Source organism: Tetrao urogallus, assembly GCF_951394365.1.
Source record: "Tetrao urogallus genome assembly, chromosome: 6".
Lineage (NCBI taxonomy): Eukaryota > Metazoa > Chordata > Aves > Galliformes > Phasianidae > Tetrao > Tetrao urogallus.
In genome coordinates this window covers 46,139,513-46,253,882 of record NC_136819.1, presented here as the reverse complement: position 1 = coordinate 46,253,882, position 114,370 = coordinate 46,139,513, and the positions used below count along the sequence as shown (strand labels likewise).

The 114,370-nt window shown below is 40.5% G+C and overlaps 1 protein-coding gene across 1 annotated transcript; it reads left to right on the top strand.

The window, feature by feature from the left end:
• Positions 1 to 36,484: 36,484 nt before the first annotated feature.
• CLMN (calmin) lies at positions 36,485 to 102,931 on the top strand (the record flags this gene model as incomplete). The annotated part of the gene is made up of 13 exons (XM_079536839.1): positions 36,485 to 36,566; positions 84,709 to 84,770; positions 87,155 to 87,250; positions 88,317 to 88,400; positions 91,232 to 91,324; positions 92,554 to 92,744; positions 94,461 to 94,654; positions 95,644 to 95,726; positions 97,137 to 98,450; positions 99,461 to 99,642; positions 100,306 to 100,366; positions 101,337 to 101,398; positions 102,778 to 102,931. The coding sequence occupies 13 exons, from the start codon at positions 36,485 to 36,487 to the stop codon at positions 102,929 to 102,931; spliced, it is 2,658 nt and encodes an 885-aa protein (XP_079392965.1).
• Positions 102,932 to 114,370: the final 11,439 nt, after the last annotated feature.

Below are 114,370 nucleotides of genomic sequence, written 5' to 3'. Positions count from 1 at the left end.
TGGGGGGCTAAGAAGGGAGTTGAGAAAAAGCGGATGTGAAAAATAGATAAAGACAGAGAAGGAGGAATTTATAAAGTCTAGAAGGTCTCTTGAAAAATAATAAGGCTCTAAGCAGGAAAGGTTTCTGAATGTGTTTTATTCCCTCTCCCTGCAAAAGTACTGAAACTATCACATGTTAAACACCTTTTCTTCAGTAAGAGTTTTCAACAGGGCCTTTCCTCAGTGTCCTGGGGAGACTCTTCTGCCATCAGCTCTCTTTCGCTGCTTCCCCATAATGCTTCCAACTGCACTGCTTTTTCTAGAGTTGCATAAAAATGTCAAATTTCTGCCAAGAGAGTAAATGAGTATATAGCAAAGAGAAAAGATAGCAAGAAAGATATTTGGGTAGAGTACAAGGGGAATGTCTTCACTGGATCTGAACTGGTGCAAGTGTCAGGAGGCAGCAGGAGAGATGCAGAGTGTGGACGGAAGCAGGGAGGTGAGGAGCAATGCTGAGTGATGACTAAATGCATTCCTATCTGAGCAGAGAGTGAGGAAAGGCAGAGTCTGTGATTTCGGCCACGGAGAAGCCAGATGGAGAGCTATAAGTCATCAGAGAGTGGAGTGAATGAATTCCTTCTTTGCAAATGTTCCTTCTGGAGGCGGAGGTCATGCCTCCTTCTCTCCCCTCATTAGCTGTTCAAGAATCATGCACATTCCCGCAGTGCTTCTCTAAAAATTGCTGCCAGCCCCAGGGGAAGAATCCTGTAGCTCCACAGCGAGGAGCTAATCATCATCCACATCACCATTTCAAATGAAATGCTCTGACAAAAGAGAAGTGTGGGGGAAGAGGGGCAGTAACAGAACCTGCGCTATGTGGTTCTGTGTATGTGTGCGCTGTTCTCTGGCATAGCCACATTGCCTTCCCTTTTTTTTTTTTTCTTATTTTTTTGCCTTTCCATGTGAGGAAAGTAAAAGTGATGAAAAAGAAATTAAAAATGATGAGGAAAAGTATGGCTACAGGGGAAATCAGCAGGGAGATGCACAAGTTTTCCACAAACTCTCACATCAGATTTCTTTTTGCCCTGCCTTTCTGATCTGGATGACTTTTATAGGTTGACAAATGAATTTGATACCCCAGGAGTATGCCACTGGGTAAAAATATTTTGAAGAAAGGACCACAACAGAACAAGTACATTGTAACCGTGATGTTTCAGTGTTGTGACAGTTGGGGAAAAAAAAAATGTGACAAAAGCACTGTTGCTGCTGGTTTCGCATTCTGTAAATCCTCTGTCTATAATCTTGGAATTTTTACTTTAAATCTCAGTAAATCTATTCTCATTAACTTGAGTAATCTCACGTAAGTGATGAATCTTTCCACATCTGTGCAATGGAAGCTAATCAAAGCACAAGACTTTGATTTTCGTAGCACTTATAATAAATTCACTTCTTTATAATGCCATTGGCCTCACTTTCCAATGTGGGTGTGAGATGAAAATTAGGCCCTTTGTTTTTCTAAGAAGAAATTCTAGGTATCACAAAAGTAAACTTGAGATGTTAATCCAAGTTTGTCTTCTTTTTTATTCCCCCTTTTTTTTTTCTGAAAAGTTAAAGGTACTGATAGCTGGAAGTGTGCATAAATATTAATCACATCAATAGAAAAAACTATGAAAACAAAAGGCACTTCAACTTCCAGGAAACTAAGCTAAGCTCAGATTCCCAAAAGCACAAACTAACTCATATTATTTCCAAATCCATCCTTGAAATCTTGAGCACTGTTCTTAACATCTGAATCTTTGCTCACAGGTTATTTGGGGACTATAGCCTTGCTTTTGTGCCTATAAAACCCTCAGCTCATGGATCTCTGACATACGTACATAACTGAGATGTTTTGTAACTCAGCTTCAGATTGGGGTCCCTGTCTTAAAACATCCCTTTCCAAAATCTGGGATGTACAAAACAGATAAGCATCCATACCTGAATGCTTCCACTACTTTAACACAGATCTAGCCAGTCAGGCTGCCAAAGCCCTATAAGATAGATTATGTTCAAACTTATAGACTGTTTGTGCATCTGGCTCAGGCCACATAGCCCACACTGTGTGTAGACACCCAGCCTGTTCACAGAGCAGATTTCTCATGTTTCCGTCCAAGCTCTCTTGCCTGCCCTATTGGATCCGGTAGTTGATTGACCACATTAATGACTCTTCAGTGTTGAAGGCAAAATCCTATACTCTGGTGCCAATGCATTAGAGCAAGACTTCTGCACAGCCCCAAGGGCATGGTTCAAACCCAGCCTTTGGAGTGAAAGCAAACCTACTTTATAAATTATAATTGATTTTGTAGCCAGACGCTTTCAACTGAATTTTCCATGACTGCAATATTGTGAGGTAGAAAATTGTTATTGTGCCACGTGGCCCTTTCTCTAATTCCTACTAGCAATTTAGATTGTATTAAATATTATTTTATATGCACTCTCCAAAAATCTTTTATGAAAAACTTGTTCAGTTCTTCACATGCATTAAAAACATCATATTCCCCTGTTAGCACAGAATGGATTTCCAGAGTGATAATCATTTATTCCAAAATACTGGCTTATTTGTCCGGACTGAGACAATAACCTAATGGAAACAGCTGATAATTGCTGGATAATTTGCAGAGCTTTACAATGACTTTCCATTTCCATTAGAATAATCAAAGGCCTCGGAAGTAACAAATGTCTCCAAGAAAAATGCCATCACAAGATAGTCATATGGTAGTCTCTAACATGTCAGTGTTCTGTTCTGTTAAACTACTCCACGGCCTCAGGAGTTTGCCCTGTCTGATCTCTTCTCCAAGTAGGAAATGTTTTACTTTGATGTGTGTGCATACACATCTCATTAACACTAAGGAGGTTTGAAGATTTCATATATGGGAATTCCTTTAACTTGTATTGACAGGAAGGTGCATTGTCTTCTTTCCTCAAGAAAAAAATAAATAAAAACTGGCTCTCAGAAGCCAGTTTATTAAAATGCTAAGGATAACATTGTTTGTACAGACATCATGATTCGTTCAGAAAGCAATCGTACTATTTTTGCCATATTTAAACATAATTATACAATAGGTTATAGTGGGTTAAAATCAAATTAGTCATAGGTGTTGGGAAACTGTGTGGCATGTTTTTGTCACTTTTTGACTGGCACAAATATGTCTAAGAATTACTGGTTTATTTTGCACTTGCTCAAAGGTAAAACAAAGCAAAGATGCATGAATATAGCATTTAAAAAATATATATTTTCTTATCTATGGAATTTAAAATATGAATGTGTCTACCAGAGAGTTATCAGTAGATATGGAAAACAAAGAAATAAATGTTATAAATATACCGAATCAAGCAGTAGCCTGAATGACACCTGTTACTTAACCTACCTCAGGAATTGCCAGATGTTAGGTAGTAGCATCAGTGAGCCATCCGCCTTCCTATTAAACTATGTAGGAGATGAAACTGCACCACTGAAGATACAACATCTCAGTGGCAGGAGACATCAAAAGGCAACCTGGTATCTCGATGCCAGAGATGAACATGTAGGATTGACTTAACAAGAGCAACCCAGAACTAATGACACAAGAACAAGCTTTGGCCTTCTTGTCTGCCTGACAAAATTTTCACCATGGCCATCGACATCGTCCAGGTTCACCTTGCTGACTGTGGAAAGAGGTTTCCTTAGGCAGTTTCACTGTAGGTGAAATTTGAGCTTCAAGGATTTTTTTCTCTTAATAAATGCAGAATAAACTGCTGATTCAAACAGCTCAGTGACAGATTAATTGTAGGTGGTAGGCGCTGATGCTCCAGGAAAAGGTACAGGAAATGCTATTGCAGATAGGAAGATAATCATAGAGGTCTCTGTTCAATCGATAGGAATTAGAAGTTCATTATGGAACTGAAATAGGAATTCATTTCCAAGTAAATGCTAAATGTGGCCTTCAGTCTCCTGGATTTGGGGGGTGAGCTTATTTGGTACCTTATTATATGCTAGTGGCTTTCTGGCTCCTAACCAATGAGTTCCACGTCCTCCCTACAAGCTGTTTGAAAAAGGGATTCCAATGAGCTGACTTTGCATTGGTGGGAATTGTTTGACTTTCTTCTTCTGGCCCCTGAGTGTTGAATCCAAGGAAACAGGAAGACCAGTGTTACCCTCTCCAGATCATTTATCCTCTTTCTTTTATCACATCTTGTCTACTTTGTTTCCTTACTAAAGTGAAGCCAGTCTTCTCTGCCATTTATTATGTTGAAAGTCAGCCATGCACTTGACCATTTCTGTCACCATTCTCTTACACAGCACAGATTAGCCCACCCTTTGAATTTGTATTGTGGCCTTTTCTCAACAGAGTTGCAAAACAAATCCCTGCTAATCCCATTCCTTGCCCACACCCAGTCCTGTCTCCTGTGTTCTCTCCCAACTGAACATCCTAATCCAAGTCTGGTGGCCTGCCCTGTCTTCTCCCCCACTTGCAGTTCCTCCTGCAGATGCTCTGCCTTTTCCTATTTCCACCTGTACCAGAACAGTCTTTGAAGCCATCCAAGGGGCTCTGGTCCCTGCCACCATCTCTCCTGAGCCTCCTGACCAGGTCTTGCCCCCATCTGCCTTCTGCCCCATCCGCCCTCTGAGCTCAGAGACTGTCCTCAATATTCACATCTGCACCTTGGCGTCCAAAGAACTGCTAACAAACCATTACTGGTGATGAAAGCCCTATCATTAGTATTGTTCATAGCCTGCCTAGGTGCTTTTTCTCTTCTCTCTAAGCAGGTTTTGATTGCTAACCCAATCTTTGCACAAAAAAATTGCCCATTATTTGGCAAGGAGGGGCAGAGTTTCAGTATCAGCTCTTATTACCCTTGGCTGTTACTGCCTATGTAAATGCTATCATGTGCCTCTGAGCTGGACTGTCTCCTCGGTGCACTGTGCCCTTGAGCTGCCTGGAATGGCTGAATGTCCTGCTACACATGTTCATAAGCCAGGATCTCTTTTTTTATTTTCTGTTTCGCTAGGAAAAAAAGTTATCAATTTTATCAAGGTGGTTTCATTAAGCTCCCTAACAAACTATTTTATCAATTTGATTTGATCTAAAGATATACGTTTAAAAAGAAAGGGGAGTTTGGGGCAGCTGAAAACCACAGGAAGGCTGCAGCCTGCCGGCTGACTCCCATGCTTTGCATGAGGCCTTCAGTCAGGGCCTGGAGCTGTTACTGCTCCTAAATGCCCCTGCTTTCAAAACCAGATTTTTGTTTGTTTGTTTGTTTGTTTTTGTTGTCAAGAATAAGCATTGAACACCACAAGCTTGGTTTCACTACAGATATCAATACTTCTGTATGGTACTTTCCATGGCTAAGAAAGATATATGTGTCTATATATATGGGCACTGCTCTGAAATTAATGCCTCCTATGTTATTATGTTGGCCCATGATGTCAGAGGCAGATGTTGGTGGTATGGTAGTATGGGCTGAACCTTCCCACCAATATTCTGTTCCGTTTTGTTGCTCTGTGACAGATGACAGAAGACGGGCACTCTGACAAACTGACATCTGACATGGAAGCACGGATGAAGGAAAATCTTGTCACTGAATTCCTCCATGTGGAAAAAAATGGTACCCGCTGACATCCGTTGATTCTTGGAGGATGTCCTGGGAGACCAAGTGGTGAATGTGTGCACAGTGAGGCAGTGGGTGGTGCATTTCAGCAGTGGTGACAGCAACAGTGGGTCACCTCCACTGGTGTAGATTTTTACCAGCGTAGCACACAGGCTCTTATTCATTGCTGGCAAAAATACATAGCTAATGGTGGTGACTATGTTGAAAAATAGCATTTTGTAGCTGAAAATTTGCTCCATCACATACTGTTATTGTGCCTTTTGCGTCTGTGATCGTTTCCATGGAAAGAAATAGGAGGCATTACTTTTGGAGCAACCTTCGTACATGTAATGGGGTGTGTAATTATTGTTCTACTTAAAGAAAGATGACATTCCACTTCAATGTAACTTTCAAGTGCAGCTTTTAGAAGAAATTATGTCTTAAAAGGAAGCTGAGAATGTTTAGAGGTATGTGTTTAATGAGCTTTAACTTTGAGTCAGGGCTTTGGCCTCTGAGGTTGAAAAGCATCCAGGATTATTTCCCATTACCTTCCCAGATCAGATCCTGTAAGAGTTTAACCTGGGAAGCACAGGCTGAGCACCGGCTATTTCTGAAGGTATTTGGGTGCTGCATGTTTTCAGCATGTGTCCATTCTCAAACAGCAGTTTCTGCTCCGTACATTTGGTTGACTGGAAGTCAGCAATGCTTCTTTGAAACCCTCACTGGTTTTGTCTCAGTGAATGCATTGCTCTTGATCACTGTCATTATTTCCATTTTTTCCTTCTAATTTGTGTTAACCCAGTTTATCACTGATTCCAGGAGAGTGTCCTCCACCTGCCCAGCCTCCAGGCTGCCCTCTTACCTTTTTCTCATCTCTTGCTGCATGCTGGACCACTGTGAAACAACTTTATGAGAAATACCACTGGTGTCGCATTCTTCTGTCATTGTCTGTTGTAATACGTAACGCTGCACTGATGTTAAATGTAGCAGGAGACCCTGAAATTGCATTATTGTTTGCTAGCAATATAACTGACTTGCAGTGCTTCTGCAGAGGACTTGTCCTCACTTCTCAAAACAGCTGGCTGTCTCGGGCCCAAGTTAATGAACAAGGCTGGATTATAAACTGCCTTGGGTCCCCTCACCAGCACGCCATCAATCTTACTTCCACCTATTTTTGTGCTTTTGTTTAGTTTTAAGCAAGAAGAAAATGTAAAGAAATGTGCTGAAACTCCCTTCTAGGATGCATAGATATCCCACATGGTTCACAAAAAGAATAGAAGGAATCTACTCCTGTTTTGAACAAAATCAATAAGAGCTTCTAAATAATGTATTTAAAAGTTGTCAAGAACAAACCAAGGCGAAGTTTTCTATAATCAAACCACTCTCTACTTTTAATATGAAAGTTAGCAAATATCAAGGTATTCTTTTATAAGTTGCATCAAATGAAAATGAGAACTCTCCAGAATTAGAGGTTTATTGATATGGATCTCAGTTCCACCTGTGTGCCCCATGTTAGATCACCTGCTTCTGGGCACCAAGTAAACCTAGGGCTGTTCACAACAGGAGCACACATTGTGAACAGTTTTAATTCTTTAGAGCTCCTCTGAGGGGCCAGGGCTGGCAGTGGGGAGGAGCAGAACCCCATGCCCTCTGCATGTTGAAATCCTGCCTTGAGCTCAGCGCCCCCCCTCCACCAGCCCAGCTTCTCCTGAGTGCTAATACTTAAGTAGAACAGAAATGTCAGGAGCAATTACAGTGTGAACATCTCTTCTTGTTTGTGTATAGTAGCTGATAGGAGAGTCTGTAATAATAATCAGTGTTTATACATGTGCTGTTCAATGTGACCACTGGGTACAAAATACTTTTCAAGTGTCACAATAACTGGATTGATGTCACTTTTTGCTTGTATGAATAATTATTTGCATTATAGGGACCAGTGCCGCTTTTGTCATGTTATTTATGATTTTAAAATACGTTTGTGATAAATTAGGCTCATTCCTAAGGTAAACAATACCAGAGCCAAGCAGCTGCCTCTGTACATGTGCATGTTATCACAGCTGATATCAAGTCCAAGGCAGACTTCTTGTCTTGCCCAGACCTTTCCTTAACCTTTCTGGCTTATTCAGGGAAATGTGGACCAGTCTATTTTCTTATAAAAGTGGCTTTTTGAAAAGATAAACTTATTTTTTAAAACCTTTCTTTGTATGACTATTGATTCAGAAGGACTGTAACACTCATATTTTTCTAAACTGCCTATTGCCTGTTGGAAAATAATATATAAATATATATTTTATTCTACAGATTTCCATGTAGTTTTGAAGATCTTTGCTTTCGTATACGTCCTCCTGTTTGCTAGAATTATCTCCAGGAGCTGTAAGCTTCTGTACAATGTCTCTATGAAATCATGTAAAAATAGAACTGCATAGAAAGACTGACTTTATTTTTCATTTAAATTGCCGAAGTTAAGTTGTCCTTAGTGTTATTTTACACAAGATGTGCGGAAAGAAATCAGGTCATTTTTTTGCAAGTCTGGGCTGTGTTATGTAGCACTTACTAAAAAGTCTTGACTGAAAATCAAGAGAGTTTATGCTGGAAATGGTGCCAGCTTGGGGCCTGATTCTGGAATTTATTCACACTGTTTAGGAACTTATTTCACACAGTCCCGTGAAATTTCACAGGACAGATTACAAATAAGAGCCTCTGATAGATGAATAGCAGTGCCAGACTTGGGCTCTTTTATAATAAAGAATGAGACTTTTTAGCTGAGGAAGAGGTTATATTCTCAGTGCCTCAGGACAGCATTTTCATTCCCTTTTGCATTGCAAACCTGCTCCTTCTGCAGCTGAAATAGTGGATTAAGCACCCAATGCAATAGATATCTGCAGTGCAATCTTGTGGAAAATGGCCTGATTTCATTCTTCAGAGCAGCAGTGGGGGCACCTGTGTAGTGGAGACCCACAGTGTGTGCTGTGGTCATGGTGGAGCATGGCAGGAATTCTACTGTCTGCCTGCAAAATTACTGCTTGTTCATCAGCACTGCCAAAAGTGTATTTTCTCAAGTAAAAAAATCTGATTCCATATGACTTTTCCAGGAGTAAAGGGCAGTGGGTTGTTCTGTGATCAGGCCACATTGTTCTGAAAGTTTATCCTTTACTGACAAATGAAATATGATGTGGCTTTGCTGTTGGCAAGCAGGATAAAGAGACTGGAAGTTCCTAACCCTTAGCCCCAGCCTTGTGACTGTGCTGATGCTTCACTCTTACCAATGAACTGTGTTGCCTCAAGTTATAAAGTCAGAGTATTTCACTGCATGTACCCTTTTCTGTAATGAAAAAAACATGTATTTGGTGTTGCAGTTATAATGCAGTAAATAAACACATAAGTATTTCTTTTTAAAGACTTTTAAATTGTTCTGGGGGGTGATTCACATTTTCACTGTGTTTATTTCTCATCATCAGAGCATTTGGGCTGACCTGGAAACACCCGGAGCAAGTGAAGCAAAGATAAAATTGCTGCTGCTGGAGGAAGGTTTTGCAGAATGCTCCATTCTGACCCTGTGAGGTTCAAAAGAAAATGCCAGCTTTTCTGTAACACCGTGCCACTGTCTGAATAGAATTCTTTGAAACACAAAGAAAATGTGCATTTGCTAAATCACATTACAATTCAATATCATTTATTGTGGTTAGGCTCTAACACACCTCTTTCTGTTGCTTCCCTCAGTCCTAAACCTACTGAGACAAATGCGGATTTTGTCAGATCCTCAGACCTGAGGTTGCCTCCAGCCCCGTGCAGAAAGTGAGCAGTTTGCTGCTGTAGCTGCTGCTGGCATCTCTAAAGACTGATGATCACAGCACACATGTGGGGATGCACAGCTCTCATTAGCAGCCAAGTCACTGCTGTTTTCTTTCCTGAGTTCTTATGAGACACAGCCTGCCAAGGTCTCTGGCATAAAGGCAGTTCCTTCTGGAGGAGTGGGAAACCACTGTGATTTTAGGTTAACCCATAGGTTGGGTTTATGAACACGCTGATCTTTAGCCAGGCCTTTGTGACCTCTCAAGATGCGTGTGATGTGGCTCTGTGCCTGCCCATAAGCTGTCTCCTGCTAAGGCCCCAGAAGCACAAATGCAAATACTTTGGCTGACCATAGCTGTGTCAAGATCAGAACAGCAGCTCAAATCCCTCCCAGAAGTGTAAAACAAGTGAAAGCTATGAAGGGAGGCAGATGCACTGCTCTGAGCCAGTGCATGAAATAAATCTATTTTATTTTATTTTACTTTTGAAAAACATATTTTCCTCTTGTAGTTTCTTTTTTTGTGCAGCCAGAGGCCAGGTCCTCTGGAACAAGTGAGGAAATTTGGGATTACTCAGTTTTGTCTCAGACAAAGAAACAGGCCTAGAAGTAGATTAGACAGCTCACATTTTTCTGGTGGATGGGCATTTTGTTGATCAAGTGTAGACTGCAGACAACTCTGCAAACAACTCAGTGGGACCAGTACAGCCAATGAGAATTACTATAAACATTTCAGAACACCAAAATACTCTTGAGCAGGTTTAAATCTCGTAAGTCATAACTGGGTTACCTGTTTCAGGCAGCAACGCTACTCGGAGGATGGAAATATCTGTTTAGGTTGCAGCAGCAAACAGTGGCAAGTTCAATAAATAACAATATTAGGAAAGACCTTAAAGTGGAGTAAATCAACCCAGCTGCATTGAAACTGTTGGAAATAAATCAATATGCAGGAGTAAGAGTCTGGCTTTTAGTCAGTGAGAATCTTAGCGAAAAGATAGCTTAAAACCTCTTCATTTAGAGAGCTCTCCTCTGCTGTACGCCTGTGCCCTAAATTGTACGCACACAAAAGTCTTTGCCAGAGTAATGAGGTCATGTTGGATGTGAGCATTCATTATGAGATTAGGTAAATTAAGGGAAAAAGTACATCATTAACAAAGACTTAAATAAAGGAGGATGGAGCAAGGTTACCGAATGAGAACTATTTAAATAAAATCAATCTCAGCCCTGGAGAGCTAACAGAGAGTGGCTTTCCATGGACAAGGGCTGATGGCGTGCCAAAGCCAAGCTTTGTGGCCATGAGAGATTAAAAGCAGTGCTGGGGTTTCCCAGGTTAATATTTCAGTCTTTTTAAGTTTCATTCCCTGACATATCACGAATGCAGCCTCTGCTTCCAACTGCAGAAGAACTCCCCGATAAACGCACGTTGCTGGAACAAATGAAACTGAAGTTTCATCCGGTTTTACTGTAGCACTCGTGGTATTAAGAAGGATTGTAATATAATCCTCTTCAATGAATAACCCTAACAGATGTTATCGGGGTTGCTCTGTATGAGCTGCGGACCTCTCGCTAGAACTCCCTCTGTGGCGGTCCTGTTCATAAATTGTCCTAATGGGCTGCCTGCACCATCCGCCGCTGCAGCAGCATGAAAGGGGCGGCTATAGGCAGCCTTGAAAGCCCGCATTATTCCCATCTGGTTTGCATTACAATGCTGCTAAATATTTCATGCTTTTTGTTTTACAAACAAATAAGAGCAGAACTAATCTGTTTGTTTAATGTTCCTTGATCAGTGTTTGAATGGGGAAAAAAGATGGAGTTCTGTGTATTTTGATGTGTTCTGTGTTGGTATTTTTTTTTTTTTCACTTTGGATCTTAATCTGGCTCTGCAAAAGCTTTTAGTGGAAAATAGAGCAGATCTCCCTCTGCTTTTTTGGTGGGCTTTTTATGGCACCATTAATGCTTAAAGAGATACCGGGGCAATCCAGATGATGAACGCGCTGTTCAATCAGCTGGGAGTTCTTCGCTTGCAAGGAGATAACTCGATGAAGTGCAAACAGAGACAGGGAGCAGACGCTGACTGCTGTCAGCTGCACAATGATGGGGCTGCTGAAAGCACAGCAGCAATCTGCGCCCCTGCCCTTCCACAGCACCCTGCCCAGGTCGCCATGCACATATCCGGAGTGATGCGCTGAGCTGCACGGCCACAGGCTTAACTCACTCAGCTTTATGTGAGGGTTACCAGAGCATTGTAACCTCAAGCTGCAGGACTAATTGTGAGCAACGTGTGAGTAATGTGTGCCCATGCTGCCGCATTCAGCCCTGGCACAGGGTCTGCAGGGAGGCAGAACCCTCCCTGGGGTCACAGCCACTTATAGAAATGTGAGCTAAAGGCTTCAGGTGCTTTTCTTTGGATTCCAAAATGAGCCCCATCACGGAGTGGGGCCTCTCAGCTACTTCTCAGCATCAGCTGCTGTGTATGAGATTGGGAAAAACACCTTCTTCGCTCAATTTCCCACAGCTGTCCATCAGACTGTGCTGTCCATGAAGCCAAATAGTAGGATGCAATGTAAGGTAGGAAAAGTCACTCCGAAAAGGCTGTTCAGAAGAAGTAAGTATTGCCTCTCTCAATCAGGCTGTGCAAGAGGGTGACACTGTGTCAGTGTGGACAGTTAAATAAACACACTACATTCTACTCTGTATTAATTTATATATCACTGCATAAACAAAAAGAGGTTTGTCATATTCACTCGGGAGCTGAATGCTCTGTGGTGGTTGCAGAAGGAAGGTTTCCCCATTGCCTGATACATCAGACATTCCATTCCTTCCTCCATTCAGAGGCAAAGTGATTACTGACCCCTGTGCTGGCTTGCAAGGAGGCTTCATGGCTACACTGAACAAGGTACACAAGCAGTAAAATTATATACTGTATTTTTTTTTGTTATTTTTCTAGCATTTTCTTCCACTTGAGGTGGTCTGAGAGTCTGACGAATTCCCAACAGTCCTCTGTGAATTAAGTCCCTTCTGATAATTACTTTTGCCCAAACAGAACATTGCTGTTCTTGAGCATCTCTCTGCAATAGCGCACAATAGTTTCTCTCAGGCCTGTAAAAACAAATCCTAATTTATAAATGCTGCAGTCCCTTGCATTCAATCATTTTCATTCTGGAGTTTGACTTTCCATTTAAAAAATTTCAAATCCAGGAATAGCAAATGCAGAGTCATAAAAGCTTAGGAAATGGGGAGAATCCAGAGTGCAAGGCAGCATTACGGCGTCTGATCTGCTGTCTCTGATAATACCCTCACAAGACAGGGTCTTTTTTTTTCCATTCCTGACAAATGAATTGCAGCATGTATGAAATCTCCAGGGACCATCTGTGACTGTAATTCATTTACCGACTGTATTATGGAACAGATTTTCCAGTGAGTTCAAAACTTGAGTCCGAGGGGAGGACGGGACCAATATGTAGAGATGGATCTGCGATCCATATCTAAAAATAAAAATATTATTCAATTGTCATAGGTGATGGATAAACTGTCTGACGCATCAGGCAAAACCATAGCAACCAGATAAATATGTTTAAACATTTAATTTTGATACATTAAGAATGAGTTGAAGCAGGAGCTTATCGAAGCTGAAGCTAAACAGACATTTCTAAGTTCCTAAAAGCCCCTGATTTTGTTTAGCTTGGAAGAAAAGCTGCTGGAGATAAGCTGGAAGAGAAGGGGAAGCTGGGCCCTGTGCACGTGGAGAGGTTCTGGCAATCAGAACTAGTAGACCCTGCCTGTCTGTATTGACCATATTGTTGGCACCCACTGAAAAGCTTCATGCTTTGCACCAGGCAATGGGGTTCTTCAAAAAATATCTTTCTCCCAAGTCAGCATAACAACTTTCTCCTTCTTTCTCCTCTTCCAAAGGCTGTAAGCCTACTTGCTGCATCTCGCTCATGAAGTGCCAAGGGGCATCAGCTGGGAAGTGGGGTGGGAATGCCAAGAACAAGTCCAGCAGCCCAGTCCACAGCTCCTGAGGGGATCCTGTGCTCTCCATCAACATACAGAGAGGCCCAGAGGCTGCTGAGGCTGACATTGCCTAATGCCACTACTACCACTGCACAGCTACCTTCAGCACGAGCATAGCAGCCCATTAGGGACGATGTGGCTACAGATTGCATTTCTCTTATGCCTTCACACACATAGCAGACAAAATACCTCCAACAGCATCATAGTGCCTATTGTGAGTTTTAGGTCAAGATTATGCAATGCTGGCAAAACCTCTGATGACAGATCATGGTTTGTATCTGTTCTCTGTTGACAGCGACAGGGTCTGAGGGAATGGCATGGAGCTGTGCTAGAGGAGGGTCAGGTTGGGTGTTAGGAAAAGATTCTTCACCAGAGGGTGGTCAGGCTGTGTCCCAGCCAGCATAATGCCACAGACACCATTGCTTTATTTATTTTTTTGAGGCCTTAGCTGGTCAGACCTCCTTGGAGGGGCCCACATGCTGACTTTGCATGTAGTCAGGCTCCCTTTTTGTACCTCTAGCTTGTACCATTGCTACAGGGAGCTCTTTAGGGCACATGTGTGGGTACACACAAGGTCGTGCATGCTCCCCCAGAGAACAGGACAGGCTCCACTTCCACTGCTCCTTTACCGAGGCCTGTGACACTTGTGTTTAAATTCCATCACATCCTGTAAAACCTCTGCTGATTCAGCCAGCCAAAACCAGCTGCTACTTCATCTCTTGTTTGAAATAGCAGCATTTACTTAAATTCTTGAGAGTGTTACAGATAATCTGTGGGATGGACTCCTCATTTTCCATGCACTCCAAAGCCACGCAGTATCACGCACAGCTGTGGTGCTGCAGAAGAGTGAAATCAAGATGCTTGGCTCAAATAGAAAGAGATAAAGGTTTGATGTGCACTTTCCATGTAGGAATAAAGGAGGAAGGGATGAGAAGAATCTTAACATAACAGAAATGTGAGGATTTTGGAGACTCACAGGAGGATAAAGGAATCTGAAATCTGTCAAGTAAAGAGGGATCTGTTGCCTTCCTGATGCAGGGGGATCTAATTACCGTGGGCGTTTTTTTGCCTTTCATTATAAAGCAACTATTGCAGGACATAAATGACCTTGTAGACGCACATGATACTGCTGCCAAAAACATATCCATTATCAAGTAATACATTTTGTGCTTGTATAGTTCCAGTGTTCTCTTTTGAAAAGCAGTAAGTTCTCTTCTGACTGCCTTATCACATTTCAGGATGCCTTTAGTCATGGGACTCTGCCTATTCAGTAGTTCATGTCAAATGTATTTCAGTAAGCAATACTTTGGGTTCTTTCAGCATCGCCTTCCTGTTCCCCAGGGATGGAAGTGTTGCTACTTCTCCCACTAAAATACATCTGAGGTTTGCCATAGATTTCATGCAGGTCACAAAGGCACAAAATAATACATCTTGAGACCAACCCTCTCCAGAGCTAGGCTAATTCACACCACCTGAAGTGTCTTTTTCAAGAAATCAGGAGTTAAAAGAAAATCAGACTTTGGGAAAAACAAAAAGTTGGAAGTAGTTATCAAAGTGGGCCTGAAGAATTTTAAAGTAGTCAAATAGATGGCTGTATCACTGCATTACCTATATATTACAAAACCTTGGTATCTGACAGGGAGTAAGTTTAGACTTAAGTCACGTAAAGATAGTTCTTGATAAACAACAATGGAAACAAACACCAGAATCCATCATTCCCAAAAGGACTTATGCTTGTATTTCAAAGTTGAACATGCTCAGCATTTTGACTATGTCTGTACAAGTAAATTAAATGTCTGCAAAACAAATCCCTAGAACTGAGAGGAATGCCATGACCTAGTGTGAAACCAGGTGGCTGCAACTCAGTGCCTGTGGGGTCATTCCTGGCTAGCCCTCACTCCTGAGCTGTTCCCAGCAGTTGCCTGGGGCTGTGTTACTCAGCACCCAGACTGTGGGCCATCCCAACAGTCTCCTCAAATGGACAACCAAGCAGCAGGAATGGGTGCTGCAGAAAGAAGTGCTGTAGACACAGTTTAGAATCCCAGGTCCAGGTATGTACATTGGTCTCTGATACCTAAACCTGGATTTGAGTGCTTTGCTTTGAGATACAATAGGTACCACAGTAAGAAAGGATTATAATTTTGTTAAGAGCAGAAAAAAATATCCACTATTTCTGGCAGAGAGTGAGCCTTTTGTTTAGTCAAAACTCATAAATGGGAGTTGTGCTCTTAAGAATATAGCCACCTGCTTTCATTTAAGATAAATTAAAACTGCTATTGTTATTTTGTCCCACATTTTAGTCAAAGATAATAACACAGGGGGTGGTAGTGGTGATGGTTATTCTTATTGTAAAGCATTCAGAAATTTCAGTCCCTTAGCAGATGAAAAACCATCGATGTGTGATATAACTTTCAACTGCGTGTTTGCAGCAAAAGAATGAGGGAGAAAAAGGGTTTGCAACAAGAAGTCTCAGAAATACGGAAAGTAGTTTTGATATTTTCAGAAATATGTTTCTTGTTAGAGCCTGTCAGTTAGGATAACCTTCCCAGCTGTGCTGATATATTCAGTATCCCACATTCACACCAGGAGTATTAATGGACTTTGCAATCTGAAGGAAGGCACATCATCCTTGTCACTTTGTGTTTTTCCCAAACTCTACTGTCCTCCATGTACTAACTTTAGATACTTCAGATTTTCTTGGCCTAAGAAAGAAGCCTAATGTCACCAAGCTGATGTTCATGGATCTTTTCTCCCACCCATCCTCTTGGCACATAGATAAGGGCAGCATCTGAGCATGCTTTAAAAGAATTCCAAGCTGTTGCTCAAGAGACTAGACAAATGAAGGTTGTCCACTTCAACAGCAAATACTTTGGCTTTGGCGTGATCAAGGTCCCTTTATCTTCTGGTTGCAGATAACACCAGGTAATTCTTTTACAAGAACTGAGGTGACCTATACCTAGCTCACTGTGATGCAGGAAATAAGAAATAAATAAGAGAAGATCTCCTTCAAGGTTCATCCATCTCACAGAGTTGCAAAGAGTGATCTTGTGCCTCGCCTGGAATTATCCAGCAGCTCAGAGCCTTGTGATGACTAAGATGGCATGATGGGTCCTTCATGAAAAATTCAGCTGTGAGGATGGGAGAGATATTCTTGGGCCCAGAAAAACATGCTTGAACCTGCCTTGCCCTGGGGAGATGTGCAGCTCATGCTAAAGGGAAAAAGGCACACGGGAGCCAGTAGTTTTGTCTAGAGGCTGTGATTCCTGTGTGACCCTTTGAGTCTTGCTTTTGGGTAAGGCTCAGTCAGATCACCTGGAAACTCCTGGCAGATCCTTCCTTTATTCTTTCAGGTGTATCTGTATTGACATTTGTTTTGTTGCCTTTTTTTTTTCTTCTTAACTGAGTTGGACTGAAGCTGCAGTATGCATTTCTGAGAGGTGAGAGAGGGCTTTATGAATGCCCTTAGCCCAGAAAACGTTCCATCAGAATTACCTTTTATTGCACACAGGATATGTACTTCATTTAGGAAAGACAATTTGAATGATGGGTGGATTTTTATGTCTAATAAAGCATTAACCATGATCTAAACTTTTCCTGTAGCCAACGATTTTAGAGTGTCTCCTTCCTGTGTGGATTCTCTGATGTCTTACATAGTTGACCTCATGCTGTGTGATTTCCCTTCCTGGGCTGTTAATAGCATCTCTCTCCTCTACCTGTCTGCTTCTTTAACACAGAAGTTGTAGGAGATTTGATTGTTGTGATTCTCATTCCTCCATCAGATTTGATTGAAACTGGTCCATTTGTTCCAAAGGGAAGAGCAGACAGACATGCAAACACGCACACAGAAACACATGTGATCCCATAAGCCTTTTTATCCAAGATAAAAATAGAAAACCAATGAAATATCCAAAAATGACTTTAAGAGATCAGGATTAGGCTGGAGACAGGCTTGTTCTCATCTGAAGCATTAAGCATCAGCTTCTTGCTGACTGTCCTCTGCATGCCCGCAGGGTGCTGGGCAGCGCACTGGCTCAGCAGTGGGAGTGGGCACCAAGGCATTCAACCATCATCACCCTGTTGTATGAAGACTTGTTCATAGGTGCAAGTGTTGTATTTGGGGAGGAAAAAGGAACTGCAAACCTGAAGCATCAGTTCATCGGTTGATGCACCTGTAACATCACACCATGGCTTCCCCAGCTAACTCTCCCCAGGATGACAATCTCATCAGTCTGTGAGACACTGAGTCCATCTCTCTTCATTCCCCGTGGATCCCAGTGGAGCATGGCCAATCCCAAGTAAAAAAACAATTTATTGAGAAACAACTTTTTACAGGCACATGATCTGCATTTCTCTTTCTATCTAAAACCATGGATTTTTTCATTTTGCAGAGGATCCTGAGCCTTTTCTATTCCGCCTGCCACTTGCCACAAAGGTTTGGTTGTGCTACCAAGCCAAATGGAGACAGATGAAGAAAAGCACCCAGACTGACTCCACAAAAGGTCCTGAAGGTGAGGGAAACATCAAAAAAAGCAGGAGGTGTAACTCAGCCAATGCAAACATGTAAGAAACCGTGCAAGGGCTCAGAAGAGAAACCAGATTGCTGTTGAAATAGCTGGTTAACGTTTTGTCTGGAACCACAGCTTCAATAAAATAGGTAAGGAAACCAGCTAAGGACCCCCAATGGCAAACATATATATTGAGAATCCAATAAAAGTCTCAGAACAAATAGCCTGAAGGACCTGTAGGCACAGCCTCTGCTGTAATAAAACGCAATACAAGGCAACAGGGAAATGGTAAGGGAAAAGGGCTGCTCCATGAGAAAACCAAACAGGAATCCCAGAGCATAAGGCCTGGAGACACAGGCTGGGATGTAATAAAGTCATTGCCATTAGGGAAAAAGAAAGAAAAACAAAACATCCAACAAAGGCACAAAGCAGCCCCAGATACCCCAGCTAGTCTAGAAAATCAGCACAAATTGCCATAAAAACACATGGGAAAATAAGAAAGGAATAATGGCTGCAAAGCAATTGATGCTGGCAGGTACTGCAAGCCCACAGGAAGCAAAGTCAGAGGCAGTAAAGATTGAGGGTGCCTAGGAGACGAATCTGTAAAAGGTGACAAAACGGAGGACTCGGAGGGACTCAATCTCCACGTCAGAGGGAGGTTTGCATTAAATGCAAACCCACACCTTGCACCGAGCAGCAATCTGTGCTTTATTTATTGTGGTCAGCAAAATATCTCAGGAGATGCCAAAATTGGTTAGAGGATTCCTAGGGTATGAAGACAAGAAAAGTAGTTTCAGAGACATCTGCTGGCTCCTAGGATTTGACCTGTACCAGCATACTATGAGATTTTGTGAACTGTAAGAGCAGACAGAAAAATGGGCAATTATTTAATGTCACATTTATTGTGATGTTCAGAACTGGTGACGAAAATGACAAGTAGGAATTCACAGAAATACACTTTTTTTTTTTTTTTGGTACAGCATTAAGGAAAACAAGCAAGTTGAGAAGGAAGGTGGTTTTCACTTTCTGTCATTGTGTGCGGTAGGTCATGGCCACAGAAGCACAGTTACCCATCATGAGGTGAATCCTCAGACTGTACTCTGTGCATGGGAAAGGCAAAGTGCTGCCAGGAAGAGTGTAAAGGAAGGAGAAGTCCATGCTGGCATCTCAGCAGCATGTCCTAACAGCTGTGGGCATCTCAGAGAACTCCCTGCACAGAATAACAGCGGTAGCCTCCAGGAACTAGCTGAAGTCAGTCACAACACTGATTATTTAGATGGTGAAAAATATTTCTTAATGCACTGAGATTTTGAGTCTCATCAAAAATATCATTCTACTTATGCAAAGAGTTTTTTTTTAATTATTATATTTCTGGAATAAACTCATTTAACTACCTTAGAAACATGTTAGAAGTCACTGTCAACAAAGCTGGTTTTACAAGCCTCTTACCTAGGAAACATAGCTCTGATACCACTGAGCGATGCCTCTGAAACCCCTTGTCATGTTTTACTTGGAACTGCTGGCAAAGATGTGTTTTTTCAGCAGCTCTGCTACCACCTGTTTCATAGCTCTATTTCTTGCACCAGTCTGTCTAAACAGCCTACATTCCTGAAATCTGATGTCCTGAACCAGACTTCCTAGGCTGCAACAGTCCTGAAATTTGCTTGGCATGCAGCTCAATGGTCAAGAATGGTGTTTTTAAGATTTCTGAGTTATTCTTTAGCCCAGCAGGCTGTTCCTTGTAGCCTAGATCCCTCCAACTCCCTTTGATATCTTGGGGTACATCTGCTCTCCTCTAGTTATTCACAGCATCACTCTTTGCCAAGGAAACTGCAACGTCCAGCCACCTCTTCCAGCTGTCACACCAGCTGATGCGTATTCATCCATCACTGCCAACACAGTTTCCATCTGTGGAAACATTCGTGGCTGCTATGCCACGAAGTGCTCTGAGGACATGGTGTCTGCAGTTTGCAAAGCCAGGCATGTAGGGGTGCTCTCATCACATGCAGTTCTGGGAAGAGGAAAACCTGAAAAGACCCATTACAGCAAAAAGGTTAAGCTGTTATGTCTGTGGTCCAAAAGAGTGGTGAGCTGAGCTCATTCCACTGAGTCTCTTGCTAATCTGGAGAGCTCTCATGGGTGTGAAATATTATCAGCTGTTAGAGTTATTAACCAGTGTTAACCAGGTAGTGCATGCACTGAGCTATGTTTAAGGCTAACTGTGCCATTAAGGGCTTACAAACTCAATTAAAGATTTTAGTGCTCAACAGTTAATGGTTAATTTCTGCAGATGTCCTGTTTCCAATTACTATTCATATATAATGGAAGCAGCATGGCATCACACTTCTACTCAAGACAGACCTATTTTTTTTAATATACTTTATACCAGCAGAAGGTTTCACTTAATTGTGTAATACCCAATATTTGGTATTCCTGGAGCGTCTTTGAAATCCCTCTTAAATCTCAAGTCTTTTCACCTTTCTTTTTCTATTATTATCACCATTGCCCATGTCACTTGTGCTCATCAAACCCTTCCAGGACAGAGGCACGTTCTCTGTGTCATGCTGAAACCCTGTTGCTCAATGGAGAGGAAGACACGTCGAGAGATGTGATTGTGCCTTTCTGCACCTCACAGTTGTGTGACTTCACTTTTTTCTGTCTCACTGGAAGTAATGTGAGGATCTCATCCCTGAAATGTATCAGAATCATAGAATCGTTTGAGTTGGAAGAGACCAAAGGATCTCAAAGACAGAGTCTAAATCTGAGTCTGCCGAATTTCAAACATTTTAAGCACATCAATCTCTTTGTAAAACCGACTCTGATAAGGAAGGGTTTCACTAAATCTGCAGTCTGAATTAGCTGGAGAGATTCTGAGTCCTGGGGTTACATCCAGGTGGGAGGAAACCTGCTACTGTCAGTAATGAGAAAGGACTAATAAATCACCTCTCAACTAATAAGACAAATAAATTCATAACTGGAAGCTGCATTCTTATCCACTCACCCATTAGGAAAAATCAATTCCTTTCCATACATGCAATTATTATATTCCTCATGAGAAATATTCTCATTTCAGCAAAGAACGTGAACACATACCTAACCCTCCACATGCAAGTAAATCTATGCTTATCATTAAATGAAGTAAAAAACATAATTAAATTCAAATTAAATATGAATTACCCTGGAAAGTATGAGCTCAAAATTCAGTCATTTAAATGCCATGCTGAAGTGAGACCTCGGGGAAAAAAGTATGCAGGGAGATGCACACAGTTCTAGGCTTGCAGAACCCTCTGAGCAGGTTTCACAAGCACTTTCAGCCGTCTGATGACTGTGCCGTTATTCAAAAGGCACCTTGCACCCCTTGCCCCTGCCATGCTTTCCCAACACAACAGTCACTTCGCTGTTGCACCAACCGAATCAGCAAACAGATCTGAATGAAAAATAATCCTGCAAAAATAAGCTGATGGTTTTCAAATGGATGTGTTTCTCCGATTTGTATAAATAGACAGCCGTGCATAAGACAGAGAGGGGTGTGGAGATAGGAGTGTTCTCACTTCCAGTGATTGCACAGCTTTCAGTCAGTCAAGCTGCTAAGGAGGCCCTGATGTCCTGTTACAAAGTTCAACTCACTGGAAAGGTTTCTCACCCCAACAGTCATTTCTGATGTGATGCATTGTATATGAAATTATGGATCTTTGAGTCATTCTTTCAGGTAGAGGAAAATTTCTGGAGAATATTTGAGGAGATGGTGTTCTTCAAGATTCACTGCATCAGTGCTTCCCTATGGCTATGTAAGCTACAGTTAGTCTCTGCAGAAAAGATGTGAGCCACTTGATGGTAGAGATCTCCTAACTTTTCCCAAGAAAAAAAATCAACAGGAACCATTAAATCCACTAGCATAATTGTGCTCAACCACTGCAAACTGGAAAAAGACAAGAAGTTAACAGAAGAGAGATTGATCTTCAGCTGTTGATTCCAAAAGAGATGGTACCAAGTTCATATGATGTATATCTGAAAATTACAATGGATAGAAGAGATGGTTGGGGCCCAGAGCTCACTAAGACATCTCTGTAGTTTTGGGGTGAGAGCCGTCCATTTCAGCCAAATAGAGTTTTTATTGTGCAGGTAGTTCTGCTCTGGGCAGAAGTCCCAACACAGGTGATCATCCAGGAACTCTGGGAGAAACACCAGGATGATGTAAGGCCCTTTCTAATGCTTCTTGCTCCAAATGTAAGGGATACATTTTTACCTTGCTGTCTCCCACAGAATTACAGACTATTGGGCAACTTGAAATGCCTTACATGTTCCCCAAAGGGGTGGCTGCAGTACACGCAAGTCTGCCAATGAAAAGCAGATGAGAGGAGGAATGAAGCATCAGTGGATGAGGTTCACAGAGATGGTGCAAGGATAGTGCAGGACAGACCCAAATCCAGAATGTTTATCTATTAAGGGACTAAATGACTGGTTGACTTTCTCATTCATTTAAGCTAGTGGAAATGGAGCAACAGATAATCCTGCCTGAGGTCCTGTTTCCACTTAGTGTTGAGGACCTCACTGAAGACATGTAGTTTTATCGGGCATTTATTTTACAATAGGGGTGACACCTTTAACCAAGACCAGGCCACCCGAGTTGAAAATAATTCCACCTCCCTACAAAGAGATAAAATCAATTGAAAGGGTTTCTAAGACCTTGTAGGACTTTTTTTTTTTTTTTTTCTTTCCTGGGTGGAAACTCAGAAAAGCACTCAAGTGAGTGGCAAAGTGTCTCACAAATATCTTGTATATTTTGGCAACCACTACGTTCCACATCTAATTTCACTGCTGTACACTGAATGCTTAATGCCTTTTTTTTTTTTTTTTACAATGGTTTTGCACCTTTAACAACATGTTGATTATTGCATTTTGAAACAACTCACTTACTTCTTTCAGAAAAACCCAAGTGAAAATTTCATTTAGAATGGCAACACCTGGAGAAAATCAACATCATGTGACTTGTAGGCACTTCTAAACAGGAAATACTCCATTTATTTTTTTAGCTGTGTTTGTGTAATAAAGTCTAGCATCCAAGTGTGAGCAACACATTTTCTTGTTTTATTAAACAGCATGAAAGGATTTATTACTTCTCCACTGAATGCACTTCTGGCACCAAATGGAGCTGGACAATAATTGTCAGGCACTGAGTTTAACGTTACGAGAAAACACCTTTGGTGGAGTTCAGAGTTTATTGTATAATGAAAAATACACCTAGATGGTGAGGTTTCCTTTGAGAGTTCGCTCGGTGAGGGTAATCTCAGGTATTGCTGCCTAATAAATTGGATTCTTTGAAACAGAAATTAAAGCCCTGGAATCGTACCTAAGAAGGCTATTTTTCTTTTCCTCCTCCAGCCACGTGAAGGAGAACAAAAACACAGAGAAAGGTGAACATTTATTTTGCCATTCAATTTGTCAGGGCTGCGGGATGCTCCCACGGAGCAGCATGCCACGCTCAGGGATTTTCTCCACCTGATGCACTCCTGCAGTCCCACTTCCCCCAGAGTGCTGTGAAGATGATTTTCCTTTCTCCATGTTTTATTCTCCACTTTGGAAGGTAAAGGTGCCCTGGGCAGGAGCCGTGAGGATGGACGTGCTGAAAAACTGAACTTGTCTGGCATTTTGTGGCTATGTGACATTCCCACATCCTCACGAGCCCCCTGAAAGCAGGATATGGTTAAAACCAGAACTCTGCCTCAGAAGCTGAAGCGGAGGGGTCCGGCGCAGTGCCGGCAAGTTCCCCACCGGTCGTACAGACGGCAGCAGAGCTCCGTGCTGCGTCACGGCCTCACAGCTGCTGCTCGGCGCAGGAACAAGGCCCCGTGTGTGCCTCCTCGCTCCCGGGCTGACCTGAGTCTCCCCAGGGTCTCTGCAGAGCACTGCAGCGCGCAGCACACGATTAGTTTTCTGCCCAGACTGGCAGTGCATGTGTCAGGGCTTTCGGGTTCACTATAGAAATGAGAGAACGCTTTACGTCATCCCCAAATTAGAAGTTCTGACTAATGACAGAGCTCTCCCATTAAGCGAGCTCCTCAGAGAGGGGAGGAAGGCTCCGGGTGCCACGGCACGTCCGGGCTGCACCCGTAGGGAGGAGGTGGAAGGAGGTGGGGGCCCCAGGTAGCTGTGAGCCCCGAGTACCCCCGTGGGCCGCTTTCATTCGGCCCCGTTGTGCCCGCGCGGGCCGCAGCCGGAGCGCAGTTCGCGGCGCCGCCAGCAGAGGACAGCGCCGCCCCGGCCGCACGGCGCTGGGCGCAGCCGGGCCGGGCCCCAAATGGCGGCGGGAGGATTTGCAAAAGGTTTGGAAAGACCACTGCGATCATCCAGTCCAGCCACCAACCCACCACCGCCATGCCCACTAATCACGTCCCTCAGTGCCACATCTCCACATTTCTTGAACGCCACCAGGGGCAGTGACTCCACCACCTCCCCGAGCCGCCTGTGCCTACACATCACTTCGAGATCATGCATCAGCTTCTACACCAACTCTGTGTAACAAGCCAGGAAGGCGTCCAACACGGGGTCAGACTTAAGCACATCAGTTTAGCAAGACGTTCACGGGCCTTTTGATTCTCCTGGTGCTGATCTGAGCTCCAGGAGAGGATGCTGGACAATGTGCCTTCTTGATGAACCCAATCTGAAAGACTCCAACCTCCCATTTTCCTCAGGGAAAAAAAGCTGTCAAGTATGCTTTCTTAAAACAGTGTTTGTTGTTTCTTTCAGCTGCTTTTTTGTGAGTTTAAGTAATCCCTTTCATTTTGCTGCACCACAGATGTCATAAGCACAAGAACCACAGGAGAAACAGTGCAAACAAAAGAAGAACCTATTAGCCCATCCTTCCTTCACTTACTGAAGAAGGAAAAAACAAAACTAAACAAAACAAAACAACAAAATCACAGCTGATAAATATAGTTTTTACTCACTAATATCTTGATCCTGGTCATTACCACCATGATAATCACATCATGGCACATCTGCTGGTAATTGAATAGAAACAGAAGATATTTCAGTTCTACCTCCACTGTGCAAGCTGAAGGATATTATATCCTTATAAATGTGTGGATGAATGATATTTTGATGGAAATTATCTTAACTAATAGATACTATAGGATCAAGACCTGGTTATAAATAACAATTTCACTGCTAAAATGAGGATGCTTTCCAACAGCTGTTAACATTTGTTTGGCAAATGTAGCTCAAGCCACCCAAAATGGCATTTGCAGTCTGGTTCCAAGTGGTTCTGAAATAAGTTTGAGGGAACAGATTTGAAACTAGTATGAGATGTATCATATAAAGTACAGTCTCTGAGAACTCAGGTCATATTTATGTGACTGCTCTGAGCATGAATATTTAGTTTCAAAAGCAGAATAATAACTGAACCTAAGAAATCAAATATGAAAGTGACAGTTAGAAAATGTCCTGAAAACAGTCTTTCTAGCGATTTACTTGACATATGCAGAGGATACAAATGGTGAACTTTCAAGGCAGTTCTCAGGGCCATCCTCATTACCTTCGTAATCCTCCCTTCTCACAGATCATAAATGTCTCCTTGCAATCAGACCCTGGGGTCACTGGTCCAGGGCATCAGCCCATCATTTGGCTGTGAAATAACTCCTTCTGAGTACTGCAGTTGCAAACACAGAGGTACACATGGTATGAAGGCTTGCTTCTATGAAAAAAAATGCAGCTGGGATTTGAGCCATTGTTTATATTTATGCTTAGTCTATTTTTCCTAAAAGGTCTATCCTCTGTGATACTGATGATAATTCTTGAGTAATTGGACAGCCCTGTGCCTGGAGACTGTTTCCAGAGACAGAAAAACCTGGCATGATCATTCATACCGGTGAAACTGAAATCTACTAGGAATAAAAATGATTACCAGTATTTTTAAAACTGTCTCTGTTTCCAGCTTTCTACTCAAAAAATCTAGAGCTGGCACGCTTGTCTCATTTATCAGGCTGGACATTGTTCCTGTCTGACGATTCAGCATGGCAGCTATGCATGTTCTCAGATATGAATGATAGCAGGGAATGAGGAAGAAAAACATATTCAAAAGTAAGATCTTTCTAAATGGGCCAAAACATTGGAAGAGTCTCATGATGGTGGCAATTAGAAACCCGGTAATTGCATGAGGATTAGCCAGAAAAGACCACTTCTCTGGAGGAGAGAGAATTTGGAAGACCCACAAGGCATTGGCAAAAAGTGTGATGGTCTAAGACTGTCTAACCCAAGGCACTAAATATGCAGCCATCCTCCAAATCAAATCCTCTCCAGCACTGTCCCCATGAAGTAAATGTGCATCACAGTGATCCCATCATCCTTGTGTCTAGGTTCTGTACAGGACAGGGTTAATTCCTTCCCAACTTCAGTGGCACAAAGTTAAAGCTCTTGTTATTTTGGTTTGCTGGGTTTTTTTTGTTTTTGTTTTTGTTTTTTAAATTGTATGCAGAAAGAAGCAGGCTTCAAATATTTGTGTGGGCTGCTTGGCAACAAATTACATGTGATCTTTGTAAAAACAATGAGTTCTTCTAGAATTTACATTGGATGCTAGTGGCTCCTAATCAATGCTCAGTGGCTGTTTTGTGGGCAGAAACAATATAAGCTGTGTTGTGTTGTGCTCTGTCAGCTGCTGCCCAACTCCTTGAAAAAAGACTGAGCTGCCAGAAGCTGAGTGCCAGGGCCTGAATAAAGCCGTGGCTTTCACAGAACATAAAATGGACAGGTGAGACTTGACCCTGGCTGTGGGATACACGGCCATGACTACAGGCTGTAATCAGCACACACAACATCATATTCCTTCAGATAATTAATGGCTGCAGGGTGTTCCTCTCCAGCATTAGGAAGCTGGCTGTGCACCCTAGGTTTTTTGTTTAGAAATGATGTGTACTGTTAGACAGATTGTATCCTTTCCCCATCAGCTGAGAACTGACTTTGCTCAGCTGTGCAGGGAGGACAGAACATAGGCATATCTGCAGCTTCTCAGAAAACATTGAAATCAGCTCAGATATTCTTAACAGGAAGCATTACATCCTTTTCCTTTTCCATTTTCTTTTTTACTTTCTTTTCCTCTTCCTTTTGCCTTTCCCCTCTTTTTTCCTTTTCCTTTTCGTTTTTCCCACCCCCCAAAATTGAATACATTTGGAACTCTTTTCCTGGCAGGAACTGGACATTTAAGAAGGCAACATTTACAACATCAGCAAGAAGAAAATCAAGACTTTCTGATGCTGCAGAGGTTACCCCATTCCTTGAAATGATGGCCCTATGTTGTAGGATCTTTTTAACCATTCCTGGTGAGGGTTAAGAACATGCAGTACCATCTGGGTTGCTTTAATAAAGAAACTAGGAGTTGAATAGGGATGTGTGCGATACTCTACTTTAAAATGTGCACGAAGAAAAACTTCTGATTGCTGTCTCTGCTTTCATAAGTCAAAACAGATCCATTAGTTTCTATTTACAGAGGTAATAATCAACCCACATGGCTTTTCTGAAATTTCCTCCTATGTGAAGACGTGAATATGTGAGAGCTAGGAGAAGCTGGGCTTGGTCAGCAATAGCATCAGTCTGTATAAGTATGGATTCAGAGAAATAATTTATACATGATCATGTAATGACCCAAATGAAAATTAATGTCCAGATCTTCCAAATTCAGGTGCTCTGAATTTAGTGAATAACTATCATAACCTCAAGGTCTGTATAGCTATTGCATTTTTCCTCTCATAACCAATGGGGGAAATGAGCTTTCTAAAGTTGTCATCTAGTAGCAGGGCACGCTCTATTTGCTTTTCTATGTTTTTTTTTTCTGCAGATATGCTAAGGTGATGAGTCTGCATGAGGGGAGCCACAAGGCAGTGGCTCCTTGGACATGGATATTCCTGAATGCAGATGTGTGCGCACATTTATGTTCTATTTATTCTTATCTTCGTTAATTCCATATATAAGTGCATGCAAATGTACATATGCATATAATTTAATACACACACACAACAGAGAGGATATATGCACTATAGACGTACAGAGGTAGGAAATGTGCTGTAACAAATGTCTAGCAACATGTGTTTTCAGATGTTGTGCCGATGCTTTTGTTTTTAACTGCAAGATAACCTTGAAAAAAATGAACTGTGTGTTTCAGCAACTGTCTTACTGTATTGGTAACAGAGGATTAAATTATGACTATCAAACCATTCACCTTTGTCAATGGATCTAAGCACAATCTGTTTGATAGTGACAAAAAAATTTCGCCTGACGGCAGCTTTGCAGTTTGTGAATGAGTGCATTAGTTCCCAGTGGCTGAGCACTAACTGCACACTGTTATCACTTCTCAGTTGGTGTCACTACTTTTTCTTTACTCATTGGCTTCATTTCCCAAGGTAAAAATCTGTAAGGAGTGGAATTAAAACTCTTATTAAAACTCTTGGACCTAGCCTGTGTAAGAGCTAAAAAAAAAAATATGAAAAGAAAAAGAAATACCCATTTAACATAAGCCTCACTAAACTGAAGGCAAAGGGCCATTAGGCACATCCTCTTCTGGCTTTTTTATTACAGACCATTACACTTTGCACAATAAACCCAATTTTGCATAAACTGTGCTGTGTTTTACTAGGGCACATTTTCTAGAAAGGCCCACGCTCTCTCTAAAGATACCAAGAGCTGGCAAATCATCTTGTCTCTGCATGACTGACTCGCTATTACAATCTCCTCATTTGGATTTGTCTTGGCTTTAGCTTTCAGTTGTTGGTTTCTGGATTTCTTGTGCCCACTGCATTTAAAAACCCTTGATGGCTGGTGTTTTCCTCTTAAAATGAATCACATGTGTGTAGAGCCTTGATCACTTTTGCCTCTATATTAAATGCTTCGATGGTATTTCAGAAAGAGCTCTTGGACGGATAAAGATTTTTGTAATCAACTGTGCAATAAAATGCTGTGGGTTGTGTAAAAGCAGGTAAAAAGCACTGAAGATAAAAAGCAAAACTCTCCAGTGTGATGGCACGTGGTCATGCTTTTATCTCATCTTGCAATCTCAAAGACCTCTTACAAAGGTTTATTTGAATTTAATGTGCTAGTCCATTGGTTTGTTTAAAAACACAAGAGATGTGAAAAATTAAATTACTGAATTTTAAAGCTCTGTGCAATTGGGCAGCCTGTCAGATCTTCCCAAATCTGAAAACATCCCTTTGGCAAATTTTTACCCTGACTCTTCTGCGGTCTTGGAAACAGTTACTGCTGGAGGGGTCAACTATTCAAATTTATCTCTACTGGGTTGATTTGGACAGGTAGGAGATGTACAGAACATATTTACAAAATATTGTACGTATGTACAAAACAGTTCTTCAAAGGGTGGAGTTACAGGGTGTTTCCCATTCCCAGTTTTCCCCCAAATTCAACACCAATTGCATTTTGCACTATGACTTCATCTTCCAGCTCAAATCAGTGGAGTTAGAGCGTAAATGTATGCATTCTTGAGTCTTTCTCAGAAGCAGAGTGACAAACATTTCCATCAAAGCTGAGCTGAGAACATTTGCCAAGTGATGGTGCCTCATATGTCTTCTTCATTAACTTCTGTTCATGTTTGCAAAGAACTTATTAAACCAGGGTTAAAAAAGCATAAATACATACAAATAATCAATTTCTTAGCCCTTTAACTATCATCTAGGATTCAGGTTGGTAAAGAGGACTGTAATTTCTGACGGATTATTGCAGCATTGCTGAGGTATCACTGGCCATGACTTCTAAACCATCACCTACAGCAACCACAAGGACATATCTGACAGCATTCCTCAAGGTCATGCTTTGAAATACGGTAAAGGAACACTTTTAAAATCATCAACCTCCTTTCTGCTGAGAAACAGCTGCTGGGTTTTAACTCTCCCTGTTTTCAGAGACTTCTGGCAGAACTGTTACATTAAATATTCAGTGAAATACAAGTAAGGTTTGAAAATTACTGCTCCTGAAGAGCTTGGAACCATTAGTGCATCTTACAATGCAAAAATCACATCCTGGAAGAGGAGGCATTCAGAGTCATGCACCTTTTAACTCAAAAAAATGATCAGCTTATTCATCAGCTACAGGGAACTACCCCTCAGTTTCTATTACTTGTCAAGCTAATGTGATCTAGGGAGGACAGCAAAAGAGTCTTGTCTCACATCTCTTTCACAGTCAAGTTGAGTTGACACTGGTTGTACAATAGAAACCATTTGTTCGAATAGAAACAAGTAGAAGGAAGGCTGAATTACTTCTGAAGGGAGCTGCATTGACAGGCAGTTTAGCTGAATGTTGCATTTGGAGAATATTTGATATCTTCAATGCTGTGAAAGAGGTCAGGCAGTTTAAAAGGAGCATTCTTGCTTGCTTGCTTGTAAGAAAATAATTTGTTTTGTTATTATGATGAAGTAAGCAGAATAGATCACACATAATTAATTCTTCTGCAAACATTTTATTGCAAAAATATGCAGGTTCTTTTCTATAAAATAAAATATTATTTCAGAGTTTGTCGATTTTGTTAGGGCAGGTTAAGTCAGGAAATTGCACAAAATTGCAATATACAAAAGATTTGAGATCTACAGATGGAAAGCTGTGTATAAAAACCAGCAACGTTGCCATCATTTTTTACATCTCCAGCTACAGTACTTAAGCACTGTAATGACTACCTGCTGCCCTGTTTCCAATGCTGGTATACATAAGGTAAAAAATAGACTGTGCAATCTCCATTTTCCACTTGAAGCATTCATTTCTGGTCAGTATTCGAGGCAGCTGATTTATTGTTTACACCATATTAAATGCTTATAGTTATGTCAAGAAACAGTATTTGCTAGTGAATATTGTTTTAGAGCCCTTGACTTCCATTTATTGTGTATACAGTAAAAGTACCTCAAATTTATCTAATCAAAGTAATTCAGGCAAAAGAAAGTAACCTGGCCAGCTGGTTAGAAATATTCATCATCTCAAAATACAGTAAGCCCTGGCATGGCATTGACTTTTCCATTTCTTGGGTCATTTTTAAGCCATTGCGAACACCAAGCTGACATCGCTGCCTTTTTCACTGAAATCAGAAATGATGAAACTGATTTTATGGGAGCTGGAAATTCCTAGGACACACTCAGGGGCTCTGAAGATGAAAGTTTTATTTCGTGGGTCTTTTTTGTGGTCTTTAATGTGATAAACAACATCTTTACCTGGAAAACTCGTCTCTTTAATGGCTACACATTGCAATCTTTATTCATTACCTGCTGGGACAACAAAACTTCATAACATGCTGGAACATACAGAAGGAAATCTCAAGGTCATGAGATCAGTTGATCACATACAGAGCTGAGAGCAAATGAATCCCAAAGAGGAAGAATTACACTGTACTATCACAGGGATGAGATCAACTGCCTCCTGCATCCACCAGAAACAGGAAAAATAATAGGAAGAGAAAAAAAAATGAAAAATAAGGAACAAGTTTCCAAAGACTATATGGAGCTTTTGCTGTCAAGTACTTTCTGAATCAAGGGAGGGTTTTGTCCTAGTGAAAGGGAAGATTTTGAACAAAAGGGCCATGGCAACAGAAACAAATCAGTTCCGCAAGTGCATAATTTTCAAATGAGTTTTATATAACTACCCTCCTTTTCTTCCAGCCTTCAGACTGCCTGAAAGAATGGCAGAAAACCAAACTGACTGTAAGAAAACTAGCCTGCAGGCCAGGGAAGGACCTCTGCTCTTGCCTCCATCAAGTAGAGATGCATGTTCTCAATAAATCCTGCCTTAAAATAGACCACATTCACCAAGGAAAAAGAAAAAAAGCAGCAGAAGAGGAAGGAGTGACCCATACAACCCCAGTTCTACAGTACTACCTACTCCAGTGTAGAATCACAAGGACCTCACCTCCACAGCTCCACAGTGTGGTCTCCCTGACAGGACACCACCTCTCCAAAAGACCCAGCCTTGAAATAATACTGCTTGCTGGAAAGTGCATTTTACTCCTAGATTGGTACATACAAACCTTGCCTTTGCAGCAAGCAAATAATATAAACTCAGCTGAACCCATGCAAGTTAACAGTGTGTAGCAAAACTTATTTACAGCACATAGAGACCTTTTAGAAGATCTTGTAATCTACTTATTACCATTAGGTTGCAGCTGTTTGTGTGAACCAGTGTGGCTCATCGGTGTTGCCTAAGGGATTTCTAGAAGTCAAGAAAAGAGGAGACGCACCAGAGTTTGTTCACATTCTCAGCAGCATTGAGACAGGGCCAACAGTCACCGCACCTCGTCCTCTGTTAGCAGTGAAAGGCATCAAGATTGGCACTGGTTTAGTGGGTCACTGCACTCATCTTTCAAAGCTGGTATTCATTTTATTGATTATATCAATTTTGCTAATGAATTCATTGTTTGCTACCAAACTTTGTTGGAGGAGTACAACACACATTTTACTGCAGCCTTTCTTACCTTCTAAGACTCCTAAAGCACTTACATTTTATAGCTTTTTCTTTTTTTGTGCATAACCTCACTTCCTCCATTTGCTTAATCTTCCTAATACAGTTTCTCTCATTCCTTTTGCACCCTTTCTTGAGCGTCTTCTACCTACTTTGTTAAATTTGACTGTCTTTTTTCTCCGAACTTTTCTTGTGTTTGCTTTGAAAGTCTACTTTACATGGTACCCCTCCCAGTGTTTACATGTGTGTGGGTAGCAGAGCCAGGCTGAGGGTTACTGTTGGACAGGGTAATAAAAGCAAAATCTTTGCTTAGCAATTCATCTGGAACAGTTAATGAATCTTTTCTCATGGTTGGCACTCCTTGGTGTTTCAGATACGGGCTAAACAAGAAAAATGAAGTGTTGATGAGATCTATGATGGCATACTTATCGCTTTGAAATGGAGTCACCATTCAGGTCAGGTTGTACTGTAAGTATAAAATGTGAGAGTTAAATTGTAGTTTGGATTGCTTTTGGTTGAAGGCTTCAGGCTCTAACTTTCCTGTCTTTTCCTCATTGAGCAATAGGGTAAGAAAACCTCTGGGTTTACTCTTTGTCCAGGAAGACTTTGGAAAAGCTTAATAGATTAAGGACTGAGCGAGATCCTCACCTTCTCTATATCCCTGCTAGGGAGCTATAAGGGCATGCAAAGACTCCAGGGCTGTGCCAATGGGACCCAAATGTCCACTGTGTTCCCACGCCATATTTGTCTCAAGCAGAGGAGCTCCTTGCAGGCCTGCAGAGTACAACAAGGACATTGGGGAGTGTGGCCAGAGGGAGGTCTAGCAGGGATAGTTATGGACATACTACTCTTTAGCTATTTGACAAGGGCAGTGAATGATAGCTAGGGCATGCTTGTGTAGGAAGTTATGCTCCTCTGAGGCCTGGGGTAAGTATATATCCACAGATGGAAGTGCCTTTTTCAAGAAAGACATCTTTTTCTGGTTATCGTTGGCCTGGAACAGGTTTACACAGAGCCAGAAAATAATCCATTCAAGAACTGAGTTTTCATATAGGAATTCTGTTTATAAACCAAGGCAATTTAGCTACAATCACTTAAATATATCTGTAGTTCCCTTTGTGGAGACTCCTTCACTTGTCATTTTAGCAGGAGCCACAGAGCACTCTTGTTCTGGACAGGCACAAAACCTAGCTGTAGGATTTGGAGGTTTTTTGTTGCTACTATCAGACAATCATCAAGTATAATTTTTCCTCTCAAACCGAGAATTCAACTCATTAAATCACTCACAAGTAACATATGCAAAGGAACCAAATGCAGATGGTGAACAAAGTTTTTAAATATTTTCCTTCTGCATACACTAAAAATAAAAAAAATGGAAGTGATGTAGAAGAGTGATAAGTTGCCCATGAACTTCCTGTATATTCCCTGCCTTCTCATATGTGACCAAGATCTTGTTTTAATAAACCTGTTCTTATAGTTCGGTCCCTGCCAAGTGTTTACAGTGTTGCCCTGAGTAACGAGTCTGAGCCAGGGGACTTAATTAAACGTAACCTGCTTTTTCAGTTATAGGATGGTCCTTAAACATCAAAAGGCAGGCAAACTTTAATAACAGAATCTGAGATCACTTTTTGTTTAAGAGAAGTTCTTTACTCCTCACTGTATATAATCAGTTACTTTTTAGTAGGCGGATAATGTTTTCACAGATAATTTCCCACAAGCATTTACAGATTTTAGGACAAGTAGCATGAGTAACATAATGTTTGGAGATCTATCTTTATGTGAGAATCTCAGATTTCATACTTTCTTCCGGAGCTGATTCACAGACCACGTGTTTACAGGGAAGAACTTAAAAAAAAAAAAAAAGAGCTTAAAGAAAAAACATATTAAAACATCCTTACAGTTTCAGAGGCTAGTTTTTCATTTTGGAGTACTTGGTTCTGCAAATACTGCATTTTTTTTACAGCCATCTCAGTGGAGGTTCTATCAGTGAAGGTTTCAAGCTGGTCTGGGGAAAGTGCTGGGGAGCTGTCTGGGAGGGTGGGATGGGCAAAGTCAGGCTGCTGCCTTCCCAAACAGAGCTGCACTCTGCTGGGTGAGACTTTTCAAATTCAGTGTCTCGAACTCATGTAAGATGGAGTTGATGCAGCTCATATGAATGTGCTGATGAGTGGGCAGCCCAGGCAGTGCTACCTGCCAGACAACTGTAACTGCTGCCATTTGGTTGTGTTTTTCTCTGTCGGAGGACAACAGTGCACAGAGCTGGTGCTTTTCTGTGTAAAAAAATGTTTTAATAGCCTTTCTCTTCCCCCTCACCAGGAATTTAAACTTCCTTGTGCCATGTTGTTAGTCATTTACAATACCTTAAACAAAGCCTGACCCTGAGACCTGTGCAAGTCATAGCCAGCTGCTAACTGGCCTGAGGATGGCAGTGCACTGGGATTGTCATCAGCCATCCTGCAGAGCGGGCTGAAGGCAGCAGTGTGTCAAGCAGACCCAGAAAAAGGTGTGGAGAGCAGTAAATCAGAGCCATAACATCACACACTGGGCAGAGCTGGCAGTGAATGTGTGCGTTAGTGCTTCATCTTGCCCTTTACTCCATCTGCTGCACCCCCATGTGGGCTTTTCACTACCAGATGTTTTTGACCTTTCCATTTCTCCTCATCCATTTATCTCCACACCAGCTGCATTTCTGCAGCTGCCCACACTGCCCGCTGTAAGTGGAACATGTCTTAGTGGGCATGACGATGAGGGGCTGATGGTTGGACCAGATGATCTTAGAGGTCTTTTGCAAACTTAATGACTCTAAATGGAAACTGTGAAAACATATGGGGGCTCCTGGAGGCTGCAATGGGCTGTCCAGAGGGCTCCCGGAACATCAGCTCCCACTGTGTGCCCGTATGCAGTGACACCAAGCCTGGGCCACCCATCCTACGCTGGTAGCAGTCCTGGGGAACCTGGAAACACCAGCATGTCCTGGTACAATGTAAAGCCATAGCCTGGCACTGCAAATATGTCTGAGACAGCTGCACTTTCCTTTTCACACAATGTTTCCTCTGTTCCTCACTTTTGGGCTTGTAAACTCTTTGGCGTGGCACTCGTACCTTTTTACATTTGTGTGAAACTTTAAGGCTTGGATGTGTAAACAGTAATAAAGCTGAGGGCCACCCCAGTGCTTGTAGGCTGGGCTGTGGGATGAATGACTGCTGCCGCTTACAGCAGCAATAAACAGTTCCCTTATCTCTGGATGATTCTGTGTTTACCATCTCCACTTTACTTGGAAGGATGATGGAAAATCCACCTGATGGGGCTGTGGGAAGAGCACCATGTGTCCGAATGGTTGTGTGGGGATACGCAAAAACACTTCTAGCTTGAAAGAACCCCAGTCTCAGCTCCTAGTTTTATATTCAACTTCGTAGATCTCAGCTGTGTGTTTTGGTAGTCTAACTGGTGGTAATATACCAGTCCGACTGGATTGTGTCAAGTTGTTCTGTTCACATTAAACAATCTTCATGGTTTGAGAAGAAAAAGGCACAAGATTACAGACATTTGCATGCTGTAACAAAATGCTGTGTATGTAAAGAGGTGCTTGTGCTGCTTGGGAAGTTCATAGAGCGCATCTCAGTGATGCTGAGAAGTCTTGATAACTACCACTTGGGATGAAGAATGGTGTGAATGGAGATATTCAGAGTGAAAACTGAAAGGAAATTCGGCAGCGTAGCAGGCTAAAGGCATACACAAACAGCAAATCTATGCTTTTAATTGACAGCGGCGCTTATTTCACCTTCTCTATCGGACCCCTCCGCCGTTCCGAGTTCTTTCTTCCCATTCTGACGAGGGCGCAGGACAAGTGTTCGGGGGACGATCCTCCTCGCGTCCCCAGGCGCAGCAGCTGTGGCAAAAAAACCTCTTTGTTCGGGCCGCTGGGGGGGGTTGGGGGGCGGAGTGGCCCTGCAGTGCCCCAGGGGGCGGCTCCGGGGAACGAAGGTGGGGGCCGGCGGGAGGGAGGGAGAAGTGCCGCGGGGCGGGGCGCAGCGCTGAGAGGAGCCGCCCCCCCCTCCCCGCCCTCCCGCTCCGCTCCGCGCCCGCCGACGGTGCCGGTGCCGGTGCCGCCCGCTCCCGCCGCCCCCTGCCCGGAGCGGGCCGGCCCGGCTGCACCATGGCCGGGCAGGAGTGGGATTGGTTCCAGCGCGAGGAGCTGATCGGGCACATCAGCGACATCCGAGTGCAGAACCTCCAAGGTAAACAAACGCCCCCGAGACCCCTCCCACGCCGCCCCGCTCCTCTTCCTCTTCGTCTCCGTTTTGCTCCCCGTCTTTCCTCGTGCTCGGGGATCCGCAGCCCACCCCACGGCCGCCGGGAAAGAGAAGGGGGCCGGCGGTTTCCCGCGGCGGGGGTGCGGGGCCCGGCGTGGTGAAGGGGAGCAGCCCGGGGAGGCTCGAAGGGGTGCGGCCGAGCCCGGCCCCACCGCACCTGAGGGGCCGTCGAGGAACGGACTTCGCGCTCCGGCTGCCCTCGCTGCCGAGCAGGCGGTGCCGGGCTCGCCCTGCCTCGCCGCTAACGGGAGTTTCGGCTTCCGCGGGTGGGAAGAAAGCCGGGGGCAGAGCGGTGAAGCAGCCGGGGCCGCGCGGACCCTGTTGGCCCTGGGTCCCCGCAGCCGGAGAGGAAGGCGGCGGCTGTCCCGGCGTACGGTTGAATAGACGTGGGCAGAGCTCTGAAGAGCTCTAAGTCATCTCCGAGATACTCTCCAGTTCTGCCACAGGCTGTGCTGGTGGAAAGGATGCAAATATGCGGGCTTGGATGCTGTTGGTATCAGTCCCTCCAAAGTTATCTTTGCCCCTCACCGGCAAACTCTTTGTGATTAGCAGAAACTGATGGGAGAATTAAAAGCGTCTTTGGTTTATAGGCATGGGAGAACGCTCAGATTGGTGTGTTACATCAAACATAGTCAACAGCTGGCATTATGCTGCCGTGTATCTTCATGTCCCATAGAAATAATAGACTTGAATTATAGGTCATTATCTCTTCCTGTTTCTGCATAATGACATTAGAGCTCTGTCTTCTGGCGGAGGCAGTGCAGTTGTTGGAAATTAGTTTTTGGTTGGATTTGACTTAGAGTATGTATAGTTTATCAGGGGGGAAAGGAAAAAAAAATCCAAATTAGCCATTCTTTCAGCTCTGCAGCTAAGTGTGTATGGAGTGTGACCTGCATCTTTATAACTTCTGAAATACTGATTTCCAGTTGCTGGGGCTGGCAATTTTGGGTTGAAATCCCCTTGGGTTTTGACAGTCTTTCCTTGTAATATAATCCTAGATTTCTGACTCATGGTTCTGTCTCTTTTGATTCTCTGTGTTAGCATGGATGGCCTGCATTTGATATCTTGCGGTCAACTCTAGTGATTAAAATAGGTTTAATCCTTAACTCATGGCAATTTGGAAAGTGAATAGAAGTCTGTTCTTAAAATAAATAATAATAAAAAAAATCAAACCCGCCATGTTTTTCCCATTGCCTCTCCAGTCATTTATGTAAGAAGGAGTTAAACTCGTTTTCCTCTCTGGAACTTAGAATGCATTTATACAGAAGCATACAGCCATCTCTAGAACTCCTATAGTCCTGTAGGAGAAACGTCATCCTACAGGGCAAATTCCTTCGAATAACATTATGTTAATGAAAAGAACTTCTGTCCCCCTCTTACCATATAAGAGGAATTCCCAGAGATACTTTAGTTGACACTTTGTGTGCAAAACTGAACAGGATTTTTAAAAAGTTGCCTATTGTGGGCTATTACAGGAGAGAAAAGGCATTTGTTCTAGGGTGCTGCTCCAAAGCAAGTGATAATACATATCACTTACAGCAGATATGATTTGTAACACATAACTCTCACATTAACTTCTAGAAATGGAAAATGTTACAGATGGTGAGTCTGATACTCAGAAGAGTGTGATTTTTGTCATGCTGGAGCCCAGTGACAAGGCATGGTGCTTCTCTTCAGCATGCTTTCTTGTAAAATGGCAGCATATGCTTTATGTTCATATGTAGTAATTAAACTTTTTCATGCGTTGTAATTCAAAATGCATACTCCCAAAAGATTACAATCTGAATCACCATGAGTATCATTGTCAGCTGCAGAATCAATAATAGTTTTGATGTGCTAGAAAGTCATGAGTTTCGGATGAGAAGCCAGCTGGGGCTGGTGCAGTTTGCAGCAGCATTGCAGAGCTCCTGTGGGGCCGCATGAGATGGCCAGAGCTTATGGTTTGTCTTATTCCTGAATGCATCCTTTCAGTGGATGCTGTTGCATTTGTGGAGATGTTTTACAGTCTCTGGGAACCCCTTGGTGTGTCAGTAAACCCAAGATGCCTCCATGATGCACAGGGAGGATGTTGTAAGGTGAGGATGGCAGGCAGCAGCAAGATATTTTCAGATATGAGCAGCACATGATAACTCTGAGACATGTGCTGCAGGGATAGAAGCTGACCTCTGACCATCTCCTGCTGATGCAAGGAGCTAGCCTAACAGGGGCTCTTTTAGGTCTATAAGGCAGATGGAGACATTTCTGTCCTGCTGTGCCTGAGCCATCCTCTCCAGTAGCTGATGGAAGAATCAAGGTGACAGTGGCAATGGCATGAGAGCAGTACCTCAGGAGCCTACCCAGTATTCAAGTTTCTGCAGGCATCACACAACCATCTGCCATAGCAGTTTACCATATTCTTTCTGTCTCCTTTTTTGAAAGCTAGAAGTATTAATTTCTCTTGAAGAATTCTTCACCATGACTTAGCTAAGCTGTAGTGCACTGCTAATTTGAAATGCTATCTGAAGACAGCATATGTGGTTTCAGTCTGCTGCATATTCCCTCTCCGTGCGATAGCTCCACAGAACGCTGCTGAAGGATTCGGGATGTCAGTTGCTGGGATATGCTGTAGTGGGAATGCTTTGCAGCATTACGATCCTGCTGAACTCAGGAGTGTCCTAGGTGTGTGTCCAGGGGGGCACAAGTAGGCTCAGGAGCTATATATTTTGGCATAAAACAGATTGCTGCAAGTATAATATGGGTGTTTTTCTCAGCTTTTTTTTTCCACAGGAAAGCCAAAATTAACAGTGGTGAAATTTGCTAAACTGAGGGGACGTAGAGGGAAAAAAAGTTATGTAAATGCAGATATGGCTGGATATTTAGCCATGGGCATATGTTGATGGTCTTTTTCCATCATGAACTCAGATTTTCAGGTTTTGTTTTGTTTTTTGCTGTTTGTTTTCAGTGAAGGAAGTGGTAGTTCTGATCTGCCACAGGTAAGTGATGCTAAATTCAGGAGCATCTCTTCCATTTTGAACAGAGGTAATTTCGCAGAACAAAGTAGCCATCGCATGGAGAAGAGGTGAATATAAAGAGGGAATAAGCACCAGGTGTGCTGATGTGCAAACTGGGCTCCTCACTCCAGCTCTGTTTGGCTTGCTAAATGCATTTAATAAACTGATGCTCTTTACTCCTTTGTTCTGTTTGTATATTCTCCATAGTGAATTTCTCCACATACTGAGAGAAAAAAATGGAAAGTCTGTGCAGAATGTAGGAGTGCATCATCAAGCAGTGGAATGCTCAATAATTAATTTCCTGCCAGGAGATGGGATTTTTCTTTCTGTCTTTCTGTCTTTCTGTCTTTCTGTCTTTCTGTCTTTCTGTCTTTCTGTCTTTCTGTCTTTCTGTCTTTCTGTCTTTCTGTCTTTCTGTCTTTCTGTCTTTCTGTCTTTCTGTCTTTCTGTCTTTCTGTCTTTCTGTCTTTCATTACACCACCAGTGGGAACATTTTGTTGCAACACAAGAATATTTTAAAAATCTTCCTTATTGGAAGCTTGATTTAGGATCATCAAAAATATACTTGCTTAAGGTGAATTGTGCTCACTGGAAAGAGGTAACATCCTCAGTAAGAACTATTTTCTTTTAGATGATATTTTGGTCCTAAAGTCAGTACTTTTCAATAGTCCAAATGTATATACAATCACATTTCTTTCCTTATATTCGTTGGAATGAAGTATATAGAGGTGAATACTTGTATAGTCAGAAGTTTTTCTCATCTCTGAAATATGAGTACTGTTATCACCATTTAAAAATGACTGTGATTTGAATGCTCTTTTTTTTTTGTATTTGTAATAGAGCACATGGTCTGGGATGGTAGAGTCTATCAGGACTAGACAAGGAGCACAAAGTCCTGCTACTTGTCATTTTGGGGATTACTCAGAATTTGATCCAGATCCCACAGAAATCCATTGATGTATGTTCCCGAATTCCCCTGGATTTGAATACTTTTCCATGTCTCAGGCTTGCTGAGATGGTTAAGTGGCCTTGAAATGTATTTGGAGGGCTACACTGGAGCATGTTGTAGTGTTGTCAAACGAAGCAAAAATAGTGGTAACAGGCTGAAAGAAATGAAATGAGGAATACCAGACCCATACGCTCCCTATCTTTGCCCTGGTTTGTAACTTTGCTTTGCATTACTTTGTCATAAACTCACAGCACTCCCAGATTTTGCTTGCCTTCCCATTTGGATACATAAGATCTAGGCTTTTAATAAGCTTTGGACAATAATAACTTCAGTTGATATTGAAATGGATGTCAGCTTCCTTTGAGATAGCCCATCCCAAGGCCTATTTTTAAAGAGTTAATACAGGTGCCCAACTCACAGCAGGTAACTCTCTTTATGAGTGAACATATCTCTGTCTCTGCTTTTGGAGGCTTGTGCACCTCCAATAGACATCAGAAGGCAAATGCTCAGTCAGGAATTCTTGAATATATTTTTCTCTATATATTTTTCTTTCTGTATGAAGCATAATGATTATGACCATTACACTTAACTACAGAGGGTGTTGTGGTGTTGTTTTGTTTTGTTTTTGCTTACAAGATATCAGCAGCATTTGACCTGCTTGCAATAGTTTGAAACCCATAGAAATTTCATAAATGGAAGGAAATGTTTTATTTTTAAATGAATCCGTTTGTTCTGACAAAAGTAAGGTGTTGTAGCTCTCCATTGCTTTAACTCTTCTGTAACTTGACTTCATATTCAGCAGTATTTAATTCTGCTTGTAGGCATGTTACTTTCATTGGAGTTCCTTGTAGATTGAGGTGACATTTGTAGAAATAAAACTGCCTGGAGAACCTTAGATGAAGGAAGATGAACTAAGTGATGTTATGCTGTATACAAGTTCAGTAGACCTGGGAGTTATAAATGCAAAGCCCCAAAATGCAGATTCAGATCCAAGCATAAGAAACTAAAGATAAATGCTGGAAACAAAATCATTCTGATGGAGATGGCTTCTGTAATGGCACTTTCATGGCTTACAGTGTTTGTCAGCAATGACAGGAGGACTCCCTTCTCTAAATGAGGCAGCACTTGCAATGAAATAAAAGAGCAGTGAGAGGTAAGAGAAAGCACAGATTGCACGTTTCAGTGTGCAGTTTTAACAAGGTCAGTGCCTAATTTCTCTAACAAATTAAAGGTCTGGGTTCTCTGTCCCATTGCATGCATGAAGTTACGTCAAATTCAAATCATGCCCAATAGCTCTACAGTCAGACGAAACCATGCATTAGCACTTTGTCGTAAGAGACACTGTTCTTGTTTGGCCTCTAAGCACAGACCTGACTGGAGGCTGGGGGCTGATGCTTTCACACACCACCACATCGTTTCTTCCCTCTTTCCTGCCTTGGTGAGCTGCTGCTCAGCACAAAGTGTTACCCAGGACAGCTGATCACATCTCTGACCCTAACTGGTTGAATGGCATTAGTTTTAACATGGCAGTACTCAAAATACTGTATTCAAATTAATGCTGATTTAAAAAAATATTACATGCTTCTCATAGCTTCTGCTGTTTATTTTTTCCTTTGTCCACTAAGTTTGGACAGAAATTCAAACAATTTTCTTTCTCCAAGCTAATTTCAAGGTCATGTCACTTGTATCCTGACGTGTTTATAGCATTTATTTAGGAAATATTTCAAATGAATGACTGTTTCCTTTTTTTGTTTGAAAGATTGCTTTCTATTGGACTAAAACAACCTTGGGTATTTTAGCTTGTCACTGTCCATGTAAGGCACTATTTTCTTCTGTACTGTTCAAACTTGTTTTTGCAGAATAATTGCTAAGGTCATGTCTAAAAAAGAGCCAAATTTTACCTCTATTTCCATGCAGAAGGAAAAAAAAAATCTCAAAATGATGTATTCATGGGAAGAAATCAGCAGATAAGGAGTTGCATCTCTGTCAGTGCTGGTGTGGTGAAGGCTATCACAGCACTTTTTAAGAAACAACCATCTTTTTCTACAAATATCTTTACCTACTGCTCTATTTTTATGTCTCCCCACCCATTTAAGTGCAAGGACTGTAGGTGGAGGATTGTGGGATGGATTTTACTTCATTGTAATTGCTGCATGTTTCTGTGCAAATAACTGAGCCATGTTTTGTCTGCAGTTTGAGGCTTCATAGCCACAAACACAAATTGAAATCTGTATCTTCTGAGGAGGCTCATGGTAGCAACAGCCTGCGTGTCTCCAGGGCAAATGCCTGTGGACATGTAACCTGCAAACAGAATGGATTTATTTCTAAAACCAGAAATCCCATTGAATCTGAAAAGATGTTATCAAGAGTACTTAATAGATAACCCTCATCTCTGTACCAATTACTCAATTCGACAGCATGATTCACGAATTGTTAAAATAATAAATTACTTCGAGGGATTCTGTTAATTATTTCCGCTAATTCTGACATATGAAATAAGTATTTTTTGCACTGCAGTATCTTGAAATTTACTCCTGATATATATCAGTGTAATTCAGACCCATTGAGTCTATTAACTATGAGCTACTTTGTTATTTATACCTTTTGTGTGTTATTATCTTTTACTGTTCTTAGGCAGAGATTAAATGTTTCTTGATCAGTGTTGTTGATTTACTTCGTTATGGCAGTCAGTTTTCATGTTTTTATGTTTTCAAAATATAATTCCAGTTATTGCTTACTAAATAATGTTCCACAGAACTAATTTCAAATAGAAATATTTATATCCCAGCCTTTTTTTTTTTTTTTTTTTTTTAAGCCGTGTATCCCACTGGATTTTCTTCCTCTCCTAATTAGCGCTGGTGATGAGTACGTTTTTTTTTCCAAGTCCCCAGCAGAAAGTCTCTGCTCTTGGGCAGTGCCCATGACCAGGCCCATGACTGGTGCTCTGTAAGTCAGACTGAGCTGCTCTCTCAGTGCATCTCTGATAACGCTGCACACTCGTGAGTCCACAGCGAGCCTTCTCAGGTCAGGGATGCTTTACCAGGAATGCTCCAGCTAGATCATCACAGCACGGGCTTTTTAAGCATGGGGACAAATCTTATCTGATGGCAATAAATCATACTTGTGTGTACTGAAAATTTGTGATTTTCAGGGCTGTTGGACTTTTTATATTTGCATTGGAGACTTTGTATTGGTTGTGAAACAAATCTCAAGTGTCCAATTAGCCTCCATCATGGTGGATGCCATAGTGCCCTGTCTCATTCAGTGGGACTTGCAGAGTAGGTTCTCCATGCTTAAGCCATGCATAAGGGAAGCTTAGGTTTAGGTCTTGCACCCCTGATTCTCCTCAACAGGTGCTGAAGTAGCTCAGATGGTTTCTGTTCTTTGTTTCTTCCAGCCTGTTTTTTCTGTTTCCTTCAAGAAATTAAAATAAACAGTACAGTAGGTACCTTGACAGTCAGTCCTTTAGGTGTTGTTTCTATGTTGTGAGACATGTTCTGCTCCATCGATTCTACCTCTTTGACAAGGCCCTCAGTAAGCCTTGTTACAAGTGACTTCAGCAGCTAACATTTAGAATCATTGGGGAAATGTTTTTGGTCCCTGCCCTTGTTCTCCGGTTCCAGGTTGTGTAGGGAACTTCTCATCCCTGATGATTAATGTCACTGAACAACATTTAGTTCCCATTGCTCACAATTTTATACTTTTTCTTCTAAAGATCTCCCTGGAGACAGGACAAGGCATGATTTAAAGTTACAGAGAATCATACATACTTTAATTTCTGTTTATTACAAAGTAAAAGTTTCAAAGGGATGTAACACTAGTTAAAAAAAAAACAACACAAAACAACTTCTACTCAACCATCTTTCAGAAGTTAATGTATTTATTGACCTTGGCTGAAAGAAGACAGAAATAGTTTAAGCTGCATTTCTTCTCTTGAAAGTAGGTCTTTTTGATGTACTCAATGTTGGCCTTTCAGAACTTTAAAACATTGCCTGTTTATTAGAAGGATCAAAAAAGAATAGGATATTTAATTGTTTTCAGAAATCTTAAGAGGAAGCACCTTGTTTTGGCCACTAATACTAAGCAGTTACATAAAAACCTTCACCCATAATGCTGCAGTTGACAGTATCACTCATCTTGTGGTTATTTAAGAATTTGGAGGTCAGAACAGTGTGCCATCCCTGAAGTCAGGAAATGGTGGTGCCTCTGGAGATCACAGGAGAAGGGCAGGGTGTGCTTCACCATGGTCCTGGGAGTGACCAGGGGGCTGTTCTCAGTTGATGAGAGAGCTCCTGTAGCCACTGAGGTGTGGAGAGCTGGTACTCATGCGTCTCTCTCCAGGCTGATTTCAAAGTAATTAATAGCCAGTTATATTCAGGTTTTGTTTCAACCAGTCAGTTCTTGAGTGCCTTTCAAGTCCTTAACTTTAATTTGGTGGGGGTGTCTAAACATTGCCCACAGCTGGCTCTAGAGCAATTTTTTTTCATGCATCTTTAGTCCTTCGTTTTTATGCTGAGAATGATGAAAGCCATCTGCAGAGGTGGTCTGGATGCCTGCAGCAAGCTCTGATGAGACCTTCATGTTGCGTCACTCAAGCCAGCAGACAGTTTTGTCATTCAGGCTTTTAATTATGAACCAAATGTTCACTTGACCTCTCATACTCTCATTTCAGCAGTGAACCAAAACTTAGGGCAGTGACCGACAACAGAGCTGCTGCATTTTGGGCTCTGTGAGCAGGAGTTTCCGCTCATTTCATTTATTACACTAATGATGAGTTTTGGAACCCAAACTCTGTGGGGTTAAGCACAGCATAGTGTGCTAACATGGTGTCCATGTGACAGAAAAGTTCGCAGGGCTGCCTGTTTCATTTTGCCTCAGCAGTCCTGCTGGGTGTGTGTGTTCCTGTACGTTGCATTCCTAGAGATGGATAGGACTGTTGCAGAGGTGGGAGTAGCATTCAGGAGTCATGGTTTTACAGAGAGGATCACAGCTTGACTTCTTGTACTCAGATGGTATTGGTGCCTATAGGCTTTTTTCCCTACTGCTTTGTATTTGTCTTGACTAAAACTGAAATTTGTCCTTAATACATACTAACAATGAATTATTTTTATTTCTTTAGTAGTTGTATCTCATGTTTTTGATGTATTTGTCTGATTGGCTTCCCTGTTTAATATATGAATAAAGGCATATGAAAGCCAGAGGACTTATTTAAAAGTTATCCAGGTAGTGTAATGATGCTTTTCTGCGTATGAACATGGAAAGCTTTGGTGGAGCAGGCTTTGAGTCTTGGTCTTCTCTCTCCAGGATGCATATTATAATGATCTGACCAGTTTCCTTCTTTCACACTGTCTTTGCCTTTCCTTCACCATCTGACAGCAATACATGTCTGAATTGTAACCAGCTTATTGTCTTTAGTGAAATTGTGCAACTCACTAACATGATTCTACTTACCCAGCTCTCCTCCCACCATGTGGTGTTGCCCAGTCTGGCAGCAGGTGCTTTCCTTCTGGGTTTGCTCATACTTGTGCTCTCTCCAACGCACACCAGTTGGAGGGTCAGGACTAACTGAGTGCAAGCAGACATCATTTTGGCTTGGCTCATGTTTTTATAATGTAAATAGAACAAAATGCTTGTGGAATGGAGTCAGCATGCTTTATTCTACTTCATCCTATCTGGAAAGATGTATTTATAGTAATGTTATGTTGACCATCTTTCTGAGTTTCTGTTTTATCATCTTCAAGTAAACTTTTCCTCCAAGTGCTCTGGAATTACCTCAGTCAACATCCGAGTTAGCTGCGTTCCCTTGGCCTCTTCATACTGTACTTCCAGTTCCCTCAGTTTATTCGGAGAGTTCTGTTTGCTTTGTTTTGAGAATGTGTTGCTAGAAAGGAGATAAAGTAGAGCTGGGGAAGGAAGGAAACTTGTCACTATAAGCCAGAAGAATATCCTTCATGGTGAACATTCCAGGAATTATAATTTCTTTTTCTTAAGGAATGTATGCTAATAAAAGCTTTCCGCTTACATGCATAAATGAATCAGATCAAATTTTATCCCAGGCTGAACTTGCTGTCACATTGTACTTGTAGTTTCAGTTCTTAGAAGTATCCAAATGTTATTTTAACAGAGAACAGTGCTGTATCTGCTGGCAGGAAAATGTGTCTCCCTTGTGCTGGGGTCTGAAAGAGCTCAGGAATGGGTAGAGAGAAAGACCAAGGGAGAGTTTGTTTAGGGTATGGATGAGATATTAATCTTGCTTGTGGAGAGAGATCTGTCAAAAGATGTCTGTTTGCCCTGGATGATTACAAGTGTATGTTCTGTAAGAGGAAGAAATGAGAGAGTTAACAGAAAATTAGAAATAGGAGAGCAATCAAAATTGTTTTTCCTTTCTGTAAAGGTCAGAGAGGGATGAGACAATTAAGTGCCTCACCTTGAAATGTGGTTTATAATGGCTTATAATGTGATACCTGAGAGTGTAAGCTGCCTTGACACGAAGCCAGTTGAAGCCGGCGTCCTGTGGAGTTGCAGCTTGATAAATAAGCCATTCTGATCTGCTTCAGGAAGATTTCTTTTCTTCTTTGTTTTCTTTTCCCAGTTTCACAGGCTCTTTGATTTTCATCTGGTGATCTACGTCTAGGCTTGGCTTCATGGCGAGAAGAGGGGAAAGCATTACTCTATAGTCTCATGACTATTAGAGACAAGTTATTAATATATAAGCAAACAAACGACAGGTGTTTTGCTGAGACCTTTCCCCCCTACTTTTTCAATCTATCCTCCCACTGCAGCATGAGAAGTGCTGGGACCTGGCCACTTCTGAAGTCTTCCTGAGCAGGGCTTCTCCTGTGCTGCCTCCACTGCACACCAGTGCTGACTGCGATCAGCATGTGCGTAGGAGAGCTGATCCATTGCTAAAGGTTTCTTTGGGAACCCCAAAGAACAATAATATCCTGTTGACTAGGATTTTACTATTTATATCCGTCAGCTGAGCAGCCGCCTCCTCTGCTTGCTCCCTAGTTACCACTGTGTAAATCTGTCTTTGTACCATGTTGTCTGCTGCATAGGTGACAAAGCAATCTTTAATTTCAAAAGGAATTTGTTTGAGGTACTTAGAAAGGCAAAGGCATGGATGAAAAAGGCTGAAGCTTTTTTTGCTTTGTTAACCTGTTAGCGCTTTGGGCATCAAGATTTGTAGGAAACTAACCTAAAAATAAGAGAGATCACTAGAAAACAGTACAGTATAAGAATCCCTGATAGGTATGTCTGTAGGGAAGTGCTGGCATATACCTTTCAGATTAAAAACCAAACCCTGCCACCCACGTACTCTCCAAGCAGTTCATTCCTTTATCTTCCTCTTGCCCACCCCCCTCTGCCCCCCTTTCTTTCCCCTTTTCTACAGTAGATTTTCAATCTACTTGAGTAGAAAATATGTTACCTTCTTCTGCTTTGAAACAGGGAAAATACATCAAATTTTGACTGGTATTTTCTAGGTACCTTTTTTAAAAGGTGAACCTTTTAAGAGAGGCTGCACAATTTACTTAAAAGAAAGAAAATGCAGTCAAATCTGTGGGAGTCTGCTACAGTGAAGTGAAAGGAAAGTAATTATCTAACTGGGAGTTCTTTATAAAGGTTTTTGAGGCTCCTATCAGAAACAAAATTGTGTTAATAATGTGACTTAGAATTGGCATCAAGTCCAGTTGCTTTGGCTCTGAAATGCATAATGCCCACTGTGGGGGTAGAAGGTTAAAACTGGTCTGAATGAAGCAGGAGCAGCCACTGCTCCTAGTTCAATGTATTTTTAAGCTCTGTGAATGTGGATTTTCTAAGTTCTGCTTTGGTGCCATCCAATATGTAGCTCTATGGACATGTCTTCCAGAGTCCAGGCCCTCTTGGAAGACCTCACTGGTATACCAGCCAGGGAAACACCATTAACTCTTAGCCTGTTCCTTCTCTTCTGCACTTTAGGAATATGGTGGCTCTGCGCAGCTCCCCTCTCCTTTGCTAATACTCACCATTGCTGCATTCTGAGGTTTTCTAATGCATGTATGTGCTCTTGTAAAACCACTGCAAGCAAAATACAGGACATGTTCAGCAGTTAAGAGCAAACTGGGAATACTTGAAGAAACCAGTATGTTTTCTGAAACAATTTTTTAAGTTGTAATGAAAGCTTTGTGCATGTAGGAAGTTTGGAGTATTTTTGATACCATCTGGATACCTAAGCTGGAACAACAAATCACTTGTGACATAGTGACGACAACATATGATACTGTGTTCTTGTAACCTGTGTCTCATTAATGTGGAAGCAACATGGATTTTCCTGCAAAATGTTGATTCACCATCTGTGCTAGCATTCTTTGTACTGAGTTAAAGACTGCCCTTTGTGTTACAGTTGTAATGGACCCATTCTGTTCTTAATGACTTGTCTCTTTTGAACCGAAGGAGTAGGTCACAGAAGAAAATAAAACTACACAAAACTGTGCTTACATTTAGTGATTATTTACCTTACTTCCTATGTGGGAGCTGTTAAAGTTAATTAAGGGTGGAACTCAAAGATTAAGGAATGTTCTTCTGTTGCCGTCATTTTCCCTTTCCCATATTTTGCCTTTAATTTGTTTATTTGGGTTGTAAACCCCTGGTCTTGGAGAAACTGAATTCAGTGTATGCCCCTTGTGGATGTCAAAACCTAAATTGGTGTGTTTGTAAAGAACAGTAACATTGCCAGAACTAAAATGGCATTGTGGGAGTTGCACATGGAATAGTTTACAGCTTTGTTTGAATCATGTTGCTCCAATTCTGAAGTAGCTAATTGATTATTTACTTTCAGAACTAGGAATTAGCATTTTGAGACTAGCCTTAAGTTGGGGAGTCGTCAGCTTCATTGCATTTCTCTGATAACTACTAAACTGCCTTCATTGGTGGGCCCATTGCATTTACTGATTATTAGCTAAAATTTTTATACAGAACATGTTGCAAAGCAGTTTCTCTCTTTAATGTGATTTGAAGTACTCAAAGGATGTTTTACTTGCTGTGAAACTTTATTTCTCTATAATGTAACTGATAGCTTCATTTACTCTTCTGAGTTTCACAGGACAACACTGATGGTTTCCAGATGAAATATGTCTAAACCAGGACTCTTTGCCCACCTTCTGTTTTATTCACATCTGTTGAGTCCTTTTGCTTTTTCGTATTCTTGACCCTGAGAAGTAAATGGAACATCTTGAAGAAAATAAGTATATAATTAGTAAAAATTTAATCTGATTCACTGTCTTCATGAAGGGAGTATGATTTGACACAGTACAATTAAGGCACAGATTCTGTTTTCTTGTTCTTCTAGTAGCTTTACAGAAATAAATCTCAAACTCATTGGAGATGAGCTGCTTTACAGAAGATATTGATTTACATTTTATTAATGTGTTTTTAAGGTAATTTTGATGCATCAGTAAATAATACCGAAAGGGAAGGATAGGGCTTTAAAAAAAAAGATTCATTCTGATGCTCTCTACCCCTTTTCACAACACATCAGCTGAGACTTTTAAGGAAACAGTAGGGGAAGATTACAACAGTTTATCAAGAATGTTGCTTCAGAGTTTCCAAAAGGGCTGGAGTGTGAGAAGCTGATGGAACAGAAAGGGAACAGATGCTTGCTTTACAGGCAAGTTTATCTCTCTTAAGACTCAGAGAGCAACTCTGACTGGATAATGTAACAAATTAGAAACACCAATAGAGAAGCCTCCCTTAGGTCCTTGAAGTTAACTTCTGTTGGGGTCAAATAGTGAAGAAGCAACAGTGGGTAGGGGGTGCTTGCGAGGATGTTATCAGAGAATTGGCTGCAGTAGCGTATTTTGCAGCTAGAGAATGTGAATAGAAGGGACTTGTTGATAGATAAAAGCCTACAGTTTTTGCCTACTGGGATGAGAATATTCAAGGATGTTCAGTGGGGACAAGGGAGAAGGAGGTGGTTATGGCACAGGAAATGAGAAAATATCTTGATGGTTTGTTCATGACTTATATTCACCAAATTATGCATGTATACAAGCCACTGTAATTATATAAACTGTTATGCTTGCCTTTGTCCTCCCTTTCTGTCACATTTATATCCATGACTGCAACTGGGATCTGATCTTGCACCCACTGAATTTTTTGCCTCTGAGCTCAGTTGAACTAAATAAGGCTGCTGCAGTTGAGGAGCCGCTCTGTTCTACCGATCTCATGTGCACAGAGCTTGTGACATACAAAGGCTCAGGGCACACAGTAAGTCCTCCATGGGCCACAATATAACAGCAATCATTTATACATATATATACCTGTTCGCAGTCCAAAAACTGCAGTATGCAGGAATACATACCAAAATTAGGTCCAGACACTTAGATCAGCCTGATGTCCTTGGGTGGCATATTGTCAGGTGGGCAACAACACATCTGCAGCAGGGCTGATAATGGAAGCCAAGCCCCTAGATGGATGTTACTACAGCTTTCTGTGTGCATTTGTCTACTTGTAGGAGGCACTGTTATGGCTTTTGAACTACTTCTCAGAAGAGCAATTAGCAAGTCCAAAAGGTCTTGCCTTAAGGCTCTGACAAGTCATGAATTATACATTTAATTCTGCATCCTGCCTTCCATTTCTCTAACACACTCTTTCAGATGCTTGCATAATGTTTTATTTTCCTCTTTACATAAAAATTTAATAGCCTAGTGCTCAGAGTAGGGGTATGGGAAAGCCTTTTCATCATCTCTTCACAACATACAACTTCTGTATTTTTAAGGTGCTGTTTAGGAAAGAAAAGATTCGTTGCCAGGCCATAATATCTTAAGGCTATTGAGTACCTTCACTGATGAAAGTCTTCAGAGCAGTAATAGCTGGGCAGTCAGCAGTAACAGCTGCTGTCTGCCTGATGCTATTAAAACACAGATTTAAATTTACTTACTGTGCCACAGAGCAGTGAACCTGGCTACAACCACCATGATAAAATGTAGTTAACGAAAAATAAAAGGTGTATCTTACAAGAGTACACTCTAAGTGAAACCAAATTAACTTTCCTGCAAGTTGACAAACCAAACCACTCTGGATGCCAGCATGATGTTCCTCTGCAGAATGAAGGTAGCTTTGCTTTAGCTTTCTTTGACTGAATTTAAACTGAACAAAGGATGCTTTTCCCAGGTGGAGAGTACTTCTATTGATGTTTTTCTGGAGATGAGCTCCTAACAGTTGGCATTTTCCATCTAAAGCCAACCAAAGTCACAGCAGAGGAAGTGGAAGCCTGGCAAGCAGTGACATCCCCCTGCCTGGAGGCCAGCAGTGTACTAGCTGGAGCATTACCAGCTGGAAAGGGCCAAGGTAGTCACCTGGGATCAAGCTGAGCATGTACCAGGATGCGTCTTTGGAGCTGGGCTGAATCCTAGAGGCAGGGACAGGAGGCTGTTGCCAGGAGATGCTGGCAGAGAAGTGTTGTGGCTGGGAAGGCCCCAGTGGTGGAACTGAAGCTATGTGTGTGTAATCCTGGCTCTTGCTTTTGTTATTGCCTTAAGGTAGTGAAGAGGAGCTACGTGGCTCCTCTAAACATAGGCTAGGAAAGAAATAGAAGAGTATATCCCTGTGTTTCTGTCTCAGCAAGAAAGTTACTGAGGGATGCCTGAGCTCTGCTTAATGATGATAGTGCTCATTAAGGGCCATGTCTGTGTGTAGGGGTGTAGTTATTGTGCAGTTGACAAGGCAGTGAGATTTACCTTAATGTACCTTTTCCCCGGAAGCTATCTGTTAGTCCTCTCTGGACTTGGGGACGCTCCAGAGAAACCTCCTGTTTCCTAAAAATTGCTGGGTATCCCTACATTGCCTTGTGGCTACACCATACCTGTTAGCCTGGTGATCTATGCTGTATTATTCCTCCAACCTCACAAAAAATGCTGTCCCGATTCAGTGTTGTACCAGGACACATGGGATAGGAAATAGCTTTCACTGCTATCTCACAGGGTACCCAATGGCCTCCATACCTACTAGGAGCTGCTTGCACCCCAGATCATCAGCCATGTGTGACACAGACCCACCTACACTACTGATGGTAATTTTGGGCAGCATCAGCTGTGTGGTAGTTTGCTCCCAGGGCCCATGACTTTGCTGCTGGGGGTTCTCTGCAGATGCTGGCTCTGCATGTGGGTAGAGGAACTTGCAGATCCAGTGCCCACGCTAGCAAAATTATATTGGCTGTGTTTCCAGTACTGGTGTTCCTTTGCTTTTTTTTCTTCTCTGCACTGCACATTGTTAGTTACAAAAGTAAATTATAAACTGAGGCTGCTCTCTGACTTCTGAAAAATGCAGAATTTAATTGTTAGGGTGATAAATATTTGAGCAGTGAGGTTGCTGCTGTGTTATAAGCTAGGCAAGGTTTGTAGGGAGAGGTAATGTCTTTTATTAGGCTGAATGATAAGTTGCTCTGTTGTTTTTCCAGCTTCTGCTTGTTGACCTAATAACAGCTACTACCTCAGTTCAGACTTCTTTTTGTGGTGTGCGTATCTGTGTAATAGGAATCAATGAAGTTAGCCTGTTGGATTGCTCACATTTCCAGACTTCAAACTATGAAACAAACAAATACATTCAAGTTTAATTTGTATAAATCTGAATTATGTATGGTTACCTTGCATATGTTGTTCTTCCATTTGTTAAAATTGAAGAAGAAAAATGTTATTTCACTTTCACATGAAAATCTTTGGAAAACACAATATGGCTTTGATACCACTGATAAATGTAATTTCAGCATCAATTGACAGAACTGCAGTTGGAGTATCACAGTCAGGACCTGCACTGACTAGCAAAGCCAGTGTGATTGCAAAATGTAGATTTTTGGCCTTGATAGGTAGCAAACAGAAGGATTAAATTAAACCATAGACAGGAGAGTGGTGTCTACTGATGGTGCCGTAAGCTAAGTTTTCTGGTGCCTGTGCAAAGTTGCAGAGAAGTGTTTCATGACAAAAAGCAACGTATAAAATGTACCTATGCAGTCTGCAGTCTCGTTAGCATTCAGCTGTATATAATGCATGCAAACAAGAAGTTTCATTGCTTCAAACGTAAATACTGCAAATCACAACAACGTTTTCCTGGCTCAATTGGCTGTGCAGGGCAAGGTCCTGTTGGAGCTCAGTTACGTGGATTTCCCTGTGCAGGGCAAAACTGGACGTATTCCATGAAGGAAGTGGTGAGGCTGGGGAGGTAAGGACATCCCTCAGCCTCACCGGGCTGCAGGCCTTGTGACAGGAGCAGCATGGCATTGAGTTCACCTTCCCTGCTCCTTCTGAGGCCAGCTGCCAAAGTGGAAATGTGCCTGAGTTGACTGGATTGAGATTCAATTTACTAATGAGAGAGTCGCATTTGGGAGTGCTTCGGTGTAAACAGCAGGAGGGCTGTTTGGACAGCTCACTGGGAAACTATTTTGGCAAGCGCTGCCTTGATGTAAATGCAGTCTACTTATATCTGCTGTCACTGTAACTGCTTGTCTGACATGCCTGGAAGGTCCCTCGTGTTATCTTCATACCCATTTAAGCTTTTTGTTTTTTTAATCACTGCAACTTTTCATGGCAAGCACCTTGGAGTTGTGGTGCTTTCCAGTGGCTGGGTGTGATTTCTGCAGCTGGCTGCCCTGGCTCGTGAAACCTCCAGGGCTCTCTGCAACATAGTCTTAATGGGCAGTGTTTCTCCCTTTCGATTCCAAGCTGTCTAGGAGTTGGATGTCCTAGGTTAGTCACCTAGACTTCCTATGGAGCTGTATTTTTTCACTGCCTTCAGTTAATGACAAAATCGTTCTGCAGATACATTAAAACAAACAAACCAACCAGATTTTAAAGCATATCTATTGCTATTCTCCTGGCCGTGTTACCAGTTACAAGTCCTTTAGAATCGTACCAATATGGGCCTTGAGTTGAAAGTTGTTTTCAATCTGAATGAGAATGAGTGGGAGCCATGTCCCCTGCTTGCCACTGCTGCCTGACTGCTTGGACACTTGTTCTTGTCATACCAGGTCACACGGAACCTGTCTCACCTGGTGGCTGGCTGTAAAATGGAGCCCTCTTCTTTTTCGCAAATTGGCTTGCACACATAGAAGTGAGTTTCCCTGCCCCTGGTGTTATTGCCTTACATCTTGAGAATGAAGGGAGGCAGAGGTTGCTCTGGTTTCTTTTTGGCAAAGCCAGCAAACATTAAAAGCCTTTTCTGCCAAATGAGAGGTGCTCTGCTTGTGGGGAGCCCATGGTCCCATCAGCCCATGATTTTACACCACACATACTGGCAGAGAAAGTCACAGGGCAGAGTGTTATCTGCTATGCCTCCTTCATTGTAAATAAATGCTGTCCTGTTTAGGCACTGTGGCAATTTATTTTTATTTCACTTTGCCGGCATAAACTCCTTTCCTTTTTTTCCTGTCGTGTTTATAGAATATTGTGGTCCTATTGATCACATGAGGTCCTTGCTCATTGCATCTGCCTTGGAAACCTCCAGATTTACCCATTTGCATTCTCCTGGGTACAGGCTGACGTGACTGGCAAGAGCTGGTTCTCACCCACTGCTGTGTTACTCTGAATTCAGCCATTCCTGCCTGCCTGCTTTTGAGTTCCTTGTTTACTTTCCTGATGCAGGTTGAATATCAAGCACTTATGAACAGGTAAAACTGTATTTGTTAGTGTTGAAGCAGTTGGGTTAATGCTGAACTTCTTTCAAAGGGGAGCAGGGCAATCGAGTGAAAAAGGCTTGAGTATGGCTGGAGTGTTCATCTCTGGGACAAGAGAAAATTCTCTGACTTCTTTGGCAGAGATTCATTGGTGCTTCATATAGAAAGTCCAGAAAACATTTTCCTGTGGAAAAGATCAATCTGTTTTCTTTAATTCAAAAATAAGTTGCTAGCTGACTTTAATTTTTTTGGTCTTTTTTCCCTTTTTTTTTTTTTTTTTTTTTTAAGCTTTTCCCACTTGTTTTTTAATTCCCCATTTGACCAGGCTGAAAACATAAAGTATCACTGAAAAAATTCTTAACAAAATCAGACACATGGCTCCTGCACACCTATCCCTGAAGAACTCATTGGTTTTTGTAGTGAAGCGTGAAAGCTTGGAGCAGGAGCCAGCTCTAGTCCTTCCTCTGAAAAAAAATCCTTCCCAACTCAAAGAGAGAATTTACTTATACAGAGCTTAATGATTACTCAAAAGTAACTTCATTCTAGTGACACTACCAGTTTTTAAACTGCTGTTCAGTAGTAATACAAAAACAAACAAAAAACAACACACAAACAACACCTACTCAGCAAAGGTGCTGTTTTCAAGAACAGCCTGTCTGTGTTCTCAGTTTCCTCTACCATAGCATGGCACGCCACCTTGTATGTCTGAACCATGCTGAACGTGTCTGGAAGCAGACTGGAAGTGCTTCAGGGTAGCGGCTTCCTGTGCGTGTAGCTATGCAGTCTGGATCAAGCACCTTTTTATTTTCAGCTCTGTTAATAATTAACCTTCAGCTTGTAATAACTATCCAGCATAATGATAACCACACCATTGGCTCTTATCCACAAAGTTATTAGGTACACAATAGCAAATCCATATTACTGTTTGAGCTGATGTCTGTGAAAGTGAATGAATGTTAAATTGTCAAACTTTGAGGCACTTTCCAGTATCTTTTTCCACATTCTGTTACTTTCTAGACAGATCTCAGTTCATCTGTATTTTGATCTGTTACACCAGCCCTAAAGAGCTTTCTCCTTGCAGAGACTTCATTAAAGCTCTTGAGCACACATTGTGGCTATGCTGTAATGTTTGCATTAGTGATGGTGCTTTTTCACATTAAACTGGTTTGACCATGAACTGCATGAGATTAAGTCCAAATCTGTTTTATCTGGATGGCTATTTCCTACTTCATGTTACGTGAAGGCAGTTAAGCAAAGCAGCAGTTGGATTTCTGTGTTTTAAATCAGTCTTTCTTTTCAGACTCTTTGAGGTAGGTAACACACAGCCAGGCAGCAGGCATCTATAATGATCACCAGGGCTGTGGCAGCTCACGTAGGAAACATTAGTAAGAGGCACAGAATTTATCATCTGCTGTAAACATCAGCTGCTCATTCTTGCTTCTTTTACCTTCACTGCATTCCCTCAACTGATTGCCATGAGAGATGAAATGCTGGCACATAAAACTCATCTGCAGAGCTGCCCGCTTGAGATTCCTCCTGGCTGCTAAAACTGAGCAAGGAGAAACTTCTCACTGCATATCAAAGGCAGCTACACAGACAGGGAAAGCAGAGCGCAAAACTCTTCTTTCCCCCTGCCTGCTGTTTGGCTGGAGCAGGGACTCTGGGTCTCACTTTGCAGTTGGTCTATCCCGAGTCTTCTAAGCAGCCAATTTATGGCCTCTGTAAGTGCATGTGTGAAGGAAGGGGGAAAACCAAGCTGTTTTTAATCTCATGTTTCTAAGCAACCAGGTAATTCTCTGCAGCCTATTCCCAAAGGGAAGTTCCTCTTTCCCTGCACCTCTGCTCAGCTGCTGCAGGGGATGCCTTCCTCTGCTTTCTCCTGCTCCTGGGGGTCCTGCTGCAGTCAAATCAGAGGAGCTTTTCATTGTTTTTCCAAATGTCGGGGGAGAGAGAGCAAGGAAACAAAAAGCCTTGTTCAGGGTAGCCACACACTGTGTATAGCAGGTAAAGGGAGGCAAAGGAGCATTCACTGCAAGATTGGGGATTGTTAAATGATACACTTTTTATTAATAAAGTTTGCTTAACTTGAGATGTCAGAGATAAGAGTTGGAGGAATTAGAGAGCAATTGATATCTCTCAGCTTCTCTGTCATTCACAGAATGGAGGTGCCTAGTTAGAGCTCCAGTATAGTAATTACCAGATATATTAAAGACTCTTCTTTAAGGAAGCCACATGGATCATATACAAGCAGTTAGTCTACAGGGGCCTAAATCTGCTTTGCCCCACTAGTAAAGATTCTGAGTTTGATGAACATTTAGGTCTGGTCCAGTTTGCTGACTGTCCAGATAAACACATGGTAAACCATATTGCATGGGGGCTTTACGGTTTGACCAAATGTTGAGAGCCAGTTTATTTAGAATAAGTCTACAAGCCTGATGCACTTAGTAGGCCTGTGCTTTCACAGACTGGAGTGTGGAAAGAGGTTAACTCTGATAATATCATTTCACTCTGTATTATGAATTGCAGTCTGTGGGAAGGGTACTTGTGAGAGGGTTGAGGTGCTGGCCAGGCAGAGGGCTTATCCAGTGCACCTCCTCACTGACCTCATGAAAGCCATGAAAGTCACACTTCTGTAATGTGAAAGAGGTTTTTCTTTTTATCACCCTAACACTTCACTGTTTTGCCTGTTTGTAGTAACTGGAAGCTCCCCTAAGACACCACTGATCTGCTTTACTGCTTTTGGTGCAGCCTATGTGGAGCTGCCTTGTGTAGGGAAGGGCTGCCAGGGCTTCACAGAGCTGAGTGACTGTTGTTTCAAGGCAGGAAACATTGTCAGGGTAGATTACATGAAATTGCCAGGAAATCTTCCAGCAAAGTCATTTTATGCTTGATCTAGGTACATTTATCTGTTCTCAGGTAGTACAGCAGTGTACACATCACAGCGAGGTTTGATTCACAGGCTTTCACTCCAAGGCTGCCTATGTAATTAATGTCAGTGCAACAGGTCTGTGCCGTTACGTGAAGGTATGTGGAGTTAGCAAGGGGTGGTGTCTGGCTGAGGGCTGGCAGTGTGTCTAGTAATAGTAACACAATGAATTTCTTCCCTTCTCACACCTTTCTGAGGATCTGTCCGTGGGCAAAGAGGAAGATTAATGGGCAGGAAGTGCCTGAGAAGACGGAAGGATTAAAGCTTTTGTAATTTTGGGAATATGGTAGAAATACTCTAGCTGTCACCACCAAAGTTGCATATGAGGTAGCTGTTTTGTGTCAGACATGTCTCTTCTCAGCACCATCATTGGGTTTCATCTGTCCTTAAATTAGCGTTAATTATATATCATTAATTTTTAAAAACAGGAGAATGCAGCTGAAAGCAATTACTCCTAATTGCTGATTTGTGTATGTACACCCAAAATAGTGATCTCTTCATCTGAAACCCAGTTCTAGCTGCAGTCACTCCATGTGTTTCTACCATCATTTTTAATTCAAGTTTGAATTGCATGCTAGTGACTATTTTAGGAGCTTTCTCTGAAAGCTGTAGGAAATCTTTTCCTACATGTGCTGTGATCTTTTTCAGAGTGACTTTGTTAACAAGGCCAGAGTAAAGAGAAGATGTTTAGTTTTGGAACTAAGACTAAAGTAAGTACGACTATTGTTCACATAAGGAATAACTCAATTCTTGGAATCTGTGGTTAAATAGGCACTTGAAATTCTGCTGGATATTGATTTCATATCTGAATGCTGGCATTGTTTTTCACTAAGCTAAAGAACAAAGGAACTGCTGGTCTTCAGTTAATAAGTTGATGGTACTGTTCAATGCTGACCCCTGCATTCCTATGTCTCAATTGTTTGGGGCTTCAAAAATGTAATTCAGAGATATCATGGCTTCTCATTCTGAGTATTTTAAGCCTTTCCTGTCTAGGAAAGATTCAAAGCTGTCAAATCCTGCCACTGGAAAATGACCTTTTTGATACTGCCGACACAGTCTGGATCAGTAGGTTGCTACGTGGGTTGAAAACTGACAGGATCACCTCTGACTGGACTCCAGGAGACCAAAGGGTTGATTGATAACGATCTGGCATCAGCTAGTGAGCGGAGCTCCCAGGGCATGATGTGAGGTGCCATGTTGCTTGACATTTTCATTGGAAAACTTGTGAAGTCACTATGTGCATTCTACAAATTAAGTGAAGAAAGTGATATGGCTGGTAGGAGAGCCTGAATCCAGAGAAATAAACATAGAGAGTAGGCAAAGTTGAATCTCGTGGAGTTCAGTAAGAAAAACCATAACATTCTGCATCTTGTACAGAATTACTCCTTGGATTGGTAGAGGATGGGAAGTGACTGGTTGATCTGTAGCCCTGATGATGTTATGATGATGATGTTATCCTGCTGATAAGGATATGCGTGTTAGAGTGGATGCCAGATGATAACAGTAGATCCAGAAGCTGCAAACAACCCAGCAATGCACCCTGACTGCAAATAACACAAACCCTCCACCACATTATATTCCCAATGGATCCTGGCCTGCAGAATGTAGGAAATCATTGTGCCTTGCTGTAATGGTGAGGCAACAGCTGGAATGCTGTATCCACTTGTGGGGCCTGTGGGTCAAGAGGGCCATGGAGAAGGTCCAGTGAAAGACTAGAAAGATGGTAAAGTTACTAGAGCACATCTTGGGAAAAGACACTGTGGAGTGTAAAGTTGTTTAGTCTGGGAAGTGTGAGCTAATGGAAGAATTGAGTACCTCAAGAAATCTTGTTAATATCTGAAGTGCAGGTACAGAGAGCCAGGCTCCTCCCAGCAGTGCCAGACAATGCAACACAGCAAGCTGGACGCTTGGCTGAGCTTTGGGAAGACCTTTCTCACCAGGAGGCTGGACCCACATGGAAATGGCTCTCAAGAGAGGCTGCAAGAACTCTCTGAAAGTCTTGAAGGCTTGGCAAGCTGCAGTCTCGTGTTGGCAATAATCCTGCTCTGAGCAGGAGGTTTGTCCAGGGACTTCCATAGGTCCCTTCTCTCTAGTGTGCCTGTGAGTGAATGAGAGGAGTGATGTGATGTGCATTTGTGTAGTCTATGTTTTCAAATTGCTGCTCTTGAATCCTGACTCTTCACAGTTCCAAAGGAGACCTGAGAAAATATTAATAAGCTAAGGCAGGAAAAATGTTGCTGTGTAATTACCAGTTGCTAAAACAATGGCTTTTCTTTGTCTAAAATAGCTCAGCTTTTTAAAAGAGCTTGGGGAGGAAATGCAAGTGATTTTTATGCCACCTAATCTTACTTATGTAACAGTTCTGCCCACCCTGTTTTGAAGAAATGCAGTGCTGCAAGTGCTCAGGATTTTGTTTCCAGAGGCAAAGAACTGCACATGATCACCATGCCCTGTCTGACCTCTGGGCTGCCATTCCCACGCCTGGCAAATCCTCACTGCAGTGTGGTCTTGGAGTTTCACCTTAGAGAGTATTGGTTGTGACTGATGCTGAAAGGCTGCATCCTAAAGCAGTGAGATTTCATTGGTAAGTGGGAGGCAGAGGCTCTTCCATGGTCTGTCTTCAGTTCAGCTTAGTAAACTGAGTATTCAAAGAAGCTTTGTCTTCAGAAGCTCTTCTCTGATTTCTTTGTGTCCCTGCCTCCAATGATAGATTCACCTCTTAGGTCTGAGGTAAGTTTGTACTCCTTCTCCTCTCACTAATAAGTGGAGTTCTGATCATGCCATGGCACCTGGAAGCTGTTGGACTAGGAAGCAGGGAGCTGCAGCTGCCAGCTCTATTGTGGACCTTGCATGTGCTTGTGGGCTTCTTCTCATTGCTGAGCTGTAAAACAAAGATTTCTGGAGCAAAGGAGCATTTGTTACAGCTGTTGTCCTGCCTGCATAAGTGTCAGTGAACCCAGCTGAGCTGGGCACGGGGAGACTGGCAACATCAAGCCCATTGTCCAGGCCCACTGTGAACAGCTAGCCTGGCATTTTCAGCATGGACAGGGCTTTCAATAGGCTTCTAGAGAGGAATTTTTCAGGCACTGTCTGTATTCAGACACAACTTCTGTTTGTGCAGCATTAAGACACTGAATTAAATTTATTGATTATTTTCCACTAGTGTGGCATCTTGCAATTAATGAAAGTCAAATCCTGCAGCCTATGCACCACTCTCATTTGACCATGTGTGGCAAGTTTTCTCCTGGAGTGCTTGTGAAATTAAGCTGAAAGAGAGAATCTTCATCTTGTTATGGCATCAAGAAGACAGGACAGCTATGAGCTCTGTGCCTGCGTGATACCAACTCAGAGTCGAGGTGTATTGGGACCAGCAGGTGTGCATTGTGTCCATTGGGCCTCCAGTGCCAGCCTGCTCTGCATAAGTCTGAGTGATTGATCTTTGACTCCTCTAAGCTCTTTTTCATATGCATAAATCTTGATCTGTTAAATACCATTCTGTTCCTAACTAAAATGTAATTCTTGTGCAGAATACCTAGTGTCTTTAATTATTTATTCCTTAAGATTTGAGATAACCAATGTAGAGGATCCTTTTATGATTACCTGGATTTAAAAGGCAGCCCCTTGTGTCTCTGATATTTAATGCATGAGCAGAGACTAAATCCTGCTATCTGGCCTCCTGAGACGATGAATCAGCTGCCTTTGGGCATGCAGTGCATGGATGCCTGAGGGGCATTTTGTTCATTTTGTCCTAACCTGAAATATTACAACTGGAGTGACTTGCTATGTGTAATGCTCCTCTAACCACAGCTATCTCAGAGCAGCTCCAGGAATGTGTTATGAGTAGCTCTACCTCTCTAACTTGTTGTCTGGTAAGGGAATTACCTCTGCAGGTTGGTGCTGGTTAATCTCCTGGGAGAAGGAAAGAAAGGAAGAGGTACAGATTAACTGTGTGCCCAGATTACAGACCAGATCAAAGCCTAGATGGGGAAATAAGTACTCGGAAAACTGCGTGGAGAAGATGAGTGCAAAGAAGACAAGGAAGAAGGTGGCTCTTAATCCTTATGTCTTCAGCCACTTGTGAAAAATATGGTTGTATTTCATTGAGAGTATAACTAGGATGAGCTGCTAACACACTGCATAATTTAACTGTTCTAAATCAACGATACGTATACTATATATGGAGTCTAACCACAGGGTAGGTAAGGGTAAACAATTAGGATGGAGAGAGAAAATGAAGAAACTCTTAGATGAAGGCTTCTCTTGTGATACTGGCAGGTGTCTCTTAGCAGCTCTGTAAGTTCACAGATTAACATTCATTAAACTTCTTTGTTTTATATCACAATTATATGTTACATATTTAGATCTTTTAAGAATCTCAAGAATCTTAACATTTAATCAGTTATTTTTTTGTATACATGCAGTCAAAACGTTAGCTCTTCTGAGATCTTACAAAGTGATCTTATGCAAGGTAGCGACAGTGGAGCACAAAGACAAATTCACTTGTTTGCTTCTCTCCTGCTGAGGCATACCTTGGCAACTCTTACTTCTGAACTACAAATATTTCTAAAAATACCACCATTAGAGACATCCATTGAATATTTAATTAAACATATCATAGTTTTCAGTCTTGTGTGAAGACTCATGCTTTGCTTATTGAGTGTCTCCAGTCTGGACAGCAGCAAAAATCTGTGTGAAATATGTGACTCAGGAGACTAAATAAAATGGCTCAAGGGCTATTAAGACATAGTTTTACATACAGTTTAAATAGAAATAAGCCAGTGCTGCTGCCAAGAGAGGCAGAGCTGTAGCACACCCTTTTCCCCCTTGGCTCATACACACGCAAGTGTTTGTGTGACTGTGCAGTGAATTGGATTGAGTGACTGAGTTAAAATAAACCCTTTTGTCCACCGGGTTAATTTTAGCTGGGATCAAATCCTGCACCTGGTTTCCCATGGCATCACAGACAGGTTTAGACCGCTCTTCCCTATCTCTCACTTTGCTTAGGCTATTTGAGTTTGCACTGGAGAACATTAAGCAAATCTTTGTGCAAGGACTATTTGCATGCCCTTGTAGGGTATGTAAACTGTGAATCTGAGATAGAGGTAGGAGAAAACAGATGTGGCACTATGCATCGAGTTTAGTCTTACAATACTAAGGAACAAAAATAGAAGGCAAGTTGTTCTGTTAGGTCTCTTCTTCCTGAAGAGATCCAGGCTGGTATTGCAGCTGTGAAATGAAATACATTTTATGTGGCTGATGAAGCCTGCTGTAGGCAGTTAGTTCTTCATTTATGTGTTTCTGCTTTTGACTGCTTCCCAGGATGAAGATTTGAATTTACCCACATAATCGCTTCTAAATCATAGCAATGGTTTGGTGCTTTAGTTTCTGTACACTGTTTACAAGACCAGGTAATAACTGAACGACTTGTGATTAAGTTAGAAACCTATTCAAGTATGATACTCCTACTGAAAGTTGTAGATCCAAGTTATTTGCTTTTAATGACTCTTTCTCACTACCTTCCTTTGAGATACTGCTTTCTGTGAGAATAAGCTCTACTCCAGGCTCTTCCCAGATAGGATACGTACATGGCTTTAGCTTTGCTTCCAGACCTTTTTCTACAAGGAATTCTGGGCAAAATGGTACATGCAGAATCTGCTTTTCTCATTCTTCCTTCTGGTACCTGTGGTAGATATGTAAGCAAGTATGAGGCTGTTCTGGGTTGGGTAGCAACTATCTGTGCTAAAATACAAGATGAACCAAGAACAGACTTTGTATTAGGCTTTTCCCTCATGCTTGGTGTCAGAACATGGTATTCAGAATAATTGGTGATAGCATAACTGATGTGGCAGGCATTTCAAGATGTCCCAACCCATTAAAACTAAGGGGGATTTTAATTCTACCTACCTAGCTTATTGCTGTTTATATTCAATGTAGGTTGTTATTGTATGATAAAGCAACACAGAGGTGACCCATACCACATGTGGACTCACAATACTTCTTTGATAAATTCGCTGGAATCTGGAGATGATGTTTGGTTTATCCTTACGTGCCACTTGCCAGCCACCTAGCAATAACTGATGTGGTCTAAAACTTGGTGATACAAAGTTAGTTTGCAACTTGTTTTAAATAATAAAGCTGGTAGGATAGATTTACACTAGTTCAGCGTTTTCTATGATGTGGCTTTTGGAAAAAGATCTTGTTCTTCAAGCTTTAGGATGGATTTACTGTACTGTTGAACTACACATAATGTTATTTGCTGCTTGTGCTATTAAGTTACTATTTATCTCTGAAGATAATGAAAATTAACTGAAAATTTATTTTGTTTTGCAAAGCTTTTAGAAGACAAACTCCTGTTTAGGGATTCAACTCAATGTTAGGGATACCTGTCTGAATGTTTGCTTGCGAGAATTTTGGACCAAGATTACTGCGGGAAATACAGAAACTGAATGCATGTGGAGAAAAACCATGCTGTCCATAATTGCTTTTATTGTTTTGTGTCTTGGAAGCATCAATAATTGTCAAAATACATGGTGTGTTTTTGGTAAGTGTAGAAGTGGTTTTTTCTCCATCTGAAAACATTAATCAAATACTTCAGCTGTTTCAGAGTACGGCATGAAAACTAAGCTGGCAAAGGGATAAAAGAGGATGGGAACGATCAGATTAAAAAATCTAACAGAAAACTCTGGCAGATCACTAAAGAAAAATCCAGTGAGTCATTTCAACAGTTTCTTAAACTACAGGTATTTTGTTTGGGCTCCTAATATGCAGGTGACCCCGAAGTCTCTAAATTCTGCTCCAGGCTCAGGAGGTGCACTAGGAATCTATCCTGTCCCAGGAGCTCCACAACTCTCCCTGTGGCAGCTTCTTATCTCCTTTTCCTGTTTGTGTACTGGGAGAGGAGTCTAAGGCCTCTGTCTGCAAACATGGCTGGAGGGCTTATATCCTATTTGCAGTATAGAATATTTTGCAACTAGCAGGATTGGTTTTCTTTTCTTCTTTTTTTTTTTTTACTTTTAATTTAAAAAAAGTACCTTCTGACAGGTAGAGAGAATAAAATGGTTAAAAATTCAACAGGCTTCTTCATTTCTTATAACTGAAATGCAGTATACTTTGCAGTTTTGAAACTAGTTTTGAACAAAGTGTAACTATAAACAATGATCAGTAATGTAATGTTTCAGTTGGATTGGGTATTTCTTCTTTGGAGTTACAAAAATATCTGTTGATACTGACATAGAGAGAAAATCTAGAAATTGATAATATTTAATATTGTTAATTAGTATTTACTAATGTGAATAGATCCTTCCTTCTCTCTCTCCCTCCTTCCCATCCAGAATCCTCTTGGCATGGAAAGTAATTTTCTATCATTTCACAATTGCAAGGCCCTTTTCAGTGCATACTTTAATGCAATTATACTTTCTTCATATGGGGACAGAAGCTCCTGAACTGTTAGAACTACTGATAATGGTATTAAGGAGTCGTACCCAAATTTCTACAACAGGAGCCAGCGCACCTTTTGAAAATCTCAATAGCATTTAGTTGAGTAATGCAAAAACTGATGACAGTGCATCTTTTAAAATGAAATGGCAGACATAGCAGTTTGATAATTGTTGAAATGTTTAGTTAAAAAGTTTAAAATGTAATGCTGCTTCTGTAGATGTTCCTGTACAGAAACTCTTCATGTCCCTGACTTATTTACAGCACTGGTCTGCTGTGCTTGCTTTTCTACCCAGTTTTCACGCGTATGTAGAAAAAAAAGAAGTTTAAATGCTTATGGCTTTCATTTTTTTCCATCAGCTTGAATAAAAAAAGACGATTTTTTGTCACAATGTTGTAAAAGAACGATCTTAATGGAAGTCAAATTATCAAAGCTGGAAAAAGAGTCAGCGAAGTACTATGTCAGTGTAAAAACACAACAAGTGCTGAACTTACATTCAGCTTTGAGGAGGAAACACAAATTACAGAGTGGAGGAGTTTGGAGGATCTACTGGTGTGAGATACAGTTGATCCTTGTAATGCTTCCTCAGTCTGGTCTTCTAAGATCTAAGCCTGGATCTCTGTGAAACTAGGCTTTGCTCATCTTTTCTGAAACTTGGTATTTTTTTGGTACTTGGTTTGCTGTGTTGAAGTTGTCAGTTAAGGAAATTAAGAGTAGGAATGGAAAAGCAAAGTGACAATTTGTAGAAAGAGCACATAGTCAGCATAATGGATGGGAAAAATGGGCTTTGAGGGGCAAAAAATGCTTGTGGGTATGTGGAAGTAAGAATGAAGCCTGAGTACAGAGAGGAGGATGCAAATCTGGTACAATCTCTTCTGACTTGATCGTAGAAACATAAGAGAGATGGGTGGTGGGATAATCTGTGGAACGCATGACTTTGTATTCCAGGAAAAACTGATAGGAACAGCTTCAACCCTTGAGAAATGCCTTCAAATGGCAAAAGCAGTTGAACTCTTCAGGGAAAGAGTAAAATAATACCAGCCACTTGTGTGGAAGAAGCTTCCAGGCTGCAATTAAAGGAGCTCAAAGAGATTAACAAAGAGAAAATGTAGCATCTTATCCACAGTGCATACTTTAGACAATGACACACAAAGTTCAAAGTAAAAATCCTCATTGCATGTCAGGGCAAGGGAGCATGGGAGGGCAGGAGGACAGCACTACACATGTTCCAGTCCCACAGAAATCCCCGTTGGGGGCAGTACTGGTTTTCTGAGGCTGCTGATGGGGCACACTGCTCCCCTGCTGTCCCTATGGGGCCTCCTGCAGTTGTGCAGGTGAGTGATTCAGTGAGGAGGAACTGCTTCAACACACCTATGTCAGGAGTGAGTTTGGCTACAGCACTGAGGAGAATCAGCAAGAGGATGCAAATCTGGAACAGTGATCTGGGACACTGATGATAGTGAAATGGAGCACATGGTCATACGTCTAAAAATGGGCACCTAGGGGATATGTGGATGTTTGAATTAGACCTTGGCGGTCTGTAAGGTTTGGAAGAAAATTCTTTTCCCATCTAAAACTACTTACTGAAAAGGGGACAGAAATTATCCCTTTCCAAGGACTGATATGCCTAATGCCCCTTCTGATGCCAGCTCTATTTGGTGCAGAAGGTTTTGCTGGATTAAACCAGGCCAGTGCATACTGGCTACCAAAGCTGGTCAAACCACCTGATAACACTTACGATCATCTTGAGTATAAACAGCTACAGACATTAGCTTGGTTTCATGGGTATTTTGGTACAATTTGAAGCAGGCACTGGAAGGGTGTCTAAACAAAGTGTGAGTTGGTGATTCCCTCCTTGAGGGAGAGGGCATCCCATGGCCACATTGCTGAACAGGCCAAAGTGATGCCCTGTGGCAAATGCTGCCGCACTGATGGTGAAAATTCAGATATGCCACACTGGTCATTGACTCCTATTGATCTGAAAAATTATAAGCTACTCAAGAAATGCCTTCTCAAGAATCTGTGTTTTGCTGACTGTGTTCCTTGGTGTGGAACAATTCTGCCTCCTCATTTCTGGGTTTCAAGTGGATAAGGAGTATAAAAGCCCTGGCAAACTGCTGATGAGCATGTTGTCAGGCAGTGAAGATCGTGAAAGGTTTAAGGACTACACAGTTAGAAGTTCCTGGCAAGAAACTGCAAGTGGTGGCAGATGAACTGAAAGATCTGTGTCCTTGAGCATGCAGCACAGGTAGCTTTGTGGAAAAAATTCTTGAATTTGTACCTTATGTGCCTGTCATGAGATACATCTCATAGGAACTGAACTGGTTTCTCAGTAAGAACCTAGATTCCTTTTAGATTCCCTGATCCCTTTCAGGTTTAATTCCTTTAAAAATTACCAGTTAAGAAGTGCCTTTTTTGTGTGTTTTTTTTTCTTCTCCAGAGAAGAACAGCAGCAGTAATAAGATGCCTTGAATTAAATGAGTGCTCTGATATAGCAGCACACTGGGAGAATTTATCAGTGTTGAGTTATTAGGTCAGTATTTAACTGATAACTTCACTGCTCAGAGTTTATCCCAGAGTTCCAGGATGCTGTTATGGACCATGGGCAGTGATGTTGGGCATTAAGTGCTGACAATAATGGAAGCTGCTGCATTGCTATGAATACATTCAGTTGATATATTTCCACTTAAAAGCAAGAAAATATAACTGTGGTCTTGCTTGTCAAGGAATTACGATGTCAGGAAACATCATGGTCCTTACACCTAGCTGTTCAGCAAACCTACGGTGTAGTACAGGTGTCTCTCTCTGATGAAGGAAGGGGAAAAAGAAGAGTCTTCATGCACTCTCTTCAGCCCAAGGCAAAGCAGTGACCTAAAATGAGCAAATATGGCATTTTCTGATTTCTGTGGGGCAATTACTAGCATCAGTGAAATAGTGCTCACTCTGTGGCTAGGAAAAAGTAACTGTCCTTTGAATTGTGGTTCACATCAAGCAGACTGTTTTTAGTCTAAAAATATTCTCCATGGTGACCTATCTGAGAATAATTTTTTGTCAGTTTCCTGACTTTTTTTTTTTCTGGCTTTTGCTTTCGTATAGAGAGATCTTTGCCTTGATGGCTTAGACTTGTTTCTGGGAGTAATTGTGGCAGTACTTTCTCAGCAAGGAAGGGCCCTGAATCTGGAATGTGCTTTTCCCTGGCAAGTGCTGGGTGGTGGCAACCTTCAGGGTGTGACAGCAGACCTATTTGTTTAGTTCTTGTGATTACCGTAGGGGTTTTTCCACTGTGTGTCCACCTTTGGATGCCAGTACTTTTCTCCTACCCATGGGTTCCGTGATAGCTACACCCTGTAAAATATACATTGCTGAAATCTTTCAGGGGCTGTTTTATTAACAGACAAGTGCTTTAACAAGGCTGTCTGTTTTATAAAGGGGTTAAATCATTTTAAATAAAGTCATTGGCTTTAACAAGGGCTGTTATGTTTTACCATCAAAAGTGAGTGAAAAACTCTTCGAGTAGGTAACCAAAAGCATTGTTTCATCCAGGTCCTCCTTCCCCTCTTCACTTTTTAAAATGTTTCTATCTGTCTAAGGATTAGATACTCAAAAACAATTGTAAGTTGATGTCTCTGTACAGGACCAGTCATCTTACTATCTCTAGGGGTGTATGTCCTGCTGTGAATGGGGAGTGGGCAACAGTAGAGAAGAAAATGAAACCTAAACTTCTTGCCTTCCCATAAATTTATATTATATATATGTCAGTGTGGATGGATTTCCCTTCTGTGAGCTTGTTTCCACCTAGGCCCTCATTAAATGTGTTGAATGCTCAGTGACTGACTGTGAAGTCTTCCACTGATTGACTGTACTGTGCATGAAGCGAGTCTTTCCTTAGTTTTGTTTTTAAACTTGACTCCTGATATTCTCAATTCATACCACTTAGTTCTTTTGCTGGGAGGGACAACAACCAATTAGTTTCTCAGTGCCATTTCTGATCTTACTGACCTTGCATAAGCAGAAAAAAATATGTATGTCAAATCCTAAGTCTGTCTTCCTTCAGATCAAATAATATTGTATAATAGGAATTGTTTATAACTGAAAAAATCCATCTGCCAGGTAGGTAATCACAGAGATCAGCATGATGTCCTCCAGCACCTTTGTTCTGGTAAAGCATAGAGAAGACAGGCAAAGGCTGGTATCATCCACCCACCTTTTTTCAGAGCTGATTCTTCTTAGGCAAAGACATGAAATAGTAAACACTCTGCCGAACACACTGCAACTTGGAGATCACGTTAGGAAACATGCCAGGACCAGTGCTGCCTCATACCTGTAGTGGGTATTGGCAAGAAGTTCAATGCAGGTTAATCAGAAATGGTGTAGAAATCTGCAGCTTCTTTTTGTGCTCTCACAGTGAAGAATTCATCAGCATTTATGGTTTTTTTTTATGTTTTTGTTTTTATTTTTTTCTTGAAGAAACTAAGAGATAGGCAGTGCTGACACTAGTGCCTAGTGAGGAAAGAGACACTAGTGAGGAAAGAGAAAACCCATCTCCCAAATCCAGGTACCATGGTGGCTTTACAGATGCGCTCTATTAGTTCCCAAGAGCTTCTCAGATCTCCTTGAAAGCTCAGCTGGCAGCTCCAAGTCCTTCTGTAATAAGTAATTGATGCTACAGTGTGCCAGAGATGGTGCAAAGTCAGGGTGCAGTTCTGTTCCTGGAGCACCAGTGGTGCGGGCTCAAGCACCAGCTGCCTGAGATTTGAAGGCTGTTTAACAGTACTGCATCTCCTTTCCTGTACTAGAGGACAAAGATGCCTTAGGGCTCCTCCTGAGGACTATTTTGGACCATGAGTGACTGTTGTTGCTCTCTCGGTTATTAAAAATAGATGGGTCCTGAGAAATTGTGAGATTTGACTAGAGCAAGCAAGTTTTGGGGTACAAACTCAGCAGTGATCAGCTTGTCTCTGTACTTGAATACTTGAAGAAGAAACTGTTAGTAGGAGAGATGAGTAGAGCAACTGCATTTAGAAACATGTTTCCAGGGAAACATTATTTTCTCTAGAAGACAACCCTGAGACATGAAATTTTATATGACTCTTGGGACAAATGTAAGTTTGAAGACTTTTTTTTTTTTTCCCCTACTTTTTATAGCAAGTACATTCTGCTCCAGATTTATCTGTTTCAGGCCTGTATGGTAAAACCTATTTTAACCGTGGGGTCCAGTATCTCAGAGGATTTGATTAGGAAAAGGGCCCACACAAGCTGCAGTTTAAAGATCTGTTACTTGCATAGCAACTGCACTCAAATGTGCGCTTCTAAGCATGTCCTTATTCACAATACAAAGTGGGACTTCAAGAACAAGACTCAAGATATGACTTGGCTTCATGTGCATCATTAGATAAATCAATTAAGAGTAGCTTAGAGTATGTAAATTCAATATGATAATTTCTTACTTTTGTTTCTAGAATTGCAATGATTGATTTATGAAGCTTATAGAAATCCAGAGTGAAAGGGCCAGTTTGTACTTCCCAATGTGTTTCCTTTGACTAGCCCTGCCTCCAGAAACCACAGTTTCATCTCTTAACCTCTTGACAGCTTCCTTACAAGACAAGTGGACTAGAAGACTAATCACACCAAGTTAATGAGCAAAGTCTACATTCTTTACAATGGGGATTTCTGTTCACAGAGACTGTGAACTTCCATTGTTGTTATTATTTTGAAAATTGTAATCAACTTAGTTAGAAACTTAATTTTATTTAGAAGCTTTTTTTTTCTTGGTTGCACATTGCCAGTGACAAAAATAAGCTTCTTGCTATGCAACTGTATTTCTAGACTAAATTTTATCAGTTTAATTTTCTTTAATGGAAAGAGTGGTCTGAATGTATTATATAGAAAAAAATTATATAATTAGACTATAAGAATCCTATATTCAGTGGACTCAGAAGTAAATAAATAGCATGCTTTTCCAGGACAGGCATATGAGCCAGAAGGGGTATTTGAGAAATTTAGCATTTTTAGTTTTCTGGATTAGGTAGGAGGGAGGCTAATAAACTTTGTCTGGAGGATTTGAAAGGCCCAGATTCCTTGCTGCTTATCTATTAATGCTGAAGTCTTTGTTTGCTTATGTGTGAGGTTTAATGTGAATGTGCATGAAACAGCTTTAAATTTAAACCTTCTCAGTGCTGAAAGTACACAGTAGGTATTATTTATGTCATAACAAAATTGACTTACAGGTTAAGTCTTCTTCTTTTACAGACAAATAAAAGCTAAATGCTGATGCCTATCTTTAGATGTGGGTATTGTCACAAGGAGCCTCTGTGAGATCCGGCTGTGCCCAGGGCGCTGTGGGATGTGAAGTGAGTGGATGATAGAGGTTCTCCAGACGTTAGGAGAGCTGTGCAGCATGTTATGGTGTCATTGCATCAAATTCTGATTAAATTAAGTGCTTAGGGATTTCTGACAAGCTTTTCCTACTTAAATTCTACCCTCATGTTTCATCTGGCATATCTCCTTGTAAATAATTATACTGCTGTCTTTGGTTCATACTTACTTTCTTTGCTTTTCCTTTAATCATCAGTATTATTTGCAGATCTCCAGAAAAGCAGGAAAAACCATTTTCAGACAACCTGTCTCCAGTCAGGCTATTCCTGCCTACTCTGTACACACCATGAAAATGAGGAGTGTGCATGTTATTGGTATTGCTATTGCTGACCCTTTGGAAATAAAATAAAAAGTGAAACAACTGGTCTGGTGGCCAGACACAGCTGTGGTCAATATTGTGAGCTGAGTGGCAGTAAAACAACATGCAGTGAAGTTATTTTTCAATCAAGTTAGGATTTACCATTCTAATCCACTGAAACTGCAAAGGCTGTTTTCAGTAAGCTTGTCACTTTATTAAATAGGAGCCAAAGCCAAAGGAAATCCACTTAAGAAAGAAAAGTTAAACAGTTTAATTCTGCAGCTGTAGAAATAAATTGAAACAGTGGAGTTATATTTTCAATGCCATTCTTACAGCTAAGTTGCAGCCATTGTTATTAATGGAAAATTAAAATAAAAGATAATGAAAAAATTAGATCTCTTTTTCCAAGTGAAGTTACATGAAACAAAAATCTCATCTGACTCTTCCAGTGACTTCCTTATAAATGGTAAATAACATTTGAGAGTAAAGGAAGAAGGGGCTGCTGTGATGGAGCTCAGTTACACCTCAGTTACTTCCAGTACCATAATGTGAATAGTTAAAAAGTGTTGCTGTCTTTACAGTTTTACCATGTTGAGACTGAATATTAAACAATTGCAAACAAACTAATTTAGGAGTGACAGACTTTTATCAGGTTTCTCGACAGCATAAATAATCTGACTGATCAGTTGTTGTGACAATCGTGGGTAGATGCATCACCAGAATTGTCCTAGTAGTTTGTTTTCTACACATCAGGGCCTGGCTATTCTGACTGAAATGCCTGAATGCCTTTGTAGTCAGTATGTGTGTGTTTCATTTAAAAATCCTTTCATAGCCTGGATGATTCTTGTGTTGAAGATGATAAGTATAGGCAGCATGGAAAGGAATTCCTTCATCCTTTTAAGACTTTGGTTGAGCTCTTCTCATCTTTTGAGTTCACACTCTTGTATACATGACCTTCTTAGCAATATGTCATAGTGCAGTCTAAATACAGTTTGGCATTAAGAATCCTTTTATTTTTTATAATGATACCTCAGTTTCAAGTAGCTTCTTCGCTTGAAGACTTAGTGTTTCTCTGTTGCCATGCAAGAGGCTGCAATCAAGTAGTAATGCTCCTGTTATTTTTTTTTCTCTGTGAAGATTTCATTGTGTTTCTAATCCTGAGGGGAAGTGTATGATTATATGATCATGTTTTACTCATGATTACTCAATTCTCTGATTTGACTTCACTTGTACCATGTGTTTGGTGAGTGCTTTGATGAAGCTTATTGCCACGCACACCTCAGACCTATGGAGTCCCTGGAATACTTAATAATGTCTTTTCTATGAGCCCAGAAAACAGACACTGGAAAATATATGGACTCAAACTTTCAAACCCGTGAGTCAGGTCTCAGATTTCTGAAATGTGAGGTTTGCTGTAGGTAATTTCGTGACCTAATCACATAGCTGTGAAGATTAGAAACTGTTCCTAAGAGTTAAGCCTCTCCTCATCAGACTATGCTCTCATAGCTAAGAAGTCACTGAATGATGTGAGCAGGGTGCAGTACTTACAGGGTGCTAAGCATAAGCCTTTGCTATCTACAAAAGCTTCTCAACTTGAAGCACCATGTGAGGGCAAAATGTCTCTGATACAGTTCTTCTATTGCTATGTGAGATTCGGGGATAAAGGCTTTTTTGAGTAAGAGTCCTATACAAGTAGATAAATCATAGAACTAAAGCAGCTTTGAAGTCTCTGCCTCCAAACATAGTCATGACCTTAGTGAAGACATCTCATCATCCTCTGCCACCCCAAACTAATTGTCCATGCTCATGTTAGTACAACCGATCTTAGTGTTGTTGATAGGAGGACTGCTGCTGCTGACTTGTCCCCTCCTGCCAGAAGCTGCATGCAGGGCAGCCTTCCTGCTGCTGCTCTTGTCTTTTCATATTCTTACTGGATTGCGATGCTAAGTTGGTTTTTCCTTAAGGAACTCAAGGGTTTAGACCTGAAAACAGTGATGTACTCACTGCCCTCTTCCATTGCTTATCCACCCATCTCACATCACGCGGATGAAGGACAATGGAGTGTCCTTCTATTAGTGATTTTTCTATTGGAGAACATGTATATTCTGGTTCTGTACATAGCTGCAATTCTAAAGGAGGTGGCTATATTAAGTATTAACCATATCCAGCAGGTATCAGCAGTCCTCTGTGCTGAAAGTGGCAGATATGCCACTTACAGCAGGAGAAGTAGGCAGAATGGATGCATATTGATGCAAGCTCTTCTGCCTCCTACAGCAATAGGAATGTTGTCAGTCTTCATGCTCTATGTTATTCCCATTGCACAACCTTCATAGTTTGATGGCAATGGATAAGAAGTATAAGAAACATACAGTGAGCAGAATCCTGTTGTTCTGGCTGGAGGCAAGAAATGCAAGGTAGTATAGAAGCAGTATCAGCGAGACAGGGACCTTATCTGATGGTGTTTAGACAATAAGTGCCCCCAAGTGAAGGATTCATGTACACAGTAGGCCAGTCCTGCTGCCAGAAAGCTGCTTTGATGCCCTCCCTTGTGCTGGCCAAAATGTTTGCTAAGCTTCTTATTGGCAGTGCTGATCTGAACTGAATTAAAGGGTATGTGAAACAACAGTTCTGTACCATGCAGCTGGGGAGTGAAGTGGCATTGAGCAGGCTGTGCCTGAACTGTTCCTTCTTATTCACTGATAGCTTCAGGGAGTGGCTGAGAGCACCAGGAAGCTGGCAGTAAATTGTTGGAATTGGTGTTAAAAGGAAAATAAAAGAAGACATGATTCAAAGGGCTGCAGGAACTCTGTGGGCCCTCTAACAGAAGCTCTCTCTCTTTTCAAAGTATTTTTAATCCTCTTGTGCTATAGAGTGTGACATATATTTGAAGGCCCGCCTTTATTTGGAATGTCTAATTACCTCTCCTCTGAGCAAATAAAATGGCCTACTTTCCATTTTGAAGTATATCGCTTAAATCCATCTCAGGAGGGAACGTTATGCATGTTGAACACAGTTCAAAGCAACAAAATACATGTTCTTTCCGTAAGCTTTTTTTCTCCTTGCCTCTTGGAAAAGTGTGATGCACCACTAGATGTATTAAAGGAAGGGCTTGATGCATGTGTGATAAGTAACTGGCACTCCTCTGATAGTGCCCTGTTCCCTGCTCATGTTCCATCACAGTCTGCTGTGAGCCTCCCCCTTCTGGTATTCAACACCTGCAAATTAAGCTAGACCTGTCCTGGCCATTCTGGTCTTGCTCAATTTATTTCTTCCTTAGGGAAAAAAATGTTTGTCCCTGAAGTTCTTTGTGCTCTCATTTTCTTCTTAGTAATGGGAAATGGTGCTATGTCTTGTCCCCAAGGATGTGAAACTCTGATAAGGAGGATCATAGGTTGGATTGAAGATACTGTGCAAACAGAGAAAGTATAGCAGAGTAGTGACCGTGTTTTGTTTGTAACAAGTTTGTCCTGCAATGAGTAATACTGTACATCCGGAGTGCCTGTCTGTTAAATTCTAAATCTGGAAACATCTGGAAATGTCTGTGAATATAACATAACATAAACATATGGTTGGAAATTAATGCTAAGTTAATTTAAATGTTTTCATTTTCTTCTCTGTGGATGTTTCCTGTGGGGCATGAAAAAGAAGGTATGAGTTTTCATAGTTTCTGTGGTGTTGTCATTGAATTTTGGAAAAAGAGTTGAAAAAATAGAGAATTACAAATGTTATTTTTGGCATCCTTGACCAACTTCTGCAGCAAGCACCCTTTCCCTGGAAATGCAGGTGTACTTCTCTTGAAGCATAACTCACCTCTTGCAATCTGCAGTGCATCTCAAAAAGGACCTCTTCTGTAGTTCATCTTTTTAGCCATTTTAATCTAATTTTAGCAGCTCACACTCTACCTTCATTCATTTTTAAGTGATCATTGCTTGCTCTGCAAGACAGCACATTACAGTGCACCTCCAATCTCTTACATGATATTTTTGGTTTCATTTTTCTGTCCATTTCTCCAAGAGCTGTTCCATATCCTCTCCTTCAGATTGTATGTCTGGCCCACGATGGACAAAGCATCTGCTTATTCCTCTAAAGCCACAGGATTTGGTGCTAGTTAATATTAAGCTCCATAAATCTCTTCAAGCCTTTGATCTTAGAGCAGCATGTTTTTCTGTTTGTTTCTAATATTCATCTGACCGCCATTTTCCTCACTCTGTTTCTGCTGTGTTGCTTAGTAGCTTTGATGGCAGACATCAACAGGATGAAAAAGTGGAAGGCAGGATGCAGAGTGATTAATTCACATTTTCTGCTATGGAGATCCATCCAAAGCCTCTCCTTTTCTTGAGGATAGCAATGTTTTGGTGGCATGTGCAGTGGATTACCCTTCCTAGCTTTAAATTCTGTTTTGCAGTACTGCACGTAAGTAATTAAGTTTGACTTCTTGAACCTCTTTTAGTGCTGGGTCCTTTTGAGAAGACATTGTGAGCATTTCTTGGTTTGGATATATGCTGACTGCTTAATGTCCCCAGATTGTTTGGGTGCAGCGGGAGAAGCAGAAAAGGTAGATCCAGAAGTCACAAGCACCAAACAGGCAGTTCTTTATGATTTCATGGCATCTCCAAAATTGTTCTGTGTCAAACTCTGTTTGCAGTTTCCTTACTCAATTTTAGAAAATAAAACTGCTGTCTTCTAAGGACAGATTTCCCACAGTTACAGGCAAATTTCAGACACAATTAGATGTCTCTGCCAGTTGTCTCCTCAGCCCTTCTGTTCCAAACTATAGTTCTTTGAAGGTCTTGGCCATTAATTGCATGATTTGAAATTCTGTGTTGGAGTGACTCCTGTGAAGCACCTTGGGAAGCTGCCCTGGGCTCCTGTTTGAAACTGGATATATTGCTAGTCTCCTGTGTTTGTTCCTTCTGCTCACAAGTGCAAATACTATATTCTCAAATGCACTCAAGTAGTTAATCACCTACCTTTTAATGCTATCTGATGAGTGTAGGAAGCGGTGAGAATCTGGCCACTCTGCTGCTAGTTTGACTCTGAATGCCAAGCAACCCTGACTCACAGTGTGGGTTTTGTTGGGCTTCTTTGCTCATCTCAAATTATTCAGGCTTTAGCACTGCTGCTGAAGCTAATGTGAAACAGAATATCTTATTGCTTTTGATGTTTCGACAAAATTAAGAGCCAAAAGGATATTTTTCCTCTCTGAAAGGAAAAAGGCATTAATAATAAGGAATGTTTTACTATCTAGACTTTCTAGATTTGCCACAAAAAATAATGCAGAGCAGTGGAGATGCAGCAGGACTGGACTTTGTGAGTAGCTCATACTTGGTTGAGATAGGATGGTTTCTGGAAGCCGCTGTTGTTTTTTTCTTAGGCGCTGTGGGATGAGCACTGAGATCTTTGATTTAGCATGTTATCTAGTTGCTAGCTCTGCCAGTGCAGATACTAATGTGGATAATGAGTGATCTTTTCCATGTCAGCAGGAGGGAAACAGTTGTGCCAATGCTGCTAAAATCACGTTGGTAAGAATTTGATTCAAGAGTTGTTCCCCTAACAAGAGAAAGTTAACTTGTACCAACCAGGCTGAGTACAGTGGTGCCAATGATGACCCTTTCAAGAGGATGCTCCTGATATTTCTTTGAGCAGGGGAAGAGAATCAGACCTGGTATCCTTAAGTAGGTGGAAATGTTGTAAGAAGAGGTTGAAACTGAAGTTAATTTCCATTAACTTCCTTTCAAACCATTTCCTTTCAAAGCAGAGCTCAGCATGCTGGCAGTGGCAGAGGGTTGGAGATTCTGCCCGCTGTGGAGATGGGAGCCTAAATACTCCCAAGAAACTTTAATAGTCTCAGGAAATATTTGTAAAACCTGATTCCAGCCAGTGCAGGAGGTTACAGTGAACTCTAAGCCAGAAGAAACTCTCAAATCAAGCTGTTGTAAATGTGCATTGTTCCTTATGGTCATTGCTGGTAAAAGCAAATCCTGTTTATTTTCATGTACAGAAGGAGGTACTAAGCTCCTTGTACAGCATATAGTATAACAGAACAGGTGGTGTGTGCAGTCTGAGAACGCTTTGCCTGATCAATGATTAAATCACTTGTTAGATCAATTCCAAAGCCATTGAATTTAGCTTTATTACTACTTAGTGGGGTCCAGTAACATTCCCAGTAAATGCTGATGTTTATTTCACTCAGAATGTTCAGAACAAAACTGTATCTTTTCCTTTTTTTTTTTTTTTTTGAAAAATGTCAAATTTTATTTGATGAGAATATTTTAGTAAGTAAATGAAAAATTCTGTAATCTGTTCAATAACATTTTCCATGCATATGAGAAGTCATCAGAACAAAGATGTTAACTTTGTGGCTAAAGGATGGGGGGAGAGGAATCTTTACCATCTGTCACCATCAAATTACTTTTCATGAGGGAAAAATAAGTCCCTCTCATTGGAAGCCATTTTATCAGCTCTGATAGTAATATTTTATGTAGGATTTCTCTTCCAGAACCTAGTAGAATTTACAAGTAAATTCATCTACCTAATGCTTTGGTAAGAGGAACATCTGTCTCAGACACTGGGAGGATTGAAGTACTAAGAGTTTTTAGAGGTCTATTCATCCTGTAATATTTGTTTGGTGTATGTAATCCTAATACACTGACTGCAGTAGTAAATATTTTGCTGTAATCAGAAATTGAACTCCAAAAGAAACCCTTTTAGCTGCAGCTAATGAAAACGTCATGCCTGGGACCCTGTGAGGTTTGTATTCCGCAGCACTAACCTGAGTTTTAAAGAACTTTGAACCAGTAAGGCTGGGAATTTGCAACTTTGATGGAAGAAAAAGCCTCAAGCTTTCAATGCCTGCCATAGAAATTTAATAAGGATCCTAATAAATGGGTCAGTTTCAACAAACAATTAACTTAACAACTTCATCTGGAAGGTTTGGAGGCCCTGTTTCATAGGAGGTAACTTGAGAGCAGTTTTATGTTATATAGTATAGTTAATGTTTCCCTTAGAAAACTAGAATTTTTAAGATTTAATATTTCATGTGCTCCAAATTACGTCAAATTGGCATATGGTACACACAAAGCCTTCAACCCCTATATAGATCAAAAAGAAAAAAAAAATTAATCCTCTAAGCTGTTTGGGGGATTCATAAGCGCAAGGAAAATACACAATTCTCAGGAATTCAGAAGCTTATAAAATGAACTTTGTGGGCAATTTGGATAAAATTATTCCTTATGCTTTGATTATGCCATTAAAATTTGCACTTCTACAAATACGGAGATTTCCTTGTAAGTACTGAGTACTACTGGGCAGTGTAACTGCATTTTATAGACCTAAGAGGAATGTTTTTCCTGCATGTTGTGTTAAGTCACATTGTGGGCTATTTTTTTCATCCTCTTGTAAAAATACATAATGGAGATTAAGTGGTTCAATGTGTTTATTGTAACTCTGAGGTTGGATGAACCAGTCACAGGTAGAAACTCTAATTGCACTTCTCCCTGCCCTGCATCATGCAGCTCTGCAACATCCTGTATCTAACATCATCATCCTGTACGTAGTGTCTGACTGCTTATTGTAAATAATGCCACAGCCCTTATGACGCATGAAATTTCTTGCAAAAAGTAGAATGCCATGCTAGGTAGGATTCATGTGTCTCAGATGCTTGTTGTACAGAAACTTACTGAGGCAGATCTTGGTTGGACATCGCACTGGATTTGGTGATTTGGGAGATGTTCAACCTGGCTACTCAGTGCTATCAGTCTGCATCTCCACAATGATCAAGGCACCAAATTGAAACAAAAACCCAGGAAATTCTCTTCAGCTAATGCTGTTGCTAGCAGCCTTATCATTATGTGTAAAAACAACACGGGCTTTCATGTCTGGAAGCACTCATCAGTGTTCAAGGCTGGGTATTGGTACAAGAAAGTTTCACACGTTGGCAGCAAATGAGAAGTTGTAGGTAAAATGCGTTTTTGAAGATGTCAGTCTGGTTTCCTTCTTGAACACTACGTTTGCAGAGAAAACATGAATACTGGTTCACCTCAATGATGATTAGTAATGGGCAGTACCTAGGCTGCGTCACTGTGTAGGAACACCATGTAGCCCTGTTTAAAATCCAGCTCTCATTTTATTTGGAGGTCTAGAGTTTGAGTGGTTCGAAAGTAGATCGTTCTAAACGTTCTTTTTAGAGGCTTATTGATTGCTTGGCTGTGTGAGCTGGATTTTGGAGGTGGGGAAGGTGGAAGGAAAGGAATTGGTATTCTATTTCCCTAGGCCGAGAGTATCTGAGCCACGTGTTTCATTTTGGAGTGTGGTATTTAAATATTGTATATTTGCCGTTTTTGTTGTTGTTGTGTAATGAGAAGTGCTACTTTCTCCTGATCTGTGGTGTTGGCAGATAACTCTGCTAGCTCCAGAGCCATAAAGTCTAAGAGCTGGCTGTGCGGTAGGCATTGGTTGCTGATAAGGTGGACGTGGGATGATTTTCCAAGAAAGTTATTGTGTCTGGAGCCAAGGGCAGCCAGCAGTTACGTGGCCAGCACCACCATTTCCCTCTTGAAAACTTGCCTAATATTAATAACAGCTAGATCTTGTTTCTGTAGTGGTTATAACCTCATGGTAGGAAGGAGAAAAAAGGCTTCTGTGTGTGTTATAACACTGGTAGTTAACAAGATATCTTCTAGGTTAGTAGCAAGTGAATCTAAAAGCCAGCTTGTTATGTAAGTTTGAATGTCTTCTGCTGACAATATCCTGAATTAAATGCTAATAGCTTTGAAAACAAATTTAAATGACCTGCTGCTTTGCTTTAGGAATAATATCATACATGCAAATCAAGCAATTTTTTGAAGCTATATAACTGCACACTGACAAGAGTTGCACTCGAATCAGTTTCCACATTTCTTGGTTCCTTCATGTGCCCAGCCCTGTGGTGGTGTGCCTCCAAGGATTTTTCCTAACTAGTTATATAATACCATAATAAATAATATTTAAAAGCAAATCATTGTTTGCTATCTCCAATTTGCTATCGAACATAGCAACTGGGATTGGCTTCTTTTAGGCATTGCAACAGCAGTGGCCTTTGAGAAGATTTGAAGGAGGAAGAAATGACATCAGCAGTATATGCCTGAGGAATTCCTAGGCTAGTGGGAAATAGTGCCACAAAGGGAACCAGCCTAATTCTCTTGTCCATATCAACTTAGCCTTGAGTTTGCTCAAGAGGTCTTTTAAGAGCTTAATTTTGCTCTGTGACAAATTAATAATGTTTTCCATTTGGTTTGACAAACCAGAACACACATTTTTGTGTCTATTTTTTTGCAAACTCATTGGGGTGAGCATGTTGTACTGATATCTCTTAAATCACAAAGGATGTGAGCTGGCTCTGCAGTGGCTACTGCTTACTGATGATGTGGGTGTGGGACAATTTCATTTATTGCATCTGTCCCAGAGCCTCTGTCCTTCAGTAAAATCACATGCCTCTGCAAAACCTTGGATTCCACTGTGAAAGTGTGCTGCATTTGGGTTTACTGGAAGAGTATGGAAGGCTTAATTTCAGTGTGGTGGTCAAAATTCCTCTTCATATGTTTGTCTCTTATGACAAACTCTTATGTATCTTATGTCAAGATATGAGCAGAGTATAGCTGAAATAGCAGTTCTTAACTTTTTACTGCTTTCTAACATTACATCCTTGCCTCCAACCTTCGCCGTAGGCATCCTCCTTTTCCAGCATAATGCACTGGATTTGCGTGCAGACCAGCCATATGGCATGTGTAATTATTGTTTTATAATGGTGTTATTGCTCTCTAGCTGCCCAGTAAACCCAGTGCAGTTTCAGTAGACTGTATACAACAGCATACGAACTTCAGACTTGATTTTCTTCACTTCATACAAAAGTAGGTGTGAAGGAGAAAAAATGATCCCATTTAATTTATAGAAACTATATAAAGTTTATAGAGTCTCCACAATCCTCACAAATGAAAAGGCCACAGAGAGGAGGGGCTGCATCAGAACTGGGAGGTCTGCAGAGCTGGAGAAGAATAGCACTTAAAGGAACACATCAGTAAATACCTGCACTGGACTTTTCCCATTAACTCCATGGGCAAGCAGATGGCCTGCATTAGGGGTTTGTCTGCCTTAGAGATTTTAGAAACAAGTTTTCTCCCCTTTCTTCCTCCCCATTCAGTTACTATTCCTTTAAAGTAGTACAGAACCAGTGCCTGTTCTGGAGTCATCGTTCTTATTGGAAGCTGCCTGTTTGCTTTTGAAAGGTTTGCTGAGTAGTTTTAGAATCTGTATATATATATAAGTGCTCTCCTGTGTGTGCCTGGTTTATTTTTTGGTGTGTGAACTTCCTGAAGCAGTAATACCAGCTTGGCTCGCCCATCCTTTCAGGCATATTTGCAGCTCTAATTTACACCGATGGGAGAATTTCTGCAGCAAAATTAGGAGCCACAGTGTCCTCTGTTGTACAGACAATCTAGGTAAACGCGGCTCTCACTTGCATCCTTATTTACCCTGAAAATAGAAATTGTCAAAGTGGAAATAGGACCTGGCTGAAACCAAGCCTCTGTAGAAATTAGAAAATGCTTTAGAAGAAGTATTTTTGCTTCTGTGTACCTTTCTGTGTTTCCTTTTCAATATTGGTGGACATTGGACATCTGTCTAGCCATCCCATTTGGTAAGGCAACCCCCCTGACACCCAGGAGTCCCAAACGCAGCCCCGTTTCCTGCTGCACTGCCTGCCTCTTTTCACCAACACATGTATTTAAACAAAAAGCAACATAGCTGGGGACAGATCTGGCTTAACTTTAACGTCTGCTGACCCTCCAAAGTTAATTTTAACAGATCAGTTGTTGAAGTTACACCCTTGACTCTGTATGACACGTGGCACTTCTGAACCGACATGGGTGTGTGTGAGTGCATGGAGAGGCAGCTCGGGGGTTGAGATGCTGAAGGGAGAGAAGCCCAAGAAGAATATGACCCATCTCATGGTTTATTGTACTTTGAGATTTGTAGGTAGTAAATGCTGTGGGTATTTTTACAGATATTCTAGAACCCTAATATAATTTACAGTTGAATTTGTAGAGAACTGTTTCAAATCTGTGCAGATTCTTCTAAGTTATTTTAAAAGAAAAGCCAACAGCAATAATTAGTTTGGCATTTTCCATGTTTTCTAAAGCACTTAAAGGGTAATGACTTTTTTAAACCATCTTACATAAAATCAGGTTTTACGGGAATAAGAGGACCTCGAAGGCCCAAGTGGCCATCAGTTACCGATGTAATTCATGCTGAAAGCTCTATTCCAATACATCAAAATAAGGCAAACAATTATATGTATGATTAGAGGCTGCTGACCCTTCAGTTAAAATGATCAAAAAGAACAAGATTAAAATTTGATTTACAGAAGCTGCTACTTAGCCTATAATTAGGCTGACCAATAAAAACAAACCAGACTTCTACAGAATGTGACTTCTCAGTAGACGGGTTAGCTATTTTTGCATGGCTGAGGAAACACGAAAAGATTTTAGAATACATGCTCTATGTGTAGACTGAAATACAGCATATAACTAGTTTTAATGTTTCTTGTTTATAAATTGCCAGATTTCCTTAATTCTAGTGAAATTGGAGAACCACTTGAGAATAATTGTCTCTAAAATGAAATATCACTTCGTCAGTCTACTTCATTTATTTAAAATTTATGCTTAACTCTTTTATTTTAGAAGATTAATCAGAAATATGATTCCCCTTGCACTTCTGCTGTAGTTTGCTATGGAAATGGATTCAGGAAATGGCACATGTGATTAAAAACTCTTCAGCTGGCACAAGAGCTGTTTGTACAGCTCCCAGCATACAGCACTTCTGGCAAGTCACAAGTGCTTCTCGTCTTACTGCAATACAAATAAAATGATTAATCAGTGTAGAGACTTCTGATTTTTTTATTTTTAATTTGAAATTCACTACATAGAAGATTGGGGAAGATGAGTTTTTAGGCAACTTTTCCATTCATAAGATTGAAGACCAAATTGTTGGGTTAACTAACATGGTCCAGTTTCCTTGTGCTTGTAAGTTAAGGTTAAGCACATTGGAATCCACATCAGCCCAATTTGCATGTGGGTGTCAGGACAATAATCCCATAAATTGAAGGGTCAAACCACCGGCTCGGAGTCTAACATCACTGGAGAGCTGTGCACAGCATGTTAAAACTCAGTTCTCAAAAGCTACATTGAAGACTGCAAAACTAAGAGAACCTTTTTCCTACGTTGTTTAGAATGCATCTACGAGTGCATAGCTCATGCCTGGATGAAGACCTTATGTCTCCTGTTATGGGATATATTTGTTTTGTTTGCAGGCCTCCAATGAATTCTGACTTCTTTTGTGCATAAGTTTTTGCAGTTTCCTATAAGTGTGCTGTGTTCTGGAAACTTAAGTGCTGTGTTTTGTTTCTGATATTTGTAGTGGAGCGGGAAAATGTGCAGAAGAGGACCTTTACAAGATGGATAAACCTACATTTGGGAAAGGTAAGACTGACTGTCTTGATACTGAGATACAAGGGCACAGTAGGAAGCAGACTACATGAATATATTTTATAATAGTTGCAATTTTTCATCAGAGGACTTCTGTGTGTATCGAGAGATTTGTAGAAGAATGAAAGGAAGCTGGAAACATGTTTCCGTATAAATGAAAATTTCTTTTCAGGTTCAGTGAACTCTTGGCTGGCTGTAGATCATCTCAGATACCTTTGTGTCTTCATTGCTACTGACTGCATGTTCCTGTAGAACCCCACATAGCCACATAAAATCAGTTGTGGTTTAGGCTGCTCTGAATGGATGGTTGCTGTGTGTTCCCCACGACTGGAAGTTTGAGTATCTGAGCCATAGTGGCCAAAGACAGATCAGTCCTCAGAACCTGGCTTTGTCCCAGATCTCCAGATGGGAAAGATTAATTACTTGCTGTTCGCTTTCCAAAAGCCTGCATGTTGTGATCTTAACATATCCAATTACGTTAGAGAACTAATTCTTGGATATCCCATATTTTTGAAGCATAATTATTTCTTAATCAGATCGTAATATGACTATTGAAGCCAATTTGTTGTTCCTGTTGGTAGTAGGTAAGTACTAATTCTCATGAGCAGTTAGACATCCAGAGAAGGGTTTTCCTGTTGTTGAGAACGAGAAGAGAAAAAAAAAATCTTAGAATTACTGAGGCAGCAGCAATTCTTCGTGCAGTCATGTAATGAGAGAGACCAACAGTCCTAACTTGGACTGAAGTTTGGGCTTCACCGTGCTGTTAGTACCTGTGGCTAAATTTCATAAAGCGCAGATAGGAACTAAGTTTGGGCTGTGAGTTAAACTACAGTCTGGATTGTGTGCTTCTTGTGAAGAGACTGCGCTTCAAACACAGTAAAGCAAAAAGGTTTTGTAGAAGAAAAGCATCACATGAAGAGTTGCTTAAGTCCACTACTATGCAGTAAATGTTACTGAAGGAATAAAAGGATCTTCACTTTCTCTAGAAAATCAGAATAAGGCCAGCTGGCAATGTTTGAACAATCAATTGCTCCCAAAGGTTTCTCAACTTGAAGACAATGCTTTGTGAGTGATTCCTTTGGGAATTAGGCTCTGGAGCTTTAAATTTGGAAGTTTTCAGAAAGGTTTGTCAAGTATGTAACTGTGGAAAAGGTCTTTCATTTACAAAAGGAATTAGATCATGAAATGGCTGTAGGGAGCTGTTAATTCGTCTGTGCCAAACATGTGAAGTCTTAGAAATTTTGTGGGTAGGTGAATTGTTTTCTCTGGAGCGCATACAATTTTTTTTTTCCTCTCTGATTCAATAAAGAAAAGTGCTTCTCTGAAGAAAGGGCAAAAGTTTACTGCTACATTATTATTTTATTTCTTTTCTGAAACTAGCATAACAAACGCATCCATGTAAATAATGAGAACATTGCTAAAGCTATTTCTAATTACAGATGATTCCATAGGGACACCTAAGGGAGGGGAGATGGCTTCTGCCTTTATCCTCTAAGAGGCACTTCTGTATGCAGAGAGGTTAACTTCTTTTATAGGCAGCACTGAAGGCCTCCTTGTATACCTTTTTAGGAAACTTCTGGCACAGTGTGTGTCCTCTTAGTGCATGCCATCCCATTTGGGTCATCTTTGGAGAGGAGATGGCTCTGGTAATGAGACAGTTGGGGGCAGTCTACATCCTACGAGTTCTGGTGGTTCTTGATTTTGTTAGGAGTGAATGAGAAGTCGGAAAGCTTCAAACCCAAAGCTTTTTAAATCTTGAAATGAATGTTACTTTTCTTCCTTTCAGCATGGAGCATTGACCTTAGTACTCTTGTCTAGATTAAAGACTAGTGATAAAAACGTACAGCCTCATTTTGCCAGAAGCAGCATTTAATGAAACATTGCCCAGTCAGAAATAAAATGACTTGGTTCTTAGGGGACACAGGTGCAAGTGACATCTGAATGAAGCATCACTGCTGCAGCTGAGACTGCTCTTAAGGGCAGCACTGACTTTGTTGTATGCCTCACAGCACACAGCATGACACCTCAGTGAAGTGGAGAGATGGCTCTCTTTGGAGGAGTTTGCTGAGAAGAAAACACAATACATTGCTATTTAAAGTGCTTAGAAAATAGTGGGATATAGAATGGCACCACCAGAAACATTACAGAGGAGACAGGAATGAGATCTGGGATAAGTCCTTGTCTGATCTCAGTTTTATCTTATTTCTCTTAAAGGCAGAATTGCCAGTGATGTGAAGAAGAGTCATCAGTTTCTTCCTACAGGCTGAGATTTATTTCTAGTATCTCTGTCTTGTAAATTTCTCCTTCCAATTCTCTGTAGTAATGGTGACTCACCAAGTAGGGCTGTTTTAAAGCTACCTCATTTCTTTACTTCACAGTGCAAACCTCCTCTGAAAGTGAGAGATTTGTTTATGGATATACAAGATGGGAAAATCTTGATGGCACTACTGGAAGTCCTGTCAGGACAAAAACTGGTATGTATGCAAGGAAGAGAAACCTATGTATCTTGGAGCTCCACACACTGGAAGTAACACTATATTGACATTCAAATAATTAGGGAGGATTTGTTCCCATGTCTTGCATACAATAAGAAGTATTTCAGCAATTATGTCGTTATTTCTTTATGTTACAAGCTGGTGTCCTGAGCTGTAATTTAAATCTGAAGGAAATCTGTAACCATGAAATATGAGTGGTGTGCAATCATTGTAAATGTTCCTTTTTTTTTAAGGATTTTTTTTAAGGTTTTTTAAGTCTTGGATATGTTAATGTTCACATACTCTGTTTCAAGTTTGCTCAAGCCATGTTATCAAGGAAAGATAAATTTGCTGGAGAAAGAATGCTCATTGTGGTCATATGTTCAGAACCACCTATTTTTTAATATTCATGCAGTTTGGGCTGTAGCAGAAGCAGCACTGTTTCTGTCTGCATTCACATAGAAAGCTTTGAAAGCAACATGGAAAGGAATTGGAGGGGAGACACATCGTGACAATCACTGATCTGTGTGCTGGAAGGTCAGTGAGGGAGGCCAGACTTGTGTTGGCAGCTGGGTCTTCCTGCATACATGATAAAAGCAGTGCGCCAACATGAAATTGCAGGGAAGCAGCCATGCAACAAATCTGTTTCATCTCTGCCAGAATGAAGGTTGTTGCTCCCACCTGCCTGTGCCTGCTAGCAAAACTGCTCATGCTTCCTAAATAGAATGATACAATTTAATTTAAGACAAAAAATGTATGTATTATGATTTTTTTTCAGGTAAATTGGGTCCTATTACTGAACGTGGTTGGGGTTGATTACATAAACAATCAACCTCCTGGTTGAGGAGAAATGTAATATCTAGAGAGCAGGAAAATGGGTTGCTAACTGTGTTTTGCAGCAGCTGGGGCCAATCATATAGTTGAAGCACTTTCTGATCAGAGAAGATGGCAATACTTTTACTTCCTCAGTTTGATTTGCCTCTGTGTTTGCTGTTTTTTTAATGCTTTTTGTGAAGGGGTGAATAATTGCACCATTTTTAAACATTTTTTGGCTTATTTTTTCTAGATGCATGAATACAAATCTTCAAGCCATCGCATTTTTCGTTTAAACAACATAGCCAAAGCACTTAAGTTCCTGGAGGACAGCAATGTGAGTATTTCTAAAGGCAGCTCTTAATCTCTTCCCTGGATGTATGTCACAAATTGTAGTTGTTGTAATTGCAACTAGAGTGATGCATGGCATATACATAAGAATGTACTGCTTTTTTTTTCGCACTGCAATTTACCTTAGCAGCAAGGTTAAAAAGCCACATAAAAATGCACAAAGAGAACACCTACAGAGTGTAAAACAAGGATTATTTGTTCATTTCATAATGTAAAGGTTCAATAGGATTAAAGGACCAGGAATCCAATATTAAAAGGAAATTAAAAGAAATGCAAGTAGTCTTTACGAACTGAGTATTAGAGGCGTTATTTCAATTACTTTGAAGGTAGATGGCTTTCTTTCCTTTTATCAGAAATACTTGCAGTATTACAAATCATGTATTTATCTGGTAAATTGCTGCAGCAGCTGATCATGAGTCAAAGGCAAGAGAAAATTAAATCTGGGAACATGAGATAAATGCACGATTCCAGGAATCAAAAGCTTGTAAGGATATAACTTTCCTCTTAGTTTAGTAGTACTGCAACATCACTTCCTAAAAACTGACACAGCTGGAAGGAAACAAGCAAGATCAGACCCTGTAGCTCAGAATGATTCAGTCCTTTTTGGATCTCTCCCATTAGAGCTTTCTTCCAAAGCGTTCTCAATGTGACCTGTGTCTTAAAAGCTCTCTGCTCTTGCAAAGCTATGTAATGGTGTCAAGAGAAGTCCTCAGCCATATAACAGCTTATTTATATGGTATACTCAGATCTTTCAGAATGAGGAAAAGTGGAACATACCCACGAAGAATTACAGCCTGCTTGTTGTACTGGAAGATCTTTCACCTAATAGCTGAAATAAACTTCTGCAACTTCTCTACAATATTGTTTAGGATAAAATGTAACTGATGATTCTATTAACTCCAGGGTATAAATAAAGGAGGGTTAAGCTTCGTAGGCTTGTGTGTGTGTGTAGGGACAAAACCCTGCTTCACAGAGAGTGCCGTATCAGTGACTAATGCCACCTTGCTGCTTTCTTTTAATGTGCTTAATTCTTGCTCCAGAGATCCTGTAGTAGTACTCATCAGACTGGAGGGTCACTGGAGCACCAGTGCAGGAATGAGTACGATGCGAAACATTAGTGAATATATTTCAGCTTCATAGATTTTGAAGGTTTCATCCTGTTCCTCAGAAGAGGATGTGAAAGGTCAGAAAGTTGTCTTATGTCTTCCAGATGTTGCAGTCCTCCAGTGGGGGCTGATCTGGCTCTAAATGTGTAGGTCTACATGGCCTGCTATAGAATTGTTAAGAAATATCTTACATGTTCTTAAATTTCTCAACAGTCTGCAAGATTATGCTTTTCACACAAAGCCAGCTAAGGCCTGCTAGCAGATGAGGTTTTTTCTTTCTGTTGATGTCAACACATTGCAGAGCTGCAGCTGAAGCAAGTCTAATTGCCAAGACCTCACAAGGTGACAATCCAGAACTTCACTGAACAAGGCCAGGCAGGCAAAGCCTTGGACGCAGGCAGCCTTCAAATTAGCTCTGCCAAAACAACTACTTTTCTATTTATTTCTTGTTTCCTTAAGAGTAAGCAGCTGGTAGCTTGTAGCAATTAGCTCAGCTGGGACAGGTGGCAAACATAAGCAGTAGTAAGAGAACAGTAAGAGTAAGATCACAGAACAGTCTAAGGATGAATGCTCATTTCGGACAATTATTAAAATGCACCAAGTTTTTAAAACTTTAAACTTTTAATGCTTTTAAAGCTTTTCTGTGCCAATTACTTTGCAGCTGGTAAGAAAATCTGAGCCTTGAAATATGGCAGCCAAAGGTGTCTTCTTGCTTGGATCAAAAGCTGTTGTGCAAACCACTAGATAAAAAGCTATTCTGCTCTCCATTTTTCAGTTTAACCACCTTAGTGAGAGGTAGTGATGAAAGTGCTGGCAAGAAGCCTCAGCTGCCAAGACCTTCAGGGTTAGATATTAAACCAGAGCGGGTGGAACCCATCAGTGTATGCTTCTGTGGAAATGGGGCAGCAGCGTAAAGCTCTGTGAAGTGATTCATCATGTATGGAATTTCTAAATAAACGATAAATGGGCTGTATGCTGGGCCCTGAGTGCCACGTACAGTACTGACAGCTTCCTTGCTTCCTCTTTCCTTCGTGAGCTTTGCCAAAAACAAGTTTGTTTTGTCTAAGAGAATAACATTCTGTTGTTATTATGTGGAAGAAACTTCAATGTAGGAAATGCTAGGGTTTGCTTGGATTATGCAAACCTATCTCCTGCTACCTGATTTCATCAGAGCTCTTTGACAAGCAGCGTAAAGTGATATAAGCAAGGAGAAGGGAGATGCATAGCAAAACAGAAGTAAGCAGTTCTTACTATGATTTCAATTTTTTTAAGAGAAATGGCTTCAGTCCTATCCTTTTCCTCAGGTTTAATGTGCATTCCAGCCAATCTGTCACAATTTAGAAAGAGGAAGGCAGGAGGTATATGCCTGCCCTCTGCTTGTTACGAATTAGACCCACCAGCGAGGACACTATCTTTATCCATATTTGTACAGATGAAATATATTTGTAATCTTAAATGTACAAATGAGCTCACTGCTGTTCTGCAGACTTTGCTAGAGGTTTGGAAGGCTTGAGCTGAGAGCTCCATGAGCGGAGTGGCTGTGATCAAGGCACATTATCATTAAAAGAGATTTTAATCTTACAGTTGGCTGGTTGGTCAATGATGAAAGTGTTCCAGATATATCCAATGGTCTCAGTCCAAGCCAGTATGTATTTTTGTATTTATGTTGTTTCATCTGAATTTGTCTCTGAATTTATTATCTCCTCTACAGGTAAAGCTTGTTAGCATTGATGCAGCAGAAATAGCAGATGGAAATTCCTCTCTGGTACTTGGACTAATATGGAATATAATATTGTTTTTTCAGGTAATAAAACTCGAATACTTTAATCATAAGTCAACAGCCTTCATGTTATCAATCTATTCCAGCCAAGTACTGTTCTTTTAAAATTGATTTTTAATCCTAAAAAACATAATTAAGCTTGCTAAACACGACCTTTTCCCTCCTAAGATATGCTAATTTTATACCTGCAGCTGTTTTCATTTTATTGGATCTGTTTTGGTGTGAATAGAAGGCAATTTAAGCCCTGATTTGACTTGGACTCGAATTAGCTTCAGATTATTCCTGTCCCTTCTCCCCTGTTCTTTCTCAGGACTCTGCTCCAGATTCCCTGGACCTGCACCAATGTCTCAGGTTTGGTTCCAGGTTACAGTTCATTTTCAGTAACCTTGTTTGGATCCAATCTAATATGGTGGCAAATTCCATGCAGAAACAGTGATTTCTGGAGACTTTCTTACCATGGCAGAAGTTCACAACTGATGCAGAGAGCCAAATGAAATATCTTGAAGAGCCTGAAGTTTCAGTCCTGATAAAACTGAGTTAAACCTGAAATTTAATTTAGCCCCAGGCTTAGATTCAAACTGCTTCAATCTACATGTATTTTGAAAATGACCTTCTAGACAATACCAAATTTTAATGAACAGAGAAAGATGGAGGGAAGGTTTCTGCAGTTCTTGTAAGACTATGAGGCTCTAATGCTCTTTCATTTTCTTGGGCTCATTTCTAAAACAGCTCTCTATTTTGAAGCGGCGCGGGGGTTTCTCTGTGTGGCTGAGCACTTCAAACCAAACAGCACAGCACCTGTTTGGCCAGATAGACTTGGCAACAGAAGGCATGGAGGCATATGAAAGCAATGTAGTGAGTACTTTGGACTCAGCTATCCATGCTGACCAATGATAGGATGGGAATGTTGTTGTAGGTCACCATTTCTTAATATAAAATATTTCACTCAGTGAGCACTGTGAAAAGAGAGAATGATTTCAGTTAAGCTAACTGCTTTTTCAGGATGTGGTTCTTTGATTTTTGTTTAACATGAATTTGTTCTGTTCAACATTAACCAGTTCCATGCCCTTCCCATTTCCTGGGGTTGCGAGCTGGCCTGCTGCAGCTGTCACGTCTGTGCAGTACAAGTTGAGAGTTGTTCAGCAATGGCCCTGTTATCTTAAAAGTATGCTGGTTTGCCTAAAAACAAACATTCAGTTTTCCATTCACTCAGTATTAAATCAGTGTTCTGTGTGTTTCTCTTTTTATTACAGATTAAAGAGCTGACAGGCAACCTCAACAGGAACTCCTCCTCGTCCAGCCTGTCTTCTGGGCCCAGCGGGCCGGAGTCGGACACATCATACCCCAGCACTCCTAACGTAGAAAGAAGCATGTCTGTCACAGTGAAGGATCAGCGAAAAGCCATCAGAGCCCTTTTATTCTGGGTTCAGAGGAAAACCAGAAAGTAAGCAAACAAGCTGTCATAAAAAACTGTGTCCTGCCTGTCCTGTTCAAGCGGAAACTCATCTCTCTTTCCTAATGTGCCACCCTGACAGTGGGTTCTTCTGGCTTTTAAAGTCTGCAGGCATAAGAGACCTACAGGTAGACGTATCATTGCACATGTGTCTAAAGCAACCATCTGACCTTGAAGCAGGCTGTGTTGCTTCGTGGCTTGATGTTAAATGTTAACTTGCGCTAATCTGTTTGGCAGTATTTAAAATAGGATTGTTGCCTCTTCCCCCTCCCTGCAACTTCTCCGCAGTCTATTAGATATCTTTTACTAATTAAAGAGTAGGCGTAAATAAAGGTTGAAATGTAGAAGGGGAAAAAACCCATAGTGAAAGACTTTAACAACAAACAGCCTTTTAAATTAAGCAGCAGTCCTGAGGGAGTTTCTCTGTGTGCTGTAGAGTGCCTAGAATAGAATTTGTGTTAGAAGCTTTGTTTTTCCTATGCTAAATATGAAAACTGGTCAAATCTTAGGTTGTTTCCTGAGAATACATTAAATTTGGGGTCCAGTTCCATTGATCAACACATCTCTCTCCTCTGTAATAAGAAAAGCAATTCTTTCACCAAAACATTTTGATCATTAACGCCAGGTAGAATTGCTGTCAAGTTTTTCAGTGTAAGATATCCAGTGCGCATATAAATGCTTGGCATATATTTTACATATGATATTATCAGAAAAGATGATTGCCAGAGATAAAAGAGGGCGTGGGTCAAACTTACTAATAAATGTAGGATAGCTGTATATTCATCATTTTTGTCTGTTGATAGCTTTGTTTGTCCAAACCTACATGTGAGCATAGATGTTCTATATAGAGAGCTGAAGATAGAAATTTACATCTTAAGTGTTTGGTCCTGTGGACCTCATCCCTTGATTATCTCCAGTGGAGGTAATTGTGCTTGTTGTGCAGATAAACTTGCTCCATTGTGATCCGTAGTTAATTGCTGCTAATGCAGACCACATAGGAAGCACAGTTTTACTCTCAAGGTAATGCTGATAATGACATTAACAAGGAGGAGGCGCAAAGAGAATGAGAAAAATTAAGGTCTTAGACTTCTTATCCTAGTCAAGGAGTACAAACTGAAACATTTAATGGAGAAAATTGCTCTTGCAACTGAGCTATTAGAAGTGCAATAGTGTCATTATAGTTGTCTTCACCAATGACTTGTGCAGGATTTTCTATTCTGGGGCAGCATTTCGTTGCAAATTTGTTTTTTTTCCTAACACACCTGTGATCTATATGTATACTGGTGCTATTTGCATTAGGCAAAGTACAATTTTCTGCTATCAAAGGCCAAATACAAAGGAAAGTGAGTCATTTATGCTTATGTTTTTTAAGTACTTAGGGTGTTGGCAGTCATCCCAAGCTGTGGCATGAGAGTGCTGGAACACAGCAGACATGGGAATCGCACAGGCATTTGGTTTTGTGAATGTTAAATGTGGTTGCTGAGTACTTGAGGGCTTTGCTTTGACTAGCTGCTTCCTATGAGCAGGTTGATATCGGTTCTTGACTGCACTGACCCAGTCTATGAATTCTTGTGTTTCATTGAAGTATTTTGTGCCTTTTAATTGATGCTGTGACTTGTGCAACTTTCAAGAATCTTTGAAAATGGTGATGCTTTACTTCGGATTTTTAACACAACTGCCATGTAAACTGTATGTGATTCTGTTTAGATACGGTGTTGCAGTTCAGGACTTTGCCAGCAGCTGGAGGAGCGGCCTTGCCTTCTTAGCTATCATAAAAGCAATAGACTCCACTTTGGTAGACATGAAGCATGCATTGGAAAAATCAGCACGAGAAAACTTGGAGGATGCTTTTAGCATTGCTCAAAACAAGCTGGGTGTTCCTAGGCTTCTAGAGCCAGAAGGTAAAACATTTACATCAGCATTATCGGGTAACATTCAGACTACCATGAGTACATTAATATTGCATTGGCATACCTGCCGTAAGCCTCCCAGAGATTGGATCATTGATGTGATTGGTGTGTGGTACTCATTGATATGAAAAAAGATTTGGTCACTGGCTGGTAGTCAAGTGGTTCCAGTCACGCTTGTCCAGATACCTTGCCATAATTTTAGCTATGTGCATTGGTCCAGGTTAGTGATTAGATGCTACATGACATCAATATTGCTAGTGGGCATTAATCACTGTCCTGCTGAGTGGAGAGATGTCTCAATGCAGTAGCAGCATTTCATAATGCCTGCAGTCCATGGAGGCAAAATGTCACTTCAGGATGAATTGTGTGAGTCACCACACCAGGAAAATGGGTGGAGACCTATTCAAGTGTGTTTGCATTTCCCAGTTACTCTTCTATAACTCATGTATATAGTATGTATATATAAATACGTGTATGCAAAAATATATGTATGTGTACAGATAAACATATGTTTACAAGTGGAGCTGATTCTTACCATGCTTTCTGCTGAACTCTATTATGCAGGTGTTAAGCCTTGAGTTTATGATTGAAAGCACAAACAACCAAACTGTGCTTTATGTGTCACCTGTTAGAAGAATAGGTTCTGCTAAAAATATATCTCTGTGCTGTCACTCAACAAGATCACTGTCAAGTCATAGCAACATATATATGCTGTAAATTACGCTTTCCAGGTGGATGAAAAGTGACCTTGGTCAGGGTTCAGTATGTGTTTGGAAACAGGAAAAAAAAATTAATGTGAACAAGATGTTGAGAATTCTTTATACTGTAAACAGTGAAAAGGATTCTACCATCTCTAATCTGTCAGCAAAAGAAAAGTGTCACTGCTCGTCATAAAGGCAGATAACTGTCTGGCAGCCTGTGCCTCTGCGAAACTGCTTTCAGGCCATGTGTGCTGACGTGCTGTACGCCTCCCCCCACAGATATAATGGTGGAATCCCCTGATGAGCAGTCCATTGTGACCTATGTGGCCCAGTTCCTTGAACATTTCCCAGAGCTGGAGGGAGTAAGTGTTTATTCTTATGCCATATCCCTTTTTTTATTTGCTTTGGTGTAATTAATAAGGACAGGTGTTGTGTTTATCTTCTAGGTTTCTTTCTGAGCTGTTTAAAATAAGCCACAAACTCTGTTGTAATTTTTCTCGGCCTTGTTAAGTCCAGTCAAGTGAGATTTCACTGCAGATTGCTCAGCTGCTTCAGATACAGCTCTGCATTTAAACATTTACATCCAATTATAGCTTTCAAAGGTCAGAAATATTTACATAGGCTCTGCTACTTTGCCATCATTATTTCAGAATAAAGTGAAGTTTATTCATTCATCTATGATTATTTGACCTTCAATTTGATTCTGAATTCAAACTTCTCAAGTATGAGGGTCGCAATCAATTTGAATTTAGCAGGTATTGTATCAGATACAAGACATTACAGGCTGAATCTTGTCGATAAAGCTGTCAAAGGCCCTCATGTGTAAGCATAATATACATTACAGCTTAAGGGCTGGGGCTTTAACGAAAACCTTATCAAAAGCAAAAAATTGAGGAGCAGTCCTCGGCAGGGACTGACAAAGGTCCTTTGGACAAAAAGATGATAAATTTAAAATGTAGCTAAACAATAAGAGACTTTAAACTGGAGGGGAAATGAGAAGTCCTAGGACCTTGGGAAAAGACCTGCCTAAGATGAAAAAGGGTGCTTGACAAACCTGGTTTAGCACAGTCTTTTTGATCTGAAAGAGTTTCCAAGGAATTTAGTGACCCTTGAGTATGTAGGTAATTCTTTTGTGCTTGATTGCATGCACATAAGTCATGATTCTTACATGAGAGCCATTCCTTCTCATTTAGTGACTGAAAGTTCCAAGTGTTATTTTGTTTCATAGCTTATGAAATTGGTGGAAATTACTAAAATCACCAGAATTAAAATTGTTATGATAGTCTAATCATGATTATTAAATAAGATTGCCATTAATATTTGTCAGTCTTAAGACTTTTGGGCATTTTAAGGGCAAAAAAAGAGCCTACCTATTGATTTATTTGTTGTTAATACAGTCCATTGGAACTGAATAATCTAGTAGATTACTATGTTTCATGGTAGATTTTGTGCACTTGTTAGGTTTACTTTACTGCCAGGTTTTGGGATTGAGTCAAAAAACCGAAGTCAATTGTTTCCACAAATGCAGCAGGGAGAGACAAAAATACTAAGAACTAGCAGTAGGCTTGTATCCATTCTAATCTTCCTGTACAAGTGGCTTTGTTCAACTCTCTTAACTTGCCAAATTGATTTGCCTACTTTTAAAATACGTGTGTAATTAATTGGCCATTTGCAAATTAAAGGGGCAGTGGGTTAGTTTCTGTATCACTTGGGAGAAGTAAAATGATATGTGAGGCACGATTTGTTTTTTAATGGTGTATTGTTACTTATAGGAAGACTTTACAGATCCTGAGAAGGAGCTTCCAATTGAATCTACATATGTTCACATCAAAGACACGCCTTCAGAAAAGGAAAGCAAAATCTTGATTTTAAGGGAAAGTGACAAAAATATGTACACTGTTAATCATGAAAGGAGTCACCCCGCTCCTCCAAAGGTTCATATTCATGATACCCCTGAGAGAATTCTGTCAGAAACTCTTCCTGAAGCATGTAATGGCAAATTGAGTCAAGTGTTAGGCGATTCTCAGGAAATCTCTGAAGATGAGCCACAAAGGCCGACTTCACTGAAAATTACAGGATCTGTCAGTTATGAATCAAATTCCTCCTGGGAAGTTCTTAGTGATAAGTTGGTGCCAGGTGATAGTGGCATATCTGATGATCCACTGAAACAGAGTGATGACCTTTCTCCAGCTGTTCTGACAGATCAGAAAAATTCCGTTGACTCTTTTGAAGACTATTCTGAAGAATTAACAAAAGAAACCTATACTGAATACGACAATGAAACAAAGAGCCTTTCAGCCAATACTTCTTCTTTAAGTCCATTGTCTTGGACTTCAGGTATACTTACAGATGAATCTATAAATAGAGTAGAAGAGAGCAATTCCCAAAATTCAATTATTTTACCAGAAGTTACTTCTAAACAAGAAGATACACATAAGTATGTTCTTCACCTTCTAAATGAGGAAGTGCTGAAACAGCCAGAAAATGAACATACAAAGCAATCGCCTGTTCTGGAGACAACAGAAAATAACCATTGTTCATTGAATGGTTCTAATCTCAAAAGCCAAGAAATATCTATGCTGCTAGAAACATCTGATGACTCTCTCTCAGATGGACCCAATAATGGAGAAGACTCAGACAGTTGTGATGAAGATGAGTCTTCAGCAGAAGTGCTACTCAGTTCTTCGAAAGTGTCTGTAATACCCCATGATCTGTTCTATTATCCACATTATAACGTTCCCATATCAGCGGTTTTGGATGCTTATGTTGAGCCTTGTCTTGAAAGATATGATACTGAAAATGACAAATCTTTTTCTGAAACAGTAACAGATATTTTACATGAGAAAGGGATACCGGCACAGGGCTACAAGGAAGATGATCCAGAGCCAGGCTTAGGGAATAATGATAATGTCCCTTCATTGGAAATGGGTACTGAGAATGGAGAGGAGGAAACAGTAGATATAAACAGTCATAGCAGTTCTTTCTATGAAAAAGAACTGCCATTACTAATAGGAGAGATAGAAATTGAAATAGACAGCCAAAAAGCCACCGGCAATGAAGATTCCATAATTCTACAGCATCCTGAGGTATTTAACTTTTTATTTGCTGTATTTCTTTACGTATGTATGGGGGTTAGTGCCTGAACTCAAGGATTTCCTTTCGCTTTGCTTGCCATTTGGAGAAATAGATGACATGTACTTGGTTTTCTGCCTCGTTAACGCTGTTTGCCACAGCCCTCTACTGGAAAGAATGGAATTGCAGTTCCCTGAAAAGATCTGGCATTAACAAGAGAGACTGAGCAGTAATAATACTGCAGAAATTTGAATTTTACTCATGTTTTAAAGTATTTTGAAGACCCTTTGTAGCTCCTAGGCAGAGAAGATTATGACAGAGTGTTCAAAGTAAGTTTTAATGAAATGAACAGGAAGCAATATTTTGATATAGAAAAGATAAAGGTAAAGGATTTTTTTTTTCCCAAATCTAGATAAGCTTGTCTGTGAAAACAAACCAATTTGAGTAGGTTAAGTCATGTGAATAAAGTGCAGACTTACCTAAACTGGAGGAGAAAGAAGGGCAATTTCTGGTAATAATTCTGTGTTTTGTATTTAGGCAAAATTGTATATCTTCTTAGAAACACTGATTTTGAATTGGCTTACACATTTTCTAGCATAGTAGTGACAGTGTTGTCTGGAATGAATATCCATTTAAGTACTTGAACATTACTCTGTTGCTTAAACTTGGTTTGGTCCTAATTTATTAGGACAATGAAGTAAAATTGCTGTTATCTCCAACAGGCTAATTGGAAACAGATTTTAAAAAAAAGAAAATCATAGTGCATTACTTGAGACAGCTGAGTCATGTCATAATTTCTTATGTTTAAAGAACTACCAACTAATTGCATGTAAGCTGGACTGATGATACTTTACAGTTCAAGGTATCTGAAATTATTTTCAAAATTTGTGTTTTTTTCTCTTTAGTAACACTCTCAATCTCATACAGCATGTAATGTAGCATCTGAGTAAGTTACACCACTGAGGTATTTAAGAGGTTGGGGAACCAGTCTTGTCTGATGCAAAACATGTCTTATTTTCAACAGGCCATAGGAGACAATCTGGATGACTTTGCAACAGTGGGAATAAGACTGGAAGAAAGTAGTAATGGGCAGGAAAAAAAGGAAAATATGATGGAAGCAGAAGACTTACAGATCTCAGAAGTTGGGCATACTGCGCTGTTAGATGATGAACTGGAAGAAATTGCTAATAGCCAGGAATTGACCAGGTATTTTGCATTGACATTGTCTGAAATGTATCTAACTGATAGGAATGATGCACTTCTAAAGGGCACTGCACTTCTAAAGTATTTCATTACCATCGAATATTTCTTGTGGACTACTTCTAGGACTCATTGGCTTCTTTCTGTGTTTCTCTTAAATATATCAAGATTGGGTGCAAATATATCAATTGGGTGCAAGTGGGGTGTGATTTGACTTGCTGTACAAACTTTGCTACACAAAACCGACTGGGATCCCAATGCATTTTAACTTTAGATGAAAGCATTACCTCCTTTGTCAGGCTTGTGTTCCCTGTCGCTTATCAATTCTTTTTTAACTACACAACCATAAAATCTCACTTGCTATAAGACTTGTGTAAATCTAGGGGATGTAAAAGGTGCAAAAAATATATTAGATAATGTTTTCAAAGAAAAAAAAGTTCAAATTTGAGCATTTGGATTTTTTATTAAAAAAAAACAAAAAACAACAACAGCAATTTAAAGTTTCCCAAAGTTATTCCTTGTAATGTTAACAATAAATTCAAATCCATATTCTAAAACACACAACGACACGTTTGTATTTTTGTGTAACTAAAACTAGTGTGCATAATTGCAGTGAATTCAAAGCAAATCTTCATGAATTAAAACACTTTGCTTTTATGTATGTTCCAGAACTTGTGGCAATGATTCCAGCATCTTTCTCCGAAAAAGGTTTCCTGATTCTTCTGAGATGGTAAGTTTGTAGAAATTCACCTTTCTATCACTGTTTCATGATTTCTCCTGAACTCCAAAAGTTCAAATACTGTCAAAGGTTCTGCTCTCTATATTCTGTGATAACACAAAAGCCCAACGTTTTCTAAGCATTTTAATGCTTTATTCTATAACAATTTAAACTGTTCTTGAACTCTTCCAAATAAATGAAATGACATCTTACTGATCCTTGGAAAAGCCCACAAAGTACTATTTAATAATCCAACTAAATATTCTCTAACTTTGAGGCTTACTCATCACTGTATAGCTGAAACACTTCACTTCTTTGAAGCTTCCTTTATCTGCAGATCCGATTTCTTTTAGTTTATGCATTTTGTGTATGCATGTGAGCATCCTGGTCAGAGCCTTGCAAAAATGTGGAGTGTCTTTTGGATGCACTTTTTACCAAAGAGGCACTTTACCACTTCTTTTGTAGTAGTGATGTAGTAGGTTCTCTGAATAACAGCAGCTAGCCCTTGAGGACACTGAATTGTAATGTGAAACTGCATCCTTTATCACAGATGTAATTCATATTGATTTCCTGCAAGCACACTATACATCTGAGCTCTGGATGCTTTTTCTTTTTTAACTCATAAGGGACAGCAACAGCAGTTCGGGTCTGCTAAGCAAGGGTAGGAATGTGGCTTTTCAGCACAAAATAAAATGTGGGCCTTCTTCGATTTGTAAAGAAAAGTTGCTGACAATATTTAGGGAAACCAATGTTTCACACAGAAAGTTGTATGAATGAGGAGAGTTCTTTGCTTTTCTGATTATGTACCAGACTGTGATGGGGGATGCATGGGTGTGGGATAAATTTAGGAGCACACTTTCATTTTATTTGAGTAAACATTAGACGTACTTTGCAAAGAATGCATGCACAACTACCGGTGTATGAGAGACTGAATTTTATTTTCTTTTTATGTCATCTATTTTTTGTTACTTGTTTCTTTAAGGAAACCTCTGGTAAAAAGGATCAGAAGATGACAGAAATGGGTGAAAATCTATTGATCACTGGGTGAGTAGTTCTTCAGACAAAATCTTATGCAAGGAATCTATAACTTCTAAGTAATTTGTCAGTGTTACAAAGAGAAATAAAAATTAACAGTAGTAGTAGACCAATGGTACATCTTATGTACTAGCTCAGGGTCAATATTTCCCATAGGTGTAAGACACGAAACTTCTTTGTTGCTCGATCTCTCTCTTTAACTAAAAATGTCTTTTCTTGGCTTGAGAGGAAAGGCTTATCTATCTAAGCAAGACTGTGAAGTCTTTCCCCACATAGTGGATATTTCAAACCAAGAAAAGAGTGGGAGGACTTCCTGTGTGAGGCCTCTGGCATTGCTGGCTCTTTCCAAGTTTAGAAGCCTGTCAAGACAGTGTTTAGCACCATCAGTGCTAAAGTGTTCTGTTAAGACAGTGCTTAACAGAACTCTTGCCTCTCCTAGAGCACCTGTGAGCTTCTACAACTTGAGTGTGTATGTTTAGTTTGGGCTTACAGTGCTGTGGTGGATCCTGAACTCAAAATGTGTATCCCTTCAGTATGAGTTTCTACGTATCTATTTAAGAAATAAGCATTACCTCCCTCACTTGATTACTTTACGTTTTTCCTCTTGATTGGTACTGAATTAGTACCACCTTCAATTTCTTGTTAAAATGATGGCTGCTTTTAGCTGTAAAAAAGCACGCAGAATAGCAAATGCTTCCGTTAAAATATATATGTGAATAGCTGTCACAGCAATCTATAACCACTGCTTGCTTGCAGACTGCTGCTATTGAGCACGTTTTGTGTAATATTCATATGTATATATTCAGTGCATTAATTGAGAGAGAGGGACGCCCAAGCCAGAAAAAAAAAACACGGAGGTTGTAACTCTAGAGTTATCCTGCAAACTAACAACCTGAGTTGTTCGTTTGTTTCCTAAAGTGTAGGGCAACTTGTTTACCCTTCTATGTATCTGACATGAAAAACTCTAAGAGTAGCTGGTTTGGAATCAGTATGTCAAGTCTGATACTTATATCATATAAATAAAATACTTGACGTATAAATAAAAGGTGATACAATTGTTGCTCAAAGCCATGTTTATTGCTCTGAAAGTTAAAAAATAAAAAAGTATCTTTTTGACCAATGAAAATCAGCTTATGTCAAACGAACTGTTTCTGCATGTATTTTAACCACCTGAGATCCTGTCCAAGTCTTCAGAGTATTAATTGCAGTTTTTAGAGTCCTTAGGAACACCTGCTAGAGCTCATTATGCATCCTATAGCGTAGCTTGGGTTGCAACCAAGTAGGTTGAAAGAGCTGATCAAACTGCTGTCTGTTAGAATACTCTCTGATCTTTAATGTAAATGTTTACAGTTTTTCCTGCCTCTTGACAAATTCTCTCTTATTTTTAGGATGAAAAAGGACGTGGAAACGCATGAGACTGCAGCACCTCCTTGCCAGACTCCAAGCATTGAGCAATCAGAGCTATTCTACTTCATCATTTTCCTCTGGGTGCTTGTCTACTGCCTTTTAGTCCTTCCACAGCTTTTTAGCTTCAAAGTGTGATCTCTGTGAGGTGTGTACAAATAAAAGACGGTAGCTTGATTGCTTTGTGTATCTACATGTAAGTATGTTATTTCAGGTGAAGCACAAGCAGAAATATAGGACCTGGTATTTGTATTTACTATCAGGTTCTCATCAGTTCCTCTACTGTTGTGCTATGACAATGTCTAAGCACATTTTATAATACGACAGTTGTGTAAATATATATAAAAATGACCTGATTCAGTAGCTGCAATTTTGTACATTTGTGCCTTGCTTTATAAGATGCTAAATAAAAATGGATGATTATCAGTAGAACTATGAACAATTCAGAGCTCTAATCATCAAAAATTATTCTTCTGGCTTCATTTACCTGTGAAGGGTTCAACAGCAGTGGAAGACTTGTTGTTGGCTTGCCCATTAATCTGGCCCTCCTGAAAGAGCAAGGCTTGAAATGCTCTTTTTCCATGGAGTTCTTTGAGAGAGGTGGAGGTAGAGCAGAGTTGGAGTTGAGACATTCTCGCTGCAGGAATTTAACTGTAATCCTAGTGGCAATCCAGTGGAGCAGCAAAATCAGGTGGAGGGTTATTTGTGGAGGGAAGATTGTTTTTTTAGGATGTAAATTCATTTTTACTCGAAACCTGTTATGCTTAAATTGCAGGAACAAATTGGGTGTGGAGCAGTGGGGGATCGTGTGAGAAATCTTAATCCAGATATTTCTGTACAGAGTACCTGAAGAAATACACTTTGTATGTTACTGAAGGTGGCAATCTTTGAGAAAGATCAGGAACAGATAGGTGGTTTTTGTTTGTTTGTTTTTAATACTGTGAGACAGTATCTCTGTTGTGAGACAGCATCTGATTCCTTTTTTCTGATGCTTTTATTTACCAGATCATGTGATCATTTTTGTCTTTTAAAGATACAAAATATGACAGGTAGTCTAACTTCTAAGGCTACTGTTGAAGCGCAAGTGCATTGTTATGAAAGAGTTAGAAATATTCTTTAAGTGTATAAATCAGTGACGAGTGTAAAACTCAATATAGATAAATGCTGACAGCCTTTGTTTACTCTCTAGTTTAACTGGATAGACTTCTGTGCACAGACATAGTTAAGCCATTTCTACCTCTTAACTTTTAGCCACATCAGCAATCACATTAGGGTATTTGATTTAGTTTTTTAGCCAGAGGAAGGGTACCAGTGCACTACAGGGTGAAAGAGAAGTCTCCAAATTCAGTTCAATTGCAATAATTTCTTAGTTATCAGTGGAGATTATCTGAAGTTCAATTACAGTCTTTTTGGAGAATTTTACCACTATCAGAGTTCAGTCAAGGAGAATCATTTCCATTTTGTCTTCTCTCTCCTAAGAAAATGAATTGGAAGGAGATCTTTGGATGTCTCACCTAAGCCACTGGCATCCGTTAAGAATGGAAGAGTGAGCTATTAACTTCCAAGAAGGAGAAAACTCATCATTTTTTTCTTCCCTCTTGCTAATAGTCAGTGACTCAGGCAGCAAAATGAGCAGTTTAAATCTCAGAGAGCATGCAGCAATTGTCTTGATCACTTCATCCAATCTTTAAGCTAATGTATACTTTCCAGCCTGGCCTGAGAAAAGATGGAGGTTGCTTCTACTTTCTAAAGTTGGTGAAAATAATACTAAATAAATCCATGATACTTGGTATTTGGCTGCTTTCCACATTTGGATTTGCCTGGTTTGTTTTTGTTTGTTTGTTTGTTTGATTTTTTACTCTAACAGAAGCAGTCTACCTTATTCAGCCATTCTGTGGGTAAGAATGTCCAGAGTAGAAGAGTTACAAATAGTACTGCTGTGGTCAGCTGACTATGGAAACAGAGTGAACTCTCAAGGAGTTCTGCCATTATCTAGAACTGAAAAAGAAAAAAGAAAATAAAAATAAAAGGACAACTGCATGAGCAGCAGCTCCCCCCACTTAAAATGAATATAATCCCTCAAGTACCCTCTCTGTTCTGTAAATGTTGCTCCTTGTTGGTCCTTGTGTGCCATTCTTAGCTTACATTATAAAAGCCTGACTGTGAAGCGTTCATTGCAGCAAAGGGTTTTCTAATGTGCTGACTGGAAGACTGTCTCGAGGCATCTGAGATTTTAGAGGCTGGTGGGCCATTTTTATCTCACTAATAGATATGTGCACAGTCTGAATAAGGAGGTTTTTCCTGAAAAAAGGCCTGGATTTTTAAGTGCTAAGCTTGAGGTGACCTCATTTGATACTTTGATTTAGTAGCAGAATTCAGATATATATGGGTACTGATCTGTTAAGACCATTTATAAAACCAGTTCTTGATGAGCAAGTGTATGCATGGTAAGGTACTGTGAAGTGTAAGTGTTGGGAAGTGCTTGTAGATTACTGGATAAAAGGGTGTTTGGTGTTCAGAGAAGCACCATTACAGGCTGCAAAACAGCTGTAACAGGATGTTTCAATGTTACTGCTGTTGTGTAACTTAACTGCAAAGTGTTTCATTGCAATTTTATAGAAAGTGCGAGAAATGGTTTAGTATTAAAGACCAAAGCCTGCTAAGCGGTTATGGGGCAGATGTCTTACAGCTGAAGAAATGAGTTAAGCAATCACTTCATCTACAAACTGAAATGAATGCAGCCTTTGCCAGGTTGTAGGAAATGATCAGGGCAAGTACAGATTGCAGTTATAAAAGAAAAAGAAAAGAAAAGAAGACAATCACTTTTTCAATGCCGTGAATATTTTTGATAGATTGAGCTCTAAAATGTATTTTAATTGAGTTTCTAGATTATAATGAATGTGTCTACAGAATTTTATGCAAAGCTTCAGAGTTCAGCTGTTTTAAAAAGATGTTTTTTTATATAGCGGTGATTATTTTATCTATATATTTAATAGAACTGTAAAACCATTTTAAGAATACCTGTAAAACTATGTGTATGTGATATGATTATTTATTAATTATGACTCACAAGAATGAACATTGAGCTATGCCTCAGTTGGAGCATCCATTTGGAAACAGAGGAAGATCTCTTGCTGAGCAGTAGGCTTGAAAGACGTGGGAAATGACTTGAATGCAACTGCGTGATTCTTAGAGCTGCATAGCTGTTTATCATTTTGTGATGTTAGCTTTCATAAGTTGCAAATTATACTGAGTGATGAAGCTTCTTTCTTCCATTAAAACTTCCTGAGGCTGAAATTTCAACATGTTAATATTTGGTGTTCAATTCACTTATTTCCTTTACATCTTCTGATGATAGTCACTATGATTTCTTTATCAAAGTAGTGAGCCATGAATTCACTGGGGCCCAGGGTTTTTTATTATTATTATTATTTTTTTTTTTTTTTCGGAGCTTTTGGTACCCATCCTCACATAATCAGAGCTTTTAGAAGAGGAATTTGCCCAGTGTATGTGCTCTCATATTCAACCATCTAAGAAGTTAATTAGTGCATTATCACCCACATGTAGCTTTAAGTACTTGGGAGTCCCTTCTCACCAAGCACAGAAATGAATGCATCAGTGATGTGTTCAGTTCTCGACTTCTGTGAAAGTCAGTGTGACACATCTGTGTGCTAAGCACACCTACAGGATCTGGCCTTGACGGGACTTAACTTCCATCACATAGGCCAGAAGTAGCCAAAGCCTACGCATAGCCTTAGGGCTAGGTCCACAAACAATGCCACAGACTTCAGTTAACCCCTTTAAATGCATCGCATTTGTTGCACAAATTATGTAGGACCAATCCCCTGCTTCTAGGAAGTTACCATCCCCTACCAGTTTTGATTAAGAAGACAGCAGCAGGAAACAAGTGGCTGGAACGCAGAGTAAGGTCACAGGTTAGAATGTGCCTGTGAAAGTTCCCAAACCTCCACAGCCAAAAGCTCTGACCTGACAAAAGTCACCCCCTGATTTCCACTGGGCTAGTAGATGGTAAACCTGAAAGAAGGAAAAAAAATCCATAACTGTCTGTATTTCCATGTTGTGCAGTTTTTTTTCTCAAGTAAATAACATCAAATTCTTCCCCACCGCATGCCACTGGTGATGCTGATTTATAGACGTCTGACTGATGAGTATTTATAATCCAGTTTTGTACATAAGCAGGGTGTGCAAGAGTGCAAGCTGCTACCCTACACTGCCATGGTGGAGCTATGCATGCCAGAGGACAGGATTTATATGCACATTTAAGGGATATAGGAAAAGACATATTCTGAATGGGAAAGCTTGCTTACTCTGTCCGTCTCTTGACACACTACTCTATAGCTCACAAAAGGCAACAAAAATTAACCTTTTATTCTCAAGTGCCGTGTCTGTTTCAGGGTTATCTTAACTGAAATTGTGGAATAGCAAAGCATTTCTTTCTTCCTCTGAATATGAGATGTGGAAAGCTCACTTCCACCTCAGTGGCACTTTTGATGACTCCTTTTCAGACAGCTGCTACTGCTGATAATGGAAAATGAGAACGGTGTTATTTTCTCACCATGAGGGGAATGTCTAAGTTTATGTCTCTGGAACATAAAATTGGCCCCTGGGTGATTAATACAATTCTTTCCTCATGAAAAGGTTAGAAGGGGCAATAAAAATAATTAATTCGACCTCAGTGAGAAATAGTAAAAAATAACATTCCAAGAAAGGCTGTGTTCAAGTCAGGTAATATTTTACTGCCAAAGTAGTTTCATTACTTTCATTGGGCCTTCCTGGAATCTCTTTGATTCACGGAATTCATTTGCTCTGTGCCCAAGGAACCATTCATACAGTGCAGCTCTGATCCACAGCTGTCATTAGACTATAACAGATAATCGCCGGTGTTCACTTAGAAATGACTGGCCTAATTTAATTCAATTCACTTTCAACTTACACGCTGTTCGTTTTGTAGAGAAACAACTTTTTTTTTTTTTAATGCTGAATAACTTACAATTAAATATTGTAAATCAAACACATCTTTTTATTACAGCCAAAAGAATTCAACCTCTGCTTTTGTATTGAAGGATGTTTTAGTTTCCATACCACTTCATGCTATTTTATTCTTCTGTATAAAAAGCCAAAAAAAAAAAAAAAAAACCCACAACAAAACCAACCCTGTTTTACCCTGATCAATTTTACCATTCTTACTAAAGTTCTTCATTTAAAACAATCTGTAAAGTTCTAGTTTGCTAAGGAGTTAAGTAGGGACATTTGTAAGTGAGGGATGCCATATTTAAAAAATGTTATCCTTTGGCAAGTGGTAAGGAGTGAAGGTTATTTGAATGAGAACAAATGCAAGGAGGACTTGTTTGGTATCAAAAGGCTGAAGGAGATGCATTTTTGTGTATTTTAAAATACATTTCTTCTAAATGCTTTCAATCAGTGGTATGTATTGAACACTTGCACTTGTTGCTCAAAGCTAATTTTTGTGAGAAAGAAATGTATTCTTGTGTATAGTTGGTACAATAGCAAAGAAAATGTTTTTAGAAACTGCTACTCTGTGATAAGATTAGTATTTACTAGTGAATAGCTCCACTTTATTTTATAAAATCTCCTGTTTTGAAATAAATGGACAGGCTTCCTGTACATAAAGTGTTACCTGTGAGTTTGTCCTTTTCCTCTCTGTATATTATCAGACACCTTCCTCTCTGTATATTGTCAGATTACCATTTTGTTCTTATTTTGCATTTTAGTGCCCAGAAACTGTACCCACTTTTTGGTAGAGAAGATCTCATCAAACAGAACAAATTCGTAAAGAGCACTCTTTTCTCACCTACCTAAAGAGTGACTTTTAATTTTGGATGGGGAAGCCAAACTTTTATACCAGTCAACAAATAATAAACTTAAAATTTTCATGTTGGTTATTTGTTACTTAATTTCTTAATGTGTGGAAACTGGTATTATAAAGGTAAGCTTTCTAAACCAGTTGTGCTGAATTATATATTATTCTTAATATTCAATTTATCTGGCCTATTCCTGTGTAAGAAGCTAAGTGTTAGACCAGTGAATTAGTAACTTACTGGGCGCAGAACTGATTCATATTTACTATGCTCCTCTCCTTACACCTCAATTCCCTTTGCAGTGTATGAGCAAAGGAGAATAATCAAAGTGCAACAGAGATAAAATACAGTTGAGAATCAGACAAGTAATCTGCCTCCAGAAATACAGAACTAAACATCAAGAAACTGTACGGGGAATGGAGTGGAAGTGCTTATTTTCTAACTGAACTTAAAGGCTAATAGGTTTCATGCTTTAGGAATGGCAAATGCTCCTCTATTCCTCGCTACAAAATCAAATCACCTCATGCACTTTCAATGTGTTTCGCACAACTCTTGTTGTTGCTGGTACTTATTTATTGGCCATCCTCCCCCACACTAGTGCTTGTAGACAGTAAGAGAATATTCATAATGTTATTGACAATTGGGAGGAGTATGCATTTTTACAAGAATATAGATTCCAAAACGTAGTTCAATTGCAAACATGGCAAGAGTAGGAATTGTTGGATTTGATTTCTTTTGCGCTACCACAGGATATAAATCATCTTGATTGCAACCGCAAAAATAATCTCCCTTATCCTTTCTGTGTAAACACAGTTTTGGTAGCTCAAACAAGATGCAAACAATGCAGAATAGGAAACATACCTATCTGGATTATGACAGCAATACAGACAAACATGGGTGTCATTTCAGATAAGGAACCAGTCTGCATATCGTGCTTTTGTTGCAGCCCAGTCTTACTAAGGGAAATGTGTGGTCATAGGGTATGGATTCTGCTCTCTCTGCAATGCTTACTTGACCTGACTGGTAGGTAAGAGCTAGGAGAGGCATGGGTACCTTCAAACTGCTGGGTAGATATAACAAAATCTTAGACTTGAGCTGTGAATTCTCTTAAACAATAATAACACGTAGCCAGGATAGAAATAACAATAACCTTTTACTGAATTGCTGTTTGTACTGATTTACAAGGATTGTTTCCACTAGAGTTAATTTCAGTGTTTTATGAAATGCTTTCTGATGAATAAGTCTTTTCCATGGTAAGATGGTACCGTTGGCAGTTCTCTGTGCTCCCCAAACTGTACGCTTTACGTTGGAATGGGATGTAACATATGATCAAAGCAAAATGTATAGCACCCTCTGCTGCAAATACTTTGAACTGATTGTCTTTTTGCGTTACTTTTATGGCTGATCTGTACCCTGGTGAACTGATTTATCATTTTGTTGATATGTATTTTCTGCATGTTAGCAAGAATCATCATAACTGTAGTCGCTAGGTATGTTTATATTTTACAAAGTATTATTTCTTGATTCTCAGGCAAAAGAGCATAAAAATGTATATTTCAAGGTCAGTAAGAACCATTGTTAATTATGGAATGATAGATCTTTTGTGCAGGAACTGCATGTGAAATGCAGGAATTACATGACTTGCTTTAAGTAACTTCAAGTCAGCGATAAATGGGAGGAGAAAATACACTACAACAGTTAAAAATATTTAAATTCCACTTGCACTGGGGGAAACGTCCTTATTTAGAGTTATGAAGTCTGAAAGCACTGTAAGATTTTTTTTAACCTGTATCCTAGAGGGGAAACCAAAAGTTTGCACAACCTGACACCTCTCAGCTCCAGTTTTAAGAATGGACTCTGCTCAATAGAGGTTCTTCCTTTCTTCCAGCTTCCTCCTTCATATTCATACCTGCAGCTTTTTCTCATAATATGTTGCAGATGTTGTTAATTAGCACGGTGGCTTGAAGTGTTTGTAACTGCTTTTTTTTTCTGCAGTGATTCACAGCGATGAACAGAAAAAACTGTAGCCAGAATAGGAGCTGTTTGAGAGAGAAGTCTCAAGTTTTCTGAAGTGAGGTGAAGAGCAGGCACACTCTTTACAGAAACTTGCTTACAACATGCTGGCCTATATTTTCTCAGTGCCAGTTTGTTTCAAAGTGCACTACTGAAATAATGTGATGCAAAGACAAAACAGCATTATGGCTGGTATCAGCAGCAGGGAACAACAGAGGTCACCATTGACTCACAGGAAGGAATATCTTCAGAATCCATTTTGGAACCCGATTAGTTATGTAGAGCCAAAAGCAAAGCCTGGTTTCTGGTGGCTTAATTTCAGAGTTCTGTAGCATGAACAAAGACAATTACTTGTCTACGACTTTTTTAAAATTGCATTTTCTCTCCATTCCAACTCACACCCATTTTTTCACTACTACCCAGCAGGAATATCTAGAAACTAGTATCATTTATTGATATGATTTTATAGAAAGGGGGAGATAAATATCTCTGTTTGTTGTTGTGTCTGCTGTAGTCTTGCTGCAATTATTGCATAGAATAAAGCACCAGTGTTTCCAGCACCAAAGATATTGTGAAAGCTGTGATTTGGTGCATGACCATTTTTTCTGTTCTGGATTTTAACTAGTTGGGTTATTCTATTCCTTTCACCAAAAGTCCCGTTCACGTTGTTGTTGTTGTTGTAATAGTTATGAGTTTATTTGTTTTTTCTTAACAAACGTTGAATTCTAAGGACTGTGAAGTATATGGAATTTTTTAGAGCTTTGTATTGATGACTTCCTTTTACTTTAAAAAAATTTGTAAGAAATCTGTGAAATTAACTGAGAGTTTAATTTTTGATTTGGGCTTAAAAATCTGAAGATTAGCTGTTCTAATGTAAGCTAGTGACAAGAAATATTCATAGTTTACAAAGGAGTGGGTAGCCAGTACAGTACAGTACAAGTTTTATCCCAACTGTGCTTTTAAATCAAAACCTCCTGTCAGCTAGCAGGCTCAAGAAGGAAGTAGCTGTGGAGAAAGACACCCTTTTCTTTATATGAAAATAACTTCCAGAATTCTTCTGGCATTAGTGTGTTTTGTTTTTTATGTTTTAAGTATTCTGCTTGTCTTCTCTTTGAACCTACTTGCATTGGATAAAATTCATTATTTAATCCTGGCCTGCAGATGATTAAGGAGGGGTTTTTTCTGCTTTATGTTAGAAATAATCAAGAATGCCAATTTCCTTCAGTACTTCAGTTAAATTGAAAAAATAGACCCATATGTTCTGACAGCTCCCACTGGATAAGACTGAGCAGCTGCTCCTCTTCCTAAGGTTTTGTCACGGGATATAATTATTCTTCCAACCATAAAAAAACAGAAGGGTGTCCCTTCAATGCTATAAAAATACCTAATACGGTAATATTTAATAATATGGGCATTACAAAAGAAATGTGCTCTAAATAGCAACTAAGGTTGAGCTAAGTAAAGAAAACACTTAATTTGGTAACATCCTAGACTTCCCTATCACTTTTAATCTGAAATCATTTTACCAAGGTTTAAATTAACCTCAGGGTGCTCTGGTTACCCTTATTTCTTCATACAGATTTTGTAGGCACAAACTGTCCTAGGAAGGTGGAATGCAGATGGAATGAAGAAAGCTGGATCTCCAGTGACAGATCTGCAGCTGCATATGCATCACATTCAGCACAACTTAAAAGGGCAGCAGCTGGCAAGAAGTGGCTTTATATTACATTTATAATTTTCTTCTTTATTAGGCAACAAGGACGATCTCCAGTCCCTTTGAAAGTAACAGTGATCTTAGGATGGTCCTAACTTGCCTACCAGGACTAGCAGAAGTATGACTAGTGCCATACCTGCATGCCGGAAATACCTTGCAGTGCTCTTTGCAGCAAGGCAACAGGATCAGCAAAATGCAGCATGCAACTAAATGCATCCACTGTGGAAAGCAGAAGTCAGGAGAAGACAGAATGAAGCCAGGTGCATATATTTAATTATTTGGCCCATGTGTGGATAGATCTTTACAGTATTTGTATGCTGATTTACATGGGCAGTACACACATCTGACCACTCCCTAGCACCATAGATTGAGCTTGTTCTGAACTTTAAGTGTGAATATCCCACCACTGTTGTGAAGTATGGTAAAATATGCATCTTGTTCTTTCACAAAGAATGAGAAAACTAGGGAAAATTAAAAGCTTTTGGACATACGTGAATGAAGGATGAAGGAAAGTTAAGCAGAAAAATTAAACTTTGCAGTTAGCAGGCAAAATGAGACAAAAAACAAAAACCACAAAACCGTTGCCCCAACAGTAAGATTTTTGTCACTTGCTTCCATTTTTTAGTACAATTCCTTTCAACACACTCAGGAGAAAAAACATCACCAACAGCCACCAGTATTTCTCTTGTTGGTCAACAATTTAATTTGTTCAGAGTATAAATGAAGTCGGCACCAAGATAAAAATGATCAGCTGTTAAATCCATGGAGAATAACAGGGCAATCTAAACAGCTGATGTGGACATTGATGAACATGGACCAAGTAAGCAAAAGGTGAGCACCAATGTGTTGAAGAACAGATAAGGCCTTGTGAATTGAGGCAGATGCAGCTTTTCATGGTTGCTTCCAGACACAGCTGTTCAAGACCGAAGCTGGAATTCTGTGCTCCAACACTGCTGTAATTGATAACTGGACATTAATAGCTCCACCAAACTGCCACGCACATGGGGATGGAACCAGACACAAACAGGATGTGATTACTACACTTCAACTTCTTGATGATCCATCCCAGCTGACGTTAGCCTTGAGAGACTTTTAAACTCAAAATATAAATCTACCAGAGTTATCCTTCTCCTTATTTGCCCTGGGCATCTCTCTGGTTCAGGCTGCATCTATGGCTCTAAGTCATGCAGTAATCAAGACTGGAAATTTGCTTATTAGCTTCATCTCTCTGAGGAGGCTTCAGTCTTCTCACCAGTCACAAAGAGAATGGTTTTGGCAGATGATGCCATGGAAGGTGGGAGTTGGGGGCTTTAAACTACCAGTATTTGAAATTAAAATAAACTGTAAGCTCCTAACGTGTTCGTTCTGCTCAACTGATTCATTTCAATCCTATGCCCTACCTTGGTGACCTTGTGCTTACAATCAGACATTATCCAATGTCATGTGCTATTCAGTAGTCAAGTGGCACTGCAGCCCAGTTTAGGTAAACTCAAGGATTTTTGCTATTTTGCAGTTTTCCCCCAGTTTTTCCAAGGATTTTTAAATATTTATTTCAATTGTGTCATAGAAATAAAAGCTGGAAAACAGTAGCATGTGACGTACAACACAAACTGTGCTCCTGTGTTTATGCACAACCCATTTGCCTCTCCTAAATGCTTCACCTGAAGGATTTTGATGGTGGAAAAGTTACATCAGCTGAAAAGTTACATCCAGGAAATTTTTGGACACTTTTTGTTAAAATTTTGTTGTATCTCATAACGTCACTGAAGTGAGGGCTGGCAAGAAACCCAGTGAGACCAACAGCCCAGCCTCAAGCAACAGCAAAAGGGGGCTGGTGTGGGAGCACAGCCACCTCTGGCAGTCTTCGCATCCTCTCTACTCTGGCCCAACACCACTTTTCGGCTGTGGATGCCATTCTTAGGCAGAGGAGCAGCACTTTGCTCTTGGTAGAATGAACACTATGACCATGACTATGGACAAGTGGAACAACCCAGGCAGAAACACGGAAGA